Here is a 144,179-nt window from a genome sequence, read left to right on the forward strand (position 1 = left end):
GGATCCATTCTTGAGTATATTAAAGGTCATATTTTTCACGTTTATGAGCACCATTGAGTGATATACTCAAGGGTTACATAATTTTTCAACATTTTATTGTTTAAAATTCTATACACACAGACTTTTGTTACTTCAACCAGAAAACAATTTTTCAACATTTTATTGTTTCAAACTCTAAACACACAGACTTTTTTTACTTCAACCAGAAATCCTTGATGGTTAATAAAAACTTGACTGTTCAGGATATAATAAAAGTCATAACATTCTGAAACTTCAACTTATAAAGGTACCTTTACATGGGGCGATTATTGGTTCCAGAGAGGCTTTTGGCCGATAATCATACACATGGCTGGAGACAGGACACTACAATATAAACTTTCAAAGATAAATACTGATAACAACATTAAAATGATTAGTAAAAACTGATAACATTAAAATGATCATGCTTGTTTTCATGATAAAGTGCATGTTCTGTTTGAAGCTTGCCGGATAGGTCAACCAATCCATGGTGTCACCGACTTTTGTGTGGTTGTCGATGTCACAACTCAACAGATTTGCTGTGGCCATGATTTCTGCATCAGTTGCCCAGACTCCATCACGAGAGATGCCAGAGGTGTTCACATGTTCATTCACATCTTGATTAATGTAGCCCTGTAGATTTTTGGACAAGTCAGTTTTCATGTGGTGGATGACTTTAGCTTTGAGAAGGGAGTAGTTGTCCTCTGTTCCTGTAAGGATATAGCTGATGGCCCGAAAGTAGCAGTTCCCATCACTTTTGGTTTTATATGTACGCCGTTGTTGTCCTAGATCTCTTGTGCATCCAAAGTACACAACCCTACTAAACGTAAGAGTGGTGGTAAGATACTTCCTTCCTGAACTTGGTAGTGGGTTGAAAGTCTTGCTTTGCTTGTGTTTCTGTGTGGCAGAGTCACTGGGACAGTCATCAGGGGACTGGGGTGGTAGAGAAGTCTCTTCATCCTGGTAAATCTTAAGGTTGCTGGCATGGTAGGTGTTGCTTAGTATTTTGCCCTCTTAGTTTTACTCGTCCCTTGGTTAAGGATTCCACAACTAAGTAGGGTCCAACCCAGCGTGACAAAATATTTTTGACAGGCTTTGACATGTTGGTGAACATCGTTCTTCATTCCCTTCCAGTAATAACGGTCAGAAATTTTGGCAAATGTTTTATCTCGGCCAAAATGGCCACCAGAATTTGGGTTGTCATGACAGGCCTTCAGTAAGTTTGGCAGTCAGCTTTTAGTGAGGAGGACCTCCTTTTTTCCATAGTAAATAATCCCTTTCTTTGCTCAATATGGCTTAGATGTTTTTCTAAACTGGGACTTGGCATTTGATCGTTTCTCTAGAGGTAGATCGTAGATACACTGGGGGTACTTTTGTTCTGCTGCAATGTAGAATCTCAAAAGCTGATCATACAGTTGGTCTTCCATTGTTGTCAAAATTGGAAAACTTATTTATTTGTTGGATATGTTCCAAGATCGCTTTATATACCTTATCAGGATAGAATAGGAACTCGCACTGGAGAACTTAAAGTGCATTAGTGTTGAGCCACCCCCATAGTGTTCGGGTTCAGTTCGGTTCATCGAACACCGGGATGTTCGTGGAACTGTTCGTCGAACACCTTAGAACACCGTCGAACACCGTTAAAACCAATGGCAGGCAAACAAAAACACATAGAAACACATAGAAAACACCTTCAAAGGTGTCCAAAAGCTGACAAACTGCTCAGAAGACACTCTCTTTAAAAAAGCCGGCCGGCAATTCAGCAGCGGCATACACCGGTACCCGACAATTTAGACAAGAAGGAATAGAGCATCACACATAGATTAGATAGATAGAAACATATCAGTCACATATATAAGAAGTACAGTGACAGTGTTGGTTACTGTACTTGTCATTTAGTGTTAAAGGATTTATTTAAAAAAATATTAGTGTTTTCATGCACCATCTCTTTAAAAAAGCCGGCCGGCAATTCAGCATCGGTACCCGACAATTTATAACAGAAAGAATAGAGCATCACACATAGATTAGATAGATAGAAACATGTCAGTCACATATATAAGAAGTACAGTGATAGTGTTGATTACTGTACTTGTCATTTAGTGTTAAAATAAAGGATTTATTAAAAAAAAAATTGACGTGGGGTTCCCCGTAATTTTAGTCTCTAGCGGAGGTTAAGCAGACGGCTGGGGCAGATGTTTGAATCCTGGGAAGGGGGTAATACCCATGGAGTTTTTACCAGGCTACTAATATCAGCCCCCAGCTGAATACCTAGCCTTTACTATCTATTAAAATGGGGGACCCCCAAAGAAATGATGTGGGGTCTCCCCTATTTTAATAGCTAGCAAAGGCTAGGCAGACAGCTGGGGGCTGATATTAATAGCCCAGGAAGGGTGCCATGAATATTGGCCCCCTCCCAGGCTCGAAACACCGGCCGTCAGCCGCCCCAGAAATGGCCCTATAGCGGTGGCAGTGGGGTAATAGGGCTGGGGTTGATGTCAGCTTATAATGCCAGCTGACATCAAGCCCAGGTTAGTAATGGAGAGGCGTCTATAAGACACCCCCATTACTAACCCCATAGTCATAGTTAAAAAAAAAAAAAACACCCAGAATAAAGTCCTTTAATTGAAATAAAGACACAATTCTTTATTGTTCTAAATTAAACCATACTTACCATCACGCCCATTCCAGCTGAAGCCAACGATCTCCTGCAATAAAAGTAAAATAATAAAGCAATATCATCATTACCTTTCCATGGTTCCCACGACAGCTTCAGCTCTGCTACATTCACATGACAGGCTGGACCGCAGCAGAACGCTGCCATCCAGCTTGCCATGCCGCAGAGACTGAGAAGCGCAGGCATGCTTGCGCTTCTCAGTGTCTGGCTGTGACGGCATAAAGATGAGCCGAGATCATGTCCAATGAACTCAGCTCACCTCATGCATGTCACTGACAGCGTGGGAAAATTCTCCTGCGCATGCGGTGAGTGCAGGAGAATTTTCCCACGCTGTCAGTGACGTGCATGAGGTGAGCTCAAGTCCAATGAACTCGGCTCACCTCATGCACGTCACTGACAGCGTGGGAAAATTCTCAGCACTCAGCGCTTGAGCAGGAGAATTCTCCCACGCTGGGATGGCATTGAGATGACAGACTGGATCACAGCTGAGCGCTGCCATCCAGCTTGCATTGCCGCAGAGCGCAAGCATGCCTGCGCTCTGCAATGTCTCTGAAGGATGACAAGCTGGATGGCAGTGCTCAGCTGTGATCCAGCCTGTCATCTCAATGCCATCCCAGCGTGGGAGAATGCTCCTGCTCAAGCGCTGAGCGCTGAGAATTTTCCCACGTTGTCAGTGACGTGCATGAGGTGAGCCGAGTTCATTGGAAATGAGCTCACCTCAAGCACGTCACTGACAGAGTGGGAAAATTCTCCTGCACTCACCGCATGCGCAGGAGAATTTTCCCGCGCTGTCAGTAACATGCATGAGGTGAGCTGAGTTCATTGGACATGACCTCGGCTCATCTTTATGCCGTCACAACCAGACACTGAGAAGCGCAAGCATGCCTGCGCTTCTCAGTCTCTGCGGCATGGCAAGCTGGATGGCAGCGTTCTGCTGCGGTCCAGCCTGTCATGTGAATATAGCAGAGCTGAAGCTGTCGTGGGAACCATGGAAAGGTAAGGATGATGTTGCTTTATTATTTTACTTTTATTGCAGGAGATCGTTGGCTTCAGCTGGAATGGGCGTGATGGTAAGTATGGTTTAATTTAGAACAATAAAGAATTGTGTGTTTATTTCAATTAAAGGACTTTATTCTGGGTGTTTGTGCTTTTTGTTAACTTTCACTATGGGGTTAGTAATGGGGGTGTCTTATAGACGCCTCTCCATTACTAACCTGGGCTTGATGTCAGCTGGCATTATAAGCTGACATCAACCCCAGCCCTATTACCCCACTGCCACCGCTACAGGGCAGTGGGAAGAGCGAGGCTAAGTGCCAGAATTGGTGCATCCTATGGATGCGCCATTTCTGGGGCAGCTAACGGCTGGTGTTTCTAGCCTGGGAGGGGGCCAATATTCATGACACCCTTCCTGGGCTATTAATATCAGCCCCCAGCTGTCTGCCTAGCCTTTGCTAGCTATTAAAATAGGGGGGACCCCACGTCATTTTTTTTTGGGTCCCCCATTTTCATAGCTAGTAAAGGCTAGGTATTCAGCTGGGGGCTTATATTAGTAGCCTGGGAAGCTGTGTGGGTATTACCCCCTTCCCAGGCTGCAAACATCTGCCCCAGCCATCTGCTTAACCTCCGCTAGAGACTAAAATTACGGGGAACCCCACGCCAATTTTTTTTTAATAAATCCTTTATTTTATGTTATGTTCTGCTACCAGAGCTAAGGAAAGAGAGGAGATCTGTCCCTACGATAGAACTCAGCTGAATCCCTACGATGTAACAGGGAACCTGATCCTGCGATCAGACCTGCTAAAGTCCTAAGCTAGTCTGTACGGAGACCTATAGATGTGGGGAAGGAATCCCTACAAGTACTAAGGACTGGGAGGAAAATGGGACACCTCCTAACAGAAATAGTAGCAGACAGACGAACAAACAAAATATATAGAACAAAGAGGTCCGTAGACCAAGCAAACTAACAGAGTTAGATACAGAGCACAGGCTAGCTAGAAAGTAGTTAAACAATGAAGTCCAGCAAAGCCAGAAGGGCGGAGCAGGATTAAATAGGCCAACAAGGTCATGTGACCAGCAAAGGAAAAAAAACCTAAGAGCAAGGTTCTAACAGTACCCCCCCTTCTAAGAGGATCCTCCGGATCCCCTAGGACCAGGCTTATCAGGAAATCTCCTGTGAAACGCTCTGATAAGTCTGGACGCGGAAACATCATTCGACCTCACCCAAGAGTTATCCTCGGGTCCGAAACCTTTCCAGGCCACAAGATACTGCAAACTACCTCTATACAGTCTAGAGTTAAGGATGCGAGAAATTTCATATTCCCCGTCCTCCACCACCGGAGTAACAGAGGCAGAGGCGTCACAATCCGATACAACAGCTTTTTTCAACAGAGAGACATGAAATACCGGATTAATTCTCCAGGAGGTAGGAACCTCCAACCTAACAGCAGATTGGTTGACAACCTGAAGCACCTTAAAGGGCCCTACAAACTTGGGACCCAATTTCTTAGAATGAATCCTCAACCGCAGATTCCTAGAGGACAACCAAACCATGTCACCAACAGCGAACAAAACCTCCTGTCGTTTCCTATCAAAGTAGTCCTTAGATTTTCTGTTGGCCTCCTGAAGATTACCACGCACATCCGTCCAAACTCTCTCCAAATCACCGGAAAAAATCTCCTCCTCAGGCACGGCAGATCCCAACTTGGAGAACGACCCAAACGACGGATGTCTCCCAGAACAACAAAAAAAAGGCGAACAATCAGCAGAAGAAGATGTATGATTGTTCAGAGCAAATTCAGCAAGTGGCAGAAACTCAGACCACCCCTCTTGATTGTCTGCCACAAAACAACGCAAGAACTGCTCAACATCCTGGTTTTTCCTTTCTGTCTGGCCATTAGATTCAGGATGATATCCGGACGAGAACGATAAATGAACTCCCAACCTGTCACAAAAGGCACGCCAAAAACGAGCCACGAACTGAGGACCCCTATCAGAAACAATGTCAGTAGGAACGCCATGAAGTCTGACAATTTCCTTGACAAAGGCCTTAGCGAGAGTTTTAGCGCAGGGCAGTTTGACGAAGGGAACCAAGTGACACATCTTGCTAAAACGGTCCACGACCACCCAGATGACAGTAAAACCCTCAGAGGGGGGAAGGTCAGTTATAAAGTCCATAGCCAAATGTGTCCAAGGAGCTCTGGGAACCTCCAAAGGACAAAGCAACCCCGCAGCAGGAGTATGTGAGGACTTAGATCTAGCACATATAGTACATTGACGCACCCACTTAATGACTTCCTTCTGCCATCCAGGCCACCAAAAACTGCGACCCACCAGTCTCTTGGTCTCAGAGATTCCGGGATGACCTGCCAGCCGAGATTCGTGACACTCAACAAACAAATCTCTCCTAAAGGTCCCAGGCACAAACAACCTCCCATGAGGAGTGTTAGATGGGGCATTCTCCTGTGCTTTAAGAATCTCATCTTCCAAAACGGAGTTCAAAGCAGCTATCACAACACCTTCTTGTAAAATGTTCTCCTCTTTCTCAGCACCGACTATGGGAGAAAAACTGCGAGACAAGGCATCCGCCTTAACATTCTTAGTACCAGGGATGTAAGTAACGGAGAAATTAAACCGCGAGAAAAACAGTGCCCACCTAGCCTGACGGGCATTCAGGCGCTTGGCAGCATCAAGATATATCAGATTTTTATGATCCGTAAGAACCTGAACGGGAAATTCCGCACCTTCCAAGAAGTGGCGCCAGTGTTCAAATGCGAGTTTAATAGCCAAAAATTCCCGATTACCAATATCGTAATTCAGTTCAGTCTCCGAAAAATTTTTTGAAAAAAAGGCACAGGGATGTAATCCATCCCCGTTATCCTGAGACAATACTGCGCCAACCCCCACAGAGGAAGCATCAACCTCAACCAAAAACGGCTTAGTCACATCAGGCTGCATAAGGATGGGAGCAGAGGTGAACCTCTCCTTGAGATACACAAAAGCTTCAATGGCCTCAGAAGACCACTGAACCGCATCAGCACCTTTCCTGGTGAGATCGGTCAGCGGTTTGACAATAGTAGAAAATTTTTTTATGAATTTTCTGTAATAATTGGCGAAACCTAAAAACCTCTGTATCGATTTCAAACCAATAGGCCTAAGCCATTCCTGTACAGCTTGAACTTTAACCGGGTCCATCTCAAAACCTTCGCTGGAGATAATGTAACCCAAAAAACTAATTCTCTGTACAGCGAACTCACATTTCTCCAGCTTAGCAAAAAGCGAATTGTCCATTAATAACTGTAATACCTCACGTACGCTCCGCCAATGAGACTCCAGATCCGGCGAATAAATCAAAATGTCATCCAAATACACAACCACATTTTTGCCGATCAAAGGTCTAAGGATGTCATTAATAAGATTCTGAAAAAATGCAGGAGCATTAGTAAGACCAAAGGGCATAACCAGATTCTCAAAATGACCCACAGGAGTGTTAAAAGCAGTCTTCCATTCGTCACCCTCCTTTATGCGCAACAGATTGTATGCCCCCTTAAGGTCAATTTTAGAGAACCACTTGGCCCCCATTAACTGGTTAAACAGATCAGGAATCAATGGCAGTGGGTAAGGATTGCGTACAGTAATTTTGTTAATCTCACGAAAATCCAGACAAGGACGTAAACCGCCATCCTTTTTTTTTACAAAAAAAAATCCAACCGCCACAGGAGACTTAGAGGGCCTAATGTGACCGGCGGCCAAACTTGTCTGTATGTATTCCTCCAAAGCCTTCCTCTCAGGAATAGTAAGGTTAAATAAACGACTTTTAGGAAGAGTCGCTCCAGGGACAAATTCAATAGAACAATCATAGTCTCTATGGGGAGGCAAAACCTGCGATTCCTTCTCAGAAAAAACTCTCCAAAAATCCTGAATAGGAACAGGCAATTCTCCCCTATCCAAAGCTGCAATACGCCTGTTACAACACTTGTCATAACATTTATGGCTCCAGGATTTAATTTCACTGGTAGACCAATCCAGTACAGGATTGTGAAATTTTAACCAGGGCAATCCCAATATTACTGGAGAAGGCAAGTTATTCAAAACTACCAAATCCAATTTCTCGTGGTGAACACCATTAATAGTGAGAGGAAATTCACAGACCTTGAGAGTAATATTCTTCAAAGGGGAACCATCCACCGAAACCACAGCAATGGTGGATGATAAAGGTTCGGGTTTTAAATTGAGTCTTTCCAAGAATCCCCCATCAATAACATTCAGAGTAGACCCACAATCAACAAACACCCGAAATTCCATTAATTTTTCCTGAGCAATCGTGGAAGCAGCTAAAAATACACCCTTGGAATTTAAACAGGCAATACGGGCATGACTGACCATTTTTTTTTCTTTCTTGATACGAAGCTCACAGTCTTTAATTAAATGACCAGATTTTCCGCAATAGAAACACAAGCCTTCAGAATATCTGCGATCTTTTTCTTGAGAGCGAGGTGTCATCGCTCCAATCTCCATCGGTTCACCACTGTTAGTACACACATTCTCATAACCAGAAACTGACATAGCAGAGGATTTGCTCTCATTAACCCTTGCACGCAGTCTCCTATCCACCCGTATAGCTAATTGCATAGCCTGTTGCAAATCTTCAGGTGTAGGATAAGCAATTAGCAGGTCTTTAACCCTTTCACTGAGCCCAGCAAGAAATAGACTTTTCAGAGCAGAATCGTTCCACCCTGTTTGAGTAGACCATCGACGGAAATGAGTACAATATTTTTCCACATTACCTGATCCCTGTCTCAAACGTCTTAACTCAGTCTCAGCTGATGAGACACGATCAAGATCATCATATAATAGTCCCAAAGCAGAAAAAAAACTATCCACTGAACTGAAGCATGTATCACTAGGTTGCAAAGAAAAGGCCCACTCCTGAGGCTCTTTGCGCAAAAGTGACATTATGAACCCTATGCGCTGGGATTCATCCCCAGAGGACTTGGGTCTCAAACGAAAATACAATAAGCAAGCATTTTTAAATGAAAAAAATTCTTGGTGTTCACCAAAAAATAAATCCGGCAAACGTACCTTAGGCTCCAAGAAATGTGCTCCAGGACAGTTACTCACATGTTGACGGAGCTCAGTCACCTCCAAAGAGAGTCCCTGCAGGTGTTTAGCCAAATCCAGAACCGACACCATGATGGAACAGAAAAAATCTTTCCTTAGAGCATTTGCTGGGCTGGACTTACTGTTATGTTCTGCTACCAGAGCTAAGGAAAGAGAGGAGATCTGTCCCTACGATAGAACTCAGCTGAATCCCTACGATGTAACAGGGAACCTGATCCTGCGATCAGACCTGCTAAAGTCCTAAGCTAGTCTGTACGGAGACCTATAGATGTGGGGAAGGAATCCCTACAAGTACTAAGGACTGGGAGGAAAATGGGACACCTCCTAACAGAAATAGTAGCAGACAGACGAACAAACAAAATATATAGAACAAAGAGGTCCGTAGACCAAGCAAACTAACAGAGTTAGATACAGAGCACAGGCTAGCTAGAAAGTAGTTAAACAATGAAGTCCAGCAAAGCCAGAAGGGCGGAGCAGGATTAAATAGGCCAACAAGGTCATGTGACCAGCAAAGGAAAAAAAACCTAAGAGCAAGGTTCTAACATTTTAACACTAAATGACAAGTACAGTAATCAACACTATCACTGTACTTCTTATATATGTGACTGACATGTTTCTATCTATCTAATCTATGTGTGATGCTCTATTCTTTCTGTTATAAATTGTCGGGTACCGATGCTGAATTGCCGGCCGGCTTTTTTAAAGAGACGGTGCATGAAAACACTAATATTTTTTTTAATAAATCCTTTAACACTAAATGACAAGTACAGTAAGCAACACTGTCACTGTACTTCATATATATGTGACTGACATGTTTCTATCTATCTAATCTATGTGTGATACTCTATTCTTTCTGTTCTAAATTGTCGGGTACTTTGTATGCCGTTGCTGAATTGCCGGCTTTTCATGTTTCACTGTGAGCACTGTTCCCATCGATTTGGGCAACCACTGTAATGCCACAACCACCATGGCTGTGGCATTACAGTGAGTGGCAGACTATCCCTGCATGATTGGTGCTCTAAATAGCGCCAGACATGCAGGACATGCTTTTGGTGCACGAACAGTTATCGAACATAACCTCGAACAGCCGAATTTTTTGCAAATCGTTCGCGTTCGTCGAACGACTCGAACACTGCCCAAAACAGCTCGAATTTGAGATTGGCGAACAGTTCTAGTCGAACACCGCTCATCTCTAAAGTGCATATCATAGAGAGCAGGGAGAAACATACATAACAAGTTACAACACATAACATTAACTATGCACTCATGGAACTGCACCATCTACTTTCAGTTCAATGTAATGCCTTCAACACATGCTGTAAGTCTAGTCCACCCGTTCCCATGCACTAGATTTGCTGCTGATTTTCCACAGGGAAAAAATCAGCAGCCAATCTGCATCAAAATCCGCATCCCAATGATGTGAATTTTTTGTGCAGAATCACAGCAGATTTCTCCGTGTCACGTGGAAGAGGGAAATCTGCTGCAGACCGCATCAAAATCTGACAAAAGCCGCATGAAATGGTATATGGTTTGTGTATGTGCATCTATATATACTGTGGCACTACAGCAGCAAAAACACACTAATATTCTGCCCTAGAGGATTATAGACCATGGGTATATTATAGCCTAGGCCAAACTATACCCCGGGGTATAAATTGGCTTAGGCAGATCAGATTTTTCACGCTTATGAGAACTATTGAGTGATAAACTCAAGAATGGGGCCCCAGACATTGCACAGGGGCACCAGATGTTGCACAGGGGCCCCAGACATCGCACAGGATTGAGTGATATACTCAAGAACGGGGCCCCAGACATCGCACAGGGGGTCCCAGACAGCTCACAGGGGGTCTCAGACAGCGCACAGGGGGCAGAGACAGCGCACAGGGGGACAGAGAAAGCTCACAGGTGCCCTGCACGCTGTTTCTTCCCCCCCTTGTGCGCTGTCTCTTCCACCCTTGTGCGCTGTCTCTGCCCCCCAGTGCGCTGCCTGGGGCCCTTGTGCACTGACTGGGAACCCGTCATTAAGTATATCACTCAATGGTTCTCAAAAGTATGAAAAATCTGATGTACAGCAGCTGGGGTATATTCTGACCCTGAGGGGTATAATCTGGCCTAGGCCAATTTATACACCGGGGTATAGTTTGGCCTAGGCCATAATATACCCGGGGTATATTCTGGCCCAGAGGGGTATAATCTGGTCAAGGCCAATTTATACCCCGGGGTATAGTTTGGGGTATAATCTGGCCTAGGCCACTTTAACCCCGGGTATATTCTGGCGGGGGGAGGGGTAATCTGGCCTCTTACACCGGCTACCACGCGGTGAAAAAAAGAAATAAAAAAGTTAAAAATAAACAAAACCTGTATATTCACCTCTCCGGTGGCCCCCAGTCTGGTCCCAACCACGTCCTCTCTCCTTGGTGTCCCGCGGTGTACTTGCAGGACCTGTGGTGACGTCATTTAGTCAGCTGATGGTCACGCGACCGCTGACGTCAGCGGTCAGGTGATGGTCGCGTGACCATCAGCTGACTAAATGACATCACCTCAGGTCCTGCCAGTACACTGCGGGACGCCGACAAGAGAGGATCGTCGCCGGGAGCCGCCGAGAGGAGACCGGAGAGGTGAGTATACAGGTTTTTTATATTTTTAACTTTTTAATTCTATTTTTTTACTATAGATGCTGCATTTAAAGCATCTAAGTTGGTCACACATTATATATCCATGCCGGATGCATGGATTTATATTGTGTGACCAACTTGTCAAGCACTTTTCCAAGTGATGCTCAAAATCGCTTGAAAAGTGCTTGAAAAAATGTATTCAAAAAACGCATGAAAAAACGCTGAAAAAACGCTTCTCTCTGGCAGAAAAAAACGCATGTAAATCTGCATGTGTTTTTTTTCTGCCAGAGAGAGGCAAAAACCCTCTGCATCAAATCTGCTACGTGGGCACATAGCCTTAAAGTAAAAAAGAAAAAGGAATGTGTTCAAGATCAAACAAAAGCCACAACTGTGGATCTAAAGAAATCATCAATGGAAGGGGTCAGAGGAGGATGTCAAGACTTGTTCTTACAAACAGGTGATACACCAAGAAACATGTTTCTACACACGGAAGGATTATAATAGCAGCCAACCAGTTTGAGTGCAATTGTTGTCTAGAAAAGGGTGGCATAAATTGCATCAGTGAGCAGTGTAAAGGCATTGCCTTGCGAAATTATTCCAGATTTGTGTTGCAGTATGGGATGGGAGAAGGGCCCGTCTGGCCATCTGTAATTTCTGGCAAAAGCCAGAAGGGCCATACTCTCAATCACCTCCACTCTCTCTTCATCAGCATGCACTAGACAGCATTCCTTGCTCACACGATCACGCTGCTCAACTGAAACCAGCAGGACCAGGGGGTGGCACGCTGTTCTGTGCCACACCTTGGACCTGCTGTTTTCAGTTGTGCAGTGCGATCGTGTGCGCAAGGCAAGCTAATGCTGCCTAGCATGCATGCTACTGAAGAGAGAGTGGAGGTGACGATATATCGAGCCTCTATATCAGGTCAGTGGAGATGCCACTCCCTCCTTCCTATAATAAAAATCCTCCTCAAATACTCAAAACTTGGTTCTTGTGATGTATTATTGTACTGATGGTGTTTTTGGTAATGTATTCATGGAAAAAACTTTTTGACAGTTAGGGTGATCAATGAGTGGAACAGGCTGCCACGAGAGGTGGTGAGTTCCCCTTCAATGGACGTCTTCAAACAGAGACTGTACAGATACCTGTCTGAGATGATTTAGTGAATCCTGCTTTGAGCAGGGGGTTGGACCAGATGACCTAAGAGGACCCCTCCAACTCTACCATTCTATGATTCTATGAAGTACCCCTTACATGAGGCTGGCTGCTCACATACTCTTGGTGTCTGATACATCCTTTTTGTTATAAAAATTACAAACTACTGTTGCGTCTGGGGTCTATAACTGTCTACATCTGTGACATCACGTCAACAGCGCTTCAGCTAATCAGTTAGCTGCTGAGCTCTTTGATTGGTTGCAGTGCGATCATTGTGATGTGACATCAGCGCTGCAGACAATAGCAGATCTGGGGACAGTGAGTTAAGGCCCCGTCTCACATAGCGATATCGCTAGCGAGATCGCTGCTGAGTCACGGTTTTGGTGACTCACCAGCGACCTCACCAGCGATGTCGCTATGTGTGACACTTTGCAACGATCAGGCCCCTGCTGTGAGGTCGCTGATCGCTGCAAAGTGTCCTGGACCATTTTTTGGTTGTTGGCCTCCCGCTGGCCAGCACACATCGCTGTGTGTGACCAGCGGGACCAACGATCTGGCTGGTATCCATGGTAAACATCGGGTTACTAGGGGCACGCGCGTGCACTTAGTAACCCGCTGTTTACCATGGATACCACTCTGCTACGGTGCCCGGAGGCTACCGTTCACCTTAGCAGAGTCGTATCCATGATAAACATCTGGTTACTAAGTGCGCGTGTGCCCCTAGTAACCCGATGTTTATCATGGATACGACTCTGCTAAGGTGAACGGTAGCCTCCCGCGCACCGTAGCAGAGTGGTATCCATGGTAAACAGCGGGTTACTAGGGGCACACGCGCACTTATTAACCCGATGTTTACCATAGTTACCAGCCTGCTCCTGCTTAAGCAGCAGGCTGGTAACGGGAGCAGGACATCGTGGAACGATTCTTTCCACGATATCGCTGCTCCCCTGATCGCTGGTGAGCCTGCCTGTTTGACAGCTCACCAGCGATGTATTAGCGACGCAGCAACGATCCCTGACAGGTCGTATCGTTGTCGAGATCGCTGCTGCATCGCTTAGTGTGACGGGGCCTTAAAGCGCAGTTTCTTTGTTTTCTAAACAAACAATCTAGAGAATGCGTATCTAAACAAAACACTTTAGGGGTATGTGAACACAAGGTATTTTAAACTCAAGCAAAATCACCTAGTTTTTCAAGCAGAAGATGCTGAAAAACTCATGGTGTTTTTTTCCTGAACCATCTGCTGTATAGTTTTACTGTCGTTTCCTGGGCATTTTTCTGATGGTCTTGGCCATGGTTTTCCTATGTTTTTTTTTTTTACTGTTTTCCCGCTGGTTTTGTCTTTTTAATGTCATTTTCAGTGTGTTTTTTCTTTCCATTGAATAATGAGGAAACTGCTTTAGTTTTTAAGCAAAAGCAATGGTAAAATGCTACAAAAGACATCTGGCATCTTCCTAGCCTTCCTATTGACTTGCATTGTAAAGTACAGAGTGTCTTCCGAGTGGAAAACACCAGAAGAATGGACCAGTCACTTTCTTAAACCTCTTGGTGTTTTTAGAAACCTAAATGGGTTAAAACATGCTCAAAAACCTGAACATGTGCACAGCAAGTAGTTTTTTTATATATTAATGCACATGTTCATTCGAGTATTTTTCATAGTAGTTTTCAAGGCAGTATCTGCCCCCCAAAAAATTAATTTGCACATACCCAAAATTAGCACCAGGGAAAACTACAGCTTCCCATACCCCATTCGCCCCCTCTCCAAAAAAAACAAAGTTATGGGTCTGAGAAATTGGTGAGAATTTTTTTTTTATTAAACAATTGTACATTTTAAACATAGTATACACATTTGGTATTGTCATAATTGTATTGGCCTAATAAAGATAACATGTCAGTTATATCTAATGGTAAGCTGCATTAAAGCACCACTTTTGTGTTTCTTTTATCTCAGAGCTGCAGTGGTGCTACTAATCTATGTTCCCTGCTTCTAGTATTATACTTACCAGTTGCTGTCTTCAGCTCTTCCTGGTGCTGCTCCATACCCGTGGGGCCATCTTGTCACCACAACTTCTGACTGACAGTAAGTCACAGGTAACGGTCGCACGCTTTCAGTGTAAGTCTAATAGAGCCTTGTTCTGGCCTCCTTCTGCCTCTCATTGATTTACATTGAATAGTGACTTGCAGGTCACCCAGCAAACAGTGGAGCAATCCAGAAGGTGGAAAACCGCTGCAGACTGACCAGAGCGGCACTGAGAACAGATGAAGGCGGCTGTTGAATATAAGATTAGGGTGAGAGATCTTAGATTACTGTGACCACTCTAGCGGTAAAATAAAATAAAAAAATAATGGAGTGGTGCTTTAATTTTCATTACCCTAAACATTTTTATTTAGAACTGTTCTTTGCACTGCTGTGCTTTTCATGTTAACTTATTACGTGGTAAAACAATAAAAAGATTTTATAGTTTTCAGGGTTGGCTTTGATGCATTCCATTATTATATTTTATTAAATTACTCTGGCCTTGAAAGTGATGATCAAGGACTTGAAAATGATCGCTTATCTGTAGAATAAGACATCAATATTATTTCAGTGGGTATCTGACTCTTTGCATCCCTGCCCCTCAGCTATATGAAGAAGTCGCAGCCCTATGGAGAGCGCAGCATCCTCTTCATTATCTACGAGACCCAGTTCTGTATGTAAAATAGTGGCTTTGCCAGGTCCTGCAATTAAAAGCAATAAATAGGACTGAGTTGTAATACTGGACGCAGCTGTTATATAGTCATGTTACACTCACCTCGCTTCTTGTAACATACAGGTGCACAAAGATTTTACACATTCACCACATGATAAGTAGGCATGTGCACCTTTAAATGCCCGGAATGAGTTTTAGTCCCAGCCCGGCCCTGGAAGGGAGTATCAGAATTAGATGCAAGCAGTTTGACTCAATAAACTCTTCTTATCAGGTGTAACCAGTTAACTTTTTTTAACATAGATTTGAAGTGTAACTGTTGTTTCAGGAGAATTTACAGCTGAATGTCTGTGTCGGTCTCCTGCTCCCATCTCCATAGAATGTAATGAGTAGCAACTGTCATCTTCCATCTCAGAAATGGTAAATTAAGTCTTCACTGAATTCAGATTTTACCACTTTTATCCTTCAAATAATATTGAAAGATCGATCCAGGAGGAGAAAAAAATAGATTTTTCAGAAAAAATATATTACAAATTTGCTTATTTCCATCTTTACGATTGACTTATGAAATAAAAATGGAATCATGATTACTCTTTAATCTAATGGAGGTGGAGTATTTACTGAAGGAATGTTTACTTGGCGCACCTTGGATCCTCTGATACCTGTAGATGGTTGTACAAACAGTGGGACTTTCTTTAAGGTGTAGTCCTCCTCTAGGCATCAACATCATGCAGGTGGAGCAGGTGATGTTACATTTACTGATACCTACAGGGACACGTGTGCATTTGACAGTTATTGTGCACCTTAGGAAGTTTCATATGTAAGTTCTTTATTCCTCCATATAATGACTGCAGCAATGTTTCCACATGTATTGTCTTTTTCACCTCGATATGGATTTTACATCTAGTAGATCCCTTGCATATTTTTTGGCGACGACGCTCCTTTATACGTAATGTGTGCTGTAGATGTAAGGTGCCTCAGTGAGGTAGTCATGGGCAAGCTGTAGCCCCTGCTCGCTCGGGCACTCTACAGACAATTCATGTTCTCCCTCTGATGTGTGACTGTGTATGTGGTGCTCTCCACTTACTGCAGACCATCCGATTGCAGCTGTCTCCATGCATTTCTCTTCTGGGACCAGGGCAACAATAAATTTAGAGGACACAAGGTTCTTAACCATAACTGGGACTTTACTTGGGGAAGAGGAATATGTACAATATTTACAGGCAGATATAATGGATAAGGCCCGACAGGTTATCATCTCCCTCACAGGCGCTGGCAACATCTTCAGCCCTGGTTCCCTCTTTAAGTGAAGCATCTTTGTGACTCTAATCTCTTGCCCAAGAGAATCTTCTTCAATATCAACAGTGTTTCCAGATCCTATACCTCCCCCACATCTTAGCCTGGAGTCCTATCTTCCTCTGCTACCTGCAGACTAGAAATGTCCCAGGTCCTTAATACCTCTGTTGAGTTTCTCCGGCCGGCTAACAGAACTCTTGAGTAGGGAGATCTTCACACTGGTGATCCCACTGTCTGACGGTACGAAGCTCCAGTCTACCCGAGCAGCCACCATATACTCAGGCTGCCCGTACGGTTCACTGTCCTAACTCTTTTTGACTTGTTCTGGAAAACTCACCACAGATTTCCTAGACTACCCACCCTCTGTGGGCTGTCATCACAACTGTTAACCCCATCACTGTCTGCAATACTGCTGGCAGACCCAACCTGGCATCTGAACCCGGGACAGTGGCATCTTGTGGCTGGTTACAAGTACTGCAGCCCACAAGGAATTATGTCAGGAACAAGCTCTATAAACACTCGATGCTTGATCATGGCACTAATTTCCCCCTCTATTCTACTGACTGGACCACTGCAGCTAACCCCTTAGCTCAGCCTAACAACAATTCAGAGAGGTCTAACTCCAGGAACATTCCCATTTTAACTACATCAGTGCCAAAGGAAGGCTGCATCCTTCCCCACTATTACACAGACATGCTCATTTCTAGAGTAGGTATTGTGCACCTGTCTCGTTTATGTAAATGAATGGGACAAGCACATAACATCTGCTGATTGCGTAACACGTCACTGTAGGTATCAGTAAATGTGATGGTACCAGCCCTGCTTACCCCTCTATGTCTAAGTGTACAAACCATTTAAACTTTGTGGCCAAACAGGTTTATCTTTTCTTTACAGTTGTTTGTCCAAAGCAGAAAGACATGTTTAGTAAGACAATGTTCCATATCACAAGGATTGTTTATACCAGTATTGCAGTATATAGTAAAAATCATGGTAAAATATGAATGTCAACTTCAGGCTGGTCTTCATAGGAGATCACTCATAGCAGGCATGAGAGTCTTCAGTAGACCCTGGCAGCCATTTTGCATTGCAAAGGGCCGATTCTCATATGGAGGAGCGCATTTTCCCAGGCTGAGGGCTGTAAATGCTGTTATTAGAGATTGACTGGTATTTAAGGCGTTAACAGCCACCATCTCCAGGCAATAATGCAAGCTAAACTTCTGAGCCTGCTTCAACTCCAGATTCAACTCCTGCTTCAACCTGACATCTGATGTAATAACATGTCATATGTCGGGAAAGGGGTTAAAGAATAACATTTCAATACAATAAAAACATAAATGAACTTGGGACAGTAACAGCAAGAAAATAGGGTTTTCTTTTAGACTTTTACACATTAACCAAACTTATACTACAGCTTAATGTAACCATTAGTGTTGAGCGAGCATGCTCGGATAAGGTGTTATCCGAGCATGCTTGGGTGTTATCCGAGTATCTTTTAGTGCTCTGCTAATATGCTCGAGTCCCTGCGGCTGCATGATTTGCGATGATAGACAGACGCAACACATGGATGGATTGCTTGTTTGTTAGGCAATCCCTGCATGTGTTGCATCTGTATACTGCCACAAAACATGCAGCCACAGGGACTGGAATATATTAGCAGAGCACTACAAGATACTTGGATAACACCCGAGCATGCTTCGGATAATACCTTATCCGAGCACACTCGCTCAACACTAGTAACCATGTATTTCTTCATCCACCTTTTTTACCTTTCAATACTTTATCAAATCTAAAGCTTACAGCTTGGCACTGTATAAAGTGTTCTGTATGAGATATGGTCAAACATATGAGTAAGAAAGTGACCTGAGTATATTTTAAGTCTTTTTTAACTTCACTGCATTCAAGGAGGATTCAGATAATTGGAATTCTCAATAAGGTTCTCTTCTGCTAAAGAAGAAAAAAAATGATAGTGGAAAGATTGATTTCCCCTGAAGCCAAGATGATAAATCTAGGGAATTGTAAGAGATGAAGTATGTCTAACATTAATGTGCCTTTTCTCTAGGAAAAGCCATAGGCAGGATTTTAAATTGTGGGGTAATCCCATCAGCCTTGTGATGTTTATGCTCTTATTAAAGAATCCAATCAAATGATGTCTCCTTGGACTACTTGTATTGTTATGAAACTTCACCAAGGCAAGGAACATATTAATTTTGTCATTGGCATGTTACTCTATGTTGATACTTACAACTGATTCACTGTATTGACCCATAAGAAAAACACTTTTTTTTTCTTTCTTTTTAACTTTTGATTAAAATTTATTGAAGCAGAAAACTGTTCACTAAGAACTCTACTTGTGGTTACAAAGTGCTTACTTGTTCTTCCATATTTTCCTGTTTGAAATTGGAATAGGCTACTATAGCACTGCTGTATATGTCTTAATATGTTCAAGTGCTTATTGACGGTTCCAACCTTCAGGGATCAACAGGCTAAAGAAATATTTGCTCCTGCCAACTTTAATATGTGCAAAATTTGATGACGTCTTTACTTGACGTCATCAAGTAAGCATTGAACAAGCATTGAACTACATCAATTATGTATTCTGAACCATGGTTTTAGTAAAATAAAAGCCTAAAAAAATGTAAACACAAGAAGTCCATCTAGTGTGCTCTTATATTATTATTATTTACATTTTTATGTTTCCATAGACATAGATGTACCAGTCCACCACATGATGGCGGTGACAGTGTCAGGCAATACTATGGCCATAGTACACTTCTACCTTTATTTTGGCAGTTGCTACATCTGTATATGTTTTTTCCAGGCATATTAAATTCTCTCACTATTGATTTTCAAATCATATATCCTAATATTTGCATCAAACATCCACTACTCTCACAAATAAACATTGCTTCTGATCTTCCCCCAACTAATAACAGATTGTGCTCCTTGATTTTGCATTTAGTTTCTATTAATAACTTCACTTCTGAACATTTTACATAATGTTTGAATCATGTCCTTTGAGTTAATAGAATTACTAAGCGCAGAAAGCCAGAATTATTATTAAAAACTCAAATGTTTTGATGCACCCCTGATTTGTGCAAGATCCTGAACATTTTTTTTTATTTTCCACTCTAAAACTTTGTGGAACTTAGAGATGGGCCATGGTGTTAGTGACCCAAAAGAAATTAGAATAGAGGGCACATGTATGCAAGACCATATCTGGGGTTTCCTTGACTTTCTGGTGCATGAACTGCCAGAGAAAGACCAAATGTATTAGGAAGCTTACATTTCCAATTAAATTAGATGAATCGTTTATCAGCTTACCTTAGATTTCACATGCCAGTCTTAATGTAAACCTGACAGCTGATGCATGCTGCCCAATCAATGGGCAGCATGTATCAGACACTGGCTGTATGATCTCAGCCCTGTATGTTTGAGAAAACATACTTTAAAACACCACTCCAACATTTTTTTCAGCTCTGGAGTGGTTCCACTAATTATGTTCCCTGACCCTAGTCTTATTCTTACCAGCAGCTGTCTTCAACTCTTCTCAGCGCTGCTGCAGTCCTGCGCCACCATCTTGTGACCGCAACTTCTGACTGACTGAAAGACAGAGGTAATGGTCACAAGCTCTTGATGCAAGTCCATGAAAGCCTTATTCTGGCCTCATTTGTACTGTCATAGACTTACATTGAGTTGTGACAACAAACGCTGGAACGATCTTATAGCTCACAAACTGCTGGAGACCGACAGGACGCTGATAAAAGTTGAAGATGGTGGCTGGTGAGTATAAGACTAAGGGTATGAAACTTAAAATAATATTACCCCTCCAGAGCTGAAATGTAAAGAAAACCGCTGGAGTGATGCTTTAACCCATTTACGACCTATAACATATAGGTAGGTCATATGTTGCCTCCCCCTTTTGGGTCCGGGCTCCGGCACTGAACCCGCACCTTTTCAGGCACATGATAGCTGATCTGATCAGCTGTCATATGCTTCTAACAGCCACGTGTGGAATGGCAATCCATTCACAGCGGTTAACATCTTAAATGCCTCTGACAGTGGCACTTAACAAGCCCGTGCCTGAGGCGCATCACAAACCAGACCCATCGGTGCCCCTGTCACATGGTCACGGGCCATCAGTGGGTTGGCATGACAACCTGGGGTCTGTAGGAGACCCCTATGTTGTCATTGTCGATATGTTATGAGTTCCGCCCAGTGGCCGCCACTCAGAGCTGATGAGCATTTTTGCTACACATGGAAGGCCTGAAGCCCAAGGGATCAGATGATCAAAGCTTCAAGTCTCCTATTGAAGCATGTAAAAATTAAAAAAAAAAAGTTTTTAAAAAATCTGAATAAAATTTAAAAAAATATAAAAAGTTCAATTCACCCCCCTTTTGCCCCATTCAAAATAAAACTATTAAAAAAATAAAAAATACACATACAGTATTTGGTATCGCCGCATTCAGAAACTACTGATCTATCAAAATATAAAATGAATTACAGTGTTTTTCTGACTATAAGACACACTTTTTTCCTCCAAAATTTTGGAGGAAAGTGGGGGGTGCATCTTATAGTCTGAATGTACTATATTATACTGTGGCTGTGGATGGTGGGAGAGGTGGGAGGAGCGAGAGCTGCGGAGGAGCAGGGCACAGGAGGCAGCAGCTGCCTGCTGCAGCCTACACTGTGCCCATTGCTAAAAAAATGAATATTCACTGCTTCCCATGCCCATGGGTATGTGGAGCACTGAATATTAATTTTCCTTAATAGCGTGCACAGTGTCAGCAGAAGCAGCTGGTTCCTGCAGTGGCTCGGCGGTCATGTGTGCCCGCTATTAAAGAGCATGAATATTCACTATACCCACTCCCATGGGGATTAGAGAATATTCATGCTCTTTAATAGCGGCACATGTGATCGCCAAGCCGCTGCAGGAGCCGGCAGCTGCGGCTACAGTGTGCTCGCTATTAAGTGGAATGAATGAAGTCACTGCTCCCCATGTCAATAGTCCTGTCGTGGGGAGCAGTGACTATTCCGACAGCTCATCTCTCCGTGTGAGGGCATATGGCAGTGACGTCATGCGTGGCTCACACACTGAGATCAGCTGCTGGCAGCAAAACAAGACGCAGTACTGGAGCAGAGGGAAGGTGAGTAGAATCCTTTATTTTTTTGTGTGCAGCGTGATGGGGATGAGGGGTGCCATGCATATCAGGATCAAGGGTGCCATCCATACCTGTATTGGGGTGCCATGCATACCAGGATGAGGGATGAGGGGTGCCACGCATACCAGGATGAGGGGTGCCATCCATACCAGGATGAGGGGTGCCATGCATACCAGGATGGGGGATTGGGGAGCCATACATACCAGAATGGGGATGAGGGATGCCATGCATACCAGGATGGGGATGAGCGGTGCCATGCATACCAGGATGGGGATGAGGGGTGCCATGCATACCAGGATGGGGATGAGGAGTGCCATGCATACCAGGATGGGGATGAGGGGTGCCATTCATACCACAATGGGGAAGTAGCCACATTTAACAGGAAGGGGGCCATATATAGTAGGATGGGGATATTAGCACAGAATTGGGGGGACATTACCCCAATAACAGTGTTAGCAGCAGACCCCCTCCCCCATAAAAGCGCATCATAACCACATTTTTTGCTTCAATTTTTTTTCTATTTTTCTCCTCTAAAAGCCAGGTGCGTCCTATGGTCCGATGCGTCTTATAGTCTAAAAAATACGGGAATCCGATCGGTAAAGAACGTAACAAGAAAAAAAATCAAAGCACCAGAGTTACATTTTTTTTGTGGCAGCAACATTGCAATAAACAGTCTATCAAAACATTGTATCTATCCCAAAATGGCATCAATAAAAACATCAGCTCGGCATGCAAAAAATAAGCCCTCATCCAGTCCCAGATCATGAAAAATGGGTCTTGGTGCCATTTTTTTTTTTTTTACAAACTTTGGATTTTTTTTCACCACTTAAATAAAAAAGAATCTATAATGGATAGATTAGTGTTTCCCAAACCCCATCCTCACGGCCCCCAGAGGTCATGTTTTCAGGATCTCCTTAGTATTACACAGGTGATTGAAGTATCATCAAGGCATCAGGAATTCTCTCACCTGTGCAATACTAAGGCAATCCTGAAAACATGACCTGTGGGGGGCCGTGAGGATGGGGTTTGGGAAACACTGGGATAGATGGTATCTATTAACTCATAATGACCTGGAGAATCATAATGACAGGTCAATTTTAGCATTTAGTGAACATGGTAAAAAAAAAATAATAATAATTGTGAAATTGCACTTTTTTTGCAATTTCACCACACTTTTTTCCCCACTTTCCAGTACACTATATGGTAAAATCAATGGTGTCATTCAAAAGTACAACTTGTCTCGCAAAAAACAAGCCCTCACATGGCCATATTAACAGAAAAATAAAAAAGTTATGTCTCAGGGAAGAAGGGGAGAAAAAAACAAAAACACAAAAATGGAAAATCCCAAGGTGGTGAAAGAGTTAATAGCCACACGGGCCTGCGCAGCACTGTAGACTAGTCGGACAGGAGGGTCCTCGATGGATCTCCCCACTCGCTGATCTGGAGAGACAGGTCTCTGCCTATACATGTACATAGGCACTGTCACTTCAGCACAGCAGCCAGCGAGAAGCCACCAGTAACCCGTCTGTCCTATTAGTCTACAGCGCAGCTCCATCCCTAGCTGCTACTAAAGTATTTTTTTCTCTCAAAAACTGCAGCGTTTCAGAGTCAAACATGACTATCTGAGTTCATACAGCCAATGTATGATACAAACTGCACATGGACTCTCATGTTCAGTTTAATATATTGTTTCCTATAGTCTCTCTTGACAATCTTTGTTAAGAGATCTTTAATTTGAGTTTGACTCATTAAGTTTTATAAATGTATTTTGCAGAAGAAACCTCCAAAAGTTAACAATGGAAATGTGCTCTCTCTAGAGCTGTATGAAGCACGGTCAATATCTGCTTCTTTCTGCTTGTACTACCTCTAGCTATCCATTCAAAAATTTTACTTTCTTTCCCTAATGCCATATTATACTGTTGACTCATTTTGACTCTGTTAAAAATCAATGTCTTTAAATCTTTCCCCGTTAAAATCTTGTGTAACTTAGAATTTCAGATATGAGACTCAGGCAGAGGATTCCTAAGTGCATTATTTTAAATTAACTACAGTTTCCATTGTTTTGACCATTTTTCCCGTAAAACTAAACTTTTCATTTTACAGATTCCTCAAGGCTTGATTGATCAGGTAACAAACAACCTATATTGTTTAAAAATTTAATGTAGCTTTTTCACTCCTCTGTGATTTGCTAATAGGAGGTGCTTTATTATCTCACAAGTAGTACTGTACATTATTGCTCAATGCACTATATGTGAATTACAGAGTAAAGTTCTACAAACTGTTCAAAAATGTATAAATAAAGTAAAAAAATCATATAACGTATGATTCATTAAAAATTCTACACAGAAAGGGAAGACGTGAATAAACACAAAAGAAAATAAATACATCATATAAACATAACTTTATTTAGTACATAAAGATAAAAATACATGTTTTAAATTTGTGTGGGGCAACACACAAAAGAAAGTTCACGACAAATGTATCAGAAAGTGTATCATTTAAATAATAGGTTTGTGTTCTCTATAAAAATAGTCAATGTATATAAGATTAACCCCTTAACCCCTGAGGGTGGTTTGCACGTTAATGACCAGGCCAATTTTTACAATTCTGACCACTGTCCCTTTATGAGGTAATTACTCTGGAACACTTCAACGGATCCCCCTGATTCTGAGATTCCTTTTTCATGACATATTGTACTTCATGATTGCGGTAAAATTTCTTCGATATCACTTGCGTTAATTTGTGAAAAAAACAGAAATTTGGAGAAAATTTAGAAAATTTTGCAATTTTAAAAATTTGAATTTTTATGTCCTTAAATCAGAGAGATGTGTCACACAAAAGAGTTAATAAATAACATTTCCCACATGTCTACTTTACATCAGCACAATTTTGGAACCAAAATTTTTTTTTGTTAGGGAGCTATAAGGGTTAAAAGTTGACCAGGGATTTCTCATTTTTCCAACAAAATTTACAAAACCATTTTTTTAGGGACCACATCACATTTGAAGTCACTTTGAGAGACACCATTCTAAAAACTGCACCCCTCAAGGTGCTCAAAACCACATTCAATAAGTTTATTAACCCTTCAGGTGCTTCACAGGAATTTTTGGAATGTGGAAAAAAAAAAATGAACATTTAACTTTTTTCACAAAAATGTTACTTTAGACCCAATTTTTTTTATTTTCACAGGGGTAACAAGAAAAAATGGACCCCAAAATTTGTTGTGCAATTTCCCTTTGGCACGCAGATACCCCATATGTGGGGAAAAAACACTGTTTGGGCGCACGGCAGGGCTCGGAAGGGAAGGAGCGCCATTTGACTTTTTGATTGTAAAATTTGCTTGAATTATTAGCGGACGCCACGTTGCGCTGGGAGAGCCCCTATGCGCCCAAACATTGGAGCTCCCCCACAAGTGACCCCATTTTGGAAACTAGACCCCCCAAGTCACCTATCTAGATGCATAGTGAGCACTTGAAACCCCCAGGTGCTTCACAAATTGATTCGTAAAAATGAAAAAGTGTTTTTTTTTTTCACTTTTTCATTTTTACGAATCAATTTGTGAAGCACCTAGGGGTTCCAAGTGCTCACTATGCATCTAGACAGGTGCTTCACAAATTGATTCGTAAAAATGAAAAAGTGGAAAAAAAAATACTTTTCCATTTTTACGAATCAATTTGTGAAGCACCTAAGGGTTCCAAGTGCTCACTATGCATCTAGATAGGTGCCTTGGGGGGTCTAGTTTCCAAAATGGGGTCACTTGTGGGGGAGCTCCAATGTTTGGGCACACAGGGGCTCTCCAAACGCAACATGGCGTCCGCTAACAATTTGAGCCGATTTTCCATTCAATTTGTTAGCGGACACCATGTCGCGTTTGGAGAGCCCCTGATGTGCCTAAATAGTGGAGCTCCCCCACAAGTGACCCCATTTTGGAAACTATACCCCTCAAGGATTTTATTAAGGTGTATAGTGAACATTTTGAACCCAGAGGTACGACACAAAATTTGATAACATTAGGTCATCATATTGAATAAGTTGTCATTAGTCTTGAGCGCAAGTGCTCGCTACTTGAGTTTGCATCGGGTACTCAGGTATGCACCATGTACTGCGTGTGCTCGAGTGACATGCTCGAGTCCCCGCCCGGATGTTTCACAGTTATTAGACTCCAAAAAAAAACCATGCGGGGATCGCTCGTGCATGGCAGGCAATCCCTACAAAGTTTTTTGGGCCGTGAAGCATATGGGGCGGAGACTCGAGCATGTCACTCAAATACCCACGATACTCAATGCACACCAGAACACCCGATGCAAACTCAAGTAGCGAGCACTTGCGCTCAACACTAGTCGCCATAACGTCATCTTTTTTTCTTACTTTTGAAAAAAATCCCAACCCCATCACAACCCCAACCCCAGCCCTTACCGTAGCACAACCCTAACCGTAGCACAACCCTAACCCTAGCACAACCCTAACCCTAGCACAACCCTAACCTGAGAGTTTATTTTTTACGCCGTTCCTCATGCGGTGTAAGTGATTAGACAACCTTATTCTTCGGGTCGGTGAGACTACAGCGATACCAGAATCATATGGAGATTTTATGACTGACAGCTGTCACACACTAAATGACGCATTTTTTGTAAAATCTAGTTTTTGCATCGCCAAATTTTGAGAGCTATAATTTTTCCAGATTTTGGCAGACAGTCATTTGACGGCTCGTTTTTTGCGGGATGAGTTGATGTTGTTATTGGTGCCATTTTCAGGCACGTGACATTTTTTGATCGCTTTCTATTCCGATTTTTGGGAGGCAGAATAAACAAAAACCAACAATACAGGAATTTTTTTTTTTTTTTTTATTCTGATCCGCATGTGGTAAAATTGATAAGGCAGCTTTATTCTTCGGGTCAGTACGTTTACAGCGGTACCACATTTATATCGTATTTCTATGTTTTGCACTTTTACATAATAAAAGCAATTTTCTAGAAAAAAATATTTTTTAGCATAGCTTTATTCTGTGAGCTTTAACTTTTTTATTTTTCCGCTGATGGGGCTGTATTGTGGCTTGTTTTTTGCGGGAAGAGATGACGTTTTCAGCAGTATCATTTTTATTTATATTTGTCTTTTTGATCGCGTGTTATTCCATTTTTTGTTTGGCGGTATGGTGATGAAGCATTGTTTTTTGCTTAGTTTTTTTTTTTTTACCGTGTTCACTGAAGGGGTTAACTAGTGGGACAGTTTTATAGGTCAGGTTGTTCCGGACGTGGCGAAACCAAATATGTGTACTTTTATTGTTTTTTTTTCGTTTTTTTTATAATAATATTTATTGATGGGTACATTATATTTTTATTTTTGGTGGATTATTTTTTTTATTTTTTTTTTTATATTTTTACAATTTTTTTTTTTTTTTTTTTCACTTTCTGATAGTCTTAATACTTTGTTACTTTGTCCCACTGTGGGACTTTCACTTTTTTTTCTCTGATCGCCTGCATGGCACAGGAATGCAGCACCATCCCTGTGTCATGCAGGCTGTCAGCGCTGGACAGGGAGAAGATTGTTTGGAGATGCACTGCGCATGACCAAAAAATCTTCCTGCAGTCTGGTGACCCGGATGTTGTCATGACGACATCGGGTCGTCATGGCAATATCCTGGAAGCCACGGCAGTCAGCGCTGGAAGCCGTAAGAGGAGGTGAGTATCTGCGATCACAGCATCGCGGGGGTTAATGTGCTGGGAGCGGTGCAGGACCGCTCCCTGCACATAGTACCGGGTGTCAGCTGTGACAATCAGCTGACACCCGGCGGCGATCGCACCCTCACAGCCAGTATGTATGCGCGATCGCCATGACGTACTAATACGGGTCTGGCTCTTAAGTCCCAGGGCACAGACGCGTATTAGTACGTCAAATGTTGTTAAGGGGTTAAACAGCAAAACATGACCACAAAGAACAATATTCATGAAGGGGGTAGATCACTGTCCAAATTTTGGGCAGCACATCCCCCCTAGAACAACCATCAACTGTCAATAAAGCTTAGAAAAATAGGAGGACTAGACAGACATCTGGTATAAAATATAAAAAATTCATTTTATTGAGTAAATGTTAAAAAGATTAGTGAAGACAATACACATGGTGGAAGCACAACAGGAAACATATAGCAATTTATGGTCCTGAATATGGGTAGTTGTAAGGGCAAATTAAATTATACTAGCTCCAGGAAGGTCTAAAAAGATACCCTAACATAAACAAGTACAATCGTAGTCTCCCGTTATTGCACTATGCCCCAGTAGCCTTAAATATTTTACAAAAGCATGGGTAGCAAGTAAAAGACACACATGGGGGCTCAATAGCCCATCAAGAATAATAAGGGCACAGATGCACAGGAGAAATCAAGACAATAGTCTAAAAAGATAGGGAGAAGAAACTACATGGAGCAGTAATGATATCCAGTGTGCTTACCAGGGATTAAAGACAGGTGGGAAAAAGAATGCGCCCGACGCGCATTTCGCGTCACAACCGTTCGCTTTTTCAAGGGCAGGAGTATTAAAGTAGTGTTGGGAAGAGCCCATTATATATATGAGCCTTAAAATCGTGTGTGTGGTGGAACATCTGGGAACGCAACTACCGGAAGAGGAAGTGCATCACCGGGATCACGTGACGAGTGTCACATGATCGAAGGAATGTGTGTTGTTTGGCGCATGCGCGCCGCCGCAACCAAGCCCCAGGCGCGCCCCCAGACGTCAAGCCACCTGGACACGCCAGGTAAGCCTAGAGACAGGCGGGAGCGCGAAAGGGACGGCTATGGCGGGGCGCACGCGCACAACACATCCTTCAAGTACATATACAAACAAAAGAAACAGTAGCAGCATAGACATTAGCAGTGGAACACAGAACACATGAACATCAAAGCAGGTATTACAATCAATTACATGCATAATAGCAGGCACATATAATAGGGCTGTGGATTCGTAGTGATGAGCCAAGATATAGATGCAGATTCTGGCATCAACTGTATACAAAAGAAACAAGAAAATCATGGGAAACAAAACAAAGAATAAAATTAGGAAATTAGTGACAAACACAACACCACAAATATTGACAATAACACAAAAAAAGAAGCAATAAAAAATGAAAAAACCCAACTGCCTAAGAAAATATACCGAAATGTACATAAAAGACGCCAATCCAAAAATAAGGATTATAAATAAGAGGAGAAGCTCAAGGTTTCATTCAGGCCAAAGGGAGTAACTGTATTTAAGCGCACAATCCATTGAGCCTCCCGCTGTGCAAGACACTTCTTAATATTTCCGCCCCGTATCCCCAAATTCACAACATCTATCCCACAGACCAGAAGTGAATGGAGATCACAATTATGTTTATCCCTAAAGTGACACGGGATAGTCTTGAGGAGATCCGGGTCAGGCGCCACTCTGGCTGCCCCAATGTCCCTCACATGCTCGCGGACGCGAACGCGGAGTTCCCTCGACGTCAGACCCACGTAAATTAGAGAGCAGCTACATGTAGCATAATAGATCACATTTGAAGTGCTGCAAGAGATATGGTGTCTTATGTCGAAGGTCCTCTGCCCGTCCGCCGAAGCGAATGAGGTACAGCGTAGAACATTGGGGCAAGCCAGACAATGGCCACACTTGTAACAACCCAACAAGGGTCCCCTCGAGCCAAATGGACACTGTCTTTCGGGGATATAGTGACTCCTGACTAGGAGATCACCAAGGTTCTTTGATCTCCTAGGGGTCATCAAAGGGTGGTCCCCCAAGTACGTTCTCAGGGAGGGCTCCGTCATCAATATGTCCCAGTGTTCAGGCAGGATCTGGCGCATGCCCGACCACTCGTGGTTATATGCAGAGATAAATCTAATCTTATCATCCACATATTTTCTCCTTCTCAAAGGATGGAGTAACTCATTACGTGGGGTTCTCCTGGCTCTCTCATATCCGTGTTTTATTCATCTGCAACTATAACCACGTTGGACGAACCTCTGCCCCAGATCCCGGGCCTGGCGTTCAAAGTCCGAGTCCGATGAGCAGATTGACCTCATTCTTAGGAACTGTCCAACCGGGACAGTCCTAATAGTGGCGGGACTGTGGGCAGACCCGGCGTGGATCAGTGAGTTTACTGTGGTGGACTTCCTATACACGTCTGTCTGCATGCACCCATCAGAGTCTACATGCAGCGAGATGTCCAGGAAATCCACCCTTTTAGGATCATAACTATATGTCAATTTAATATTGTACTGATTCATGCCGAGCCCGCCCATGAAGGTCCTGAGCTGCTGGCTTGAGCCCTGCAACAAAAATAAAATAACGTCATTATAGCGTATCCAGTACAGCACACGGTGGGCGGCCGGGACCCCCCCGTCGCCAAAAATCTCCCTCTCCCACTTACCTAGGAAGAGGTTGGAATACGAGGGCGCACAGGCCGCCCCCATGGCGGTGCCGCGCTTCTGTAGAAAGAAACCATCTTTGAAGACATAAAAATTGTGGGTGAGGGCAAACTCCAGCAGCTCTAGAATGAATTTGCACAAAGGGATGTCCAGGTTGGAGGCTCCCAAGAAGAGGCGGGCCGCTCTTAAACCATCAGTGTGGCTAATGCTCGTATACAGACTGTCCATGTCGGCTGTAACAAACAGTGTTCCCTCATCCACAAAGACGCCGTCGACCCGGGTCAAGACCCCAGTTGTGTCTTTGATGAAGGATGGTAAAGTTTCAACTAGGGGTTTAAGATAAAAATCAATAAATTTACCAATGGGCTCACATAAGCCACCAATCCCTGACACAATTGGGCAACCTGGTGAGTCGACGGCATCCTTGTGGACCTTGGGCAACAAGTAAAAAGTGGGGGTCCTGGGGAACTCGACTGCTAGACCATCCAACACCTTCCTCGTAATAGTACCCTCCTCATAGGCTCGTGTGAGGATGACATTAAGTTCGGCAGAGAAGGAGGTCAGGGGGCAGCAGGACAATTTGGTATATGTGGGGGGGTCCCTCAATTGACGAAAAGCCTCACATTCGTATTTGTCACACGGCAAAACCACGATGTTGCCCCCCTTGTCAGCCACCTTGATCACCACATCATAAAGTAACTGCAATTGTGAAATTTCCGTACGTTGTCGATGTGTCAGATTGTCCAATCGTCATTTAGACGATAGCTTTCTCAAGTCCTCAGTGACCAACTTGGCAAAGATGTCAATGACAGGGCTGAGAGACAGGGGGGGGGAAACCTCGTGGATCTGGGCATAATCGATTGAGGGAACCCACCTGACTGAGGTTTAGTTTGTTCCGCCAAAAGGTCCTCCAAACATTGTAGAGCCTCGTTCTCGGCACTAACTGCGCCATCCAGAGTACCAGGGCCTTTATGATGTAATTTCTTAAGGATGCACTTACGAGAGAAGAGGTGGAGGTCCTTTAGCGCTGTGAAAAAATTAAATCCACATGTCAGTGAAAATGTCAGACCCTTCCCCAGGACCTCCAGTTGTGCTGTGGTAAGAGTATGAGAGGACAAATTAATTACCTGGAGCCCTCCCTGAGAAATCAACCCCGACTCATGGATAGGTGGGGCTCTTACTTTGGTAGTTTGTCTAGTTTGTATCTTGTTAGAAATTGCAACAGTAGTTTGGGGTCCCCCCTTTGAAGAGGTAGGCAGATGAAGGTTTTCCTGTTATGTAATGGATTGTGCTGATGTCGATCTTGACCTAGAATAGGACATACTACGATGCCTAAGACGGTACCTCTGAAATTGGTTTCTCCACCTGTAAACCTGTTGTTTTTGCTTATCTCGTACATCACGTTGGAATTTTTTTGATTTGGTGGTTTGAATTTCCGTAGCCCATTTTTGTAGTTCCACGTCCGTATCATCATTAAGCTTTTTTAGAGCGTCACTGGGAAGCCCATTCCGTAGTATAACCTGGAGCGTCTCAATTTCCACTTGTTCAATGGGCTTTATTGCCCTGTTGAAAGAGATGAATGCTTCATCTTTAATAGAAATCGAACTGGAGATTGAGACGCTCCAGGTTATACTACGGAATGGGCTTCCCAGTGACGCTCTAAAAAAGCTTAATGATGATACGGACGTGGAACTACAAAAATGGGCTACGGAAATTCAAACCACCAAATCAAAATAATTCCAACGTGATGTACGAGATAATCAAGACCAACAGTTTTACAGGTGGAGAAACCAATTTCAGAGGTCCCATCCTAGGCATCGTAATATGTCCTATTCTAGGTCAAGATCGACATCAGCACAATCCATTACATCACAGGAAAACCTTCATCTGCCTACCACCTCAAAGGGGGGACCCCAAACTACTGTTGCAATTTCTAACAAGATATAAACTAGAAAAACTACCAAAGCAAGAGCCCCACCTATCCATGAGTCGGGGTTTATTTCTCAGGGAGGGCTCCAGGTAATTAATTTGTCCTCTCATACCCTTACCACAGCACAACTGGAGGTCCTGGGGAAGGGTCTGACATTTTCACCGACATGTGGATTTAATTTTTTCACAGCGCTAAAGGACCTCCACCTCTTCTCTCGTAAGCTCATCCTTAAGAAATTACATCATAAAGGCCCTGGTACTCTGGATGGCGCAGTTGGTGCTGAGAACGAGGCTCTACAGTGTTTGGAGGACCTTTTGGTGGAACAAAATAAACCTCAGTCAGGTGGGTTCCCTCAATCGATTATGCCCAGATCCACGAGGTTTTCCCCCCTGTCTCTCAGCCCTGCCGTTGACATCTTTATCAAGTTGGTCACTGAGGACTTGAGAAAGCTATCGTCTAAATGACGACTGGACAATCTGACACATCGACAACGTACGGAAATTTCACAATTGCAGTTACTTAATGATGTGGTGATCAAGGCTGCTGACAAGGGGGGTAACATCGTGGTTTGGCCATGTGACAAATACGAATGTGAGGCTTTTCGTCAATTGAGGGACCCCCAAACATATACCAAATTGTCCTGCTGCCTCCTGACCTCCTTCTCTGCCGAACTTAATGTCATCCTCACACGAGCCTATGAGCAGAGTACTATTACGAGGAAGGTGTTGGATGGTTTAGCAGTCGAGTTCCCCAGGACCCCCACTTTTTACTTGTTGCCCAAGGTCCACAAGGATGCCGACGAACCACCAGGTCGCCCTATTGTGTCAGGGATTGGGGGCTTATGTGAGCCCATTTGTAAATTTATTGACTTTTAACTTAAACCCCTAGTTGAATCTTTACCATCCTTCGTCAAAGACACAACTGGGGTCTTGACCCGGGTCGACGGCGTCTTTGTGGATGAGGGAACACTGTTGGTTACTAGAGATGAGCGTTGTTCGACTCGAACTGTTCGCCAATCTCAAATTCGAGATGTTTTGGGCGGTGTTCAAGCCTTTCGGTGAACATGAACGATTTGAGAAAAATTCGGCTGTTCGAGGTTATGTTCGATAACTGTTCGTGCACCAAAATCATAACTGGATTTTTTCTCAGTAATGATGAAAATTAATGTTAATACGCAGTTTGAGTGTACAGCGGGCGGGGGGAGGGGCAGGGGATGGATCTCTGCAGGAATAATGAAGATCTCCATTTTTTTTTCTCTTTCCCGCATTTACAGTGGGGAGGTACAATCTGTCAGCCTATCTGCAGTGCACACATGGAGCGAAGTGCTTTTTTTCACACAAGCAAGGGCATGTGTCATTGGCAGTGTATGTCACATGTCCTTGAACTATAAGACCAAGCCATTTTCCCCGTCGCCACCATTTTCTCACTGCTGCAGCTGCGTGTTAGACGGCACTGCTGTTGCTGTGTGCGCTATACCTTGTTAATTTCAAGCCAATTTTCGCACAAATCTACAGATAGCTTGGGAGTAGGGAATAGTTGTGATTGCAGTCCTTTTAAGGACTAGGTTACAGCATTTCCTATGACTTTTATCAGGCTGGTCTGTGCTCTTAAATAGATAGGTTGGGAGTAAAGACTAATTGTAATTGCAGTCCTTTTCAGGACAAGGTTACATCAGTTCCTATCAGTTTTTGCCAGGCAGGTCTGTGCCAGGGCTGTGCAAGTTTTTTTCACAGCATTTGGCTGAATCTAGCAAAGCTAATCCTTTTTGGCCTATTGCAGAGTGTGTTAGTCAGTGGAGTAGCCTATCAGTGTTGCAAGATATACCACCTGTGTATAGAATACCAATTTTTTTACTGCACCTAGTGAAGTAAAATCTTTTGGGCATAGCATCATTCTATTAGTCCATCTATACTGACCTCCATCAGGTTGCAAATTGAATATAATTTTTTTTCTGCATCTAGCTCTGAAAAAATATTTGGGCTTCTAGCAGTGTGTGGGACTTGTTCTATTAGTCCATCTATACTGACCTCCATCAGGTTGCAAACTGAATATAATTTTTTTCTGCATCTAGCTCTGAAAAAATATTTGGCCTTCTAGCAGTGTGTGGGACTTGTTCTATTAGTCCATCTATACTGACCTCCATCACGTTCCAAATTCAAAATAATTTTTTGTCTGCATCTAGCTCTGAAAAAATATTTGGCCTTCTAGCAGTGTTTGGGACTTTCTCTATTAGTCCATCTATACTGACCTCCATCAGGTTGCAAATTGAATATCATTTTTTTCTGCATCTAGCTCTGAAAAAATATTTGGGCTTCTAGCAGTGTGTGGGACTTGTTCTATTAGTCCATCTATACTGACCTCCATCAGGTTGCAAACTGAATATAATTTTTTTCTGCATCTAGCTCTGAAAAAATATTTGGCCTTCTAGCAGTGTGTGGGACTTTCTCTATTAGACCGTCTATACTGACCTCCATCAGGTTGCAAATTAAAAATAATTTTTATCTGCATCTAGCTCTGAAAAAATATTTAGCCTTCTAGCAGTGTGTGGGACTTTTTCTATTAGTCCATCTATACTGACATCCATCAGGTTGCAAATTAAAATTAATTTTTTGTCTGCATCTAGCTCTGAAAAAATATTTGGCCTTCTAGCAGTGTGTGGGACATTCTCTATTAGTCCATCTATACTGACCTCCATCAGGTTGCAAACTGAATATATTTTTTTTCTGCATCTACCTCTGAAAAAATATTTGGGCTTCTAGCTGTTTGTGGGACTTGTTTTATTAGTCCATCTATACTGACCTCCATCAGGTTGCAAATTGAATATAATTTTTTTCTGCATCTAACCCAGCCAATAGTTTTGGCCTAATACCACAGTTTGGCCACTCAGCTCTGCTCGGTTCCCATCCATTGTTTTTTTGTGCAAACAACTCCAGAGTTGTGAAATAGTTAACCACCAAAATGAGTGGAAAAAGGCCTGCTGCTGGTGGAAAGGGGAATAGGCGTGTTGGGAAGAGGAGAAAAGGTTGTGTCCGTGGGGTAGGTGTTAAAGCAACAGTAACATCTGCAGAAGAAAGACCATCTTCCAGCCAAACTAAAATGTCTACTTCTTTTAACGGACAATGTGATAAGATCCCTTTCTTACGGCCACGCCAATCGCTACAAATTCCAGATGAGGCACAAAAACAGCAGGTGCTTCAACGGATATCAAGTGTTCCTTTAAGTGGGCTCTCCTCCACATCAACTTCAACATCACAAATACTCCAGTCCTCAAAGGTGCCACCCCAATCGCACTTGTTTCCTCACAGCTCCCAAATCTCCAGCTGCCCGTCTGAGTATGAGGTAGAACAGATGGTTGAGTCTGCAGAGCTGTTTACTCATACTATAGCCTGGGAATCAGAGGTCGACTCCAGCGCTTCTGTGAATCCAGACGAGGAAATGATCTGCACTGATGCCCAGAATCTTTATGAGTCGGATCCAGGACCAGACGCAGAAGGTTCTGACCATAATGTAGACCCTCATTCCCAAACTGTAACTCCTGTTGGTGGAGACAATGAGGAAGACGATGATGAGACTCAAATACCTGATTGGAGCGACAACTTTAGTTTTTTGTCAGGGCAGGAACAGGTTGGCTCTGAGGACGACGGGTGTGATAACGCACAGGGTGATGATGATGAGGTTGGAGATCCCACTTATTGTCAACCCACAGTCAGCCAAGAGATGAGGTCAGCAGAGGAGGTGGAGGAGGATGCTAGTGATGACGAGGTCAGGTTGCGCCTTACTGGACAGAGACGTAGTACTGGAAGCATGTCAACAACTGCATCCTCAAACACAACTCTGCCTCTCACCACAAGTCGTGGTGGCTCTTCAGGTCGCATGGGTGCTAAGCCTTGCATAGCCTGGGCATTTTTTCAGATCGGTAAAGATGACCCAACTCGTGTTATCTGTAACATTTGTCAGCAAAAGCTAAGTAGAGGCCAAAAAATACATAGTTTGAGTACTTCATGCATGAACCGGCACATGGACATGAAGCATAAGTTGCAGTGGGAAGCTCACTGTGCTACAATGCGGCCTAGCCGGCCGGGCCAACCACCGTCTGCCATAGCTTGTGCACCTGCGGCCTCTTCATCCTCTGTGACTGGGGGTACAGCAGTCACACCTGTTTTGTGGCGCAGACTTGCCACCTCTTTACCCGCAACAGCCAGCGTGATTGGCAGGTCATTTTCTTTGGAGGTGGTAACACCAGCTGGAGTGGAGCGCTGTCCGACATCGATAGCACCACCTTTGGATCAAGGCAACCTAACATGTCTGCCTGCATCTTCCTCACAGACCGGCAGTTTGCCGGGGACACCCTTATCAACCCCGTCTAAGCACAATAGCCAGCCCTCGGTCCCTCAGATGTGGACAAGTAAAAGACCATTTCCTCCTAGCCATGAGAAAGCTAAGAGGTTGAATTTCACCATCTGCAAGCTCTTGGCTACAGAAATGCTGCCTTTCCGCCTGGTGGACACAGAGGATTTTCGAGACCTTATGTCCGTCGCAGTGCCCCAGTACCAGATGCCCAGTCGGCACTACTTCTCAAAGAAAGGTGTGCCTGCGCTCCACCAGCATGTCGCACACAACATCACTGCTTCTTTGAGAAACTCTGTGTGTGACAGGGTGCATTTCACTACAGACACTTGGACGAGTAGGCATGGACAGGGGCGTTACATGTCGCTGACTGGGCACTGGGTAACTATGGTGACAGCAGGACAAGGGGCTGCTGTCCAAGTCTTGCCATCCCCACGAGTTGTGCGTCAATCCTCTTTATCTCAAAGTTCCTCCACTGCTTCTGCCTCCTCAACCTCCTCTCGGTCCTCCACCTGCACCAAAAGCCTGTCTGGTCATGCCACAAGCTTTCTAACTGCGCAGAAGGGATCCTGCACACCTCCTTACTATTCTGGCAGTATGGCTCAGGCGGTTTTTACTTTGAAATGTCTGGGAAATGTGAGTCACACAGCTGATGAGTTGTGGTCAGCTCTGGAGAACCAATTTCATGAATGGTTGTCTCCACTGGACCTGAAACCAGGGAAGGCCGTGTGCGACAATGCTGCAAACCAGTGTGCGGCCCTTCGCTGGGGCAATGTCACACACGTGCCTTGTATGGCTCACGTGTTGAACCTGGTTGTCCAGCAATTTTTAGCCCACTATCCCGGACCAGATGGCCTTCTGCAGAGGGCACGGTCGCTGTGTGCTCACTTCCGCCGTTCGCATCACGCAGCTCAGCGACTTACATCTCTACAGAAGTCGTTGGGCCTGCCACTTCACCGGCTAAAATGCTATCTGCCTACCCGGTGGAATTCAACTCTGCACATGTTGCAGCGACTGTGTCAGCACCGACAAGCCCTGGTGCAATACGTTCTGACGTATAGCCTGAGCCAACGAGATCCAGAGGTGGGGCAAATCACGCTGGAGGAGTGGTCTCAGATCAGGGACCTATGCACCCTTCTGCACAGTTTTGAAATGGCAACGAAGACGTTTAGTGCTGACGATGCCATTATCAGCATGACTATTCCGGTGATTTACATGCTGGAGCACATGTTAAAGAGAATTCGGAGTCAGGTGGTGGCACAAGAGGAGGTGGAGGAAGTAGAGGAGGAGGAGTTGTATGCGGAAGGGCTAACATCTGCAAGGTCCATACGGTCAGCAGGACCAAGGCGGCAGGCATGTGAGGGTGGGGGAGATGGTTTTACAAGGGCGCATGGTAGCAGCCAAACTAGTGAGGAAGGTGCAGGAGCCCAGGAAGAAGTGGAGGATGAACTGATGGAAGACTCATCAGATGAGGGAGACCTTGATCACATTTCTGTTGCGCGAGGTTAGGGGGAGAGGACTGAGGAAGGAAGCATGATTGTTACCTCGCCACCAACACAACAGGGACTTGGTGCTCCTGGATGCGCAACACACATGAGTGTCTTCTTGCGGCACTACCTGCAACATGACCCTCGAATTGTGAGAATTAGAAATAATCCTGACTACTGGGTTGCCACACTGTTAGATCCCCGGTACAAAAGTAAATTTGCAGAAATTATTCCTGCCATAGAAAGGGATTCACGCATGCAGGAGTATCAGCAGAGACTGTTGCAGAATCTTACATGTGCTTTTCCACAAAACACCAGTGGTGCACGTAGTGAATCTCACAGTTCCAACTTGCCAACCGTGGGACCGTCGAGTGTTCAGCACTCAAACCGTAACAGAACCACAGTATCTGCTGGTAACATCAATTTTGCGGAATCATTTCACCACTTTTTTAGCCCATCCTTTGCAAGGCCACAGGAGACAAGAAGTCTGACACATAGTCAACGCCTAGAGACGATGGTACAGGAGTATCTCCAAGTAAACATTGAAGCCATGACTGAGTCACTGGACCCTTGCTCTTTTTGGGCTTCTAATCTGGATAAATGGCCGGAGCTAGCCACTTACGCCTTGGAGATCTTGTCATGCCCCGCAGCTAGCGTTCTGTCTGAACGTGTGTTCAGCGCTGCTAGTGGTGTGCTAACAGATAAGCGCACGCGGCTCTCCACTGATAATGTAGACAGACTCACGTTCATAAAGATGAACAAATCATGGATCCGAAACGACTTTTCTAACCCTGTGTCATCCTGGGGAAAGTAAAAGCTTGATGATTGGTTAAAATCACCTCACCAACCGTTTTAAGCTTTCAAATTACTAATCATGTTTATCTGTATCTTGGCTGGAAAATAATTTGGGCTTTGTAGCAGTGTGCAGCACTGATTCTATTAGGCCATCTATAATAAGCTCCACCAGATTTAAAATTACTAATCATGTTTATCTGAATCTTGGCTGGAAAATAATTTGGGCTTTGTAGCAGTGTGCAGCACTGATTCTATTAGGCCATCTATGATAAGCTCCACCAGATTTAAAATTACTAATCATGTTTATCTGCATCTAGCCCGGAAAATAATTTTGGGGCTCTGAGATGCGCAAGTCACATAAGTGCCTTCTTGCTGCACTACCTGCAACATGACCCTCATATTGTCAGAATTCGAAGTAATCCTGACTACTGGGTTGCCACACTCTTAGATCCCCCAAACTTTTCGATCAACCTTTTCATTTTAATAAAGACCAAAAAAATGGTCATTTTTTAAATTATAAGCATTAGCAGGTTATTAGAGACTGATATCAAACAGTTTTCAGCTCAAAACTTTATTCTAGGTGATGTTACATTTTCACATAGGACCCCTTGTTCGAAAGGAGCTTCTGAACTCTCTCATCCATTGAATTTGTCAGGTTTTGGATGGTTTCTGCTTCAATTGTTTTGCATGAGGACAGAATACCCTCCCAGAGCTGTTGCTTAGATGTGAACTGCCTCCCGCCATCATAGACACTCATTTTGATGATGCTCCAGAGGTTCTGAATGGGGTAGAGGTCAGGGGAGCATGGGGGTCACACCATAAGTTTGTCCCCTTTTATGCCCATATCAGCCAGAGATGCAGATGTTTTATGTGCAGCATGAGATGGTGCATTATCATGCATAAAAATGATCTTGCTGTGGAATACACGGTTCTTCTTCTTGAACCATGGCAGGAAGTGCTGTTTGAGAAACTCCACATACATTATGGAGTTCATCTTTACCCCTTCAGGGATCCTAAAGGGGACGACAATCTCTCTCACCATGATTCCAGCCCAAAACATTACTCCACCTCCCCCTTGTTGGCGCTGTAGCCGTGTTTACGTGGGGTGTCCATCAACCAGCCATCCTCCACTCCATCCATCTGGACCATTGAGCGTTGCACGGCACTCATCCGTGAACAAAACAGTTTTGAAATCAGTCTTCATGTAATGTTTGGCCCACTGGAGCCATTTCTGCTTGTGTGAAGTGGATAGAGGAGGTCAACAGGATGGCGTATGCACAGCTGCAAACCTCTGAAGGACCCTGCATCTTGTTGTTCGGGGGACATTGGAGGCACCAGCAGCTTCAAAAACTTGTCTGCTGCTATGACAAGGCTTTTTTGCCGCTGCTCTTTTAACCTGACGTATTTGCCTGTAGGAAAGAGTCCTCAATTTGCCCTTATCAGCACGCACACATGTGTACTGTGAATCAGCTACATACTTCTTTATTGCCAAGACACTTCATCCTGATCATCGCACAATGTTGATTGTAGTCATGCCTTGACCTAAACACTCCACAATTTGTTGCTTCTCAGCAGCCGACACATCCTTTTTCTTTCCCATTTTGGCAGAAAATGTAAGCTGCTTAATAATGTGGGACAGCCTTCTTAAGTAGTCTTGCCTTTCATTGGACACACCTGCCAAACTAATTAGCACAGGTGTCTGCAATTGCTTACAGTGATATAAAGAGCCCTGACACACATGACCATCAATGAGTTTAACTGACAAACAAACAAATTCTTCCCTTATCACTCCTAAACACTTTTTGCATAATAATTTGGAACACAGTGTACATGTGCTTTTCCTCAAAACACCAGTGGTTCACGTAGTGAATCTTACAGTTCTAACTTGCCAACCGTGGTCTGTATGGAGTTGTTCAATAAAGGGCCCAAAATTAAGATAACATAGATGGGAGAGGTCTCTATGAATAGGAATTCCTAAGTATTTGATACCCTGTGAGGGCCAGGCAAAGGGAAAGTTGGACTGGATGGAATCCTGTATGGATTTGGGGAGGGAGACATCGAGGGCCTCAGACTTCGCTACATTGATTTTAAAATTTGACCATGTAACAAAGTGATCTATTTCAGCCATAACAGCATGGATGGATATATGTGATTGAGTGATATATACTAGGACATCATCAGCAAATAGAGAGCACTTGTACTCGGTGCCTCCCACCTCAATCCACCTAATATTGGGGTTATGGCGAATTGATGAGAGCAGGTGCTCCGTCACTAGGAAGTATAAGAGAGGGGACAGAGGACATCCCTGCCTTGTCCCATTGGTGACTGTGAAAGGTGATGAAAATGTTCTGATGCACCCCCTGGGCCTTGGGATACCCGGAGCTGGACCCTTTTTGGTGGATGCTGGTGGTTGTAGTCTCCGTGGCGGCGACCCGGTTCCGTGGCTCAGGGCGGTCAAACCAGTGGCGGAACTATTTATGTGGTTTTGATGTTTAAATGTCCGACTACGCCACCCGTGGATTGCGGTCAGAGTGAACCACCGCTGCAGGGCAGACCGCTGAGGCTGGTGTTGTGGGTGCAGCAGAGCGTAGCATAACTCCCCACGGGAGGAGTATAGCCTCAGGGCAGTGTATGCGGAGGATGGGGGTGATGGTGCAGGGCAGCAGCAGTAACGACACAGAGTCAGTGATGTAGTCCAGGGCCTTTACTCACAGTTCTTATTATCCAGACCACGTCGGCAGGTAACCGGCTGCCCACGTCGTACTGTGCTCACCAGGTGAGGGGCTCAGACAACTCCAAGATAACTTTGGAGCGCTTCACAGGACCCCCTTTGTGGGTCCTTTGTCTGGCCCTTCTTAACAACCCTTCTGTCCGGCTGCCTCGGGCCTCCTCTTGGTAAACTTGGTGCCAGTTTCACTGACCCTATGTGGTGCCTTCCTAGCGGGTGTAGCGAGGGGCTGCGCCACATAAAATGTCACAGCCTCCGGTTTCTAGCTGAGGGTCGTTTCCTGCCTCCACTAGTTTCGGGGACCGGTCTTCCCCTTTGGCCTGACCCCTCCACGCAGGTGGATTCGGGCGTGCGGTGGCGACTCGCCCATCCGCACCCCTGGGATCCCTTCGTTCCTTGTTCCTGGAGCCTTCTCCGCTCCTCTTCCTTCCTTCTCCCTCTTCCAGGCCTGGGCCTCTGTTACTAGGCCCACCTCCGGAGCAGAGCTCATGCAGAGCCCCTGCTCCCTGTCACTTCTGCTCAGACTTCTCTGCACTGAACTAAGATGGTGCCCACCTTTTATACTCCCTTCTCAATGCACCCAGGAACTGCTTCCTCCCTGCTCCTGCACTACAGGGTTCCCCTTCCTCAGTGTTCCCTCCCCCCACTCCAGCCAGGGACAGGGACTGTCGTGCCCATCTCAGGGGCATATTGGTCGCAATGCCCCACGGCAATGTGGTGTAATGCATGCAGGTGTCGGGTCCTGATCCACACTCCATCCTTACCTGAGAGTGAGATATCACACCTCTGGGTGAGGTGCAATACCTCTGTAGCAACCGAGCCCTCAGGGTGCTACAGTTCCATTCATCTTCAGCCTAGGTGACGTATTGCGATACAGGGCCGTGATTTTGGCTATAATAGGGTCCCCTAGACCCCTACCCCAAGCTTTTTAAGAGAATCATATATGGCGTGCCAGGAGACTCTATGGAATGCTTTCTCAACATCCAACGAGAGTATCTAATTATAAATTTTTAACTGCATATAGCCCAGGAAATACTTTGTGCCTAGTAGCAGTGTCTGCTAGTCAGCGGATTATCCCGGCTGTTAAGCAAGCTACACCACCTGTAGTTTGGACACTTAATTTTTTCAAAGGAAATGCTTCGGGACCACGGGATACTCAGTGAAGAGCATCAGGAGGCACCCCAAGGCATAGGGGTTGGGACTGGCAGTAGGATGCCTTGCGGTGGACAGCCGAGCTCGATCCTTATGAAAGCTTTTTAACTGCAGCAGCTTTAGTGGACGTTACTGGAGCTGGAATTACGCGGCTGCTGGCATGAGACTTGCCCTCCAATAGATCCTTGTAAATGGATTTAAAGTGTATTCATTCAAATTAGAGAGACAAAATTAAATTAAAAAGCCTACAGCTGCCTCCACCACAGGGGGGCTCGCTCGACCCACCAGCGGACAGGCACCAGTATTGGGAGAGGGGGGCTGGCCGTCAAGGTTCACCGCGGCTCTGGCACAAACCCGGCGACACGGAGGTGGCACGGGCAGGAGCGGACTGGCCGTGTCGGCTTCTCACCTTTTGGATTTTAGAAGGGCATGACATGCCTATATCTGTGTCTCCCCCTCGTTTTACTCCTCCACCTCTTTTCTTTTTGCATGACTATATGTACTTGTCACTTTTCCATGTGTTAGTTGTGTCTTCTGAGCAGTTTGTCAGCTTTTGAAGGTGTTTTCTATGTGTTTCTATGTGTTTTTGCTTGCCTGCCATTGTTTTAACGGTGTTCGAAGGTGTTCAACGAACAGTTCGACGAACACATGGGTGTTCGACGAACCGAACCGAACTCGAACACTATGGGGGTGGCTCAACACTATTGGTTACAGCCGATGTGGAGAGTCTGTTTACGAGCATTAGCCACACTCATGGTTTAAGAGCGGCCCGCCTCTTCTTGGGAGCCTCCAACCTGGACTCCCCTTTGTGCGAACTCATTCTAGAGCTGCTGGAGTTTGCCCTCACCCACAATTTTTTTGTCTTCAAAGGTCGTTTCTTTCTACAGAAGCGCAGCACCACCATGGGGGCGGCCTGTGCTCCCTCGTATGCCAACCTCTTCCTAGGTCAGTGGGAGAGGGAGATTTTTGGCGATGGGGGGGCCCCGGCCGCCCACCGTGTGCTGTGCTGGATACGCTATATTGATGATATTTTATTTTTGTGGCAGGGCTCAAGCCAGCAGCACAGGACCTTCATGGGCGGGCTCGGCATGAATCAGTACAATATTAAATTGACATATAGTTATGATCCTAAAAGGGTGGATTTCCTGGACATCTCGCTGCATGTAGACTCTGATGGGTGCATGCAGATGGACGTGTATAGGAAGTCCACTGCAGTAAACTCACTGATCCACACCGGGTCTGCCCACAGTCCCGCCACTATTAGGGCTGTCCTGGTTGGACAGTTCCTAAGAATAAGGCGGATCTGCTCATCGGACTCGGACTTTGAACGCCAGGCCCGGGATCTGGGGCAGAGGTTCGTCCAACGTGGTTATAGTCGCAGATGTATAAAACACGGATATGAGAGAGCTAGGAGAACCCCACGTAATGAGTTACTCCATCCTTTGAGAAGGAGAAAAGATGTGGATGATAAGATTCGATTTATCTCTGCATATAACCACGAGTGGTCGGGCATGCGCCAGATCCTGGCTAAACACTGGGACATATTGATGATGAAGCTCTCCCGAGAACTTACTTGGGGGACCACCCTTTGATGACCCCTAGGAGATCAAAGAACCTCGGTGATCTCCTAGTCAGGAGTCACTATATCCCCGAAAGACAGTGTCCATTTGGCTCGAGGGGACCCTTGTTGGGTTGTTACAAGTGTGGCCATTGTCTGGCTTGCCCCAATGTTCTACGCTGTACCTCATTCACTTCGGCGGACGGGCGGAGGACCTTCGACATAAGACACCATATCTCTTGCAGCACTTCAAATGTGATCTATTATGCTACATGTAGCTGCTCTCTAAATTACATGGGTCTGATGTCGATGGAACTCCGCGTTCGCGTCCGCGAGCATGTGAGGGACATTGGGGCAGCCAGAGTGGTGCCTGACCCGGATCTCCTCAAGACTATCCCGCGTCACTTTAGGGATAAACATAATTGTGATCCCCATTCACTTCTGGTCCGTGGGATAGATGTTGTGAATTTGGGGATACGGAGCGGAAATATTTAGAAGTGTCTTGCACAGCGGGAGGCTCAATGGATTGTGCGCTTAAATACAGTTACTCCCTTTGGCCTGAATGAAACCTTGAGCTTCTCCTATTATTTATAATCCTTCCGGAAGTTGCGTTCCTGGATGTTCCACCGCACACACGATTATAAGGCCCATATATATAATGGGCTCTTCCCAACACTACTTTAATACTCCTGCCCTTGAGAAAGCGGACGGTTGTGCCGCGAAACGTGCGTTGGGCGCATTCTTTTTCCCACCTGTCTTTAATCCCTGGTAAGCACACTGGATATCATTACTGCTCCATGTAGTTTCTTCTCCCTATCTTTTTAGACTATTGTCTTATTATTCTTGATGGGCTATTGAGCCCCCATGTGTGTCTTTTACTTGCTACCCATGCTTTTGTAAAATATTTAAGGCTACTGGGGCATAGTGCAATAACGGGAGACTATGACTGTACTTGTTTGTGTTAGGGTATCTTTTTAGACCTTCCTGGAGCTAGTATAATTTAATTTGTCCTTACAACTACCCATATTCAGGACCATAAATTGCTATATGTTTCCTGTTGTGCTTCCACCATGTGTATTGTCATCACTAATCTTTTTAACATTTACTCAATAAAATGAATTTTTTATATTTTATACCAGATGTCTGTCTAGACCTCCTATTTTTCTAATGTATATAAGATATAGCAGAAAAGTGTATACTATATAGAATAAATAATTGTATACATTTATAAAAAAGTGATTAAAAATGTATAGATGAAGCAAAAGCTATGTCATATAAAAGAGAACAACACATAAATAAGGACCCAAGGACTGTAGCAAGGAGTTCTGGGGTCCTAATTTATGTGTTGCTCTCTTTTACATGTTATGTCTTTTGTTTGATACACAAAGTGTAATAATTTTTGAGCACTTATTTACATACTTAAAAAAATATTTATTTTATATAGTGTAAGCTTTTCTGCTATATCTTATATACATTGACTATTACCTTTTCTGATACGCTTGTCGTGAACTTTGTTTTGTGTATTACCCCCCACAATTTTAATACATATATTTTTATCTTTATGTACTAAATACAATAATGTTTTTATGACATATCTATTTTCTTTTATGGTTATTCACTTCCTCCCTTCCTGTGTAGAATATATTATACCTACTGTGAACACCTTCCTAGAATATTAACACATTAAGTATATCTTGGTAGATTTATTAAAAATTTAAATATATGTAAAAAATAATTTTGAGAAAAAAGCACATCTATTGTTGGAGTTGTTCAATGAAGCTATCAGACTTTTAAGAGAAACCACACATGGCTATTCATTTTCCTGGCCATAGCATTACAAGCTTGTTTTTTAAATGCATGAATGAATCAGTTCTACTAGTACAGGAGCCACTTTTAAAGGGGTTGTCTGGTCAAAAGTAATAAGTCTGCAGTCACTCTGTGTGCCTGCAGACGTATGAATCCCCCAGCACTGTGTGCTGCAGGGTTTCCCCGGAATGAGACCCGGTAACAGAGGGTATGTACGTATTATACCGACCCCCAGCCAGTAGGCACGACCTTGTTTTCCATATAAGTGAATGGAAAGAGGCGGAGTTGAATGGCCGGGGGTATGTATAAAGTATACATAGCCTCTGGTCCTGAGTCTCATACCGGTGAATCCCCGTAGTGCATAGTTTCTTCGCTGGGGGCATACTTTAGTCTGCAGTCACACAGAGTGACTGCAGACTTATCACTTTTGACCGGACAACCCCTTTAAGGAATAGCTTTCTATCCTTGTTCAAAGAGGTGAGTTCAAAATGCCTACTGTCCCTCCATGACATCTGTATATCAATTTAACATATTTTTATGAAAACATACACCTGGTGTTCTGATAATTTAGGTGCTTAAATAATGGTTCCAACCTATATGTTTTTACAATGCATGGTTGCTCGCATATTCACAAATGTAACCAACCTTAATTGGCCTAATTTATTCAATTCAGAATTCAAGTCTCATCATAACTACTGTGTGATCACCTATAGATGCATATATCATAAACAACTCTAGAATGAGTATTACAAAAAATAGTCTTCTGGCTTCATTTATGTTTGGTTAAGTGGAGTAAAAAAATGTTATTTGTTTTTTTGTGCTTTCATTAAATTATTTTTGTAACGCTGTTTCCACATTTACTGTATTTGAATCTTTAATAAAATTTGATGATAATAATATTACTGTGTTACACTGCATTCTTTCATTCCTTTCCATTAGGGCCTGAGTGTTAATGCCTTGTTTTTATGATTTGAATATTTTTAATACTGCCCACTATTATTGCTGGCATTTAAAATGTACATTTTACACAATCTAATTAATGCATTAGTAAATATTTACATATTAACCAATTTCCATCTGAGTTTTGTTGCAGATTTGTCTTTTTTCAACAAAAATAACAACATTAAAAAGCTACAATGCTCAATATTATAGTAGACAAGGATATGCTTATGCTCAGGAACTAAACTAAGGCTAAAAATATTAAATTACTGCAGAAAAGACAAGCTATTTTATGTGTTCAGGACAAAAATGGTGACAAATAGGTGTACAAAAAGCTATTTACTATTTGTTGATGTAATACCACAAAAATTACCTTTTAAAATGGGGAAGCAGTGCCTAATGTTTTAGAACAAGTAACAGGAAAACAGAAATTGCATTCTTAAATACTGTTACTGGTTGCCCCACTTTTAGCTACAGTCTATATTTATCTTATAACAATTCTAGTTTAGAAGTTTTAACCTGGTGGCAGTTAAGAAGTATAACTTCCAATACTATAAAATAAAGATGTGTAGCAAAGACAAACACCCATGCTCTACTTTGATTGACTCAATCTCAAGACTGAAATTTGGTGATAGATTAGGCTAATAGCCAGGACTAGAGATGAGTAAATCTTTTGTAGTTTAAATTTGCCAGATTTTCAAAATTTTCCCAGGAAATTTGATATGTGGCGACTTGAAAATACTCCAAAGCCTCCAGATGCCCTCAAAATGAGTGTATGTCTTTGATCTCTTTTCCTCAAACACTAATATTCTTCACTGCTGTCCTTTCACATGCACTATATGTACAGTTTTTACAGTGTTTAAGGGCTTTCTTCACCCTATCTCTATGGCTAAGTTATGAGTTGTAACATCTTTTTACTATCCAGATTCAACATAAAATGACTGCTGCACATACTATGATAGTCACTAGTGATGAGTGAGCAATAAAATGATTGGATACTAATTACTCAGGTCGAGAAAATCGTAATGCTCGGGTGCTCGACCCGAGTAACAAGCCCGATGTAAGTCAATGGGAAACTCGAGCATTTTTCCAGCGGCCATCCCCAGAAGTTTGGAGGGGGCCTAAAAATTTGTCAAATCGATGGAAACAGTGCTGAAATGACATGGGAACAGCATGGGGAAGACCCCTGGAACCATCTCTGAAACCCAGGTCACTGCTGTGAACAATGTTGTCAGAGTATTACGCCACTTTTATTGACTGACAATAAAACATTCAAAAGCGAAACTAAAATGGATTTTCCTGGAAAAAAATGTTAAAAAACATTATTTCCAGGATAAAGACTTGTATATAAGTCAAAATAAATAACCAAAAACAAAAATTCTCCTCTTGGGCTATGTTTACACATAGTGTTTTTGATGCATTTTTGCACTTTTGCATTGCTTTCAATAGTGAAAAATACATTCACCAGTAAATGTAATTTTAACATGTTACTACCTTATCTGGTCAAATGGTGTGTGAGACATGATCAGACACATCCTGTTTCATTTATGAAAAAGGGACCCTGGAAGTCATAAAGCTTATTTTTACAAGACTATCATGCGGCCCTTACTATTGTAAAAGGGCCAGCAGTGAGGTTTCACTATTGTTAGAGGGCCATCAGCTGGCTATGCTTTGTATAGCCGTATATTGCTACTGCAATATAATGTATCCAGCTGAGGTGGTCAAATTTTCTTTTTCGTATATATTCTGTAAAGTTTGAAATTTGGATGTTAAGCAGGTGGTCCTCACAATTTATGGACGTCTAGCAAGCGGCTCTCACAATTTATATTGCCAGCAGGCGGCCTCCACTATTTTTAGAGGGCCAGCAGGCATCTTAGGGACAGATGAGACAAAGATAGAGTTTTTTGGTGTTGCACATCTTTTAACTGTTTATTGTAAATGGAATGTGGCTTAGAAATAAAAGAACACAGTATTTCTAGCCAAATATGGTGGAGGTTCAAAGATATTTAGTAGTGATGAGCGAGCGTGCTCGCCACTGCTCGGTACTCGACCGAGCATCTCACTGCTCGAGATGCTTGCCGCTCCTCGAGTATTTCCGGTATGCTCGGGTGGGAGCTCGGGTCCCCTCCCCACATGTTTTATGCTCTTTAGAGAGCAAATTAACAAGCAGGGATTGCCTGCCACTCACTGTAATGCTGTTACCATGTTGTTGTGGCATTACAGTGATTGGCTGGACACATAGCGTCATCAGGTCTATATAAGACCTGGTGACCCTATGCTCGTCACAGTGTACCCCGGAAACAGACAGAGTAGGGAGAGTTGCTGCTGTGTGAGGGAGAGAATTGTGGCTTATTTTTGTCAGATATTCCATAGCAATATATATATCTAAACTAACGGTCCTTCTGAGGACTAATCCAGCTGCATATATTACTGGTGATAGCAGGAGTTAGGCAGAGTTTGTGGCAGTGTATACAGAACAATAAGGTCCATTGCACATTCTGTGCACGTTCTGTCTGCTGATGCTGTTATATATCTACATAGCCCTACATATCAAGGCTATTTTTTGCTCTTAATTCTTATTATTTGTTTAAAAAGCAATACAATACTCCATTTTTTGGCTCCATTTGCTTGTTAGCAGAATACAGGCAGATTTTTTTCATTTTATTAACATTACTGTGTAAGCAGAGAAACTTTTCCATCATCACACATGATCCCATATTACTGCGGTAATAATCGTGACATTATTTGGAGCGTGCCAAATATTACACTCCATTTAAAGTCAGTCATCTGTGTTTTGTTGAACCTATTCACACTTGGTCGCTGACCAATACTATACTACAAAGCCACAGACTAAAACTGTGGTCGTCACACGAGATCATACATTACTGCGGTAATAATACAGACAATTTGTGGAGCGTGCCAAATATACTCCACTCCATTTAAAGTCAGCCAACTGTGTTTTGGTAAACCAATTTACACTTTGTCGCTGACCAATACTATACAACAAGGCCACAGCCTAAAACCGTGGTCGCCACACGTCATCGCATATTACTGCAGTAATAATTCAGACATTTTGTGGAGCATGCCAACCATTCCACTCTATTTAAAGTCAACTATCTGTGTTTTGGCAAACCTATCACACTTGGTTGCTGACCAATACTATACTACAAGGACGCAGCCTAAAACTGTGGTTGTCACACGTCATCGCATATTACTGCGATAATAATCAGACATTTTGTGGAGCGTGCCAAATATTCCAATCCATTTAAAGTCAGCCATTTGTGTTTTGGTAAACCTATTCACGCTTGGTCACTGACCAATACTATACTTCAAGGCCACAGCCTAAAACCGTGGTCGTCACAGGACATCACATATTACTGCGGTAATAATTCAGACATTTTGTGGAGCGTGCCAAATATTCCATTCCATTTAAAATGGTAAAGGTGCGTGGCAAGGGACAGGAAATTGGACGTGATGGTGATAGTGCAAGCAGAGGCGAAGGCCATGGGCAAGATGAAATTGTGCCTGATGAGGGAGCACAAAAAAGACCCATATCATGCTGACCTACCTTCCTGTCAGAATTACTAAGGGGTCGCAGAACACCACTCTTGAAGCCAGAGCAGTGTGAAAAGGTTTATGGTTGGATAGTAGATAATGCTTCCAGTCATTTAGCCACCACCACCACCACCCTGTCTTCCACATGGTCAAGTCTCAGTAGAGACTGAGGCTGAACCACATATTCCCCCCCTGATCCTCCTTCCTCCCACCGTCCCGAGTGCCTGGAGACAACTGATCCCACACTTGGACACTCTGAAGAGCTATTCACTTTTCCATTAATAGCTTCGGGCCTCTCGATGGGCCAGCTTCAAGCGGGGCAAGAGGAGATTGCATGTAGCAGCCACGGTCACATGAAGGCAACGGTGGAAAAGTGCAATTACTGTCACAAGAGGTGGATGATGAGGAGACACAATTGCCAGAAAGTCAGGAAGAAGACCAGGGTATGGAAGTGGAAGACGAGGTGGTGGACAATGATATCACTGACCCCACCTGGAAAGGTGACATACAGAGTAGAGATGAGCGTTGTTCTACTCGAACTGTTCGCCAATCTCAAATTCGAGCTGTTTTGGGCGGTGTTCGAGCCGTTCGGCGAACACGAACAATTTGAGAAAAATTCGGCTGTTCGAGGTTATGTTCGATAATTGTTCGTGCACCAAAATCTAGTAGTGGCCTTCTAGTAGTGTGTCGGACTTTCTCTATTAGTCCATCTATACTGACCTCCATCAGGTTGCAAATTAAAACTAATTTTTATCTGCATCTACAGTACCTCTGAAAAAATATTTGGGCTTCTAGCAGTGTGTGGGACTTGTTCTATTAGTCCATCTATACTGACCTCCATCAGGTTGCAAACTGAATATATTTTTTTCTGCATCTACCTCTGAAAAAATATTTGGCCTTCTAGTAGTGTGTCGGACTTTCTCTCTTAGTCCATCTATACTGACCTCCATCAGGTTGCAAATTAAAACTAATTTTTATCTGCATCTACTGTACCTCTGAAAAAATATTTGGGCTTCTAGCAGTGTGTGGGACTTGTTCTATTAGTCCATCTATACTGACCTCCATCAGGTTGCAAACTGAATATATTTTTTTCTGCATCTACCTCTGAAAAAATATTGGGCTTCTAGCTGTGTGTGGGTCTTGTTCTATTAATCCATCTATACTGACCTCCATCAGGTTGCAAACTGAATATATTTTTTTCTGCATCTACCTCTGAAAAATATTTGGCCTTCTAGTAGTGTGTCGGACTTTCTCTATTAGTCCATCTATACTGACCTCCATCAGGTTGCAAATTAAAACTAATTTTTATCTGCATCTACAGTACCTCTGAAAAAATATTTGGGCTTCTAGCAGTGTGTGGGACTTGTTCTATTAGTCCATCTATACTGACCTCCATCAGGTTGCAAACTGAATATATTTTTTTCTGCATCTACCTCTGAAAAAATATTGGGCTTCTAGCTGTGTGTGGGTCTTGTTCTATTAATCCATCTATACTGACCTCCATCAGGTTGCAAACTGAATATATTTTTTTCTGCATCTACCTCTGAAAAAATATTTGGCCTTCTAGTAGTGTGTCGGACTTTCTCTATTAGTCCATCTATACTGACCTCCATCAGGTTGCAAATTCAAAATAATTTTTTTCTGCATCTAACCCAGCCAATAGTTTTGGCCTAATACCACAGTTTGGCCACTCAGCTCTGCTCGGTTACCATCCATTGTTTTTTTGTGCAAACAACTCCAGAGTTGTGAATTAGTTAACCACCAAAATGAGTGGAAAAAGGCCTGCTGCTGGTGGAAAGGGGAATAGGCGTGTTGGGAAGGGGAAAAAAGGTTGTGTCCGTGGGGTAGGTGTTAAAGCAACAGTAACATCTGCAGAAGAAAGACCATCTTCCAGCCAAACTAAAATGTCTACTTCTTTTAGCGGACAATGTGATAAGATCCCTTTCTTACGGCCATGCCAATCGCTACAAATTCCAGATGAGGCACAAAAACAGCAGGTGCTTCAACGGATATCAAGTGCTCCTTTAAGTGGGCTCTCCTCCACATCAACTTCAACATCACAAATACTCCAGTCCTCAAAGGTGTCACCCAAATCGCACTTGCTTCCTCACAGCTCCCAAATCTCCAGCTGCCCGTCTGAGTATGAGGTAGAACAGATGGTTGAGTCTGCAGAGCTGTTTACTCATACTATAGCCTGGGAATCAGAGGTCGACTCCAGCGCTTCTGTGAATCCAGACAAGGAAATGATCTGCACTGATGCCCAGAATCTTTATGAGTCGGATCCAGGACCAGACGCAGAAGGTTCTGACCATAATGTAGACCCTCATTCCCAAACTGTAACTCCTGTTGGTGGAGACAATGAGGAAGACGATGATAAGACTCAAATACCTGATTGGAGCGACAACTTTAGTTTTTTGTCAGGGCAGGAACAGGTTGGCTCTGAGGACGACGGGTGTGATAACGCACAGGGTGATGATGATGAGGTCGGAGATCCCACTTACTGTCAACCCACAGTCAGCCAAGAGATGAGGTCAGCAGAGGAGGTGGAGGAAGATGCTAGTGACGACGAGGTCAGATTGCGCCTTCCTGGACAGAGACGTAGTACTGGAAGCACGTCAACAACTGCATCCTCAAACACAACTCTGCCTCTCACCACAAGTCGTGGTGGCTCTTCAGGTCGCATGGGTGCTAAGCCTTGCATAGCCTGGGCATTTTTTCAGATCGATAAAGATGACCCAACTCGTGTTATCTGTAACATTTGTCAGCAAAAGCTAAGTAGAGGCCAAAAAATACATAGTTTGAGTACTTCATGCATGAACCGGCACATGGACATGAAGCATAAGTTGCAGTGGGAAGCTCAGTGTGCTACAATGCGGCCATATCTTGTGCATCCGCGGCCTCTTCATCCTCTGTGACTGGGGGGACAGCAGTCACACCTGTTTTGGGGCGCAGACCTGCCACCTCTTTACCCGCAACAGCCAGCGTGATTGGCAGGTCATCATTTTCTTTGGAGGTGGTAACACCAGCTGGTGTTGAGCGCTGTCCGACATCGATAGCACCACCTTTGGATCAAGGCAACCTAACATGTCCGCCTGCATCTTCCTCACAGACCGGCAGTTTGCCGGGGACACCCTTATCAACCCCGTCTAAGCACAATAGCCAGCCCTCGGTCCCTCAGATGTGGACAAGTAAAAGACCATTTCCTCCTAGCCATGAGAAAGCTAAGAGGTTGAATTTCACCATCTGCAAGCTCTTGGCTACAGAAATGCTGCCTTTCCGCCTGGTGGACACAGAGGATTTTCGAGACCTTATGTCCGTCGCAGTGCCCCAGTACCAGATGCCCAGTCGGCACTACTTCTCAAAGAAAGGTGTGCCTGCGCTCCACCAGCATGTCGCACACAACATCACCGCTTCTTTGAGAAACTTTGTGTGTGACAGGGTGCATTTCACCACAGACACTTGGACGAGTAGGCATGGACAGGGGCGTTACATGTCGCTGACTGGGCACTGGGTAACTATGGTGACAGCAGGACAAGGGGCTGCTGTCCAAGTCTTGCCGTCCCCACGAGTTGTGCGTCAATCCTCTTTATGTCAAAGTTCCTCCACTGCTTCTGCCTCCTCAACCTCCTCTCGGTCTTCCACCTGCACCCAAAGCCTGTCTGGTCATGCCACAAGCTTTCTAACTGCGCAGAAGGGATCCTGCACACCTCCTTACTATTGCTGGCAGTAGGGCTCAACGTCATCAGGCAGTTTTTACATTGAAATGTCTGGGAAATGTGAGTCACACAGCTGAGGAGTTGTGGTCAGCTCTGGAGAACCAATTTCATGAATGGTTGTCTCCACTGGACCTGAAACCAGGGAAGGCCGTGTGCGACAATGCTGCAAACCTGGGTGCGGCCCTTCGCCGGGGCAATGTCACACACGTGCCTTGTATGGCTCACGTGTTGAACCTGGTTGTCCAGCAATTTTTAGCCCACTATCCCAGACTAGATGGCCTTCTGCAGAGGGCACGGTCGCTGTGTGCTCACTTCCGCCGTTCGCATCCCGCAGCTCAGCGACTTACATCTCTACAGAAGTCGTTGGGCCTGCCACTTCACCGGCTAAAATGCGATGTGCCTACCCGGTGGAATTCAACTCTGCACATGTTGCAGCGACTGTGGCAGCACCGACAAGCCCTGGTGCAATACGTTCTGACGTATAGCCTGGGCCAACGAGATTCAGAGGTGGGGCAAATCACGCTGGAGGAGTGGTCTCAGATCAGGGACCTATGCACCCTTCTGCACAGTTTTGAAATGGCGACGAAGATGTTTAGTGCTGACGATGCCATTATCAGCATGACTATTCCGGTGATTTACATGCTGGAGCACATGTTAAACAGAATTCGGAGTCAGGTGGTGGCACAAGAGGAGGTGGAGGAAGTAGAGGAGGAGGAGTTGTATGCGGAAGGGCTAACATCTGCAAGGTCCAGAAGGTCGGCAGCACCAAGGCGGCAGGCATGTGAGGGTGGGGGAGATGGTTTTACCAGGGCGCATGGTAGCAGCCAAACTAGTGAGGAAGGTGCAGGAGCCCAGAAAGAAGTCGAGGACGAACTGATGGAAGACTCATCAGATGAGGGAGACCTTGATCACATTTCTGTTGTGCGAGGTTGTGGGGAGAGGACAGAGGAAGGAAGCATGATTGTTACCTCGCCACCAACACAACAGGGACTTGGTGCTCCTGGATGCGCAACACACATGAGTGCCTTCTTGCTGCAATACCTGCAACATGACCCTCGAATTGTGAGAATTAGAAATAATCCTAACTACTGGGTTGCCACACTGTTAGATCCCCGGTACAAAAGTAAATTTGCAGAAATTATTCCTGCCATAGAAAGGGATGCACGCATGCAGGAGTATCAGCAGAGACTGTTGCAGAATCTTACATGTGCTTTTCCACAAAATACCAGTGGTGCACGTAGTGAATCTCACAGTTCCAACTTGCCAACCGTGGGACCGTCAAGTGTTCAGCACTCAAACCGTAACAGAACCACAGTATCTGCTGGTAACATCAATTTTGCGGAATCATTTCACCACTTTTTTAGCCTATCCTTTGCAAGGCCACAGGAGACAAGAAGTCTGACACATAGTCAACGCCTAGAGACGATGGTACAGGAGTATCTCCAAGTAAACATTGAAGCCACGACTGTGTCACTGGACCCTTGCTCTTTTTGGGCTTCCAATCTGGATAAATGGCCGGAGCTAGCCACTTACGCCTTGGAGATCTTGTCATGCCCCGCAGCCAGCGTTCTGTCTGAACGTGTGTTCAGCGCTGCTGGTGGTGTGCTGACAGATAAGCGCACGCGGCTCTCCACTGATAATGTAGACAGACTCACGTTCATAAAGATGAACAAATCATGGATCCGAAACGACTTTTCTACCCCTGTGTCATCCTGGGGAGAGTAAAAGCTTGATGATTGGTTAAAATCACCCTACCAAACGTTTTAAGCTTTCAAATTACTAATCATGTTTATCTGTATCTTGACTGGAAAATAATTTGGGCTTTGTAGCAGTGTGCAGCACTGATCCTATTAGGCCATCTATAATAAGCTCCACCAGATTTAAAAATAAAAATAATTTTTAGCTGCATCTAGCCCGGAAAATAATTTTGGGGCTCCGAGATGCGCAAGACACATAAGTGCCTTCTTGCTGCACTACCTGCAGCATGACCCTCATATTGTCAGAATTCGAAGTAATCATGACTACTGGGTTGCCACACTCTTAGATCCCCCAAACTTTTCGATCAACCTTTTCATTTTAATAAAGACCAAAAAAATGGTCATTTTTGAAATTATAAGCATTAGCAGGTTGTTAGAAACTGAAATCAAACAGTTTTCAACTCAAAACTTTATTCTAGGTGATGTTACATTTTCACATAGGACCCCTTGTTCGAAAGGAGCTTCTGAACTCTCTCGTCCATTGAATTTGTCAGGTTTTGGATGGTTTCTGCTTCAATTGTTTTGCATGAGGACAGAATACCCTCCCAGAGCTGTTGCTTAGATGTGAACTGCCTCCCGCCATCATAGACACTCCTTTTAATGATGCTCCAAAGGTTCTGAATGGGGTAGAGGTCAGGGGAGCATGGGGGTCACACCATAAGTTTGTCCCCTTTTATGCCCATATCAGCCAGAGATGCAGATGTTTTATGTGCAGCATGAGATGGTGCATTATCATGCAGAAAAATGATCTTGCTGTGAAATACACGGTTCTTCTTCTTGAACCATGGCAGGAAGTGCTGTTTGAGAAAATCCACATCCACATACATTATGGAGTTCATCTTTAGCGCCTTCAGGGATCCTAAAGGGGCCGACAATCTCTCTCCCCATGATTCCAGCCCAAAACATTACTCCACCTCCTCCTTGTTGGCGCTGTAGCCGTGTTTGCGTGGGGTGTCCATCAACCAGCCATCCTCCACTCCATCCATCTGGACCATCGAGCGCTGCACGGCACTCATCCGTGAACAAAACAGTTTTGAAATCAGTCTTCATGTAATGTTTGGCCTACTGGAGCCGTTTCTGCTTGTGTGAAGTGGATAGAGGAGGTCGACAGGATGGCTTATGCACAGCTGCAAACCTCTGAAGGACCCTGCATCTTGTTGTTCGGGGGACGTTGGAGGCACAAGCAGCTTCAAAAACTTGTCTGCTGCTATGACAAGGCTTTTTTGCCGCTGCTCTTTCAACCTGACGTAATTGCCTGTAGGAAAGAGTCCTCAATTTGCCCTTATCAGCACGCACACGTGTGTACTGTGAATCAGCTACATACTTCTTGATTGCCAAGACACTTCATCCTGATCATCGCACAATGTTGATTGTAGTCATGCCTTGACCTAAACACTCCACAATTTGTTGCTTCTCAGCAGCCGACACATCCTTTTTCTTTCCCATTTTGGCAGAAAATGTAGGCTGCTTAATAATGTGAGAGAGCCTTCTTAAGTAGTCTTGCCTTTCATTGGACACACCTGCCAAACTAATTAGCACAGGTGTCTGCAATTGCTTACAGTGATATAAAGAGCCCTGACACACATCACCATCAATGAGTTTAACTGACAAACAAACAAATTCTTCCCTTATCACTCCTAAACACTTTTTGCATAATAATTTGGAACGCGGTGTACATGTGCTTTTCCACAAAACACCAGCGGTTCACGTAGTGAATCTTACAGTTCTAACTTGCCAACCGTGGTCTGTATGGAATTGTTCAATAAAGGGCCCAAAATTAAGATAACATAGATGGGAGAGGTCTCTATGAATAGGAATTCCTAAGTATTTGATACCCTGTGAGGGCCAGGCAAAGTGAAAGTTGGACTGGATGGAATCCTATATGGATTTGGGGAGGGAGACATCGAGGGCCTCAGACTTCGCTGCATTGATTTTAAAATTTTACCATGTAACAAAGTGATCTATTTCAGCCATAACAGCATGGATGGATATATGTGATTGAGTGATATATACTAGGACATCATCAGCAAATAGAGAGCACTTGTACTCGGTTCCTCCCACCTCAATCTACCTAATATTGGGGTTATGGCGAATTGATGAGAGCAGGTGCTCCGTCACTAGGATGTATAAGAGAGGGGACAGAGGACATCCCTGCCTTGTCCCATTGGTGATTGTGAAAGGTGATGAAAATGTTCCGACGCACCCCCTGGGCCTTGGGACACCCGGAGCCGGACCCTTTTTGGTGGATGCTGGTGGTTGTAGTCTTCGTGGCGGCGACCCGGTTCCGTGGCTCAGGGCGGTCAAACCAGTGGCGGAACTATTTATGTGGTTTTGATGTTTAAATGTCCGACTACGCCACCCGTGGATTGCGGTCAGAGTGAACCGCCGCTACAGGGCAGACCGCTGAGGCTGGTGTTGTGGGTGCAGCAGAGCATAGCATAACTCCCCACGGGAGGAGTATAGCTTCAGGGCAGTGTATGCGGAGGATGGGGGTGATGGTGCAGGGCAGCAGCAGTAACGACACGGAGTCAGTGATGCAGTCCAGGGCCTTTACTCACACTTCTTATTATCCAGACCACGTCTGCAGATAACGGCTGCCCACGTCGTACTGTGCTCACCAGGTGAGGGGCTCAGACAACTCCCAGATAACTTTGGAGCACTTCACAGGACCCCCTTTGTGTGTCCTTTGTCTGGCCTTTCTTACCAACACTTCTGTCCGGCTGCCTCGGGCCTCCTCTTGGTAAACTTGGCGCCAGTTTCCCTGACCCTATGTGGTGCCTTCCTAGCGGGTGTAGCGAGGGGCTGCGCCACATAAAATGTCAGAGCCTCCGGTTTCTAGCTGAGGGTCGTTTCCTGCCTCCACTAGTTCGGGGACCGGTCTCCCCCTTTGGCCTGACCCCTCCACGCAGGTGGATTCGGGCGTGCGGTGGCGACTCGCCTGTCCGCACCCCTGGGATCCCTTCATTCCTCATTCCTGGAGCCTTCTCCGCTCCTCTTCCTTCCTTCTCCCTCTTCCAGGCCTGGGCCTCTGTTACTAGGCCCGCCTCCGGAGCAGAGCTCATGCAGAGCCCCTGCTCCCTGCCACTTCTGCTCAGACTTCTCTGCACTGAACTAAGATGGTGCCCACCTTTTATACTCCCTTCTCAATGCACCCAGGAACTGCTTCCTCCCTGCTCCCCTTCCTCAGTGTTCCCTCCCCCCACTCCAGCCAGGGACAGGGACTGTCGTGCCCATCTCAGGGGCATATTGGTCGCCCTGCCCCACGGCAATGTGGTGTAATGCATGCAGGTGTCGGGTCCTGATCCACACTCCATCCTTACCTGAGAGTGAGATATCACACCTCTGGGTGAGGTGCAATACGTCTGTAGAAACCGAGCCCTCAGGGTGCTACAGTTCCATTTATCTTCAGCCTAGGTGACGTATTGCGATACAGGGCCGTGATTTTGGCTATAAAAGGGTCCCCTAGACCCCTACCCCAAGCTTTTTAAGAGAATCATATATGGCGTGCCAGGAGACTCTATGGAATGCTTTCTCAGCATCCAACGAGAGTATCTAATTACAAATTTTTAACTGCATCTAGCCCAGGAAATACTTTGTGCCTAGTAGCAGTGTCTGCTAGTCAGCGGATTATCCCGGCTGTTAAGCAAGCTACACCACCTGTAGTTTAGACACTTAATTTTTTCAAAGGAAATGCTTCGGGACCATGGGATACTCAGTGAAGAGCATCAGGAGGCACCCCAAGGCATAGGGGCTGGGACTGGCAGTAGGATGCCTTGCGGTGGACAGCCGAGCTCGATCCTTATAAAAGCTTTTTAACTGCAGCAGCTTTAGTGGACGCTACTGGAGCTGGAATTACGCGGCTGCTGGCATGAGACTTGCCCTCCAATAGATCCTTGTAAATGGATTTAAAGTGTATTCATTCAAATTAGAGAGACAATTTAAATTAAAAAGCTTAGAGCTGCCTCCACCACAGGGGGGCTCGCTCGACCCACCAGCGGACAGGCACCAGTATTGGGAGAGGGGGGCTGGCCATCAGGGTTCACCGCGGCTCTGGCACAAACCCGGCGACACGGAGGTGGCACGGGCAGGAGCGGACTGGCCGTGTCGGCTTCTCACTTTTTGGATTTTAGAAGGGCATGACATGCCTATATCTGTGTCTCCCCCTCCTTTTACTCCTCCACCTCTTTTATTTTCGCATGACTATATGTACTTGTCACTTTTCCATGTGTTAGTTGTGTCTTCTGAGCAGTTTGTCAGCTTTTGGACACCTTTGAAGGTGTTTTCTATGTGTTTTTGTTTGCCTGCCATTGGTTTTAACGGTGTTCGAAGGTGTTCGACGAACAGTTCGACGAACAGTTCGGCGAACACACGGGTGTTCGACGAACCGAACCGAACTCGAACACTACGGGGGTGGCTCAACACTAATACAGAGTGAGGACAACAGCACACAGGAGGAGGTAAAAGTAGCACCACAACAAGCAGGAACAAGGAGTGTGGTGGGCAACCGTTCCCGGAACACCAACATGATGGAAGTTGCCAGTCTAACTGTTAGGTCTTCCCAAGTCTGGTTCTTTTTTAAAGACTGTCCATATAACCCCAAAAAGGCCATTTGCAACCTCTGCCAGGCCAGCATCAGCAGGGGCAGTAAAAATACCAGCCTGACCACCACCTGAATGCTCAGGCAAATGACAGCAAAGCACCTGACTAGGTGAGCCGAACGCCAGGATCCAGAAACAGTGTCTGCGGTGGCAGCCATCCCACGGTACACGGTCCCCAGCCGCCACTATTTCTCCCGGTGTGCTGTCCACATATTACACAAGCATGTGTTGCAGAACATTAGCCGTGCCCTCAACAACGCAGTTACTGGAAGGTCCACCTAATCATGGACACATGGACAAGTGCTTGTGGCCAAGGATGGTACATTTTTCTAACGGCACATTGGGTTAATATAGTGGAAGCCGGGACCCAGTTGGACCTTGGGACAGAACACATCCTCCCGACGCCGAGAATTGAGGACCCTGGGTCAATCAGGGTTTCCCCCCCATTCTACAGCTCCTGCACCTCCTCCTCAGCCTATATTTCCGAAGTGACAAAATCAGTCGCAAGCTGGAAGCACTGCAGCACTGCCTCGGCCACGCGGCAACAGGCACTGCTGAAGCTAATATGCTTAGGGGAGAAATCGCACACCTCAGAAGAGTTTTTGATAGCTTTAACAGAGCAGGCAGATCTGTGGGTGTCGCCGCTGAACCTGCAGCCAGGCATGGTCAAGTGTGACAATGGCTGGAACCTGGTGGCAGCTCTGAAGCTAGGCAACCTCACACACGTACCATGCCTAGCGCATGTGCTCAATGTAGTGATTCAGTGGTTTTTCAAAACCCACCCAGATCGGACTGAGCTGCTTTTCAGAGTACACCATGTGTGTGCCCATTTCATAAAGTCACCTGCAGCTTTGGCCATCCTCGCGGTGCTTCAGCAGCATTTGCAGCATCCAGCTCACTGACTGGTGTGTGATGTCATCATATGTTGTAACTCAACCTTTCAGATGTTGGGAAGCATTTGTGAGCAGCAGAGGGCAGTTGTTGAGTACCAGCTTCAACATGCCCGTCGGCATTTCGGTCAACCTCCGCACATAAGAACTGAGGAGTGGGCATGGATGTCAGACATCTGTGTCGTCCTCCAAAACTTTGAGGATTCCACCAAGATGGTGAGCGGAGATGACGCCATAATTAGCGTCACCATCCCGCTTCTCTGTCTACTGAAATGCTCGCTGCTCACAATTAAAGAGGAGGCATTGCAGACAGAGCACGATGAGATGGAGCAAGGAATGATACAAGGTTATGCCACATAAACCAGCCTCATCTCATCCAAACGCAGATTGGGTGCTAATGAGGGGATGAGGATGTACAGTAGCTGGTTTCCTTCGCTACAGATGGTACTTCCAACACCACATTCATACCGTTTGTTCAGTGTGGATGGCCTGAGGATAGGGGAATGAGGAGGAGGAGGATGAGTAGGAGAGCATGGACAGTCATCCTTTGTTCAGGACAGGGAAGGCTTGGCTGGTTGCAGTCTGGCAAACATGGCTGACTTTATGTTCCGCTGCCTTTACCTTTACCCTTTTGTTGCACGCATTTTGGTCGACAGTAATTACTAGCTGGTCACACTTCTAGACCCACACTACAAGGAGAACTATCTAGCTCTCCTTCCCCTGGCGAAGAGGTCTAGTAAAATGTTGTGGAATTATTAAAAAAATTCCCAACTGAAAATGCTGGCAGCAGAGGTCACAGTTCCATTGGCAACCAAGGAGTACAGGTGAGGGAGACACAAATATGATTCAGCAGGGGCAGGGGAACACAGTCAAAGGGGTGGGACAGGTTTCTCAGTCCCTTCCAGTGCCCAGGCACTAATGCGCGGGGTATTCTGACAAGGAAGGAAAAGTTTTGGAAGATGCTGAAAGAGTACCTTGCTGACCATACCAAAGTCCTACGTGATTTCTCTGTGCCTTATAATTATTGGGTATTCAAGCTGGACACGTGGCAACAACTGGTTCTTTACGCCTTGGAGGTCCGGGCTTGCCCTGCTGCTAGCGTTTTGTCAGAGCGGGTTTTTAATGCCGCCAGGGCCATTATAACGGATAGGCGTATCCACTTGTCAACTGAAAATGCTGACAGACTGACTCTTATAAAAATGAACAAGAGTTGGATTGGGCCAGAAATCTCAACACCACCGAATAATAGCAGCGTAACATAAACTTAAATACAGTGTCTTTTTTTTGGAGGTCTAACACTATTCCCATGCACCTCTGTCTTCACACACAGACATGGCTATCCGCTTCCTGATTTTGGCAATTTGCTCTTGTCCTCCTCCTTCTCCTCATTCTCATCCTCCACCACTATATCACCACCATATCTACCATATCACCATATCTACGTCTCTTGCAAGGGACATTGGAGTGCCTCCATATTTTTGACAGCCGCTGCATTTACTGAATAGGCAAACAGTATGGGAGACCCACTTCCTAATAATGGGAACATTATTTTCATGAGGCCCTCTCAATACCACCGGATGATAGCAGCGAAACATAAAGTCAAATCCAGAAGATTTTTGGGGGGTGTTTATTCCCACGCACCTCTTCACATCCAGACATGGGTATACTCTTCCTGATCTTTTCTATTTTCTGTTGTTCTTCTCCTCATCCTCCACCACCATATCACCAGGGTGACCGTGATGAAACATCCACATAATTTTTTGTAAGGGTGTTTACGATGAACATAGGAAATTTTTTTAGAGGCCTACCTCTAACATTCTGTATGTTATACAGTATGTTCTGCTTGTGTATACCCCACAGGGGTAATTGTTTTTCAGCCCATGCACTTAGTGCATGGGCATTACCAGTATAGGAGATCTATTCCTTAACAATGGTAACATATTTTTAATGAGGACCTCCTCTACATCTCTTCAAAGGGGTATTGGAGTGCATTCAATTTTGGCCAGCCCTTGCAGTCACTGCATGGGTATTACCAGTATAGGAGACCCAATCCTTTATAATGGAAACATTTTTTTTACTGTGGCCCTCCTCTATGACTCTTCAAAGGGGTGTGTCCTAATTTTTGGCAGCCCTTGCAGTCGCAGCATACGCTATAACAGTATAGGAGACCCGCTCCTTAATAATGGGAAATTATTTTTTTAAATCAAGCCCTCTATGTTTCTTCAAAGGTATATTGGGGTTTTTCTAACTTTTAGGCAGGCCTTACAGTCACTGCATATGCTATATCAGTATAGGAGACCCGCTCATAAATAATGGGATTTTTTTTTTTAAATTAGGCCCTCTACAGTGGGCACGGAAAGTATTCAGACCCCTTTAAATTTTTCACCCTTTGTTTCATTGCAGCCATTTGGTAAATTATAAATAGTTCATTTTTTCTCATTAAAATACACTCTGCACCCCATCTTCACTGAAAGAAAAACAGAAATGTAGAAATTTTAGCAAATTTAATAAAAAATAAAAACTGAAATATCACATGATCATAAGTATACAGACCCTTTGCTCAGACACTCATATTTAAGTCACATGCTGTCCATTTTCTTCTGATAATCATTGAGATGGCTCTACTCCTTCATTGGAGTCCAGCTGTGTTTAATTAAACTGATAGGACTTGATTTGGAAAGGCACACACCTGTCTATATAAGATCTCACAGCTCACAGTGCTTGTCAGACCAAATGATAATCATGAGCTCAAAGGAACTGCCCAAGGAGCTCAGAGACAGAATTGTGGCAAGGCACAGATGTGGCCAAGGTTACAAAAAAATTTCTGCATTACTCAAGGTTCCTAAGTAGAGATGAGCGGTGTTCGACTCGAACTGTTCGCCAATCTCAAATTCGAGCTGTTTTGGGCGGTGTTTGAGCCGTTCAGCGAACACGAACGATTTTAAAAAAATTCGGCTGTTCGAGGTTATGTTCAATAACTGTTCGTGCACCAAACTCATAACAGGATTTTTTCTCAGTAATGCTGAAAATTAATGTTAATACGCAGTTTGAGTGTACAGTGGGGCGGTGGGAGGGGCAGGGGATGGATCTCTGCAGGAATAAAGAAGATCTCCATTTTTTTTCTCTTTCCCGCATTTACAGTGGGGAGGTGCAGCCTGTCAGCCTATCAGCAGCGCACACACGGAGCGAACTGCTTTTTTTCACAAAAGCAAGGGCATGTGTCATTGGCAGTGTATGTCACATGTCCTTGCCCTATAAGACCCAGCCATTTTCCCCGTCGCCACCATTTTCTCACTGCTGCAGCTGCGTGATAGACGGCACCGCTGTTGCTGTGTGCGCTATACTTTGTTAATTTCAAGCCAATTTTCGCACAAATCTACAGATAGCTTGGGAGTATGGAAGAGTTGTGATTGCAGTCCTTTTAAGGACTAGGTTACATCATTTCATACGATTTTTATCAGGCAGGTCTGTGCTCTTAAATAGATAGGTTGTGAGTAAAGACTAATTGTAATTGCAGACCTTTTCAGGGCTAGGTTGCATCAGTTCCTATTACTTTTTGCCAGGCAGGTCTGTGCCAGTGCTGTGCAAGTTTTTTTCACAGCATTTGGCTAAATCAAGCAAAGCAAGTACTTTTTGGCCTATTGCAGAGTGTGTTAGTCAGTGGAGTAGCCTATCTGTGTTGCAAGCTACACCACCTGTGTATAGAATACAATTTTTTTTACTGCACCTAGTGAAGTAAAACCTTTTGGGCATAGCATCATTATATTAGTCCATCTATACTAACCTCCACCAGGTTGCAAATTCAATATAATTTTTTTCGGCATCTAGCTCTAAAAAAGTATTTAGGCTTCCAGCAGTGTGTGGGACTTGTTATATTAGTCCATCTATACTAACCTCCATCAGGTTGCAAATTCAATATAATTTTTTTGTGCATCTAGCTCTGAAAAAATATTTCAGCATGTAGCAGTGTGTGGGACTTGTTCTATTAGTTCATCTATACTGACCTCCATCAAGATGCAAATTCAATATAATTTTTTTCTGTATCTAGCTCTGAAAAAATATTTAGGCTTCTAGCAGTGTGTGGGACTTGTTCTATTAGTCCATCTATACTAACCTCCATCAGGTTGCAAATTCAATATAATTTTTTTCTGCATCTAGCTCTGAAAAAATATTTAAGCTTCTAGCAGTGTGTGGGACTTGTTCTATTAGTCCATCTAAACTAACCTCCATCAGGTTGCAAATTCAATATAATTTTTTTCTGCATCTAGCTCTGAAAAAATATTTCAGCCTGTAGCAGTGTGTGGGACTTGTTCTATTAGTCCATCTATACTGACCTCCATCAGGTTGCAAATGTAATATAATTTTTTTCTGCATCTAGCTCTGAAAAAATATTTTGGCTTCTAGCAGTGTATGGGACTTGTTCTATTAGTCCATCTATACTAACCTCCATCAGGTTGCAAATTCAATATAATTTTTTTCTGTACCTAGCTCTGAAAAAATATTTCAGCTTGTAGCAGTGTGTGGGACTTGTTCTATTAGTCCATCTATACTGACCTCCATCAGGCTGCAAATTCAATATAATTTTTTTCTGCATCTAGCTCTGAAAAAATATTTTGGCTTCTAGCAGTGTGTGGGACTTAATCTATTAGTCCATCTATACTAACCTCCATCAGGTTGCAAATTCAATATAATTTTTTTCTGCATGTAGCTCTGAAAAAATATTTCAACATGTAACAGTGTGTGGGACTTGTTCTTTTAGTCCATCTATACTGACCTCCATCAGGCTGCAAATTCAATATAATTTTTTTCTGCATCTAGCTCTGAAAAAATATTTCGGCTTCTAGCAGTGTGTGGGACTTGTTCTTTTAGTCCATCTATACTGACCTCCATCAGGTTGCAAATTCAATTTAATTTTTTTCTGCATCTAACCCAGCCAATACTTTTGGCCTAATACCACAGTTTGGCCACTCAGCTCTGCTCGGTTCCCATCCATTGTTTTTTTGTGCAAACAACTCCAGAGTTGTGTATTAGTTAACCACCAAAATGAGTGGAAAAAGGCCTGCTGCTGGTGGAAAGGGGAATAGGCATGTTGGGAAGGGGATAAAAGGTTGTGTCCGTAGGGTAGGTGTTAAAGCAACAGTGACATATGCAGAAGAAAGACCATCTTCCAGCCAAACTAAAATGTCTACTTCTCTTAGCGGACAATGTGATAAGATCCCTTTCTTACGGCCACGCCATTCGCTACAAATTCCAGATGAGGCACAAAAACAGCGGGTGCTTCAACGGATATCAAGTGCTCCTTTAAGTGGGCTCTCCTCCACCTCAACTTCAACATCACAAATACTCCAGTCCTCAGAGGTGTCACCCCAATCGCACTTGCTTCCTCACAGCACCCAAGTCTCCAGCTGCCCGTCTGAGTATGGGGTAGAACAGATGGTTGAGTCTGCAGAGCTGTTTGCTCATACTATAGCCTGGGAATCAGAGGTCGGCTCCAGAGCTTCTGTGAATCCAGACGAGGAAATTATCTGCACTGATGCCCAGAATCTTTATGAGTCGGATCCAGGATCAGACGCAGAAGATTCTGACTATAATGTAGACCCTCATTCCCAAACTGTAACTCCTGTTGGTGGAGACAATGAGGAAGACGATGATGAGACTCAAATACCTGATTGGAGCGACAACTTTAGTTTTTTGTCAGGGCAGGAACAGGTTGGCTCTGAGGACGACGGGTGTGATAACACACAGGGTGATGATGATGAGGTTGGAGATCCCACTTACTGTCAACCCACAATCAGCCAAGAGATGAGGTCAGCAGAGGAGGTGGAGGAGGATGCTAGTGACGATGAGGTCAGGTTGCGCCTTCCTGGACAGAGACGTAGTACTGGAAGCACGTCAACAGCTGCATCCTCAAACACAACTCTGCCTCTGACCACAAGTCGTGGTGGCTCTTCAGGTCGCATGGGTGCTAAGCCTTGCATAGCCTCGGCATTTTTTCAGATGGATAAAGATGACCCAACTTGTGTTATCTGTAACATTTGTCAGCAAAAGCTAAGTAGAGGCCAAAAAATACATAGTTTGAGTACTTCATGCATGAACCGGCACATGGACATGAAGCATAAGTTGCAGTGGGAAGCTCACTGTGCTACAATGCGGTCTAGCCGGCCGGGCCAACCGCTGTCTGCCACATCTTGTGCATCCGCGGTCTCTTCTTCCTCTGTGAAAGGGGGAACAGCAGTCACACCTGTTTTGGGATGCAGACCTGTCACCTCTTTACCTGCAACAGCCAGCATGATTGGCAGGTCATCATTTTCTTTGGAGGTGGTAGCACTAGCTAGTGTTGAGCTCTGTCCGACATCAATAGCACCACCTTTGGATCAAGGCAACCTAACATGTCCACCTGCATCTTCCTCACAGACTGGCAGTTTGTCAGGGACACCCTTCTCAACAGCGTCTAAGCACAACAGCCAGCCCTCGGTCCCTCAGATGTGGACAAGTAAAATACCATTTCCTCCTAGCCATGAGAAAGCTAAGAGGTTGAATTTCACCATCTGCAAGCTCTTGGCTACAGAAATTCTGCCTTTCCGCCTGGTGGACACAGAGGATTTTCGAGACCTTATGTCCGTCGCAGTGCCCCAGTACCAGATGCCAAGCCGGCACTACTTCTCAAAGAAAGTTGTGCCTGCGCTCCACCAGCATGTCGCACAAAACATCACCGCTTCTTTGAGAAACTCTGTGTGTGACAGGGTGCATTTCACCTCAGACACTTGGAGGAGTAGGCATGGACAGGGGCGTTACATGTCACTGACTGGGCACTGGGTAACTATGGTGACAGTAGGACAAGGAGCTGCTGTCCAAGTCTTGCCGTCCCCACGAGTTGTGCGTCAATCCTCTTTATCTCAAAGTTCCTTCACTGCTTCTGCCTCCTCAACCTCCTCTTGGTCCTCGACCTGAACCCAAAGCCTATCTGGTCATGCCACAAGCTTTCTAACTGCGCAGAAGGGATCCTGCACACCTCCTTACTATGCTGGCAGCAGGGCTCAACGTCATCAGGCGGTTTTTACTTTGAAGTTTCTGGGAAATGTGAGTCACACAGCTGAGGAGTTGTAGTCAGCTCTGGAGAACCAGTTTCATGAATGGTTGTCTCCACTGGACCTGAAACCAGGGAAGGCCGTGTGCGACAATGCTGCAAACCTGGGTGCGGCCCTTCGCCGGGGCAATGTCACACACGTGCCTTGTATGGCTCTCGTGTTGAACCTGGTTGTCCAGCAATTTTTAGCCCACTATCCCGGACTTGATGGCCTTCTGCAGAGGGCACGGTCACTGTGTGCTCACTTCCGCCGTTCGCATCCTGCAGCTCAGCGACTTACATCTCTACAGAAGTCGTTGGGCCTGCCACTTCACCGGCTAAAATGCGATGTGCCTACCCGGTGGAATTCAACTCTGCACATGTTGCAGCGACTGCGGCAGCACCGACAAGCCCTGGTGCAATACGTTCTGACGTATAGCCTGGGTCAACGAGATCCAGAGGTGAGGAAAATCACGCTGGAGGAGTGGTCTCAGATCAGGGACCTATGCACCCTTCTGCACAGTTTTGAAATGTTTAGTGCAGATGTTTAGTGCTGACGATGCCATTATCAGCATGACTATTCTGGTGATTTACATGCTGGAGCACATGTTAAACAGAATTCGAAGTCAGGTGGTGGCACAAGAAGAGGTGGAGGAATTAGAGGAGGAGGAGTTGTATGCGGAAGGGCTTACATCTTCAAGGTCCAGACGGTCGGCAGCACCAATGCGGCACGCATGTGAGGGTAGGGGAGATGGTTTTACCAGGGTGCATGGTAGCAGCCAAACTAGTGAGGAAGGTGCTGGAGCCCAGGAAGAAGTGGAGGACGAACTGATGGAAGACTCATCAGATGAGGGAGATCTTGATCACATTTCTGTTGTGCGAGGTTGGGGGGAGAGGACAGAGGAAGGAAGCATGATTGTTACCTCGTCACCAACACAACAGGGACTTGGTGCTCCTGGATGCGCAAGACACATGAGTGCCTTCTTGCTGCACTACCTGCAACATGACCCTCGAATTGTGAGAATTAGAAATAATCCTGACTACTGGGTTGCCACACTGTTAGATCCCCGGTACAAAAGTAAATTTGCAGAAATTATTTCTGCCATAGAAAGGGATGCACGCATGCAGGAGTATCAGCAGAGACTGTTTCAGAATCTTACATGTGCTTTTCCACAAAACACCAGTGGTGCACGTAGTGAATCTCACAGTTCCAACTTGCCAACCATGGAACCGTCGAGTGTTCAGCACTCAAACCGTAACAGAAACATAGTATCTGCTGGTAACATTAATTTTGCGGAATCATTTCACCACTTTTTTAGCCCATCCTTTGCAAGGCCACAGGAGACAAGAAGTCTGACACATAGTCAACGCCTAGAGACGATGGTACAGGAGTATCTCCAAGTAAACATTGAAGCCATGAATGTGTCAATAGACCCTTGCTCTTTTTGGGCTTCCAATCTGGATAAATGGCCGGAGCTCGCCACTTACGCCTTGGAGATCTTGTCATGCCCCGCAGCCAGCGTTCTGTCTGAACGTGTGTTCAGCGCTGGTGGTGTGCTGACAGATAAGTGCATGCGGCTCTCCACTGATAATGTAGACAGACTCACGTTCATAAAGATGAACAAATCATGGATCCGAAACGACTTTTCTACCCCTGTGTCATCCTGGGGAGAGTAAAAACTTGATGATTTGTTAAAATCATGTTTATCTGTATCTTGGCTGGAAAATAATTTGGGCTTTGTAGCAGTGTGCAGTACTGATTCTATTAGGCCATCTATACTAAGCTCCACCAGATTTAAAATTACTAATCATGTTTATCTCTATATTGGCTGGAAAATAATTTGGGCTTTGTAGCAGTGTGCAGTACTGATTTTATTAGGCCATCTATACTAAGCTCCATCAGCTTTCAAATTAATAATAATTTTTAGCTGCATCTAGCCCGGAAAATTATTTTGGGTCTCCTAGATGTGCAAGACACAAGAGTGCCTTTTTGCTGCACTACCTGCAACATGACCCTCAGATTGTCAGAATTCGAAGTAATCCTGGCTACTGGGTTGCCACACTCTTAGATCCCCCACACTCTTCGATCAACCTTTTCATTTTAATAAAGAACAAAAAAATGGTCATTTTTGAAATTATAAGCATTAGCAGGTTATTAGAAATTGAAATCAAACAGTTTTCAACTCAAAACTTTATTCTAGGTGATGTTACATTTGCACATAGGACCCCTTGTTCGAAAGGAGCTTCTGAACTCTCTTGTCCATTGAATTTGTCAGGTTTTGGATGGTTTCTGCTTCAATTGTTTTGCATGCGGACAGAATGCCCTCCCAGAGCTGTTGCTTAGATGTGAACTACCTCCCGCCATCATAGACACTCCTTTTGATGATGCTCCAAAGGTTCTGAATGGGGTTGAGGTCAGGGAAGCATGGGGTTCACACCATAAGTTTGTCCCCTTTTATGCCCATATCAGCCAGAGATGCAGATGTGTTATGTGCAGCATGAGACTGTGCATTATCATGCATGAAAATGATCTTGCTGTGGAATACATGGTTCTTCTTTTTGAACCAAGGCAGGAAGTGCTGTTTGAGAAACTCCACATACATTATGGAGTCCATCTTTACCCCTTCAGGGATCCTAAAGGGGCCGACAATCTCTGTCCCCATGATTCCAGCCCAAAACATTACTCCACCTCCTCCTTGTTGGCGCTGTAGCCGTGTTTGCGTGGGGTGTCCATCAACCAGCCATCCTCCACTCCATCCATCTGGACCATCGAGTGTTGCACGGCACTCATCAGTGAACAAAACAGTTTTGAAGTCAGTCTTCATGTATTGTTTGGCCCACTGGAGCCATTTCTGCTTGTGTGCAGTGGATAGAGGAGGTCGACAGGATGGCTTACGCACAGCTGCAAACCTCTGAAGGACTCTGCATCTTGTTGTTCGGGGGACGTTGGAGGCACCAGCAGCTTCAAAAACTTGTCTGCTGCTATGACAAGGCTTTTTTGCCGCTGCTCATCTAACCTGACGTAATTGCCTGTAGGAAAGAGTTCTCAATTTTACCTTATCAGCACGCACACGTGTGTGCTGTGAATCAGATACATACTTCTTGATTGTGCGATGATCAGGATGAAGTGTCTTGGCAATATTGATTGTAGTCATGCCTTGACCTAAACACTCCACAATTTGTTGCTTCTCAGCAGCCGACACATCCTTTTTCTTTCCCATTTTGGCAGAAAATGTAGGCTGCTTAATAATGTAGGACAGCCTTCTTAAGTAGTCTTGCCTTTCATTGGACACACCTGCCAAACTAATTAGCCCAGGTGTCTGCAATTGCTTACAGTGATATAAAGAGCCCTGACACACATCACCATTAGTGTTGAGCGATACCTTCCGATATCAGGAAATATCATATCGGATTGGATCGGACCGATACCCAAAAAGTATCGGATATCACCGATTCCGATACAGGAAACCAATGCAAGTCAATGGGACACAAATATCGGAATGAAAATAAACCCTTTCTTTCCTTGTAGGTTAATTCTACATGAAGTAAAACAACTAAGAATAATGTAGAATGTATTACATGAAAAGCCGGCAATTCATCAGCGGCATACACCGGTACCCGACAATTTAGAACAGAAAGAATAGAGCTTCACACATAGATTAGATAGATAGAAACATGTCAGTCACATATATATGAAGTACAGTGACAGTGTTGCTTACTGTACTTGTCATTTAGTGTAAAGGATTTATTTTAAAAAATAATTGTGTTTTCATGCACTGTCTCTTTAAAAAAGCCGGCCGGCAATTCAGCAGCGGTACAGGAAAATTTATAACAGACAGAATAGAGCTTCACACATAGAATAGATAGATAGAAACATGTCAGTCACATATATATGAAGTACAGTGACAGTGTTGCTTACTGTACTTGTCATTTAGTGTTAAAATAAAGGATTTATTTAAAAAAATTGGCGTGGGGTTCCCCTTAATTTTAGTCTCTAGCGGAGGTTAAGCAGACAGCTGGGGCAGATGTTTGAAGCCTGGGAAGTGGGTAATACCTACGGAACTTCCCAGGCTACTAATATCAGCCCCCAGCTGAATACCTAGCCTTTAATAGCTATTAAAATGGGGGATCCCCCCAAAAAATGACGTGGGGTACCCCCTATTTAATAGCTAGCAAAGGCTAGGCGGACAGCTGGGGGCTGATATTAATAGCCCAGGAAGGGTGCCATGAATATTGGCCCCCTCCCAGGCTAGAAACACCAGCCGTCAGCCGCCCCAGAAATGGCGCATCCATAGGATGCGCCAACTCTGGCACTTAGCCTCGCTCTTCCACGCTGTCCTGGTGCGGTGGCAGGGGGTAATAGTGGTGGGGTTCAAGTCAGCGCCAGCTGCCATGAAGCCCTGGTTAGTAATGATGGGCGTCTATAAGACACCCCCATTACTAACCTACAAAGTGTTAAAAAGAAAAAACACACTACACCCAGAAAAAAATAATTTATTTGAAATAAAAGACACAATGTTATTTAATTCTTAGTTTACTAAAAAAAATAGTTACCTGTCCACGTTCCATCTGGAGATGGTGACAGCTGTGCATGGCTGCTGTAAGCTCACACTGCCGGGAACTGACTGAGGTCACCGGAGTGCATTCAGGCAGCGCAGCTCCGGAGACCTCCTTTACGGCACTGCTGTACCGTGGGAATTTCTCACTATACAGCAGGGCCGTAAAGGAGCTAACCGGAGCAGCGCTGCCTGAACTCCGGCGAACCCGCTTATGCAATGACGGGGCTGCTTTACGGCCCCATCATTCTAGCGGCGGCGGTTCAGAGCGGTCACATTCTATGTGGCTGCTCTAAACTGGAGATCATCGTGGGACACTCGTGGACTACTACGGAGGGGTAAGGATAAGGTTGTGGTTTAATATTTTATATTTTATTACAGGAGATTGATGGCTTCGGGGAATTAGGTGTCTAGGTGAGTATAGGTGTAGTTTTTTATTTTTTACTTTATTTTAGGTGGCGGGGACAGGTAATGTATAAACTAATTTATTTTAGGTAACCACTGGCCACCAATGAAATGTATTTAAAATTTATTGGGGACACAGTAGGGCAATTTAAATAGCAGGATCAGGCTGATGGGAACTACTGCTCCCATCGAGCTGATCCTGCTGGCACGAGTGGACGGGGGACAGACATAGGCCGATGGGAGTAGTAGTGTCACATTGGCCTATGTCTGCCTGCACGCACACACCCGCAGACATCGCACAGACACCGCACACACTCGCACACACTCGCAGACACACGCACAGACACCCACACACACCAATCATGACGGGCTGATCGTCTGGGAGGTGAGGCTGACCTGTGCCGCCGTGGGAAAGTTCATGTGAGTTCATGCAATGCAGTCAAGCATGAACTCACGTGAACCCTCTGAGGGCACCGCGGCGACTTCAAATGAACAGCTGATCGGTATCAACTGATACCTCAGCTGTTCATTTGAAATACCCGGCGGGAGAGCGCAGCACAGAACGGGAAAGCCGGCGGTGAAGTCTTTTCACTGCCGGCTTCCCCGCCCGGGTCCTTCGCTCCCCGCTCCTTGGTGCTGCGCTCCCCGCCCGGTCCTAACTTACGATCGGGATGGGAGGTGGTGAGGGGAGCGGAGGATCGGGGTGGTAGGCTGCGGGGAAGCAGCATGGGGCTGTGTGATTGTTTAAAAGCCGGCGGCTTTTTACCGCCCGCCGGCTTTTAAACGATCAGGAGAATTCTCCCACGCTGGGATGGCATTCTGACGACAGGCTGGATCTCAGCTGAGCGCTGCCATCCAGCTTGTCATCCTTCAGAGACACTGCAGAGCGCAGGCATTATGGGAACTTCCGATTCCGGTATTCGATATTGTAAAAGTATCGGAATTAAGTATCGGAATTCCGATACCGCGAATATCGGCCGATACCCGATATTTCAGTATCGGAATGCTCAACACTAATCACCATCAATGAGTTTAACTGACAAATAGTGTTGAGCGAACATGCTCGACACTGCTCGGTACTCGCCCGAGCATCACGCTACTCGGGATGTTCATCCGGGTTACTCGGGTCTCGGTCCTGCATGTTTGGCGCTCTTTACAGAGCAAATGAACATGCAGGGATTGCCAGCCAGTCACTGTAATGCCGCAGCCATGTTGTTTGTGGGCATTACAGTGATTGGCTGGCCGCACAGCGTCACCTCGAGTATTAAAAACCGGGCGCCGCCATCTTGGACACAGTCGCTCCGGATCAGACAGTGTAGGGACAGCGCTGCTGATTTAGGGAGAGATATATCCTGCAAAATAGTTAGTGTAGGGTCTGTAAAGGCTGCCAGAACAAACAAACAGTCCTTCTCAGGACTAATATCCATCCCAGGTATATCAGGCAGGCAGGCAGGCTGTATAGGAGACGCAGTGGTTATACCAGCAAACGATGCATTACAGTCCTGTGTGCTGCTCCTATTGCTGAAATTGCTGGACTTAGCTCCAGGTCCCGGGGGCCAGGAAAAATCCTTTTTTTTTATCTAAATCCTCTTTTTTCTTTCCTCCGTCACAATGTACAAATACCCATCTTATTAACCATTTGGTGTGTCCCCCCCCCCCAAAAAAGTGTGCCTCTGATTTTTCAGACACAAATATATCTGTTGAAAATAGTCTGGTGTAGGCCAGAGAAATAGAAGAGTGGTTTTGCAGTTCTATGGGCCATTTGTATCTAAAAAAAACAGTTTGAGTGTGTCGCTCACTGTTCAGCCGCAAATATATATATTTTAAAAAGTCTGGTATACACCAGTAAATTATTACTGTGGTTTTGATGTTCCACGGTAAAACATCTCTATTATCCTGTTTTTTGCATTTTTTGCTGTAAAAAAAAAAATAATAGTGTCTCCCTGATTTTTCAGACACAAATATATCTGTTGAAAATAGTCTGGTGTAGGCCCGAGAAATACAAGTGTCATTTTGCAGTTCCACGGTTCAAACCTCTGTATTATCCACTTTTGGGCCATTTGTATCTAAAAAAAACAGTTTGAGTGTGTCGCTCACTGTTCAGCTGCAAATATATATATATTTTAAACAGCCTGGTATACACCAGTAAATTATAACTGTGGGTTTGCTGTTCCACAGTAAAAAATCTCTATTATCCTGCTTTTGGCATTTTTTGCTGTAAAAAATAAATAGTGTCTCCTGATTGTTCAGACACAAATATATCTGTTGAAAATAGTCTGGTGTAGGCCTGAGAAATACAAGTGTGGCTTCGCAGTTTCATGGTTCAAACCTCTGTATTATCCACTTTTGGGCCATTTGTATCTAAAAAAAACAGTTTGAGTGTGTCGCTCACTGTTCAGCCGCAAATATCTCTATTTAAAAAAGTGTGGTATACCCCAGTAAACAATAACTGTGGTTTTGCCATCCCACGGTAAAAAATCTCTATTATTCAGGTTTTGGTAGTTTTTTCCGTAAAGAAAAACAGTAGTGTCTCCTGACTGTTGTGACACAAAGATATATCTGTTGAAAATAGTCTTGTGTAGGCCCGACATCCCAGTGTGGTTTCGCAGTTCCACGGGTCAAATCGCTGTACTATCCAATTTTGGGCTTTTGGTATCTAAAAAAAAAGCAGTTTGAGTGTGTCGCTCACTGTTCAGCCGCAAATATCTCTATTTAAAAAAGTGTGGTATACCCCAGTAAACAGTAACTGTGGTTTTGCCATCCCACGGTAAAAAATATCTATTATTCAGCTTTTGGTAGTTTTTTCCATAAAGAAAAACAGTAGTGTCTCCTGACTGTTGTGACACAAAAATATATCTGTTGAAAATAGTCTGGTGTAGGCCAGAGAAATAGAAGTGTGGTTTTGCAGTTCTATGGGCCATTTGTATCTAAAAAAAACAGTTTGAGTGTGTCGCTGACTGTTCAGCCGCAAATATATATATTTAAAAACGTCTGGTATACACCAGTAAATTATTACTGTGGTTTTGATGTTCCACAGTAAAACATCTCTATTATCCTGTTTTTGGCATTTTTTGCTGTATAAAAATAATAATAGTGTCTCCCTGATTTTTCAGACACAAATATATCTGTTGAAAATAGTCTGGTGTAGGCCAGAGAGACAGAAGTGTGCTTTTGCTGTTCCATGGTAAAAAATCTCTATTATACTGCTTTTTGCATTTTTTGCTGTAAAAAAAATAATAATTGTGTCTCCCTGATTTTTCAGACACAAATATATCTGTTGAAAATAGTCTGGTGTAGGCCCGAGAAATACAAGTGTGGTTTTGCAGTTCCATGGTTCAAACCTCTGTATTATCCACTTTTGGGCCATTTGTATCTAAAAAAAACAGTTTGAGTGTGTCGCTCACTGTTCAGCCGCAAATATATATATATTTTAAAAAGGGTGGTATACACCAGTAAATTATAACTGTGGTTTTGCTGTTCCACAGTAAAAAATCTCTATTATCCTGCTATTGGCATTTTTTGCCGTAAAAAATAAATAGTGTCTCCTGATTGTTCAGATACAAATATATCTGTTGAAAATAGTCTGGTGTAGGCCCGAGAAATACAAGTGTGGTTTTGCAGTTCCACGGTTCAAACCTCTGTATTATCCACTTTTGGGCCATTTGTATCTAAAAAAAACAGTTTGAGTGTGTCGCTCACTGTTCAGCCGCAAATATATATATATTCAAAAAAGTCTGGTATACACCAGTGAATTATAACTGTGGTTTTGCTGTTTCACGGTAAAACATCTCTATTATCCTGCTTTTGGCATTTTTTGCCGTAAAAAATAAATAGTGTGTCCTGATTGTTCAGACACAAATATATCTGTTGAAAATACTCTGGTGTAGGCCCGAGAAATACAAGTGTGGCTTTGCAGTTTCACGGTTCAAACCTCTGTATTATCCACTTTTGGGCGATTTGCATCTAAAAAAAACAGTTTGAGTGTGTCGCTGTAACATACCTGGCGGCGTCCTTGCATGGTGGTCCATCTCCCACTGTGCAAGAGGGCGCACTTGATCTCCTGTCCAGAATGTCTCTCTGGCTTCCCTCCATGCTGTCTGTTTGTGTCTGTTTCTGCTGCTTAAGGGCGGCGCCCGATCACTTCCTGCCTTTTGTACCTGCTGTGGGTCACACCCCTTGTGCGTCCTCAGCCTATTGCTGTCTGTCACTTGGTATATAGCTCAGCAGCTCCCTTCTTTCCCTGCCTGAGCATAGTGTTTCCTTCAGTGTGTGCTTGCACTCTGAAGGTGCCAGGTCCCGTCTCTTGTCTCCTGCTTTGCGGTATCAGCTCCCGTGTCTGAACTGAGTCCTGTATGTCTCCTGCTTTGCGGTATCAGCTCCCGTGTCTGAACTGAGTCCTGTATGTCTCCTGCTTTGCGGTATCAGCTCCCGTGTCTGAACTGCGTCCTTTCTGTGCTTCTGGTCTGTCCTGTCTGAACACGCTCCTTGCCTGTTCGTTCCGCCTTCTAGTGGCCGATTTCCTAGACCCGCTCCTGCGTCTGGTCTGTCCTGTCTGAACACGCTCCTTGCCTGTTCGTTCCGCCTCTCTGGGGGCCGTATTCCCAGACCCGCTCCTGTATCCCTCTGCAGTGTCGGTCTCCTCCGTACACTCAGTTCCAGTCTGAACTCTCTCCTGTCCTTTACCTGTTTTGCCTCTATGTCCGTTCCCTTCCTTTTTCTGCAGAGTCTGAACTCGTACCTAACTCCTGCTTGTTGTCTCTGCAAGTACTGTGTGAGTATCTGGCTCTGTCTTTCCCTTCCTGTCTGTTCCGTGTGAACAGAGCCCTGTCCTCCCTGCTCAGCCTAGTCTGCACTCTAGCTGTGCTTGCCTGTAACCCTCTGCCTGTATTGTTCCTGAGTCCCGGTGTGTACTGGGTCCTATCCCGCCTGTGTTCCTACCTGCTAGTGCCTCCCTGTCTGCACTCTAGCTGTGCTTGCCTTTACCCCCCTGCCTGCATACCCGCCTGCCTGCATACGTCGTGCCTGCCTATACCCTCCAGTCTGTGTGCCAGCCTACCAGCCTGTTCCTGTATTCCCCTGTGTGGGTCAACAGCCGTGTCCGGGGTCTGTCCTGGAGTAGCACCTGGTCCCTCTGCTCGGTTCCTCCTTGGTGCACTGGCGTCGTATGCCGTCGTGCGACCCTGGTCGGATCGGGTGAATACTTAGTCACGCCCCTCCAGGCATTCACTCTCCGGCACGGTCCAGTGGAATCACTACCAATCTCACGCACACGCCGCTTAGCCCGGGCGTGTGCATAACAGCATGCTCAGGCCATGGTTCCCGTTGAGCCCCACGGCCTTCGCTCTTTGAGAAGTTTTTCCAGCGAATACATGCATTAAAATAAAATAAATAAATTTTTTTCCCCCCTTTAGCTGAGTTCCAGGCGAGTTACGCACCCGTCCAGATGGATCTATCAGCCCTCGTTCCTGCGGATCCGCCACGTTACTATGGGGATCCAAGACAGTGTCGTGCATTTGTGGAGCAATGCATGCTACACTTTAAGGCCTACCCTCTCTATTTTCCTTCCGATTGGGCTAAAGTGGCCTTTATGATTGATTACCTAGCGGGTGATGCCTTGAAATGGGTCACCCCCCTATGGGAAGCATGGGATCCTGTCATCCTTGACCTGCAGGCCTTCCTGGTGGCCTTTCGTATGGTCTTCGAGGACCCTAACTCTGAAGCCCCTGCTGAAGCTTCACTTCCCAATATCCCGGAGCAGCCCCGACGGGTAATGTGTGTGGGTAGCGCAATAGTCCTCCAGCCCAATGAGACTACTGCCCACCCAGAATCCTCACAGGGTGACTACGCTTTCCGGAATACTTCTCTCAACCTCAAGAGGCAGTCCAGACGTGCTAGACTAAGAGGCAAGCCGTCACGCCAGGGTCTGTCCTCCCTGAGACCTCCTGACCCCAGCCTTGGAGTCCCTACTGAAGCTTCATCTCCCTGTATCCCGGAGAAACCCCAATGGGTAATGTGCGTGGGTAGTGCACCAGTTCTCCTGGCCGAAGAGACTTCTGCCCATCCAGACTCCACACAGGAGAACTTCCTGCACCCGGCATCAGATGCTTCTTTCTCTTTAACCGGTGTGCATGTCCAAAGATGCTCCAAAGCTGTGGTTACCTCAGAGTCTGTGCACCTCTACTACCTGGCGGAGGATCCCCTGTTGCCTCCTGAACCCTCCGGGATACCACTCGATGACAAATGGAGAGAGACTTCTCTACACCCGGTACTCAATACTTTGTCCGCTTCGTCCTGTGAGCCTGACAATGGGTACCCCAAAGTGGTAGTTACCTCCGAGTCTCTACACCCCTCCGACCAGGCGGAGGATCTCCAGTTGTCTCCTGAACCCTTCGGGGTGCTACCTGGTAGCGAAAGGACAGAGACTCTCCTATACTCTGTACCTGATACCTCGCTCGCTTCGTCCAGTGAGTCCGACCTAGTGTACTCTGAAGCAGAGGTTACCCGTGAGTCTCTACACCCCTCTGACCAGGCGGAGGACCGCCAGCTGTCTCCAGAACCCTTCGGGGTGCCACCTGGTGGTGAATGGACAGAGACTTTCCTATACTCGGTACCCGATACCTCGCCTGCTTCCTCCAGCGAGTCCGACCTAGTGTACTCTGAAGCAGAGGTTACCCGTGAGTCTCTACACCCCTCTGACCAGGCGGAGGACCGCCAGCTGTCTCCAGAACCCTTCGGGGTGCCACCTGGTGGTGAATGGACAGAGACTTTCCTATACTCGGTACCCGATACCTCGCCTGCTTCCTCCAGTGAGTCCGACCTAGTGTACTCTGAAGCAGTTGTTTTCTCTGAGCCTCTGCACTCTTCTGACCCGGCGGAGGACCTCCAGTTGTTTCCTGAATCCTCCGGGATACCACCAGATAACAAAGAGACAGTGACTTTTCCTCATTATGTACGTGATAACCCGTCTATTCCTTCCTGTGAGCTTGACAAGATGTACCTCGAAGCAGAGATTACCCTTAAGTCTCTGTCCCCCTCCAACCCAGTGAACGACTGGCCCTCGAATTCCCTGCGGAAGATTCTGGCAGGCCTGAAGAAGAGGGGGCGTAAGGGGGGAGGTACTGTAACATACCTGGCGGCGTCCTTGCATGGTGGTCCATCTCCCACTGTGCAAGAGGGCGCACTTGATCTCCTGTCCAGAATGTCTCTCTGGCTTCCCTCCATGCTGTCTGTTTGTGTCTGTTTCTGCTGCTTAAGGGCGGCGCCCGATCACTTCCTGCCTTTTGTACCTGCTGTGGGTCACACCCCTTGTGCGTCCTCAGCCTATTGCTGTCTGTCACTTGGTATATAGCTCAGCAGCTCCCTTCTTTCCCTGCCTGAGCATAGTGTTTCCTTCAGTGTGTGCTTGCACTCTGAAGGTGCCAGGTCCCGTCTCTTGTCTCCTGCTTTGCGGTATCAGCTCCCGTGTCTGAACTGAGTCCTGTATGTCTCCTGCTTTGCGGTATCAGCTCCCGTGTCTGAACTGAGTCCTGTATGTCTCCTGCTTTGCGGTATCAGCTCCCGTGTCTGAACTGCGTCCTTTCTGTGCTTCTGGTCTGTCCTGTCTGAACACGCTCCTTGCCTGTTCGTTCCGCCTTCTAGTGGCCGATTTCCTAGACCCGCTCCTGCGTCTGGTCTGTCCTGTCTGAACACGCTCCTTGCCTGTTCGTTCCGCCTCTCTGGGGGCCGTATTCCCAGACCCGCTCCTGTATCCCTCTGCAGTGTCGGTCTCCTCCGTACACTCAGTTCCAGTCTGAACTCTCTCCTGTCCTTTACCTGTTTTGCCTCTATGTCCGTTCCCTTCCTTTTTCTGCAGAGTCTGAACTCGTACCTAACTCCTGCTTGTTGTCTCTGCAAGTACTGTGTGAGTATCTGGCTCTGTCTTTCCCTTCCTGTCTGTTCCGTGTGAACAGAGCCCTGTCCTCCCTGCTCAGCCTAGTCTGCACTCTAGCTGTGCTTGCCTGTAACCCTCTGCCTGTATTGTTCCTGAGTCCCGGTGTGTACTGGGTCCTATCCCGCCTGTGTTCCTACCTGCTAGTGCCTCCCTGTCTGCACTCTAGCTGTGCTTGCCTTTACCCCCCTGCCTGCATACCCGCCTGCCTGCATACCAGTCGTGCCTGCCTATACCCTCCAGTCTGTGTGCCAGCCTACCAGCCTGTTCCTGTATTCCCCTGTGTGGGTCAACAGCCGTGTCCGGGGTCTGTCCTGGAGTAGCACCTGGTCCCTCTGCTCGGTTCCTCCTTGGTGCACTGGCGTCGTATGCCGTCGTGCGACCCTGGTCGGATCGGGTGAATACTTAGTCACGCCCCTCCAGGCATTCACTCTCCGGCACGGTCCAGTGGAATCACTACCAATCTCACGCACACGCCGCTTAGCCCGGGCGTGTGCATAACAGTCGCTCACTGTTCAGCCGCAAATATCTCTATTTAAAAAAGTGTGGTATACCCCAGTAAACAATAACTGTGGTTTTGCCATCCCACGGTAAAAAATCTCTATTATTCAGCTTTTGGTAGTTTTTTCCGTAAAGAAAAACAGTAGTGTCTCCTGACTGTTGTGACACAAAAATATATCTGTTGAAAATAGTCTTGTGTAGGCCCGACACCCCAGTGTTGTTTCTCAGTTCCACGGGTCAAATCGCTGTACTATCCAGTTTTGGGCCTTTGGTATCTAAAAAAAAAGCAGTTTGAGTGTGTCGCTCACTGTTCAGCCGCAAATATCTCTATTTAAAAAAGTGTGGTATACCCCAGTAAATAATAACTGTGGTTTTGCCATCCCACGGTAAAAAATCTCTATTATTCAGGTTTTGGTAGTTTTTTCCGTAAAGAAAAACAGTAGTGTCTCCTGACTGTTGTGACACAAAAATATATCTGTTGAAAATAGTCTTGTGTAGGCCCGACATCCCAGTGTGGTTTCGCAGTTCCACGGGTCAAATCGCTGTACTATCCAGTTTTGGGCCTTTGTTATCTAAAAAAAAAGCAGTTTGAGTGTGTCGCTCACTGTTCAGCCGCAAATATCTCTATATAAAAAAGTGTGGTATACCCCAGTAAACAATAACTGTGGTTTTCCTCTTCCACGGTTCTAATCTACTCTTTATTAACATTTTTCTATTGATAGTGCAAGTGTAAGCTATTTTACTTCATTTACAATGGGCAAGGCGCGTGGCAAGGGACGAGGAAGTGGACGTTCTGGTGATGGCTCGTGCAGAGGACGGGGCCGTGGCCAAGGTGAAAATGTGCCACAACCAACAGCCACATCTTCTCGCTCCCACTTCTTGACCGAATTACTAAGGAAGCACAGAACAACACCAGTATTGAGAACTGATCAGTGTGAACAGGTTATTAATTGGATAGCAGACAATACTTCCAGTTACCTGGGCACCACCAACTCCGGTCTGTCTTCCACATGGTCAACTCTTAGTAGCCGTGAGTCTCGACCGCATACTCCTCCTCACCCTGATGCTCCTTCCTCCCACCATGCCGAGTGTCGTCAGACAGCAAGTGATCCCACACTTGGACACTCTGAAGAGTTGTTCACTGGTCCATTTCCATATTTGGGCCCCGCGCCTGATACGCTTGAAGTGGTGGAAGAGGAGATCCCATGTTGCGATGCCCAAATATTTGAACAGCCACGGCCACAGGAAGTCGACGTTGGCAATCTATCACAAGAGGTGGACGATGACGAGACACAATTGCCAGGAAGTGAGGAGGAGGATCGTGGTGCGCAAGTGGAAGAGGAGGAGGTGGTCGATGATCTAGTAACTGACCCAACGTGGAAGGAGGACATGCAGAGTGAGGCCAGCAGCACACAGGGGGGGGAGGGAGGCAGAGTACCCCAACAGGCAGGAAGAAGCAGTGTGGTGGCCGCAGACAGAAGGCAGGCAACCGTTCCCCGTAACACCAACAAGAGGGACGTTGCCAGTACAAGCGGTAGGTCTTCCAGAGCCTGGAATTTTTTTAAAGACTCTGCTGATAACCCCAAAAAGGCCATATGTTCCACCTGCCATGCCAGCATCAGCAGGGGTGACAAAACTACCAGCCTGACCACCACCAGCATGATCAGGCACATGGCAGTAAAGCACCCGACTTTGTGGGGCGAAATCCAGGGTCCACCACCAGTGTCAGCGGGTGTCACCACTGCTTCTTCCACTGTTGTGCGTGCAATAGAACCCCCTGTTGTGTGTGCAAGGCAATCCCCTGTCCATACTTCATGTAAAGATGCCCCCTCCTCTCAGTCTTCACTTGTTATGGCAGTTTCTCAAGAAACAGCATCAACGTCCACGTCCACGTCCCACCGCAGCGTTCAATTGTCCTTATCCCAGACCTTTGAATGAAAGCGGAAATTCGCAGCTAACGCCCCACAGACCACAGTCCTAAATTCGCACATTTCACGACTGCTTGCATTGGAAATGCTGCCTTTTAGGCTGGTGGAGACGGAATCCTTCCGCAATCTTATTGTGGTGGCCGTCCCTCGGTACTCGGTCCCCAGCCGACACTATTTTACCCGGTGTGCCATCCCCGCACTACACAAGCACGTGTCCCAAAGCATCTGCCGTGCCCTCAACAACGCAGTTACTGGGAGATTCCACCTGACAATGGACACATGGACAAGTGCTTGTGGCCAGGGACGGTACATCTCTCTGACGGCACACTGGGTAAACATAGTGGAAGCCGGGACCCAGTCGGACCTTGGGACGGAACACATACTCCCCACACCGAGGATTGCGGGCCCTATGTCAGTCAGAGTAGCCCCCACAGTGTACAGCTCCTGCGCATCCTCCTCCTCCTCCTCAAGTTCAGCCTCCATCTCAGATATCACCACATCAGTTACAAGCTGGAAGCATTGCAGTACTGCCTCCGCCAAGCGGCAACAGGCTGTGCTGAAACTCATAAGCTTAGGTGATAAACCTCACACTGCTTGTGAGTTGTGGACAGCTGTGAAAGAGCAGGCAGATCTGTGGCTGAGACCGCTGAACCTACATCCCGGCATGGTCGTGTGTGACAATGGCCGCAACCTGGTGGCGGCTCTGAGGCGAGGTGGCTCATGTGCTTAACCTCTTGGTTCAGCGGTTTCTTAAATCGTACCCCGAGTTACCAGATCTGCTCGTGAAAGTACGCTGCCTGTCAGCTCACTTTCGCAAGTCGGCTACAGCTTCCGCCGCCCTTGCTGTGTTGCAGCAGCGTTTGCAGCTTCCGGCACACCGACTGGTGTGTGATGTCCCCACACGTTGGAACTCTACCCTCCACATGTTGCAAAGGATTTGTGAGCAGAAGAGAGCAGTTGTGGAGTACCAGCTGCAACAAGGCCGTCGATATTCAGGTCAGACTCCACACATAAGACCTCAGGAGAGGACCTGGATGTCTGACGTATGTACCATCCTGACAAACTTTGAGGAGGCCACCAAGATGGTGAGTGGCGATGACGCCATCATTAGTGTCAGCATCCCACTTGTCTGTCTTTTGCAACGCTCTCTGCAGAGAATTAAAGAGGAGGCATTGCAGCCAGAGTATGATGAGATGGATCAAGAAGCCGTAGCGGGCGATTACACACAGCCCAGCCTCATCTCATCCCAACGTGCATTGGGGGACAATGAGGGAGAGGAGGAGGAGGAGGAGGAGGAAGAACAGGAGCTGCTATCATGCGTTGTAGATGGTAGTACCTGTACAAGTGTCATACCGTCGGTTCAGGGTGGGTGGCCTGAGGACAGGGGGGAGGAGGAAGAGGAGGAGGAGGAGGAGAGCTTGGTCAGTCGTCATCTTGGTGAGGACACGGAAATCTTTCCCATTACCAGTCTGGCACGCATGGCTGACTTTATGTTACGCTGCCTTAACCGTGACCCTCGCGTTGTCAAAATGTTGGGTGACAGTCATTACTGGTTGGTGACACTTGTAGACCCCCGCTACAAGGAGAACTTTCACTCTCTTATTCCTGAGGTGGAAAGGTCTACAAAAATGGGGCAATACCAGAAGGCCCTTGCTGCAGAACTCTTAAAAAAATTCCCATCTGAACACGCTAGCGGCAGAGGTCACAGTTCGTTGCCCAACCAAGGTGTACAGGCTAGAGAGATGCAACTCCAATCCAGCAGAGGCAGGGGAACACTGTCAACGTTCTGGGACAGTTTTCTGACACCCGCCCACCTTACAGGCCCTGAGGCGCGGGGTACTCTCACAAGGAGTGGAAAGTTTCAAAAGATGGTGAGGGAGTACCTTGCCGATCGTACCAGCGTCCTCCGTGATTCCTCTGTGCCTTTTAATTATTGGGTATCCAAGCTAGACATTTGGAACGAGCTCTCTCTGTACGCCTTGGAGGTCCTGGCCTGCCCTGCCGCTAGCGTGTTATCGGAGCGTGTTTTTAGTGCTGCTGGGGGAATTATAACTGATCAGCGCACTCGCCTGTCAACTGACAATGCTGACAAGCTGACCCTTATCAAAATGAACAAGGGCTGGATTGGGCCAGACTTCTCATCACCACCAAATGACAGCAGAGTAACATAAAGTCAAATCCACTGTGTTATTTCGGGAGGTGTATTCACATGCACCGCTTCACACCCACACATGGGTATACGCTTCCTCGTTTCGGCTGTTTAATCTTCTTCTCCTTATCCTCAGCCTCCACCACCACTATACCACCAGGGTGCCAGCATTGCAAGTTGCTCCGTCCTAATTTTTGGCAGCTTTTGCTGGGAAAGCATAAGCACATACTATGGGAGACCCACTCCCCAATAATGGGACTTATGTTTGTAATATGCTGTACTGCATGGCTCTTGTAAGGGGCATTGCAAGTTGCTCCGTCCTAATTTTTGGCAGCTTTTGCTGGGAAAGCATAAGCAAATACTATGGGAGACCCACTCCCCAATAATGGGACTTATGTTTGTAATATGCTGTACTGCATGGCTCTTGTAAGGGGCATTGCAAGTTGCTCCGTCCTAATTTTTGGCAGCTTTTGCTTGGAAGGCAAAAGCAAATACTATGGGACACCCACTCCCCAATAATGGGACTTATGTTTGTAATATGCTGTACTGCATGGCTCTTGTAAGGGGCATTGCAAGTTGCTCCGTCTTAATTTTTGGCAGCTTTTGCTGGGAAAGCATAAGCAAATACTATGGGAGACCCACTCCCCAATAATGGGACTTATGTTTGTAATATGCTGTACTGCATGGCTCTTGTAAGGGGCATTGCAAGTTGCTCCGTCCTAATTTTTGGCAGCTTTTGCTGGGAAAGCATAAGCAAATACTATGGGAGACCCACTCCCCAATAATGGGACTTATGTTGTAATATGCTGTACTGCATGGCTCTTGTAAGGGGCATTGCAAGTTGCTCCGTCCTAATTTTTGGCAGCATTTGCTTGCAAGGCATAAGCAAATACTATGGGAGACCCACTCCCCAATAATGGGACTTAAGATTGTAATATGCTGTACTGCATGGCTCTTGTAAGGGGCATTGCAAGTTGCTCCGTCCTAATTTTTTGCAGCATTTGCTTGCAAGGCATAAGCAAATACTATGGGAGACCCACTCCCCAATAATGGGACTTATGTTTGTAATATGCTGTACTGCATGGCTCTTGTAAGGGGCATTGCAAGTTGCTCCGTCCTAATTTTTGGCAGCTTTTGCTTGCAAGGCATAAGCAAATACTATGGGACACCCACTCCCCAATAATGGGACTTATGTTTGTAATATGCTGTACTGCATGTGACGCGCCCCCTGGGCCGTGTGTACACGTGTGTGGGATACCCGGTGCCGGGTCTCTGGGGTCTGTAGTCTCCGTGGCGGTGACCCGGTCCCATGGCTCAGGCTGGTCAAACCAGTGGCAGTCTTTCTTAGGTTTTGAGGTTAATTGTCCGACTGCGCCACCCGTGGATTGCGGTCAGGGAGTACCACTGCTGCGAGGCAGACCGCTGAGGCTGGTGTTGTGTGCGCAACATAGAATGGGATAACTCCCCTCGGGAGGAGTATAGCCTCAGGGCAGTGAGTGTGGATGATGGGGGTGATGGTGCACGAGCGCAGCAGGAACGACTCAGAGTCTTTGCAGTGCAGTTCAGGGTCTTTACTGATGATTATAAGGTAGACCCTCCTGGGAGTACTGGCTAGCATAAGAGGCCTGGTCAGTCTGTGAGCAAGCAGGAGTTCCCCTGGCCAGGTGGAGTTGTAGGCCTCCCCGTCTGTCTGCACTCTTCCTGGCTACCTTGCTGTAAGCGGGTAGAAGTAGCCCACGTCCCTGAGTGTACCGTGTAGTGCTCACCCGTATGGCTGGTGACTTGGGGCCTTCTGTAAGCCTCCGCTCCACGACGGCGGTGCTGGTCCCTTGCTTGTGACTGAGCCTCCGGGCTTCTATGGAAAGAGGACCTGAAATCCCCTGCCGGCTGGTTTCTGCTGCTGGATATATAAGTCCTCACAGCTTTGGACTCCTGAGTCCGGTTCCTATTGTCTTCTGCCAGGGCGAGCTCTGCTCAGCTTCCAGCCCCTGGTCTTTAGCTCCTAGCTCCTACAGAGCTCCTTGCTGTTACTTTCCCTTGCTCTCACTCTGACTCTGACTGTTCTCTGACTCACTGAACCCCGCCCCAGATCCAGTTTATAAGGGCAGAATTCTCCCCTCCCAGGACTGGGGCAGGAGGATGTTGCATGTTTAAGGGATCCTGACCAGGAAACCTCCCACTTGCTCTCCGACGTAATATCTCTATTACTGTGGTGACCAGACCCCTGGGGTGCCACACATGGCTCTTGTAAGGGGCATGGCAGTTCCTCATAATTTTTGGAAAGCCTTCCATTCACTGCTTAGGCCAACAGTGCACGGGAGACCCAGTTGCTATAAATCGAAAAAAAGGTTTAGTTAACGCACTCTGACCTCCATGTCATTTCCACGGGGCATTGGAGTGGCTCGAAATTTTTGGTAGGCATTGCACTCACTGTATGCCCTATAACTGTGTAGCCGAACCGCTCCTTTTGTTACAGAAACATATCCTACAAGACATATCTGGTTGACTGGCCTGATATTGATGTGAATGGTCCCTGTTCCTCCTGCTCTTTCTCCTTTGCCACCACCTCATTCATCATTTATCACCTGAAGCTTTGTTTTAACGGGAGTCATAGAACTGGGATAGTAGCAGGAAAACATCCAGCAATCCTCGGAGGAGGTAGGATATGCGCCAAAACGCGGACCACCTCAGGCCTAGCCGCTACTACATACATGCGCTTGCATTCCAAGAAAACAAAGCAGATGCTAACTTCTATCATCATCATCATGCTCCTCACCTAGGCACTCTCTACTCCCCTGATGGAGAAGCCAGGGCCCACCGGAGGAGTCTGGTTCTCTGGTGGGCTCGTCCAATGCTGCCCTAAAGCAGGCCAGGCTAAGAAAAGTGTGGGGGAATGTGACAGAAGAAATCAGGGCGGCTGGGGACCGAGTATAGACACCTGGCCACCACCTGGCGGCTGGGGACCGAGCGTGGACACCCGGCCGCCGGGCGGCTGGGGACAGAGTATGGATACCTCGCTGCCGAAGAGGCCATGATGTAGTGGCCAGATTCGGCCTCCTCCAAACTGAAAGGCCCCATTTCAAGTGAAAGCTAGTAGTTTGGTATTGCAGCCTGCGGGTGGGTGGGTGGTTGGCTGCATATTTTCGCTTGCATTGCAAGGAATGGGGAGGTACAATTGAACACTGCCCTGGGACAAGGACTTGCACGGGGATAGTTGCAAGTCTGCATCTTCTGATGCGGCAAGGATCACTTCTGATGGGCACATTTTAGAAAGTGACCTGGGGGTCAGAGATGCTTCCAGGGGTCTTCCCCATGCTGATCCCTTGTCTTTTCAGCACTGTATGCATGTGTCACACAGCACATGGCCAGATAAGGTTGTAAAATGTTAAAATGACATTTTCCGGTGAACGCATTTGTCACGGTTGAAAGCAATACAAAAGTGCAAAAACGCATGAAAAATGCTACTTGTGAACATAGCCCAAGATGTGGAGGAGTATTTTTGTTTTTGGTTATTTTTTTACCTTATACACAAGTTTTTACCCTGGAAAGGAAATTCCTTAACATATTTCACAGGAAAACTGTTTCAGTTTCGTTTTTGAACGTTTTATTGTGAGCCCGCAAAAGTGGCTTAATACCTCTGACCACGTTGTTGACAGCAGTGACCTGGGGGTCAGAAATGCTTCCAGGGGCGATCCCCATGCTGCCCCCATGTCTTTTGAGCACTGTCACTATCGTTTTGGGCACTTTTTAGGCTTTCTACAGACTGCCGGGGGTGCTGCCGCAAAAATGCTCGGGTCTCTCATAGACTAACATTGGGCTCGTTGCTTGGGTCGAGCACCCGAGTATCACGGTAAGCTCGGCCCGAGCTTCGAGCACCCGAGCATTTTAGTGATCGCTCTACACTATCAGTCGTCATCTTGGTGAGGACACGGAAGTCTTGCCCGTTACCAGTCTGGCACCCATGGCAGACTTTATGTTACGCTGCCTTAACCGTGACCCTCGCATTGTCAAAATGTTGGGTGACAGTCATTACTGGTTGTTGACACTTTTAGACCCCCTCTACAGGGAGAACTTTCACTCTCTTATTCCTGAGTTGGAGAGGTCTACAAAAATGGGGCAGTACCAGAAGGCCCTTGCTGCAGAACTATTAAAAAAATTCCCATCTGAACACGGTAGCGGCAGAGGTCACAGTTCGCTGCCCAACTAAGGCATACAGGCGAGAGAGATGCAACTCCAATCCAGCAGAGGCAGGGGAACACTGTCAATGTTCTAGGACAGTTTTCTGAGACCTGCCCAGCTTACAGGCGCTGAGGCGCAGGGTACTCTCACAAGGAGTGGAAAGTTTCAAAAGATGGTGAGGGAGTACCAGAGTCCTCCGTGATTCCTCTGTGCCTTTTAATTATTGGGTATCCAAGCTGGACACTTGGAATGAACTCACTCTGTATGCCTTGGAGGTTCTGGCCTGCCCTGCCGCTAGCGTGTTATCGGAGCGTGTTTTTAGTGCTGCTGGGGGAATTATAACTGATAAGCGCACTCGCCTGTCAACTGACAATGCTGACAAGCTGACCCTTATCAAAATGAACAAGGGCTGGATTGGGCCAGACTTCTCATCACCACCAAATGACAGCAGAGTAACATAAAGTCAAATCCACTGTGTTTTTTCGGGAGGTGTATTCCCATGCATCTCTTCACACCCACACATGGGTATACGCTTCCTCATTTCGGCTGTTTTTTGCTCTTCTCCTTATCCTCAGCCTCCACGACCACTATACCACCAGGGTGACCGTGGTCCATGTTGCCAGCATTGCAAGTTCCTCTGTCCTAATTTTTGGCAGCTTTTGCTTGGAAGGCATAGGCAAAGACTATGGGAGACCCACTCCCCAATAATGGGATTAATGTTTTTAATATGCTGTACTGCATGGCTCTTGTAAGGGACATTGCAAGTTCCCCCTTCCTAATTTTTGGCAGCTTTTGCTTAGAAGGCATAGGCAAAGACTATGGGAGACCCACTCCCCAATAATGGGAATAATGTTTTTAATATGCTGTACTGCATGGCTCTTGTAAGGGGCATTAAAATCGTCTTGTTAAGCTACTGTGACCTCCACGTCTCTTCCAAGGGTCGTTAATATTGTCTTTTTATTCCACTGCGACCTCCACCACTCTTCCAAGGGGCATTAAAAGCGTCTTGTTAAGCTACTGTGACCTCCACGTCTCTTCCACAGGGCGTTGATATTGTCTTTTTATTCCACTGTAACCTCCACCACTCTTCCAAGGGGCATTGATATTGTCTTTTTATTCCACTGCGACCTCCACCACTCTTCCAAGGGGCATTAAAACCGCCTTTGTTAAGCTACTGTGACCTCCACGTCTCTTCCACGGGGCATTGATATTGTCTTTTCATTCCACTGTAACCTCCACCACTCTTCCAAGGGGCATTAAAACTGTCTTCTTAAACCACTCTGAACTCCACGTCTCATCCAAGGGGCATTAAAACCATCTTGTTAAGCTACTGTGACCTCCACATCTCTTCCAATGGGCATTAAAACTGTCTTGTTAAACCACTCTGAACTCCATGTCTCTTCTAAGGGGCATTAAAACTGTCTTGTTAAACCACTCTGAACTCCACAGCTCTTCCAAGGGGCATTGACATGTTGTTTTTAATTACCTCTAACCTCCACGACTCTTGCAACGGGCATTGCATTTCCTCCTAATTTTTGTCAGCTTTTGCTTTTCAATGCATAGGCGAACACTAAGGGAGACCCACTCCCCAATAATGGGTAGAAGGTTTTTAATACACTGTAATCCACGTCTGTTTCAAGGGGCATTGCAGTGCCTAATAATTTTTGGAAAGCCTTCCATTCCCTGCTTAGGCCAACAGTGTACAGGAGACCCAGTTGCTATATATGGAAAATACGGTTTAGTTAAGGCCCTCTGACTTCCATGTCACTTCCAAGGGGCATTGGAGTGCCTCGAAATTTTTGGTAGGCATTGCATTCACTGTATGCCTTATAACTGTGTAGCTGAACCACTCCTTTTGGTACAGAAACATATCCTACAAGACATGTGTGGTTGGCTGGCCTGATATTGATGTGAATGGTCCCTGTTCCTCCTGCTCTTTCTCCTTTGCCACCACCTCATCCATCATTCATCACCTGAAGCTTTGTTTTAACGGGAGTCATAGAACTTGGATAGTAGCAGGAAAACATCCAGCAATCCTCGAAGGAGGTAGAATATGGGGCAAAATGCTGACCACCTCAGGCCTAGCTTCTACTACATACATGCGCTTGCATTCCAAGGAACAGAAAGCTAAGGAGGTGAATGGCCTCATGATCATGAATAATTTACTCGTTGTGTAGGAGGCCGACCACTGCTGCTGTCTACCTTCTGAACTTTGTGTTGAAGCCTGATTGACCCAGGACCCGCAATCCTCTATGTCTGGAGGACGTGTTGCATCCCAGTGTCCAACTGTGTCCCGGCTTCCACAATATTAACCCAATGTGAAGGCGTCAGTGAGATGGACCATTCCTGGCCACATTCACTTGTCCACGTGTTTGTGGTTAGGCTGTCCTTCCCACTAAATGCACTGGGGAGGGCACAGGTAATGTTTTGGTATGCGCGCTTGTGTATTAGGCGCACCGGCACAAATAGGGGCGGCTGGGGACCATTTATGGACACCCTGCCAACCCCACGCGGCTGGGGACTGTGTGTGGCCACCCGGCCGCGGGGCGGCTGGGGACTGAGTATGGACACCAGGCCGCCCCCTGGCGGCTGGGGACCAAGCGTGGACACCCGGCCGCCGGGCGGCTGGGGACTGAGTATGAATACCAGGCTACCGACGCAGCCATGACGTGGTGGCCAGATTCCACCTCCACATGCCTAAAAGGCCCAATTTCAAGTGCAAGCAAGCTAGCAGTATGGTATTGCAGCCTGGGGGTGGGTGGGTGGCAGGCTGCATACTTGCGCTTGTATTGCAAGTTATGGGGGAGGTACAATTGAACACTGCCCTGGGACAAGGACTTGCACGGGGATAGTTGCAAGTCTGCATCTTCTGATGCGGCAAGGATCACTTCTGATGGGCACACTTTTAGGCAGTGACCTGGGTGTCAGAGATGCTTCCAGGGGTCTTCCCCATGCTGTTCCCATGTCTTTTTAGCACTGTATGCATGTGTCACACAGCACATGGCCAGATAAGGTTGTAAAATGTTAAAATGACATTTCCCGGTGAATGCATTTGTCATGGTTGAAAGCAATACAAACGTGCAAAAACGCATAAAAAATGCTACTTGTGAACATAGCCCAAGGTGTGGAGGAGTATTTTTGTTTTTGGTTATTTATTTTACCTTATACACAAGTCTTTACCCTGGAAAGGATGTTCCTTAACCCCTTTCCGACCTGGTCAGTAATAGTACGCACCAGGTCAGGAACGCCGGTTCAGCGGGGGCTCCGGCGGTGAGCCCGCACTGAAGCGAGCACATGTCAGCTGATTATTGGAATCGCAATCCACCCGCGGCTGTTAACATGTTAAATCTCTGACAGTGGCATTTAACTCGCGCTTCCGGGAGTCCTAAGCCCCACCCATCAGTGACCCCGTCACGTGATCGCGAGTCAACAATGGGTGGGCATGACAACTCAGGGTCTGCAGCAGACGCCTGTGGTTGTCATGTCTCAATTGCTATGAGCGCCACCTAGTGGTCTGCGCTCATAGCAAGTGAGCATTTCTCCTGCATACAAGCGATCTGCTCATCGCTTGTATGCAGTAGAAGCAATCAGACAACTGGTGCTTCTAGTCTCCTCTGGAGACTATAGAAGCAAGCAGGAAGTGTAAAAAAAAAGTTTTTTAAAAAATAAAAAAAATAAAAAATATATAAAAGTTTAAGTCACCCCCCTTTCGCCCCATTCAAAATAAAATATATATATATAAAAAAAAACCACATACACATATTTGGTATCGCCGCGTTCAGAATCTCCCGATCTATCAATATAAAAGAAGAATGAATACAATCAGTAAACGGCGTAACGAGAAAAAAATTTTAAACGCCAAAATTAATTCGCTACAACTTTGCAATAAAATGCAATAACGGGCGATCAAAACATCGGATCTACCCCAAAATGGTATCAATAAAAATGTCAGCCTGGCACGCAAAAAATAAGCCCTCACCTGGCCCCAGATCCCGAAAAATGGAGAAGCTAAGGGTCTCGGAAAATGGCATCATGTTTTTTGTTTTTTTGAGCAAGCTTTGGATTTTTTTTCACCACTTAAATAAAAAAGAACCTATACATGTTTGGTGTCTATGAACTTGTAACGACCTGGAAAATAATGATGGCAGGTCAGTTTTAGCAATCTGTGAACGTGGTAAAAAAAAGGACCCAAAAAACATCTGTGGTATTGCATTTTTTTGCAGTTTCACTGCACTTGGAATTTTTTTCCCATTTTCCAGCACAAGATATGGTAAAACCAGTGATGGTGTTTAAAAGTACAACTCGTCCCGCAAAAAATAAGCCCTCACATGGCCATATTGAACGAAAATTAAAAAAGTTCTGGCTCTGGGAAAAAGGGGAGCAAAAAAGGAAAACACAAAAACAGAAAGACCCATGGTCGTTAAGGGGTTAACATATTTCACAGGAAAGCACTTTCACTTTCGTTTTTGAACGTTTTATTGTGAGTCTGTAAAAGTGGCTTAATACCTCTGACCACGTTGTTGACAGCAGTGACCTGGGGGTCAGAAATGCTTCCAGGGGCGATCCCCATGCTGTTCCCATGTCATTTGAGCACTGTCACTATCGTTTTGGGCACTTTTTAGGCTTTCTACAGACTGCCGGGGAAGCCGCCGCAAAAATGTTCGGGTCTCCCATAGACTAACATTGGGCTCGTTGCTCGGGTCGAGCACCCGAGTATCACAGTGAGCTCGGCCCGAGCTTCGAGCACCCGAGCATTTTAGTGCTCGTTCAACACTACTGACAAACAAGCAAATTCTTCCCTTATCACTCCTAAACACTTTTTGCATAATAATTTGGAACACAGTGTACATGTGCTTTTCCACAAAACACCAGTGGTTCACGTAGTGAATCTTACAGTTCTAACTTGCCAACCGTGGTCTGTATGGAGTTGTTCAATAAAGGGCCCAAAATTAAGATAACATAGACGGGAGAGGTCTCTATGAATAGGAATTCCTAAGTATTTGATACCCTGTGAGGGCCAGGCAAAGGGAAAGTTGGACTGGATGGAATCCTGTATGGATTTGGGGAGGGAGACATGAAGGGCCTCAGACTTCGCTGCATTGATTTTAAAATTTGACCATGTAAAAAAGTGATCTATTTCAGCCATAACAGCAGGGATGGATATATGTGATTGAGTGATATATACTAGGACATCATCAGCAAATGCAGAGCACTTGTACTCGGTGCCTCCCACCTCAATCCGCCTAATATTGGGGTTATGGCGAATTGATGAGAGTAGGTGTTCCGTCACTAGGATGTATAAGAGAGGGGACAGAGGACATCCCTGCCTTGTCCCATTGGTGATTATGAAAGGTGATGAAAATGTTCCATTTATCTTCAGCCTAGGTGACGTATTGCGATACAGGGCCATGATTTTGGCTATAAAAGGGTCCCCTTGACCCTACCCCAAGATTTTTAAGAGAATAATATATGGCGTGCCAGGAGACTCTATGGAATGCTTTCTCAGCATCCAACGAGAGTATCTAATTACAAATTTTTAACTGCATCTAGCCCAGGAAATATTTTGTGCCTAATAGCAGTGTCTGCTAGTCAGCGAATTATCCGAGCTGTTAAGCAAGCTACACCACCTGTAGTTTGGACACTTAATGTTTTCAAAAGAAATGCTTCGGGACCCCGGGATACTCAGTGAAGAGCATCTGGAGGCACCCCAAGGCATAGGGACTGGGACTGGCGGAAGGACGCTTTGCGGTGGACCGCAGAGCTCGATCCTTATAAAAGCTTTTTAACTGCAGCAGCTTTAGTGGATGCTGCTGGAGCTGGAATTACGCGGCTGCTGGCATGAGACTTGCCCTCCAATAGATCCTTGTAAAAGGAATTAAAGTGTATTCATTCAAATTAGAGAGACAATATCAATTAAAAAGCTTAGACCTGCCTCCACCACAGGGGGGCTCGCTCGACCCACCAGCGGACAGGCACCAGTATTGGGAGAGGGGGGCTGGCCGTCAGGGTCCACCCCAGCTCTGGCACAAAGCCGGAGACACGGAGGTCGCTCGGGCAGGAACGGGCTGGTCGTGTCGGCTTCGCACTTTTTTGGTTTTAGAAGGGCATGACATGCCTATTTCTGTGTCTCCCCCTCCTTTTACTCCTCCACCTCTTTTCTTTTCGCATGACTATATGTACTTGTCACTTTTCCATGTGTTAGTTGTGTCTTATGAGCAGTTTGTCAGCTTTTGGATACCTTTGAAGGTGTTTTCTATGTGTTTCTATGTGTTTTTGCTTGCCTGCCATTGGTTTTAACGGTGTTCAAAGGTGTTCGATGAACAGTTCGACGAACAGTTCGGCGAACATACGGGTGTTCGACGAACCGAACTCGAACACTACGGGGGTGGCTCAGCACTATTCCTAAGAGCACAGTGGCCTCTGTAATCCTTAAATGAAAGAAGTTTGGGACCACCTGAAGTCTTCCTAGAGCTGGCTGTCCAGCCAAACTGAGCAATCATGGGAGAAGAGCCTTTGTGAGAGAGGTAAAGAAGAACCCCAAGATTACTGTGACTCAGCTCCAGAGATGCAGTAGGGAGTTGGGAGAAAGTTCCACAAAGTCAACTATCACTGCAGCTCTCCACCAGTCGAACCTTTATGGCAGAGTGGCCCAACGGAAACCTCTCCTCAGTGCAAGACATATGAAAGCCCGCATAGAGTTTGCTCAAAAACACATGAAGGACTCCCAGACTATGAGAAATAAGATTCTCTGGTCGGATGAGACAATGATAGAACTTTTTGGTGATAATTCTAAGTGGTATGTGTAGAGAAAACCAGGCACTGCTCATCACCTGCCCAGTACAATCCCAACAGTGAAACATGGTGGTGGCAACATCATGCTATGGGGGTGTTTTTCAGCTGCAGGGACAGGACGACTGGTTGCAGTTGAAGGAAACATAAATGCGGCCAAGTACAGAGATATCCTGGATGAAAACCTTTTCCAGAGTGCTCTGGACCTCACACTTGGCCAAAGGTTCACCTTCCAACAAGACAATGACCCTAACAACACAGCTTAAATAACAAAGGAGTGGCTTCAGAACAACTCTGTGACCATTGTTGACTGGCCAAGGCAGAGCCCTGACCTAAACCCAATTGAGCATCTCTGGAGAGACCTGAAAATGGCTGTCCACCAACGTTCAACATCCAACCTGACGGAACTTGAGAGGATCTGCAAGGAAGAATGGCAGAGGATCCACAAATCCAGGTGTGAAAAACTTGTTGCATCATTCCCAAGAAGACTCATGGCTGTATTAGCTCAAAATAGTGCTTCTACTCAATACTGAGCAAATGGTCTGAATACTTATGACCATGTGATATTTAAATTTTTCTTTTTTAATAAATTTGCAAAAATTTCTACATTTCTGTTTTTCTTCAGTCAAGATGGGGTGCAGAGTGTACTTTAATGAGAAAAAAAATGAACTTTTTAGAATTTTCCAAATGGCTGAAATGAAACAAAGAGTGAAAAATTTAAAGGGGTCTGAATACTTTCTGTACCCACTGTATGTCTCTTCAAAGGTGTATTGGGTTTTTCCAAATTTTGAACAGGACTTACAGTTACTGCATACGCTATAACACTATAGGAGACCTGCTCCTTAATAATTGGAAATTATTTTTTCAAATCAGGCCCTCTATATCTCTTCAAATGTTTATTCGGATTGGGGTTTTTCTAAATTTTGGGCAGGCCTTACAGTCACTGCATATGCTATAACAGTATAGGAGACCCACTCCTTAATAATGGAAAATTATTTTTTTTTAATCAGGCCCTCTATGTGTTTTTAAAGGTGTATTGGAGTTTTTCAAAATTTTGGGCAGGCCTTACAGTCACTGCATATGCTATGCTAATATAGGAGACTAGCTCCTTAATAATGGGAATTTTTTTTTTAAATCAGGCCCGCTATGTCTTTGCAAAGGTGTATTGAGGTTTTTCTCAATTTTGGGCAGGCCTTACAGTCATTGCATGGACATTACCACTCTATGAGACCCGCTCCTTAATAATGGGAAATTATTTTTTTAAAATCAGGCCCTCTATGTGTCTTCAAAGGTGTATTGGGGTTTTTCCCAATTTTGTGATTTTCCGAGTCCCTCCTTCATAATTGAAACACGATGTGTCTGATCATGTCTCACATACCACAAATAAGGGAAGATAAGATAGTAAAATGATAAAATGACATAAACCGGTGAAGGTATTTTCCACCATTGAAAGCAATGTCGAAGTGCAAAAACGCATGAAAAACACTACGTGTGAACATAGGCCAAGGTGTTGAGGAGCATTTTTTTGGGGAGTTATTTATTTTGCCTTATATGCAAGTAATTACCTTGGAAAGAATGTTTCTTATTTTTTTCCAGGAAAATCCATTTTGTTTTTGTTTTTGTATCTTTTATTGTGAGTCGGTAAAAGTGGTGTAATACCCTGACAACATTTTTTACAGCAGTGACCTGGGAGTCAGAAATGCTTCCAGGGGTCTTTCCCATGCTGATCCGATGTCATTTGAGCACTGTTCCCATCGATTTGGTCAATTTTTAGGCCCCCCGCAGACTTACGGGGGTGACTGCCTTAAAAATGCTCGAGTTTCCTATTGACTTACATTGGGCTCGTTCCTTGCGTCGAACACACGAGCATTACGAATTGCTCGCACCGAGCAACAAGCACCCGAGCATTTTAGTGCTCGCTCATCACTAGTGTATATACAAGCAATTACAGTATTTGCCATGATAAAAACAATTTTACTTATGCAAATTATTTTGTATCATTGAAAATAATAATCTTTTGTATTCCTCCATATTTGTTCATTTGTTTTCCGTGGATTATAGTAAACGGTACAGTCATGGCCCTTATCACAGACAACATAGAACTTTTAAACAAATAGGGGGAGTTCATAAAGACTGCTATCATCTATTAATCCAGACTTGAGAGTTTGCTGAGGTAAGATATGTCAAATTAATTAGGAGATGATGTGTCATTTAATTAATTTAGCACATCTTTTGGTTGAATGGAGTACATTTCTGCTATAATTAAAGCTCTGCTATAATTTGCATCTGCTATTGTTTAGATCCTAAATAGTGTTGAGCGAGCATGCTCGACACTGCTCGGTACTCGCCCGAGCATCACGCAACTCGGGACGTTCGGTGAGCACCGAGCATTTCCGGGTTACTCGGGCGGGAGCTCGGGTCTCCGCCCTGCATGTTTGGCGCTCTTTACAGAGCCAATGAACATGCAGGGATTGCCAGCCAGTTACTGTAATGCCGCAGCCATGTTGTTTGTGGGCATTACAGCGATTGGCTGGCCGCACAGCGTCACCTCGAGTATTTAAAACCGGGCGCCGCCATCTTGGACACAGTCGCTCCGGATTAGACAGTGTAGGGACAGCGCTGCTGAGCTAGGGAGAGATTTATCCTGCAAAATAGTTAGTGTAGGGTCTGTAAAGCCTGCCAGATCAAACAAACAGTCCTTCTCAGGACTAATATCCATCCCAGATATCAGGCAGACAGGCAGGCTGTAAAGGAGACGCTGCATTACAGTCCTGTGTGCTCCTGTTTCTGAAATTGCTGGACTTAGCTACAGGTCTCGGGGGCCAGGAAAAATCCTTTTTTTTCATCTAAATCCTCTTTTTTTTTTCCTCCTTCACACTGTACAAATGCCCATCTTATTAACCTATTGGTGTCCCCCCCCCCCCCAAAAAAAAGTGTGTCTCTGATTTTTCAGACACAAATATATCTGTTGAAAAGAGTCTGGTATAGGCCACAGAAACAGAAGTGTGGTTTTGCAGTTCAACTGGTGAAATCTCTGTATTATCCAGTTTGGTTCCTTTTGTATAAAAAAAAAAACAGTTTGAGTGTGTCGCTCACTGTTCAGCCGCAAATATACATATATTTAAAAAAGTCTGGTATACACCAGTAAATTATAACTGTGGTTTTGCTGTTCCACGGTAAAAAATCTCTATTATCCTGCTTTTGTCATTTTTTGCCGTAAAAATACATGATAGTGTCTTCTGATTGTTCAGACACAAATATATCTGTTGAAAATATTCTGGTATACACCAGTAAATTATAACTGTGGTTTTGCTGTTCCACGGTAAAAAAATTCTATTATCCTGCTTTTGGCATTTTTTGGCGTAAAAAATAAATAGTGTCTCCTGATTGTTCAGACACAAATATATCTGTTGAAAATAGTCTGGTGTAGGCCCGAGAAATACAAGTGTGGTTTTGCAGTTCCACATTTCAAACCTCTGTTTTATCCACTTTTGGGCCATTTGTATCTAAAAAAAACTGTTTGAGTGTGTCGCTCACTGTTTAGCCTCAAATATATATATTTAAAAAAGTCTTGTCTACATACACCAGTAAATTATAACTGTTTTTTTGCTGTTCCACGGTAAGAAATCTCTATTATTCAACTTTTGGTATTTTTTCCGTAAAGAAAAGCAGTAATATTTTCTCCTTGATTGTTCAGATTGTTTAAAAGAGTCGGGTGTAGGCCAGAGAAATAGAACTGTGGTTTTCCACTTCCACGGTTCTAATCTACTTTTTGTTACCCTTTTTCCATTGATAGTGAGAATGTAAGCTATTTTACTTACTTTACAATGGGCAAGGCACGTTGCAAGGGACGTAGAAGTGGACGTTCTGGTGATGGTGCGTGCAGAGTGCGGGGCCGTGGCCAAGGTGAAAATGTGCCAGAACCAACAGCCACAACTTCTCGCTCCCACTTCTTGACCGAATAACTAGGGAAGCACAGAACAACACCAGTATTGCGAACTGATCAGTGTGAACAGGTCATTAATTGGATAGCAGATAATACTTCCAGTTACCTGGGCACCACCACCTCCGGCCTGTCTTCCACAGGGTCGACTCTTAGTAGCCGTGAGTCTTGACTGCATACTCCTCCTCACCCTGATGCTCCTTCCTCCCACCATGCCGAGTGTCGTCAGACAGCAACTGATCCCACACTTGGACACTCTGAAGAGCTGTTCACTGGTCCATTTCCAGATTTGTGCCCCTCGCCTGCTCTGCTTGAAGTGGTGGAAGAGAAGATCCCATGTAGCGATGCACAAATATTTGAACAGCCACGGCCACAGGAAGTCAACGATGGCAATTTGTCACAAGAGGTGGACGATGACGAGACACAATTGCCAGGAAGTGAGGAGGAGGATCGTGGTGCGCAAGTGGAAGAGGAGGAGGTGGTGGATGATCTAGTAACTGACCCAGCGTGGCAGGAGGACATGCAGAGTGAGGCCAGCAGCACACAGGGGGAGGGAGGCAGAGTACCCCAACAGGAAGGAAGAAGCAGTGTGGTGGTCACAGACAGAAGGCGGGCAACCGTTCCCCATAACACCAACACGAGGGACGTTGCCAGTGCAAGTGGTAGGTCTTCCAGAGTCTCAATTTTTTTTAAAGACTCTGCTGATAACCCCTAAAGGGCCTTTTGTACCACCTGCCAGGTCAGCATCAGCAGGGGTGACAAAACTACCAGCTTGACCACCACCAGCATGATCAGGCACATGGCAGCAAAGCACCCGACTTTGTGGGGCGAACCCCAGGGTCCACGACCAGTTTCAGCGGGTGTCACCACTGCTTCTTCCACTGTTGTGCGTGCAATAGAACCCCCTGTTGTGTGTGCAAGGCAATCCCCAGTCCATACTGCATGCAAAGATGCCCCGTCCTCTCTGTCTTCATTTGTTATGGCAGTTTCTCAAAAAACAGCATCAACGTCCACATCCCACCCCAGCGTTCAATTGTCCATATCCCAGACCTTGGAACGAAAGCAGAAATTCGCAGCTAGCGCCCCACAGGCCACAGTCCTAAATTCGCACATTTCACGACTGATTGCGTTGGAAATGCAGCCTTTTAGGATGGTGGAGACGGAATCCTTCCGCAACCTTATGGCGGAGCCGTCCCTCGGTACTCGGTCCCCAGCCGACACTATTTTGCCCGGTGTGCCATCCCCGCACTACACAAGCACGTGTCCCAAAACATCTGCCGTGCCCTCAACAACGCAGTTACTGGGAGAGTTCCCCTGACAACGGACACGTGGACAAGTGCTTGTGGCCAGGGATGGTACATCTCCCTGATGGCACACTGGGTAAACATAGTGGAAGCCGGGACCCAGTCGGACCTTGGGACGGAACACATCCTCCCCACACTGAGGATTGCGGGCCCTATGTCAGTCAGAGTTGCCCCCACAGTGTACAGCTCCAGCCCATCATCCTCCTCCTCCTCCTCATGTTCAGCCTCCATCTCAGATATCAACACATCAGTTACAAGCTGGAAGCACTGCAGTACTGCCTCAGCCAAGCGGCAACAGGCTGTGCTGAAACTCATAAGCTTAGGTGAGAAACCTCACACTGCTTGTGAGTTGTGGACAGCTGTGTAATAGCAGACAGATCTGTGGCTGAGACCGCTAAACCTACATCCAGGCATGGTCGTGTGTGACAATGGCTGTAACCTGGTGGCGGCTCTGAGGCGAGATCACACACGTACCATGCATGGCTCATGTGCTTAACCTCGTGGTTCAGCGGTTTCTTAAATCGTACCTCGAGTTGCCAGATCTGCAACCTTATGGCGGTGGCCATCCCTCGGTACTCGGTCCCCAGCCGACACTATTTTGCCCGGTGTGCCATCCCCGCACTACACAAGCACGTGTCCCAAAACATCTGCCGTGCCCCCAACAACGCAGTTACTGGGAGAGTTCCCCTGACAACGGACACGTGGACAAGTGCTTGTGGCCAGGGATGGTACATCTCCCTGACGGCACACTGGGTAAACCTACATCCAGGCAATGTCGTGTGTGGCAATGGCTGTAACCTGGTGGCAGCTCTGAGGCGAGATCACACACGTACCATGCCTGGCTCATGGCCTTAACCTCGTGGTTCAGCGGTTTCTTAAATCGTACCCCGAGTTGCCAGATCTGCTCGTCAAAGTGCACCGCCTGTCAGCTCATTTTCGCAAGTCGGCTACAGCTTCCGCTGCCCTTGCTGTGTTGCAGCAGCGTTTGCAGCTACCGTCACACCGACTGATGTGTGATGTCCCCACACATTGGAACTCTAGCCTCCACATGTTGCAAAGGATTTGTGAGCAGAAGAGAGCAGTTGTGGAGTACCAGTTGCAACAAGGCCGTCGATATTCAGGTCAGACTCCACACATAAGACCTCAGGAGTGGACCTGGATGTCTGACATCTGTACCATCTTGACAAACTTTGAGGAGTCCACCCAGATGGTGAGTGGCGATGATGCCATCATTAGCGTCAGCATTCCACTTGTCTGTCTTTTGCAACGCTCTCTGCAGAGAATTAAAGAGGAGGCATTGCAGCCAAAGTATGATGAGAAGGATCAAGAAGCCGTAGCGGTCGATTACACACAGCCCAGCCTCATCTCATCCCAACATGCATTGGGGGACAATGAGGAAGAGGAGGAGGAAGAAGAAGAACAGGAGCTTGTGTCATGTGCTGTAGATGTTAGTACCTGTACAACTGTCATACAGTCGGTTCAGCGTGGGTGGCCTGAGGACAGGGGGGAGGAGGAGAGCATGGTCAGTCGTCATCTTGGGGAGGACACGGAAGTCTTGCCCATTACCAGTCTGGCACGCATGGCTGACTTTATGTTGCGCTGCCTTAACCGTGACCCTCGCGTTGTCAAAATGTTGGGTGACAGTCATTACTGGTTGGTGACACTTTTAGACCCCTGCTACAAGGAGAACTTTCACTCTCTTATTCCTGAGGTGGACAGGTCTACAAAAATGGTGCAGAAAAGAAGGCCCTTGCTGCAGAACTGTTAAAAAAGTTCCCATCTGAACATGCTAGCGGCAGAAATCACAGTTCGTTGACCAACCAAGACGTACAAGCGAGAGAGAGGCAACTCCAATCCAGCAGAGGCAGGGGAACACTGTCAACATTCTGGGACAGTTTTCTGAGACCCACCCAGCTTACCGGCCCTGAGGCTCAGGGTACTCTCACAAGGAGTGGAAAGTTTCAAAAGATGGTGAGGGAGTACCTTGCCGACCGTACCAGCGTCCTCCGTGATTCCTCTCTGCCTTTTAATTATTGGGTATCCAAGCTAGACACTTACAATGAACTCGCTCTGTATGCCTTGGAGGTCCTGGCCTGCCCTGCAGCTAGCGTGTTACCGCAACGTGTTTTTAGTACCGCTGGGGGAATTATAACTGATAAGCGCACTCACCTGTGTACTGACAATGCTGACAAGCTGACCCTTATCAAAATGAACAAAGGCTGGATTGGGCCAGACCTCTCATCACCACCAAAATGACAGCAGAGTAACATAAAGTCAAATCCACTATGTTTTTTCGGGAGGTGTATTCACATGCACCGCTTCACACCCACACATGGGTATACGCTTCCTCATTTTGGCTGTTTTATGTTTATCTCCTTATCCTCAGCCTCCACCACTACTATACCACCAGGGTGACCGTGGTCCGTGTTGCCATTATTGAAAGTTCCTCCGTCCTAATTTTTGTCAGCTTTTGCTTGGAAGGCATAAGCAAAGACTGTTGGAGACCCACTCCCCAATAATGGGAATAATATTTTTAAGATGCTGTACGGTATGGCTCTTGTAAGGGGTATTGCAAGTTCCTCCGTCCTAATTTTTGACAGCTTTTGCTTGGAAGGCATAAGCAAATACTATGGGAGACCCACTCCCCAATCATGGGAATAATGTTTGTAATATGCTGTACTGCATGGCTCTTGTAAAGGGCATTGCAAGTTCCTCCATCCTAATTTTTGGCTGCTTTTGCTTGGAAGGCATAAGCAAATGTGGCGCCCAGCTGCGCTTGGTACCACAGATCCTAGAGGGGTGTATTACCGGATTAATCCACAAGAGGCCCCCACAGCATACACACACCTCCACCTTCCATCTCAGACCCCCAGAGGTAGCCCGTTAGGGATATAAATAGGGCAGGTGGAGCTAGGCAGCTCAGTGATTCAGCAGTTCCTGCTCAGACACAGAAGGAGTCAGTGCAGTCGAGCAAGAGCCTAGCAGTTCCTGCAGAAAGAGTTCAGTATAGTCTGTAGAGTGAGTCCAGACTAGAACTCACAGAGCTCAGGATAGAGAGCTAGGAGTGTGCCAATACTCTGAGAGCGGCGAAGAAGAGTAGCGTCCTGGCTGCAGTGTGTGTAGCCTAGTGAGGGCCTGAGCGGGGCCGAAGGCGAGTGGAAAGTGAGTAACATAGGCGGCAGAGGAGCTTAACCAGCTCACCCCGAAGAATATACCGGACACTGGGTCCGAGAGTCTACTTGGATGTTCATGACCAGTAGAAAACAACCTGAACCCCTGGTGTACTACATGTCCCAGGATCACCAAAAGCTGATACGTACCAGGGTCAGGAATCACGGAGACCCCAAAGAATAGGGAGAGTGATGTCCAACAGAAGGCCCTATCACCAAGTCAGCAGGTGCAGAACAGAAACCAAGTTAAGCCTAGCTCCAGGAAGGTCAGAAACTTACTACAGAGAGGCAAGAGACAGGAGGCCCTACATCCGCTGACTGGGGAGAATCCGGACGTGCACCCCTCACCCTACAGTGCTCCGGGACGTGCCTGAATTTCCATCAGTAAAAGGTACTGAAGTGACTTTCTTGTGTGCTCCTATTCTTGCTCTGACGCGGCTGGGTCCCCTCTGTCCTGCATCCCCCTCTCCGTATGCTGCCCTGAGGCCTAGTTCCACCTGTGGGCAGCTATACCATCGAGCTGCCTTATCACCGGCCTCAGTGGACTGCCGCAGCGCTGGTGATTCTGACCAGAATCCACAGGTGGCGTCACGAACTTTCATAGAGTTAACCAATAATCCTCTTTTAAAAGCTGACCCCTGGTTACGGGCCCGGGAGCCGACCACCGCAACATCCCCAAGGCCAATCAAAGGCCCGGGTACCGAGTCACCCTCATCCCCCTGGGCGAGTCATGTTTCCTGGCGTCACGAACAGGATTGCGTGCCCGCTGCAACGACGTAGTGTTATGCCCGTTGCCACCGGGTACTGTGCGCCTTTAATTAAAACTGTGTACGTTAAACTGTGGTAAAGATTGCCGCCATTGTTGGGCCGCCGAGCGAGAAGAAGGGCGTAACCGCGGGAAACTGAGGGGCGTACCTGCAAAAGCGCGCGATGCCCCAGACACGCCCCACGCCTTGACGTCAAACTAAGAAGCTCCAGGTCCTGGAAGGAGGGTCGCTGAATGCTCTGACGTAGGACGCAAGCGACGCAAGGTACAGAAAGAGACCGTCACCTGCGGAGCTGCAGCATACCGGAAGAAAGGAAAAGAAGGTAGGCCACGGTTCGCTAGGGGGGCGCCAGAATGTCCGAGGAACAGCACGATGCCGGAATACCGGTTGACGGCCCTGATGTTCAACCCGCGCTCGACGCCGGGCAGACCGAGGCGGCCGCTCTACCTGCAAGACCTGTAACCCCGTCATACCCATGGCCCTGAATGTCCACAAGGTGGGGAGGAGAGCAAACCCCCGCCATATACGGCTGATAACCTGGCTGGGCCAGCCTATCATGGACAGGTGCTTCCCTGGGAGGAGCACCATTATTGAACTGCTGAAAATGTTTTATATGTTTAGAATGTTTTTGCTATGCAACGTTTAAGAAATGTGCCTCCCATAAAGAGAAGAGTTATTGCATTGTTGATGTTTATTGTTTTCTAAAATAACCTGAAGGTCTGAACTGAAACATAAGTTGATGTGCATGCAAAATGTAAATGCATGTTCACAAAAGGCCATTAAACAGAGAGAAACCAAGAACAAGAAAAATACCCAAATAACTGAAAGTAGATGTATAAATAGCACAGTGCAAAAATAATAATAAATAATAAAGGGTATTTAGTTAACATAATTTTGATCAAAATAATGTGAAAGCCATCCCGCCACTTCACGGCAACCCTTATGGGACAGTCCTAACTCTAATATTAAAAACCTTACCATTTGTCAAGTGACATACACATGGACAAGGGCAGAGAGACTGATATAAAAGGGTGTGGCCGCCCTTTGTCTGGGCTGAGACGCTCATTTTGCCTCGGTTTTATGCTTACACTAGGGATCAGTCTCTCTGCCCTTGTCAATGTGTATGTCACTTCACAAATGGTAAGGTTTTTAATATTAGAGTTAGGACTGTCCCATAAGGGTTGCCGTGAAGTGGCGGGATGGCTTTCACATTATTTTGATCAAAATTATGTTAACTAAACACCCTTTATTATTTATTATTATTTTTGCACTGTGCTATTTATACATCTACTTTCAGTTATTTGGGTATTTTTCTTGTTCTTGGTTTCTCTGTTTTATAAAATGTACTTCAGCCCGGGAGTGCTGTGCTTTGCTAGGGGGGAATGTGGCGCCCAGCTGCGCTTGGTACCACAGATCCTCGAGGGGTGTATTACCGGATTTCTCCACAAGAGGCCCCCACAGCATACGCACACCTCCATCTTCCACCTCAGACCACCAGAGGGAGCACGTTAGGGATATAAATAGGGAATGTGGAGCTAGGCAGCTCAGTGATTCAGCAGTTCCTGCTCAGACACAGAAGGAGTCACTGCAGACGAGCCAGAGCCTAGCAGTTCCTGCAGAAAGAGTTCAGTATAGTCTGTAGAGCGAGTCCAGACTACAACTCACAGAGCTCAGGATAGAGAGTTAGGAGTGTGCCGATACTCTGAGGGGGCAGAGGAGCTGAATTAGCTCAACCCGAAGCTTATACCAGACACTGGGTCCGAGATTCTACGTGGATCTTCGTGACCAGTAGAAAACAATCGGAACCCCTGGTGAACTACATGTCCCAGGATCACCAAAAGCTGATACGTACCAGGGTCAAGAATCACAGAGACCCCAAAGAATAGGGAGAGTGATGTCCAACAGAAGGCCCTATCACCAGGTCAGCAGGTGCAGAACAGAAACCAAGTTAGGCCTAGCTCCAGGCAGGTCAGAAACTTACTACAGAGAGGCAAGAGACAGGAGGACCTACACCCGCTCACTGGGGAGAATCCGGATGTGCACCCCTCACCCTACAGTGCTCTGGGATGTGCCTGAATTTCCATCAGTAAAAGGTACTGAAGTGACTTTTGTGTGTGCTCCTATTCTTGCTCTGACCCGGCTGGGTCCCCTCTGTCCTGCATCCCCCTCTCCGTATGCTGCCCTGAGGCCTAGCTCCACCTGTGGGGAGCTATACTATTGAGCTGCCTTATCACCGGCCTCAGTGGACTGCCGCAGCGCTGGTGATTCTCACCAGAAACCACAGGTGGCGTCACGAACTTTCATAGAGTTAACCAATAATCCCCTTTTAAAGGCTGACCCCAGGTTACGGGCTCGGGAGCCGACCACCGCGACATCCCCAAAGCCTGGCCAAGGCCCGGGTACCGAGTCGTCCCCATCCCCCTGGGCGAGTCACAAATACTATGGGAGACCCACTCCCCAATAATGGGAATAATGTTTGTAATATGCTGTACTGCATGGCTCTTGTAAGGGGCATTGCAAGTTCCTCCATCCTAATTTTTGGCAGCTTTTGCTTGGAAGGCATAAGCAAATACTATGGGAGACCCACTCCCCAATCATGGTAATAATGTTTGTAATATGCTGTACTGCATGGCTCTTGTAAGGGGCATTGCAAGTTCCTCCGTCTTATTTTTGGCAGCTTTTGCATGGAAGGCATGAGCAAATACTATGGAAGACCCACTCCCCAATAATGGGAATAATGTTTTTAAGATGCTGTACTGTATGGCTCTTGTAAGGGGCATTAAAAGCGTCTTGTTTAGCTACTGCGACCTTCACCACTTTTCCGAGGGCATTAAAAGCGTCTCGTTAAGCTATTGTGACCTCCACGTCTCTTCTGAGGGGCATTAAAACCGCCTTGTTATACCACTCTGACCTCCATGTCTCTTCTGAGGGGCATAAAAAATGTGTTGTTATATCACTCTGACCTCCACATCTCTTCTGAGGGGCATTAAAACGGTCTTGTTAAGCTACTGGGACCTCCACGACTCTTCGAACGGCCATGGCATTTCCTCATAATTTTTGGCAGCTTTTGCTTGGAAGGCATAAGCAAATACTATGGGAGACCCACTCCCCAATAATGGGAGTAATGTTTGTAATATGCTGTACTGCATGGCTCTTGTAAGGGTATTGCAAGTTCCTACGTCCTAATTTTGGGCAGCTTTTGCTTGGAAGGCATAAGCAAAGACTATGGGAGACCCACTTCCCAATAATGGGAATAATGTTTGTAATATGCTGTACTGCATGGCTCTTGTAAGGGTATTGCAAGTTCCTACGTCCTAATTTTGGGCAGCTTTTGCTTGGAAGGCATAAGCAAAGACTATGGGAGACCCACTTCCCAATAATGGGAATAATGTTTGTAATATGCTGTACTGTATTGCTCTTGCAAGGGGCATTAAAAGCGTCTTGTTAAGCTACTGCGACCTCCATATCTTTTCTGAGGGGCATTAAAAGCGTCTTGTTAAGCTACTGGGACCTCCACGTCTCTTCTGAGCGACATTTAAAGCGTGTTGTTATACCACTCTGACCACCACGTCTCTTCCAAGGGGCATTAAAACCGTCTTGTTATACCACTCTGACCTCCACATCTCTTCTGAGGGGCATTAAAACCGTCTTGTTAAGCTAATGCAACCTCCACCACTTTTCCAAGGGGCATTAAAAGCTGTTTGTTATGCTACTGCGACCTCCACGTCTCTTCCTAGGGGCATTAAAATTGTCTTGCTAAGCTACTGCAACCTCCATGTCTCTTCAAAGGGGCATTCAAGGCATCTTGTTAAGCTACTGTGACCTCCATCACTTTTTCAAGGGGCAATAAAACCATCTTGCTAAGCTACTGTGACCTCCACGTCTCTTCCGAGGGATATTGAAATGTTGTTTTTAATTACTTCTAACCTCCACGACTCTTCCAACGGGCAATGCATTTCCTCCTAATTTTAGTCAGCTTTTGCTTTTCAATGCAAAGGCGAAAACTAATGGAGACCCACTCCCCAATAATGGGTAGAAGGTTTTTAGTACACTGTAATCCACGTCTGTTTCAAGGGGCATTGCAGTTCCTCGTAATTTTTGGAAAGCCTTCCATTCACTGCTTAGGCCAGCAGTGTACAGGAGACCCAGTTGCTATAAATGGAAAAAACGGTTTAGTTAAGGCCCTCTGACCTCCATATCACTTCCAAGGGGCATTGGAGTGCCTTGAAATGTTTGGTAGGCATTGCACTCACTGTATGCCCTATAACTGTGTAGCAGAACCGCTCCTTTTGTTACAGAAACATATCCTACAAGACATGTGTGGTTGACTGGCCTGATATTGATGTGAATGGTCCCTGTTCCTCCTGCTCTTTCTCCTTTGCCACCACCTCATCCATCATTTATCACCTGAAGCTTTGTTTTAACAGGAGTCATTGAACTAGGATAGTAGCAGAAAAACTTCCAGCAATCCTCGGAGGAGGTAGGATATGCGCCAAAATGCTGACCACCTAAGGCCTAGCCGCTACTACATACATGCGCTTGCATTCCAAGAAAACAAAGCAGATGCTAACTTCTATCATCATCATCATGCTCCTCACCTTGGTACTCTCAACTCCCCTGATGGAGAAGCCAGGGCCCACCGGAGGAGTCTGGTTCTCTGGTGGGCTCGTCCAATGCTGCCCTAAAGCAGGCCAGTCTAAGAAAAGTGTGTGGGTTGGTAACAGGAGAAATTGGGGCGGCTGGGGACCGTTTATGGACACCCGGCCGTGGGGCGGCTGGGGACCGAGTATGGACACCCTGCCACCCCCTGGCGGCTGGGGACCGAGCATGGACACCGGGCCACCGGGCGGCTGGGGACTGAGTATGGATAGAAGGGCCGCCGACACAGCCATGACATGGTGGCCGGCGTCTGCCTCCACATGCCTAAAAGGCCCAATTTCAAGTGCAAGCAAGCTAGCAGTGTGGTTTTGCAGCCTGGGGGTGGGTGGGTGGCAGGTTGCACACTTACGCTTACATTCCAACAAAACAAAGCAGATGCTAACGTCTATCATCATCATCATGCTCCTCAGCTTGGCACTTTCAACTCCCCTGATGGAGAAGCCAGGGCTCACCGGAGGAGTCTGGTTCTCTGGTGGGCTCGACCAATGCTGCCCTAAAGTAAGCCGGGCTAAGAAAAGTCTGTGGGGATGTTCCGCGGGGAAATCTGGGTGGCTGGGGACCGTTTATGGACACCCGGCCTCCCCCAGGCGGCTGGGGACTGTGTGTGGACACCCGGCCGCGGGGCGGCTGGGGACCGAGCATGGACACCCAGGCGGCTGGGGACTGAGTATGGATACCTCGCTGCCGAAGCAGCCATGAGGTAGTGGCCAGCTTCGGCCTCCTCAAAGCTAAAATGCCCCATTTCAAGTGCAAGCTAGCAGTATGGTATTGCAGCATGCGGGTGGGTGGGTGGTTGGATGCATATTTGCGCTTGCATTGCAAGGAATGGGGGAGGTACAATTGAACACTGCCCTGGGACAACGACTTGCATGGGGATAGTTGCAAGTCTGCATCTTCTGATGCAGCAATGATCACTTCTGATGGGCATACTTTTAGTCAGTGACCTGGGAGTCAGAGATGCTTCCAGGGGTCTACCCCATGCTGTCCCCATGTCTTTTCAGCACTGTATGCATGTGTCACACAGCACATGGCCAGATAAGGTTGTAAAATGTTAAAATGACATTTCCCGGTGAATGCATTTGTCACAGTTGAAAGCAATACAAAAGTGCTAAAACACATAAAAAATGCTACTTGTGAACATAGCCCAAGGTGTGGAGGAGTATTTTTGTTTTTGGTTATTTATTTTACCTTATTCACAAGTCTTTACCCTGGAAAATAAATGCCTTAACATATTTCACAGCAAAAAAGTTTCACTTTCGTTTTTGAACGTTTTATTATGAGCCTGTAAAAGTGGCTTAATACCTCTGACCACATTGTTGACAGCAGTGACCTGGGTGTCAAAATGCTTCCTGGGGCGATCCCCATGCTGTCCACATGTCATTTGAGCACTGTCACTATCGTTTTGGGCACTTGTTAGGCTTTTAAAAGACTGCCGGGGGTGCCGCCGCAAAAATGCTCGGGTCTCCCATAGACTAACATTGGGTCGAGCACCCGAGTATCACTGCGAGCTCGGCCTGAGCTTCAAGCACCCGAGCATTTTAGTGCTCACTCAATACTAATCCTAAACAATCCACTATTTATAGAAATTGGCAGAGCTTGCTTATAAACATTATAAAATGCAACATTTTGGTGCTGCTATGCTTTATATGAATTTTGCAACTTTTCAAATCCAGAATAGACTGGAAAAAATATTTTGATGAGTTCCCATAATAATATTTGATAAAAGGAGAAAATTTCAACACTTTAAACTTATTATTTAAGCACATAGTTATTATGACTGCTGTTAGTTATCTCACAGCTTGCATTAACTAAAACAAAGCCTTCCATGCACCCAGGCTATGTCCTATACTTTAAAAGACTGTATTCAGAACAAGAATTGAGGCTATTGGGAAAAAGTCACCAGGTTTTTGCAGCTCCTTCCTATGGCAGCATAATGTAAGGACAGAGATCCTAATTTCAGCAATGTGTTACTTACAAGGCTGCTTGCTGCTATTTTGATAAAATCACTGTTTTACCTGCTAGAGATCAAGCAGTTCTCTGAATGTTGAGCTTTGTATAATTCAGCCCACATCACTAATTGGCTGCTTTCTTTCTATGTACAGTGTACACATGAAGCTGCCAATCAGTGTTGGGGGTGGGGTTATACAGAGCTCTTGAATATAGAGGACTATCTGGTAGCAGATTTACTATTCCTCTAATGATAATCCCCTGCTGATAAAACAGGGATTTCATGAAGACTTCACTAAGCAGTCAAATAAGAGATACATCGCTGGAATCAGGGTCTTTGTCTCTACATTATGTTTCTCTTAGATTAGGTTGCAAAAACCTAATTTTTGAGGTTAAATTAGAAGTGATCAAAATTTGTGATGTCTCATCAGGCACAGCCAAATCATTACATTTTCTGCTATTTAGAAACAACTTTAATGTATGTGATCTTGTATGAATTAATTTATCAGGAGTTAAAAGTTTAAAATTATTTTGAATACAGAAGTATAAAAGCTACAATACGAGGTTCCTGTCAGTCTATAACATAGACCCATACATACCATAAAGTTGGAGTCGTAGTTAGACCAGAGCAAAAATAGCCCAATGTTTTCCGATATTCTTTCTTTTTAGAAAATTAAAATTTTAGGCTAGGGGCACACTGCCTATATGTATACTTAGCCTACAGTTTAAATAAGAGCTTTCCCAACATATACTGCAATGCTTCCATAAACCTCCATTTACCATACAAAGGCCACAAATGTGTTCTTTAATGACTTGCATACCATTTATTTTATTATATATTAACCCCTTTACCCCCGAGGGTGGATTGCACGTTAATGACAAGACCGGGCCAATTTTTACATTTGTGATCTCTGTCATTTTATAAGGTAATTACTCTGGAACGCTTTAATGGATCCCCTGATTCTGAGATTGTTTTTTCGTGACATATTGTACTTCATGATTTTGGTAAAATTTCTTCGATATCACATGCGTTTATTTGTGGAAAAAACGGAAATTTGGCCAAAATTTTGAAAATTTGCAATGTTCAAAATTTTAATTTTTATGCCCTTAAATCAGAGAGATATGTCACACAAAATAGTTAATAAATAACATTTCCCACATGTCTACTTTACATCAGCACAATTTTAAAACCAAATTTTTTTTTTATTAGGGAGCTATAAAGGTTAAAATATGACCAGCGATTTCTCATTTTTCCAACAATATTTACAAAACCATTTTTTTAGGGACCACATCACATTTGAAGTCACTTTGAGGGGTCTTTATGACAGAAAATTCCCAAAAGTGACACTATTCTAGAAACTGCACCCATCAAGGTGCTCAAAACCACATTCAAGAACTTTATTAACCCTTTAGGTGCTTCACAGGAATTTTTGGAATGTGGAAGAAAAAAATTAACATTTAACTTTTTTCACAAAAATGTTAATTTAGACCCAAGTTCTTTTATTTTTGCAGGGGTAACAGGAAAAAATGGACTCCAAAATTTGTTTTGCAATTTACCCTGAGCACAGAGATACCCCATGCGTGGGGAAAAAACACTGTTTGGGCGCACGGTAGGGTTCGGAAGGAAAGGAGCGCCATTTGACTTTTTGAATGTAAAATTTGCTTGAATAATTAGCGGACGCCATGTTGCATTTGGAGAGCCCCTGATGTGCCTAAACAGTGGAAACCCCCGACAAGTGACACCATTTTGGAAACTAGACCCCCTCAGGTAACTTATCTAGATGTGTGTCTCAGCCTCCAATTTTGCATTTTCATGAGGGTAACAGGAGCAATTGCACCATGCAATTTGTTGTGCAATTCCTCCTGAGCACGCCGATACCCCATATGTAGGGAAAAAACACTGTTTGGGTGCACGGCAGAGCTCGGAAGAGAAGGAGCCCATTTGACTTTTTGAATGTAAAATTTGCTTGAATAATAAGCGGACACCATGTTGCGTTTGGAGAGCCCCTGATGTGCCTAAACAATGGCAACCCCCGACAAGTGACCCCATTTTGGAAACTAAACCCCTCAGGGAACTTATCTAGATGTGTGTTGAGCACCTTGAACCCCCAGGTGCTTCACAAAAGTTTAGAACATTGAGCAGTAAAAATAAAATTTTCACATTTTTCCCACAAAAATGTTTTTCAGCCCCCAATATTGCTTTTCTATAAGGGTAACAAGAGAAATTGCACCATGCAATTTGTTGTGCAATTTCTCCTGAGTAAGCAGATACCCCATATGTGGGAGAAAACCACTGTTTGGGTGAACGTCAGGGTTCAGAAGGAAAGGAGCGCCATTTGACTTTTTGATTGTAAAATTAGCTTGAATAATTAGCGGATGCCATGTTGCGTTTGGAGAGGCCTTGATGTGCCTAAATAGTGGATACCCCCAAAAAGTGACACCATTTTGGAAACTAGACCCCTCAGGGAACTTATCTAGATGTGTGGTGAGCACCTTGAACCCCCAGGTCCTTCACAGAAGTTTAGAACATTGAGCAGTAAAAATAAAATTTTCACATTTTTGCAACAAAAATATTTTTCAGCCCCCAATTTTGCATTTTCATAGGGGTTACAGAAGAAATTGCATCATGAAATTTGTTGTACAATTCCTCCTGAGCACGCCGATACCCATATGTGGGGGTGCACGACATAGATTGGAAGAGAAGGAGCGCCATTTGACTTTTTGAATGTAAAATTTGCTTGAATAAATAGCGGACACCATGTTGCGTTTGGAGAGCCCCTGATGTGCCTAAATAGTAAAAACCCCCCACAAGTGACACCATTTTGGAAACTAGACCCCTCATGGATTTTATTTAGATGTGTGGTGAGCACCTTGAACCCCCAGATGCTTCACAGAAGTTTAGAACATTGAGCCGTAAAAATAAAATTTTCACATTTTTCCCACAAAAATGTTTTCAGTCCCCAATTTTGCATTTTCATAGGGGTTACAGAAGAAATTGCACCATGCAGTTTGTTGTGCAATTTCTCCTGAGTAAGCAGATACCCCATATGTTGGGAAAACCACTGTTTGGGCGCACAGCAGGGTTCAAAAGGGAAGGAGTTCCATTTGACTTTTTGAATGTTAAATTTGCTTGAATACTTAGTGGATGTGCCCCTGATGTGCCTAAACAGTGGAAACCCCCACAAGTGACACCATTTTGGAAACTAGACCCCTCAGGGATGTGTGGTGAGCACCCTGAACCCCCAAGTGCTTTATAGAAGTTTATAACATGGAGCTGTGAAAATAAAAAAATCTAACTTTTTCCACAAAAATGATGTTTTAGCCACAATTTTTTTATTTTCACAAGGGTAAGAGGAGAAAATAGACTCCAAAAACTGTTGTGCAATTTCTCCTGAGTATGCCAATACCCCATGTGTGGGGAAAATACAGTGTTTGGGCGCACGGCAGAGTTTAGAAATGAAGGGGTACTGTGACTTTTTGATCACAAAATTGGCATGCATGTTTCATGGTTATTAAACACCCCAAAAAAAACATGCGGGGATTGCTCGTGCATGGCAGGCAATCCTCGCAAGATTTTTTTGGCCACGAAGCATATGGGCTGGAGACTTGAGCATGTCACTCGAGCACCCGTGATACTCAGTGCATACCCGAGCACCCGATGCAAACTCAAGCAGCGAGCACTTGGACTCAACACTAGATGCCATATTGTCATCTTTTTTTTTTTTACTTTTGAAAAAAATTCCAACCCTATCCCCAACCCTAATACAACCCCAACCCCAACCCTAATACAACCCCAACCCTAACCCTAGCACAACCCCAACCCCAACCCTAGCCCAACCCTAACCCCAACCCCAACCTCAACCCAATCCTAACCCCAACCCTAGCCCAACCCTAACCCTAATCCCAACGCTAGCCCAACCCTAACCCCAACCTTAACCTTAGCCCAACCTTAGCCCCAACCCCAACCCTAACCCTAGCCCAACCCTAACACAACCCTAACCCTAGAGCTTATTTTTTATGCCATTCCTCATGCGGTATAAGTGATTAGACGACTTTATTCTTCGGGTCGGTGCAATTACAGCGATACCAGAATCATATCGGGTTTTTATGATTGACAGCTGTCACACACTAACAGATGCATTTTTTGGAAAATCTAGTTTTTGGATCGCCATATTTTGAGAGCTATAATTTTTCCATATCTTGGCCGACAGAGTCATGTGACGGCTTGTTTTTTGCGGGATGAGTTGCCGATTTTATTGGTACCATCTTCAGGCACTTGACATTTTTTGATCGCTTTCTATTCTGATATTGGGGAGGGAGAACAAGCAAAATACAGCAGTTCCAGAATTGTTTTTATGGGAATTTTTTTATGCTGTTCCGCGTGTGGTAAAATTGATAAGGAAGCTTTATTCTTCAGGTCAGTACCTTTACAGCGGTGCCACATTTATATTGTTTTTCTATGTTTTGGTGCTTTTACACAATAAAAGCTATTTTATAGAAAAAATATTTTTTGCATCACTTTTTTCTGAGAGCTATAACTTTTTTATTTTTCAGCTGTTGTAGCTGTATGGCGGCTTGTTTTTTGCCGGACAACACATTTTCAGCAGTACCATTTTTATTTATATTCGTCTTTTTGATTGCGTGCTATTCCATTTTTTGTTTGGCGGTATGATGATAAAGCATTGTTTTTTGATTCGTTTTCTATAAAAAATTTTTACCATGTTCACTAAAGGGGTTAACTAGTGGGAAAGTTTTATAGGTCAGGTCGTTCATGATGCAGCGATACTAAATATGTGTACTTTTATTGTTTTTTTTTTTCATAATAATATTTATTGATGGGTACATTATATTTTTATTTTTGGTGGATTATTATTTTTTTTTTAATATTTTTACTTTTTTTTTCCATTTTTTAACATTTTTTAACCGCTTGTGTGCGGGCGCGATCTTCATATGACCTAATAGTACGTGATTGGTCCAATCGGCCCAGGTCACCAATACGTTCTACTAGGTCACACATCAGAAAGGGGTTAAAGAACAGCAGACGGCGCATTCCTATATGGAGAGATATTGTGATGAAACATACAAGTTTTTCTCACTTAATTAGAATATCATCAAAAAGTTTATTTATTTCAGTTCTTCAATACAAAAAGTGAAACTCATATATTATATATAGTCATTACAAACAGTGATCTATTTCAAGTGTTTATTTCTGTTAATGTTAATGATTATGGCTGCAGCCAATGAAAACACAAAAGTCAATTATCTCAATAAATTAGAATAATTAACAAAAAACACCTGCAAAGGCTTCCTAAGCATTTAAAAAGATCCCTTAGTATGTTTCTGTAGGCTCCACAATCATGGGGAAGACTGCTCACTTGACAGATGTCCAGATGGCAGTCATTGACACACACACTCCACAAGGATGGTAAGCCACAAAAAGTCATTGCTAAAGAAGCTGGCTGTTCACAGAGTGCTGTATCCAAGCATATTAATTGAAAGTTGAGTGGAAGGAAAAAGTGTGGTAGAAAAAGGAGCCCAAGCAACAGGGATAACCGCAGCCTTGAAAGGATTGTTAAGAAAAGGCCATTAAAAATTTTGGGGGAGATTCACAAGGAGTGGACTGCTGTTGGAGTTATTGCTTCAAGAGCCACCACACACATACCTATCCAGGACATGGGCTACAAGTGTCGCATTCATTGTGTCAAGCCAATCATGACCAATAGACAATGCCTGTGCCAAGGAGAAAAGACCTGGACTGTTGCACAGTGGTCCAAGGTGGTGTTTTCAGATTAAAGTAAATTTTGCATTTCATTTGGAAATCAAGGTCCCCGAGTCTGGAGGAAGAGTGGAAAGGCACACAATCCAAGCTGCTTGAGGTCTAGTGTGAAGTTTCCACAATCAGTGATGGTTTGCGGAGCCATGTCATCTGCTGGTGTAGGTCCACTGTGTTTATCAAGACCAAAGTCAGTGCAGCCATCTACCAGGAAATTTTAGAGCATTTCATGCTTCTTCTGCCGACAAGCTGTTTGGAGATGGAAATTTCATTCTCCAGCAGGACTTGGCACCTGTCTACACTGCCAAAAGTACCAATACCTGGTTTAAAAACAACAGTATCACTGTGCTTGATTGGCCAGCAAACTCGCTTGACCTTAACCCCATAGAGAATCTATGGGGTATTGTCAAGAGAAAGATGAGAGACACCAGACCCAGCAATGCAGACAAGCTGAAGGCTGCTATCAAAGCAACCTGGGCTTCCATGACATCTCATCAGTGCCACAGGCTGATCACCTCCATACCACGCCGCATCGATGCAGTATTTTATGCAAAAGAAGCCCTAACCAAGTAATGAGTGAATTTACTGAACATACATTTCAGTAGGCCAACATTTTGGATTTTAAAATTATTTTTCAAGCTGTTATTATAAAATTTTCTAAGTTAATGAGATAATGACTTTTGTGTTTTCAATGGATGTAAGCCATAATCATCAACATTAAAAGAAATAAACACATGAAATAGATCACGCTGTTTGTAATGACTCTATATAATATATGAGTTTCACTTTTTGTATTGAAGAACTGAAATAAATTAACTTTTTGATGATACTCTAATTTAGTGAGAAGCACTTTTTCCATGCATATGCATTTTTTTAGTAGGTCCTTAGGGTGGACGGATGTCTGAGCATCCATACTGACTATGATGACTGTCAGATGAATACCTCCTGAGCGTATGAGCCCAATGTTCATAAATGTAATGTGTACCTAGTAGTGTTGAGCTATCACTAAAATGCTCGGGTGCTCGAAGCTCGGGCAGAGCTCGCCATGATACTCGGGTGCTCGACCCGAGCAATGAGCCCAATATTAGTCTATGGGAGACCCGAGCATTTTTGCGGCGGCACCCCCGGCAGTCTTTTAAAAGCCTAACAAGTGCCCAAAACGATAGTGACAGTGCTCAAATGACATGGGGACAGCATGGAGATCACCCCAGGAAGCATTTCTGACCCCCAGGTCACTGCTGTCAACAACGTGGTCAGAGGTATTAAGCCACTTTTAAGGGCTCACAATAAAACGTTCAAAAACGAAACTGAAACTGCTTTCCTGAGAAATATGCTAAGGAAGTTCCTTTCCAGGGTAAAGACTTGTGTATAAGGTAAAATAAATAACCAAAAACAAAAATACTCCTCCACACCTTGGGCTATGTTCACAAGTAGCATTTTTTTGTGTTTTTGCACTTTTGTATTGCTTTCAACCGTGACAAATGCATTCACCGGGAAATGTTATTTTAACATTTTACAACCTTATCTGGCCATGTGCTGTGTGACACATGCATACAGTGCTGAAAAGACATGGGAACAGCATGGGGAAGACCCCTGGAAGCATCTCTGACACCCAGGTCACTGCCTAAAAGTGTGCCCATCAGAAGTGATCCTTGCCGCATCAGAAGATACAGACTTGCAACTATCCCCATGCAAGTTCTTGTCCCAGGGCAGTGTTCAATAGTACCTTCCCCATTTCTTACAATGCAAGCGCAAATATGCAGCCAACCACCCACCCACCCCCAGGCTGCAATACCATACTGCTTGAGCTTGAAATGGGGTCTTTTAGGCACGTGAATGCGGAATCTGGCCACCACGTCATGGCTGCATTGGCGGCCAGGTGTCCACACACGGTCCCCAGCCGCCTGGGGGCAGCCGGGTGTCCATAAATGGTCCCCAGCCACCCTGATTTCTCCTTGGAACATCCCCCCACACACTTTTCTTAGCCCGACCTGATTTAGGGCAGCATTGGACGAGCCCACCGGAGAACCAGACTCCTCCGGTGGGCCCTGGCTTCTCCATCAGGGGAGTTGAGAGTGCCAAGGTGCGGACCATGATGATGATGATGATAGAAGTTAGCATCTGCTTTGTTTTCTTGGAATGCAAGAGCATGTATGTAGTGGCAGCTAGGCCTGAGGTGGTCAGCGTTTTGGCGCATATCCTACCTTCTCCGAGGATTGCTGGATGTTTTCCTCCTACTATCCCAGTTCTATGACTCCCGTTAAAACAAAGCTTCAGGTGATGAATGATGGATGAGGTAGTGGCAAAGGAGAAAGAGCAGGAGGAACAGGGACCAATCACATCAATATCAGGCCAGTCAACCACATATGTCTTGTAGGATATGTTTCTGTAGCAAAATGAGCTGTTTGGCTACAAAGTTATAGGGCATACAGTGAGTGCAATGCCTACCAAAAATTTTGAGGCACTCCAATGCCCATTGTAAATGACATGGAGGTCAGAGGGCCTTAACTAAGCCGTTTTTTCCATTTATTGCAACTGGGTCTCCTGTACACTGTTGGCCTAAGCAGTGAATGGAAGGCTTTCCAAAAATTAAGAGGAACTGCAATGCCCCTTGACAAAGACGTAAATTACAGCGTACTAAAAACCTTCTACCCATTATTGGGGAGTGGGTCTCCCTTAGTTTTCACCTTTTCATTGAAAAGCAAAAGCTGACTAAAATTAGGAGGAAATGTAATGCCCGTTGGAATGTTTCAATGCCCCTAGGAAGAGCTGTGGAGTTCAGAGTGGCTTAAGAAGTAGCTTCTAATGCCCCTTTGAAGAGACGTGGAGGTCACAGTAGCTTAACAAGATGGTGTTATTGCCCCTCGGAAAAGACGTGGAGGTCCCAGTAGCTTAACAAGACGGTTTGAATACCCCTTTGAAGAGACGTGGAGGTTACAGTAGCTTAACAAGACTCTTTTAAAGCCCCTCAGAAGAGACGTGGAGGTTCCAGTAGCTTAACAAGACGCTTTTAATGCCCCTCGGAAAAGTGGTGGAGGTCCCAGTAGCTTAACAAGACACTTTTAATGCCCCTCAGAAGAGACGTGGAGGTCCCAGTAGCTTAACAAGACGCTTTTAATGCCCCTCAGAAGAGATGTGGAGGTCCCAGTAGCTTAACAAGACGCTTTTAATGCACCTTGAAAAAGTGGTGGAGGTCACAGTAGCTTAACAAGACGCTTTTAATGCCCCTAGGAAAAGTGGTGGAGGTCGCAGTAGCATAACAAGATGCTTTAAATGCCCCTCGGAAAAGTGGTGGAGGTCGCAGTAGCTTAACAAGACGCCTTTAATGCCCTTTACAAGGGCCATACAGTACAGCATCTTAAAAAAATTATTCCCATTATTGGGGAATGGGTCTCCCATAGTCTTTTCTTATGCCTTTCAAGCAAAAGCTGCCAAAAATTAGGAGGAAATGCAATGCCCGTTCGAAGAGACGTGGAGGTTAGAGTTAATTAAAAACAACATTTCAATGACCCTTGGAAGAGCTGTGGGATTCAGAGTGGTTTAACAAGACGCTTTTAATGCCCCTCAGAAGAGACATGGAGATCCCAGTAGCTTAACAAGATGCTTTTAATGCCCCTAGGAAGAGTGGTGGAGGACCCAGTAGCTTAAAAAGACGCTTTTAATGCCCCTCAGAAGAGACATGGAGGTCCCAGTAGCTTAGCAAGATGCTTTTAATGCCCCTCGGAAAAGTGGTGGAGGTCACAGTAGCTTAACAAGACGCTTTTAATGCACCTCAGAAGAGACGTGGAGGTCCCAGTTGCTTAACAAGACCCTTTTAATGCCCCTTAGAAGAGACGTGGAGGTCCCAGTAGCTTAACAAGATGCTTTTAATGCCCCTCAGAAAAGTAGTGGAGGTCCCAGTAGCTTAACAAGATACTTTTAATGCCCCTCAGAAGAGACGTGGAGGACCCAGTAGCTTAACAAGACGCTTTTAATGCCCCTCGGAAAAGTGGTGGAGGTCACAGTAGCTTAACAAGACGCTTTTAATGCCCTTCGGAAAAGTGGTAGAGGTCGCAGTAGCTTAGCAAGATGCTTATAATGCCCCCCAGAGAAATGGTGGAGGTCACAGTAGCTTAAGACGCTTTTAATGCCCCTCAGAAGAGACGTGGAGGTCCCAGTACCTTAACAAGACGCTTTTAATGCCCCCCGGAAAAATGGTGGAGGTCACAGTAGCTTAAGATGCTTTTAATGCCCCTCAGAAGAGACGTGGAGGTCCAAGTAGCCTAACAAGACGCTTTTAATGACCCCTCGGAAGTGTGGTGGAGGTCACAGTAGCTTAACAAGACGCATTTAATGCCGCTTAGAAGAGACGTAGAGGTCCCAGTAGCTTAACCAGTCGCTTTTAATGCCGCTCGGAAAAGTGGTGGAGGTCACAGTAGCTTAACCAGATGCATTTAATGCACCTTACAAGAGCCATGCAGTACAGCATGATACAAACATTATTGGCATGATTGGGATGTGGGTCTCCCATAGTATTTGCTTATGCCTTCCAAGCAAAAGCTGCCAAAAATTAGGATGGAGGAACTTGCAATGCCCCTTACAAGAGCCATGCAGTACAGCACATTACAAACATTACTCCCATGATTGGGGAGTGGGTCTCCCATAGTCTTTTCTTATGCCTTCCAAGCAAAAGCTGCCAAAAATTAGGAGGAAATGCAATGCCCGTTCGAAGAGTCGTGGAGGTTAGAGTTAATTAAAAACAACATTTCAATGCCCCTTGGAAGAGGTGTGGGGTTCAGAGTGGTTTAAGAAGACGCTTTTATTGCCCCTCAGAAGAGACGTAGAGATCCCAGTAGCTAAACAAGACGCTTTTAATGCCCCTAGAAATAGTGGTGGCGGACCCAGTAGCTTAACAAGACGCTTTTAATGCCCGTCAGAAGAGACGTGGAGGTCCCAGTAGCTTAACAAGATGCTTTTAATGCCCCTCGGAAAAGGGGTGGAGGTCACAGTAGCTTAACAAGACGCTTTTAATGCCCCTCGGAAGAGACGTGGAGGTCCTAGTTGCATAACAAGACGCTTTTAATGCCCATTAGAAGAGACGTGGCGGTCCCAGTAGCTTAACAAGATGCTTTTAATGCTCCTCGGAAAAGTGGTGGAGGTCACAGTAGCTTAACAAGATGCTTTTAATGCCCCTCGGAAAAGTGGTGGAGGTCGCAGTAGCTTAGCAAGACACTTATAATGCCCCTCAGAAAAGACAAGGAGGTCCCAGTAGCTTAACAAGACGCTTTTAATGCCCCCCGGAAAAATGGTGGTGGTCACAGTAGCTTAAGACGCTTTTAATGCCCCTCAGAAGAGACATGGGGGTCCCAGTAGCCTAACAAGACACTTTTAATGCCCCTCGGAAGAGTGGAGGAGGTCACAGTAGCTTAACAAGATGCTTTTAATGCCCCTTAGAAGAGACGTGTAGGTCCCAGTAGCTTAACAAGTCGCTTTTAATGCCCCTCGGAAAAGTGGTGGAGGTCTCAGTAGCTTAACCAGACGCTTTTAATGCCCCTTACAAGAGCCATGCAGTACAGCATGATACAAACATTATTCCCATGATTGGGATGTGGGTCTCCGATAGTATTTGCTTATGCCTTCCAAGAAAATGCTGCCACAAATTACGACGGAGGAACTTGCAATGTCCCTTACAAGCGCTATGCAGTACAGCATATTACAAACATTATTCCCATTATTTGGGAGTGGGTCTCCCATAGTCTTTGCTTATGCCTTCCACGCAAAAGCTGCCAAAAATTAGGAGGAAATGCAATGGCCTTTCGAAGAGTCGTGGACGTTAGAGTTAAATAAAAACAACATTTCAATGACCCTTGGAAGAGCTGTGGAGTTCAGATTGGATTAACAAGATGCTTTTAATGCCCCTCAGAAGAGACGTGGAGGTCCCAGTAGCTTAACAAGACTCTTTTAATGCCCCTCAGAAGAGACGTGGAGGTCCCAGTAGCTTAACAAGACGCTTTTAATTCCCTTCAGAAGAGACGTGGAGATCCCAGTAGCTTGACAAGACGGTTTTAATGCCCCTTGGAAAAGTGGTGCAGGTCCCAGTAGCTTAACAATACGGTTTATATGCCCCTCGGAAAAGTGGTGGATGTCCCAGTAACTTAACAAGACGCTTTTATTGCCCCTCAGAAGAGACGTGGAGGTTCCAGTTGCTTAACAAGACGCTTTTAATGCCCCTTGGTATAGTGTTGGTCACAGTAGCTTAACAAGACGCTTTAAATGCCCCTCACAAAAGTGGTGGAGGTTCCAGTAGCTTAACAAGACGCATTTAATGCCACCTCAGAAGAGACGTGGAGGTCCCAGTAGCTTAACAAGATGTTTTTAATGCCCCTTGGAAAAGTGGTGGAGGTCCCAGTAGCTTAACAAGATGCTTTTAATGTCCCTCAGAATAGACGCGGAGGTCCCAGTAGCTTAATAAGATGCATTTAATGCCTCTCAGAAATGTGGTGGAGGTCGCAGTAGCTTAACAAGATGCTTTTAATGCCCCTTACAAGAGCCATACTGTACAACCTCTTAAAAACATTATTCCCATTATTGGGGAGTGTGTCTCCCATAGCATTTCCTTATGCCTTCCAAGCAAAAGCTGCCAAAAATTATGACAGAGGAACTTGCAATGCCCCTTACAAGAGCCATGCAGTACAGCATTTTACAAACATTATTCGCTTGATTGGTGAGTGTGTCTCCCATAGTATTTGTTTATGCCTTCCAAGCAAAATCTGACAAAAATTATGACGGAGGAACTTGCAATGCCCCTTACAAGAGCCATGCAGTACAGCATATTTCAAACATTATTCCCATGATTGGGGAGTGGGTCTCCCATTGTATTTGCTTATGCCTTCCAAGCAAAAGCTGCCAACAATTAGGATGGAGGAACTTGCAATGCCCCTTACAAGATCCATGCAGTACAGCATATTACAAACATTATTCCCTTGATTGGGGAGTGGGTCTCCCATAGTCTTTGCTTATGCCTTCCAAGCAAAAGCTGCCAAAAACAGGACGGAGGAGCTTGTAATGCCCCTTAGAAGAGTCATGCAGTACAGCATATTACAAACATTATTCCCATGATTGGGGAGTGGGTCTCCCCTAGTATTTGGTTATGCCTTCCAAGAAAAAGCTGCCAAAATTTAGGACGGAGGAAGTTGCAATGCCCCTTACAACAGTCATGCAGTACAGCATATTACAAACATTATTCCAATTATTGTCGAGTGGGTCTCCCATAGTCTTTGCTAATGCCTTCCAAGCAAAACCTGCCAACAATTAGGAGGAAATGCAATGCCCGTTCGAAGAGTCATGGAGGTTAGAGTTTATTAAAAACTATATTTCATTGCCCCTTGGAAGAGCTGCGGATTTCAGAGTGGTTTAACAAGATGCTTTTAATGCCCCTCAGAAGAGACGTGGAGGTCCCAGTAGCTTAACAAGATGCTTTTAATGCCCCTCGGAAAAGTGGTACAGGTCTCAGTAGCTTAACATGACGCTTCTAATGCCCCTCAGAAGAGACGTGGATATCCCAGTAGCTTAACAAGACGCTTTTAATGCCCCTCTGAAAAGTGGTGGAGGTCACAGTAGCTTAGCAAGACACTTTCAATGCCCCTCAGAAGAGACTGGAAGGTCCCAGTAGCTTAACAAGATGGTTTTAGAGCCCCTCGTAAAAGTGATGGAGGTCCCAGTAGCTTAACAAGACGCCTTTAATGCCACTCAGGAGAGACATGGAGTTCCCAGTAGCTTAAAAAGACGCTTTTAATGCCCCTCTGAAAAGTGGTGGTCAAAGTATCTTAACAAGACGCTTTTAATGCCCCTCAGAAGAGACGTTGAGTTACCAGTAGCTTAAAAAGACGGTTTTAATGCCCCTAGGAAAAGTGGTAGAGGTCCCAGTAGCTTAACAAGATGCTTTTAATGCCCCTCAGAAGAGACGTGGAGGTCCCAGTAGCTTAACAAGATTTTTTTAATGCCCCTCAAAAGAGACGTGGAGGTCCCAGTAGCTTAACAAGACGCTTTTAATTCCCCTCAGAAGAGACATGGAGATCCCAGTAGCTTAACAAGACGGTTTTAATGCACCTTGGAAAAGTGGTGCAGGTCCCAGTAGCTTAACAAGACGGTTTTAATGCGCCTTGGAAAAGTGGTGGATTTCCCAGTAGCTTAACAAGACACTTTTAATGCCCCTCAGAAGAGACGTGGAGGTTCCAGTTGCTTAACAAGACGCTTTTAATGCCCCTTGGAATAGTGGTGGTCACAGTAGCTTAACAAGACGCTTTTAATGCCCCTCAGAAAAGTGGTGGAGGTTCCAGTAGCTTAACAAGACGCATTTAATGCCACCTCAGAAGAGACGTGGAGGTCCCAGTAGCTTAACAAGATGGTTTTAATGCCCCTTGGAAAAGTGGTGGAGGTCCCAGTAGCTTAACAAGATGCTTTTAATGTCCCTCAGAATAGACGCGGAAGTCCCAGTAGCTTAACAAGATGCATTTAATGCCTCTGAGAAATGTGGTGGAGGTCGCAGTAGCTTAACAAGATGCTTTTAATGCCCCTTACAAGAGCCATACTGTACAACCTCTTAAAAACATTATTCCCATTATTGGGGAGCGTGTCTCCCATAGTATTTGCTTATGCCTTCCAAGCAAAAGATGCCAAAAATTATGACAGAGGAACTTGCAATGCCCCTTATAAGAGCCATGCAGTACAGCATATTTCAAACATTATTACCATGATTGGGGAGTGGGTCTCCCATTGTATTTGCTTATGCCTTCCAAGCAAAAGCTGCCAAAAATTAGGACGGAGGAACTTGCAATGCCCCTTACAAGAGCCATGCAGTACAGCATATTACAAACATTATTCCCTTGATTGGGGAGTGGGTCTCCCATAGCCTTTGCTTATGCCTTCCAAGCAAAAGCTGCCAAAAACAGGACGGAGGTGCTTGTAATGCCCCTTAGAAGAGCCATGCAGTACAGCATATTACAAACATTATTCCCATGATTGAGGAGTGGGTCTCCTCTAGTATTTGGTTATGCCTTCCAAGCAAAAGCTGCCAAAATTTAGGACGGAGGAAGTTGCAATGCCCCTTACAACAGTCATGCAGTACAGCATATTACAAACATTATTCCAATTATTGTCGGGTGGGTCTCCCATAGTCATTGCTAATGCCTTCCAAGCAAAAGCTGCCAACAATTAGGAGGAAATGCAATGCCCGTTCGAAGAGTCATGGAGGTTAGAGTTTATTAAAAACTATATTTCAATGCCCCTTGGAAGAGCTGCGGATTTCAGAGTGGTTTAACTAGACGCTTTTAATGCCCCTCAGAAGAGACGAGGATGTCCCAGAAGCTTAACAAGATGCTTTTAATGCCCCTCGGAAAAGTGGTGGAGGTCTCAGTAGCTTAACATGACGCTTCTAATGCCCCTCAGAAGAGACGTGGATGTCCCAGTAGCTTAACAAGACGCTTTTAATGCCCCTCTGAAAAGTGGTGGAGGTCACAGTAACTTAACAAGACACTTTTAATGCCCCTCAGAAGAGACTGGAAGGTCCCAGTAGCTTAACAAGATGGTTTTAGAGCCCCTCGTAAAAGTGGTGGAGGTCCCAGTAGGTTAACAAGACGCCTTTAATGCCCCTCAGGAGAGACATGGAGTTCCCAGTAGCTTAACAAGACGCTTTTAATGCCCCTCTGAAGAGACGTGGAGTTCCCAGTAGCTTAACAAGACGGTTTTAATGCCCCTAGGAAAGGTGGTGGAGGTCCCAGTAGCTTAACAAGATGCTTTTAATGCCCCTCAGAAGAGACGTGGAGGTCCCAGTAGCTTAACAAGACTTTTTTAATGCCCCTCAAAAGAGACGTGGAGGTCCCAGTAGCTCAACAAGACGCTTTTAATTCCCCTCAGAAGAGACATGGAGATCCCAGTAGCTTAACAAGACGGTTTTAATGCACCTTGGAAAAGTGGTGCAGGTCCCAGTAGCTTAACAAGACGGTTTTATTGCCTCTCGAAAAAGTGTTGGATGTCCCAGTAGCTTAACAAGATGCTTTTAATGCCCTTCAGAAGAGACGTGGAGGTCCCTGTAGCTTAACAAGACGCTTTTAATGCCCCTTGGAATAGTGGTGGTCTCAGTAGCTTAACAAGACGCTTTTAATGCCCCTCAGAAAAGTGGTGGAGGTCCCAGTAGCTTAACAAGACGCTTTTAATGCCCCTCAGAAGAGACGTGGATGCCCCAGTAGCTTAGCAAGACCCTTTTAATGCCCCTCTGAAATGTGGTGGAGGTCACAGTAGCTTTACAAGACACTTTTAATGCCCCTCAGAAGAGACGAGAAGGTCCCAGTAGCTTAACAAGAGGCTTTTAATGCCCCTTGGAAAAGTGGTGGAGGTCCCAGTAGCTTAACAAGATGCTTTTAATGTCCCTCAGAATAGACGCGGAGGTCCCAGTAGCTTAATAAGATGCATTTAATGCCTCTCAGAAATGTGGTGGAGGTCGCAGTAGCTTAACAAGATGCTTTTAATGCCCCTTACAAGAGCCATACTGTACAACCTCTTAAAAACATTATTCCCATTATTGGGGAGTGTGTCTCCCATAGCATTTGCTTATGCCTTCCAAGCAAAAGCTGCCAAAAATTATGACAGAGGAACTTGCAATGCCCCTTACAAGAGCCATGCAGTACAGCATTTTACAAACATTATTCGCTTGATTGGTGAGTGTGTCTCCCATAGTATTTGCTTATGCCTTCCAAGCAAAATCTGACAAAAATTATGACGGAGGAACTTGCAATGCCCCTTACAAGAGCCATGCAGTACAGCATATTTCAAACATTATTCCCATGATTGGGGAGTGGGTCTCCCATTGTATTTGCTTATGCCTTCCAAGCAAAAGCTGCCAACAATTAGGACGGAGGAACTTGCAATGCCCCTTACAAGAGCCATGCAGTACAGCATATTACAAACATTATTCCCTTGATTGGGGAGTGGGTCTCCCATAGTCTTTGCTTATGCCTTCCAAGCAAAAGCTGCCAAAAACAGGACGGAGGAGCTTGTAATGCCCCTTAGAAGAGTCATGCAGTACAGCATATTACAAACATTATTCCCATGATTGGGGAGTGGGTCTCCCCTAGTATTTGGTTATGCCTTCCAAGAAAAAGCTGCCAAAATTTAGGACGGAGGAAGTTGCAATGCCCCTTACAACAGTCATGCAGTACAGCATATTACAAACATTATTCCAATTATTGTCGAGTGGGTCTCCCATAGTCTTTGCTAATGCCTTCCAAGCAAAACCTGCCAACAATTAGGAGGAAATGCAATGCCCGTTCGAAGAGTCATGGAGGTTAGAGTTTATTAAAAACTATATTTCATTGCCCCTTGGAAGAGCTGCGGATTTCAGAGTGGTTTAACAAGATGCTTTTAATGCCCCTCAGAAGAGACGTGGAGGTCCCAGTAGCTTAACAAGATGCTTTTAATGCCCCTCGGAAAAGTGGTACAGGTCTCAGTAGCTTAACATGACGCTTCTAATGCCCCTCAGAAGAGACGTGGATATCCCAGTAGCTTAACAAGGCGCTTTTAATGCCCCTCTGAAAAGTGGTGGAGGTCACAGTAGCTTAGCAAGACACTTTTAATGCCCCTCAGAAGAGACTGGAAGGTCCCAGTAGCTTAACAAGATGGTTTTAGAGCCCCTCGTAAAAGTGATGGAGGTCCCAGTAGCTTAACAAGACGCCTTTAATGCCACTCAGGAGAGACATGGAGTTCCCAGTAGCTTAAAAAGACGCTTTTAATGCCCCTCTGAAAAGTGGTGGTCAAAGTATCTTAACAAGACGCTTTTAATGCCCCTCAGAAGAGACGTTGAGTTACCAGTAGCTTAAAAAGACGGTTTTAATGCCCCTAGGAAAAGTGGTAGAGGTCCCAGTAGCTTAACAAGATGCTTTTAATGCCCCTCAGAAGAGACGTGGAGGTCCCAGTAGCTTAACAAGATTTTTTTAATGCCCCTCAAAAGAGACGTGGAGGTCCCAGTAGCTTAACAAGACGCTTTTAATTCCCCTCAGAAGAGACATGGAGATCCCAGTAGCTTAACAAGACGGTTTTAATGCACCTTGGAAAAGTGGTGCAGGTCCCAGTAGCTTAACAAGACGGTTTTAATGCGCCTTGGAAAAGTGGTGGATTTCCCAGTAGCTTAACAAGACACTTTTAATGCCCCTCAGAAGAGACGTGGAGGTTCCAGTTGCTTAACAAGACGCTTTTAATGCCCCTTGGAATAGTGGTGGTCACAGTAGCTTAACAAGACGCTTTTAATGCCCCTCAGAAAAGTGGTGGAGGTTCCAGTAGCTTAACAAGACGCATTTAATGCCACCTCAGAAGAGACGTGGAGGTCCCAGTAGCTTAACAAGATGGTTTTAATGCCCCTTGGAAAAGTGGTGGAGGTCCCAGTAGCTTAACAAGATGCTTTTAATGTCCCTCAGAATAGACGCGGAAGTCCCAGTAGCTTAACAAGATGCATTTAATGCCTCTGAGAAATGTGGTGGAGGTCGCAGTAGCTTAACAAGATGCTTTTAATGCCCCTTACAAGAGCCATACTGTACAACCTCTTAAAAACATTATTCCCATTATTGGGGAGCGTGTCTCCCATAGTATTTGCTTATGCCTTCCAAGCAAAAGCTGCCAAAAATTATGACAGAGGAACTTGCAATGCCCCTTATAAGAGCCATGCAGTACAGCATATTTCAAACATTATTACCATGATTGGGGAGTGGGTCTCCCATTGTATTTGCTTATGCCTTCCAAGCAAAAGCTGCCAAAAATTAGGACGGAGGAACTTGCAATGCCCCTTACAAGAGCCATGCAGTACAGCATATTACAAACATTATTCCCTTGATTGGGGAATGGGTCTCCCATAGCCTTTGCTTATGCCTTCCAAGCAAAAGCTGCCAAAAACAGGACGGAGGAGCTTGTAATGCCCCTTAGAAGAGCCATGCAGTACAGCATATTACAAACATTATTCCCATGATTGAGGAGTGGGTCTCCTCTAGTATTTGGTTATGCCTTCCAAGCAAAAGCTGCCAAAATTTAGGACGGAGGAAGTTGCAATGCCCCTTACAACAGTCATGCAGTACAGCATATTACAAACATTATTCCAATTATTGTCGGGTGGGTCTCCCATAGTCTTTGCTAATGCCTTCCAAGCAAAAGCTGCCAACAATTATGAGGAAATGCAATGCCCGTTCGAAGAGTCATGGAGGTTAGAGTTTATTAAAAACTATATTTCAATGCCCCTTGGAAGAGCTGCGGATTTCAGAGTGGTTTAACTAGACGCTTTTAATGCCCCTCAGAAGAGACGAGGATGTCCCAGAAGCTTAACAAGATGCTTTTAATGCCCCTCGGAAAAGTGGTGGAGGTCTCAGTAGCTTAACATGACGCTTCTAATGCCCCTCAGAAGAGACGTGGATGTCCCAGTAGCTTAACAAGACGCTTTTAATGCCCCTCTGAAAAGTGGTGGAGGTCACAGTAACTTAACAAGACACTTTTAATGCCCCTCAGAAGAGACTGGAAGGTCCCAGTAGCTTAACAAGATGGTTTTAGAGCCCCTCGTAAAAGTGGTGGAGGTCCCAGTAGGTTAACAAGTCGCCTTTAATGCCCCTCAGGAGAGACATGGAGTTCCCAGTAGCTTAACAAGACGCTTTTAATGCCCCTCTGAAGAGACGTGGAGTTCCCAGTAGCTTAACAAGACGGTTTTAATGCCCCTAGGAAAGGTGGTGGAGGTCCCAGTAGCTTAACAAGATGCTTTTAATGCCCCTCAGAAGAGACGTGGAGGTCCCAGTAGCTTAACAAGACTTTTTTAATGCCCCTCAAAAGAGACGTGGAGGTCCCAGTAGCTCAACAAGACGATTTTAATTCCCCTCAGAAGAGACATGGAGATCCCAGTAGCTTAACAAGACGGTTTTAATGCACCTTGGAAAAGTGGTGCAGGTCCCAGTAGCTTAACAAGACGGTTTTATTGCCTCTCGAAAAAGTGTTGGATGTCCCAGTAGCTTAACAAGATGCTTTTAATGCCCCTCAGAAGAGACGTGGAGGTCCCTGTAGCTTAACAAGATGCTTTTAATGCCCCTTGGAATAGTGGTGGTCTCAGTAGCTTAACAAGACGCTTTTAATGCCCCTCGGAAAACTGGTGGAGGTTCCAGTAGCTTAACAAGACTCATTTAATGCCCCTCAGAAGAGACGTGGAGGTCCCAGTAGCTTAACAAGATGGTTTTAATGCCCCTTGGAAAAGTGGTGGATTTCCCAGTAGCTTAACAAGACACTTTTAATGTCACTCAGAATAGACGTGGAGGTCCCAGTAGCTTAACAAGATGCATTTAATGCCTCTCAGAAATGTGGTGGAGGTCGCAGTAGCTTAACAAGATGCTTTTAATGCCCCTTACAAGAGCCATACTGTACAACCTCTTAAAAAGATTATTCGCATTATTGGGGAGTGAGTCTCCCATAGTATTTGCTTATGCCTTCCAAGAAAAAGCTGCCAAAAATTAGGATGGAGGAACTTGCAATGCCCCTTACAAGAGCCATGCAGTACAGCATATTACAAACATTATTCCCATGATTGGTGAGTGGGTCTCCCATAGTATTTGCTTATGCCTTCCAAGCAAAAGCTGCCAAAAATTAGGAGGAGGAATTTGCAATGCCCCTTACAAGAGCCATGCAGTACAGCATATTACAAACATTATTCCCATGATTGGGGAGTGGGTCTCCCATTGCATTTGCTTAAGCCTTCCAAGCAAAAGCTGCCAAAAATTAGGACGGAGGAACTTGCAATGCCCCTTACAAGACCCATGTAGCCCAGCATATTACAAACATTATTCCCTTGTTTGGGGAGTGAGGCTCCCATAGAATTTGCTTATAGCTTCCAAGCAAAAGCTGCCAAAAATTAGGACAGAGGAACTTGCAATGCCCCTTACAAGAGCCATGCAGTACAGCATATTACAAATATTATTCCCATGATTGGCGAGTGGGTCTCCCATAGTATTTGGTTATGCCTTCCAAGCAAAAGTTGCCAAAATTTAGGACGGAGGAAGTTGCAATGCCCCTTACAAGAGTCATGCAGTACAGCATATTACAAACATTATTCCCTTGATTGGGGAGTGGGTCTCCCATAGTCTTTGCTTATGCCTTCCAAGCAAAAGCTGCCAAAAACAGGACGGAGGAGCTTGTAATGCCCCTTAGAAGAGTCATGCAGTACAGCATATTACAAACATTATTCCAATTATTGTCGAGTGGGTCTCCCATAGTCTTTGCTAATGCCTTCCAAGCAAAAGCTGCCAACAATTAGGAGGAAATGTAATGCCCATTCGAAGAGTCATGGAGGTTAGAGTTTATTAAAAACTATACTTCAATGCCCCTTGGAAGAGCTGCGGATTTCAGAGTGGTTTAACAAGATGCTTTTAATGCCCCTCAGAATAGACGTGGAGGTCCCAGTAGCTTAACAAGACGCTATTAATGCCCCTCAGAAAAGTGGTGGAGGTCCCAGTAGCTTAACAAGACTCTTTTAATGCCCCTCAGAAGAGACGTGGATGCCCCAGTAGCTTATCAAGACCCTTTTAATGCCCCTCTGAAATGTGGTGGAGGTCACAGTAGCTTTACAAGACACTTTTAATGCCCCTCAGAAGAGACGAGAAGGTCCCAGTAGCTTAACAAGAGGCTTTTAATGCCCCTCAGAAGAGACGTGGAGGTCCCAGTAGCTTAACAAGATGGTTTTAGAGCCCCTCGTGAAAGTGGTGGAGGTCCCAGTAGCTTAACAAGATGCTTTTAATGCCCCTCGGAAAAGTGGTGGTCAAAGTAGCTTATCAAGACGCTTTTAATGCCCCTCAGAAGAGAAGTGGAGGTCCCAGTAGCTTAACAAGACGGTTTTAATGCCGCTAGGAAATGTGGTGGAGGTCCCAGTAGCTTAACAAGATGCTTTTAATGCCCCTCAGAAGAGACGTGGAGGTCAGAGTAGCTTAACAAGACGCTTTTAATGCCCCTTGGAGAAGTGGTGGAAGTAACAGTAGCTTAACAAGACTCTTTTAATGCCCCTCGGAAAAGTGGTGGAGGTCCCAGTAGCTTAACAAAATGCTTTTAATGCCTCTCTGAAAAGTGGTGGAGGTGGCAGTAGCTTAACAAGACGCTTTTAATGCCCCTTTCAAGAGCCATACAGTACAGCTTCTTAAAAACATTATTCCCATTATTGGGGCGTGTGTCTCCCATAGTATTTTCTTATGCCTTCCAAGCAAAAGCTGCCAAAAATTAGGACGGAGGAACTTGCAATGCCCATTACAAGAGCCATGCAGTACAGCATATTACAAACATTATTCCCATGATTGGGGAGTGGGTCTCCCATTGTATTTGCTTATGACTTCCAAGCAAAAGCTGCCAAAAATCAGAAGGAAATGCAATGCCCGTTCGAAGAGTCGTGGACGTTAGAGTTAATTAAAGACAACATTTCAATGCCCCTTGGAAGAGCTGTGGAATTCAGAGTGATTTAATAAGATGCTTTTAATGCCCCTCAGAAGAGACGTGGAGGTCCCAGTAGCTTAACAAGACTCTTTTAATGCCACTCAGAAGAGACCTGGAGGTCCCAGTAGCTTAACAAGATGCTTTTAATTCCCCTCAGAAGAGACGTGTAGATCCCAGTAGCTTAACAAGACTGTTTTAATGCCCCTCAGAAGAGACGTGGAGGTCTCAGTAGCTTAACAAGATGCTTTTAATGCCCCTTGGAATAGTGGTGGTCACAGTAGCTTAACAAGACTCTTTTAATGCCCCTCGGAAAAGTGGTGGAGGTACCAGTAGCTTAACAAGACACATTTAATGCCCCTCAGAAGAGACGTGGAGGTCCCAGTAGCGTAACAAGATGGTTTTAATGCCCCTTGGAAAAGTGGTGGAGGTCGCAGTAGCTTAACAAGACGCTTTTAATGTCACTCAGATATGATGTGGAGGTCCCAGTAGCTTAACAAGACGCATTTAATGCCTCTCAGAAATGTGGTGGATGTCGCAGTAGCTTAACAAGATGCTTTTAATGCCCCTTACAAGAGCCATACTGTACAACCTCTTAAAAACATTATTCCCATTATTGGGGAGTGTGACTCCCATAGTATTTGCTTATGCCTTCCAAGGAAAAGCTGCAAAAATTAGGATGGAGGATCTCGCAATGCCTCTTACAAGAGCCATGCAGTACAGCATATTACAAAACATTATTCCCATGATTGGTGTGTGCGTCTCCCATAGTATTTGCTTATGCCTTCCAAGCAAAAGCTGCCAAAAATTAGGACGGAGGAACTAGCAATGCCCCTTACAACAGCCATGCAGTACAGCATATTACAAACATTATTCCCATGATTGGGGAGTGGGTATCCCATTGTATTTGCTTATGCCTTCCAAGCAAAAGCTGCCAAAAATTAGGACGGAGGAACTTGCAATGCCCCTTACAAGAGCCATGCAGTACAGCATATTACAAACATTATTCCCTTGATTGGGTAGTAGGTCTCCCATAGAATTTGCTTATGCCTTCCAAGCAAAAGCTGCCAAAAACAGGACGGAGGAACTTGTAATGCCCCTTAGAAGAGCCATGCAGTACAGCATATTACAAACATTATTCCCTTGATTGGGTAGTGGTTCTCCCATAGCATTTGGTTATGCCTTCAAAACAAAAGCTGCCAAAATTTAGGACGGAGGAAGTTGCAATGCCCCTTACAAGAGTCATGCAGTACAGCATATTACAAACATTATTTCCATTATTGTCGAGTGGGTTTCCCAAAGTCTTTGTTAATGCCTTCCAAGCAAAAGCTGCCAACAATTAGGAGGAAATGCAATGCCCGTTCGAAGAGTCATGGAGGTTAGAGTTTATTAAAAACTATATTTCAATGCCCCTTGGAAGAGCTGCGGATTTCAGATTGGTTTAACTAGACGCTTTTAATGCCCCTCAGAAGAGACGAGGATGTCCCAGAAGCTTAACAAGATGCTTTTAATGCCCCTCGAAAAAGTGGTGGAGGTCCCAGTAGCTTTACAAGACGCTTTTAATGTCCCTCAGAAGAGACGTGGATGCCCCAGTAGCTTAACAAGACGCTTTAAATGCCCCTCTGAAAAGTGGTGGAGGTCACAGTAGCTTAACAAGACGCTTTAAATGCCCCTCAGAAGAGACGAGAAGGTCCCAGTAGCTTAACAAGAGGCTTTTAATGCCCCTCAGAAGAGATGTGGAGGTCCCAGTAGCTTAGCAAGATGGTTTTAGAACCCCTCGTAAAAGTGGTGGAGGTCCCAGTAGCTTAACAAGACGCTTTTAATGCCCCTCGGAAAAGTGGTGGTCAAAGTAGCTTATCAAGACGCTTTTAATGCCCCTCAGAAGAGACGTAGAGGTCCCAGTAGCTTAACAAGACTGTTTTAATGCCCCTAGGAAAAGTGGTTGAGGTCCCTGTAGCTTAACAAGATGCTTTTAATGCCCCTCAGAAGAGACGTGGAGGTCAGAGTAGCTTAACAAGATGCTTTTAATGCCCCTTGGAGAAGTGGTGGAGGTCACAGTAGCTTAACAAAACTCTTTTAATGCCCCTCAGAAGAGACGGGGAGGTCCCAGTAGCTTAACAAAATGCTTTTAATGCCTCTCTGAAAAGTGGTGGAGGTGGCAGTAGCTTAACAAGACGCTTTTAATGCCCCTTTCAAGAGCCATACAGTACAGCTTCTTAAAAACATTATTCCCATTATTGGGGAGTGTGTCTCCAATATTATTTGCTTATGCCTTCCAAGCCAAAGCTGCCAAAAATTAGGACGGAGGAACTTGCAATGCCCCTTACAAGAGCCATGCAGTACAGCATATTACAAACATTATTCCCATGATTGGGGAGTGGGTCTCCCATTGTATTTGTTTATGACTTCCAAGCAAAAGCTGCCAAAAATTAGAAGGAAGTGCAATGCCCGTTCGAAGAGTCGTGGACATTAGAGTTAATTAAAAACTAAATTTCAATGCCCCTTGGAAGAGCTGTGGAGTTCAGAGTGGTTTAACAAGACTCTTTTAATGCCCCTCAGAAGAGACCTAGAGGTCCCAGTAGCTTAACAAGACGCTTTTAATTCCCCTCAGAAGAGACGTGTAGATCCCAGTAGCTTAACAAGACGGTTTTCATGCCCCTTGGAAAAGTGGTACAGGTTCCAGTAGATTAACAAGACGGTTTTAATGCCCCTCAGAAGAGACGTGGAGGTCCCAGTAGCTTAACAAGACGCTTTTAATGCCCCTTGGAATAGTGGTGGTCACAGTAGCTTAACAAGACGCTTTTAATGCCCCTCGGAAAAGTGGTGGAGGTTCCAGTAGCTTAACAAGACGCATTAAATGCCCCTCAGAAGAGACGTGGAGGTCCCAGTAGCTTAACAAGATGGTTTTAATGCCCCTTGGAAAAGTGGTGGAGGTCGCAGTAGCTTAACAAGACGCTTTTAATGTCCCTCAGAATAAATGTGGAGGTCCCAGTAGCTTAACAAGACTCATTTAATGCCTCTCAGAAATGTAGTGGAGGTCGTAGTAGCTTAACAAGATGCTTTTAATGCCCCTTACAAGAGCCATACTGTACAACCTCTTAAAAACATTATTCCCATTATTAGGGAGTGTGACTCCCATAGTATTTGCTTATGCCTTCCAAGCAAAAGCTGCCAAAAATTAGGACGGAGGAACTTGCAATGCCCCTTACAAGAGCCATGCAGTACAGCATATTACAAACATTATTCCCATGATTGTTGAGTGGGTCTCCCATAGTATTTGCTTATGCCTTCCATGCAAAAGCTGCAAAAAATTAGGACGGAGGAACTTGCAATGCCCCTTACAACAGCCACACAGTACAGCATATTACAAACATTATTCCCAAGATTGGGGAGTGGGTATCCCATGGTATTTGCTTATGCCTTACAAGCAAAAGCTGCCAAAAATTAGGACGGAGGAACTTGCAATGCCCCTTACAAGAGCCATGCAGTACAGCATATTACAAACATTATTCCCTTGATTGGGTAGTGGGTCTCCCATAGAATTTGCTTATGCCTTCCAAGCAAAAGCTGCCAAAAACAGGACGGAGGAACTTGTAATGCCCCTTAGAAGAGCCATGCAGTACAGCATATTACAAACATTATTCCCTTGATTGGGTAGTGGTTCTCCCATAGCATTTGGTTATGCCTTCAAAACAAAAGCTGCCAAAATTTAGGACGGAGGAAGTTGCAATGCCCCTTACAAGAGTCATGCAGTACAGCATATTACAAACATTATTTCCATTATTGTCGAGTGGGTTTCCCATAGTCTTTGTTAATGCCTTCCAAGCAAAAGCTGCCAACAATTAGGAGGAAATGCAATGCCCGTTCGAAGAGTCATGGAGGTTAGAGTTTATTAAAAACTATATTTCAATGCCCCTTGGAAGAGCTGCGGATTTCAGATTGGTTTAACTTGACGCTTTTAATGCCCCTCAGAAGAGACGAGGATGTCCCAGAAGCTTAACAAGATGCTTTTAATGCCCCTCGAAAAAGTGGTGGAGGTCCCAGTAGCTTTACAAGACGCTTTTAATGCCCCTCAGAAGAGACGTGGATGTCCCTGTAGCTTAAGAAGATGCTTTTAATGCCCCTCTGAAAAGTGGTGGAGGTCACAGTAGCTTAACAAGATGCTTTTAATGCCCCTAGGAAAAGTGGTAGAGATCCCAGTAGCTGAACAAGATGGGTTTTAGAGCCCCCCGGAAAAGTGCTGGAGGTCCCAGTAGCTTAATAAGATGCTTTTAATGCCCCTCAGAAGAGACGTGGAGGTCCAGTAGCTTAACAAGACACTTTTAATGCCCCTTGGAGAAGTGGTGGAGGTCACAGTAGCTTAACAAGACGCTTTTAATGCCCCTCGGAATAGTGGTGGAGGTCCCAGTAGCTTAACAAGACGGTTTTAATGCCCCTCGGAAAAGTGGTGGAGGTCCCAGTAGTGTAACAAGACACTTTTAATGCCCCTCAGAAGAGACGTGGAGGTCCCAGTAGCTTAACAAGACGCTTTTAATGCCCCTTGGAATAGTGGTGGTCACAGTAGCTCAGCAAGACGCTTTTAATGCCCCTCGGAATAGTGGTGGATGTCCCAGTAGCTTAACAAGACTCATTTAATGCCCCTCAGAATGGAAATGGAGGTCCCAGTAGCTTAACAAAATGGTTTTAATGCCCCTTGGAAAAGTGGTGGAGGTCCCAGTAGATTAACAAGACGCTTTTAATGTCCCTCAGAATAGACGTGGAGGTCTCAGTAGCTTAACAAGACTCTTTTAATGCCCCTCGGAAAAGTGGTGGAGGTTCCAGTAGCTTAACAAGACGCTTTTAATGTCCCTCAGAATAGACGTTGAGGTCCCAGTAGCTTAACAAGACGTTTTTAATGCCTCTCGGAAAAGTGGCGGAAGTCGCAGTTGCTTAACAAGACACTTTTAATGCCCCTTTCAAGAGCCCTACAGTACAACCTCTTAAAAACATTATTCCCATTATTGGGGAGTGTGTCTCCCATAGTATTTGCTTATGCCTTCCAATCAAAAGCTGCCAAAATTAGGACGGAGGAACTTGCAATGCCCCTTACAAGAGCCATGCAGTACAGCATATTACAAACCTTATTCCCATGATTGGGGAGTTGGTCTCCCATAGTATTTGCTTATGCCTTCCAAGCAAAAGCTGCAAAAAATTATGACGGAGGAACTTGAAATGCCCCTTACAAGAGCCAAGCAGTACAGCATATTACAAACATTATTCCCATTATTGGGGAGTGGGTCTCCCATAGTCTTTGCTTATGCCTTCCAAGCAAAAGCTGCCAAAAATTAGGACGGAGGAACTTGCAATGCCCGTTACAAGAGCCATGCAGTACAGCATATTACAAACATTATTCCCATGATTGGGGAGTGCGTCTCCCATAGTATTTGCTTTTGCCTTCCAAGCAAAAGCTGCAAAAAATTAGGACGGAGGAACTTGCAATGCCCGTTACAAGAGCCATGCAGTACAGCATCTTAAAAATATTATTCCCATTATTGCGGAGTGGATCTCCCACAGTCTTTGCTTATGCCTTCCAAGCAAAAGCTGACAAAAATAAGGACGGAGGAACTTTCAATAATGGGAACACGGACCACGGTCACCCTGGTGGTACAGTGGTGGTGTAGGCTGAGGATAAGGAGAAGAGCATAAAGCAGTCAAAATGAGGAAGCGTATACCCATGTGTGGGTGTGAAGCGGTGCATGTGAATACACCTCCCGAAAAAACACAGTGGATTTGACTTTATGTTACTCTGCTGTCATTTGTTGATGATGCGAAGTCTCGCCCAATCCAGCCCTTATTCATTTTTATAAGGGTCAGCTTGTCAGCATTTTCAGTTGACAGTCGAGTGAGCTTATCAGTTATAATTCCCCCAGCGGCACTTAAAACACGCTCCGATAAAACGCTAGCAGCAGGGCAGGCCAGGACCTCCAAGGCATACAGAGCGAGTTCATTCCAATTGTCCAGCTTGTATACTCAATAATTAAAAGGCACAGAGCAATCACGGAGGACGTTGGTACGGTCGGCAAGGTACTCCCTCACCATCTTTTGAAACTTTCCACTCCTTGTGAGAGTACCTCGCGCCTCAGGGCCTGTAAGCTGGGCGGGTCTCAGAAAACTGTCCCAGAATGTTGACAGTGTTCCCCTGCCTCTGCTGGATTGGAGTTACCTCTCTCTTGCTTGTACGCCTTGGTTGGTCAGCGAACTGTGACCTCTGCCGCTAGCGTGTTCAGATGGGAACTTTTTTAACAGTTCTGCAGCAAGAGCCTTCTGGTACTGCCCCATTTTTGTAGACCTCTCCACCTCAGGAATAAGAGAGTGAAAGTTCTCCTTGTAGATGGGGTCTAAAAGTGTCACCAACCAGTAATGACTGTCACCCAACATTTTGACAATGCGAGGGTCACGGTTAAGGCAGCGTAACATAAAGTCAGCCAAGCGTGCCAGACAGGTAACAGGCAAGACTTCCGTGTCCTCACCAAGATGACGACTGACCATGCTCTCCTTCTCCTCCTCCGCCTCCTCCCCCCTGTCCGCAGGCCACCCACGCTGAACCGACTGTATGACAGTTGTACAGGTACTACCGTCTACAGCGCATGATACAAGCTCCTGTTCTTCCTCCTCCTCCTCTCCCTCATTGTCCCCCAATGCATGTTGGGATGAGATGAGGCTGGGCTGTGTGTAATCGACCGCTATGGCTTCTTGATCCATCTCATCATACTCTGGCTGTAATGCCTCCTATTTAATTCTCTGCAGAGAGTGTTGCAAAAGACAGACAAGCGGAATGCTGATGCTAATGATGGCGTCATCGCCACTCATAATCTGGGTGGACTCCTCAAGGTTTGTCAAGATGGTACAGATGTCAGACATCCATGTCCATTCCTGAGGTCTTATGTGTGGAGTCTGACCTGAATATCGACTGCCTTGTTGCAGCTGGTACTCCACAACTGCTCTCTTCTGCTCACAAATCCTTTGCAACATGTGGAGGGTAGAGTTCCAACGTGTGGGGACGTCACACACCAGTCGGTGTGACAGAAGTTGCAAACGCTGCTGCAACACAGCAAGGGCGGCGGAAGCTATAGCCGACTTGCGAAAATGAGCTGACAGGCAGCGTACTTTGACGAGCAGATCTGGCAACTCGGGGTACGATTTAAGAAAATTCTGAACCACGAGATTAAGCACATGAGCCAGGCATGGTACGTGTGTGATCTCGTCTCGCCTCAGAGCCGCCACCAGGTTACGGCCATTGTCACACATGACCATGCCTGGATGTAGGTTCAGCGGTCTCAGCCACAGATCTGCCTGCTTTTTCACAGCTGTCCACATCTCACAAGCAGTGTGAGGTTTGTCACCTAAGCTTAGGAATTTCAGCACAGCCTGTTTCCGCTTGGCGGAGGCAGTAGTGCAGTGCTTCCAGCTGGTAACTGATGTGGTAATATCTGAGATGGAGGCTGAACATGAGGAGGAGGATGATGCGCAGGAGCTGTACACTGTGGGGGCAACTCTGACTGACATAGGGCCCGCAGTCCTCGGTGTGGGGAGGATGTGTTCCGTCCCAAGGTCCGACTGGTTCCCGGCTTCCACTATGTTTACCCAGTGTGCCGTCAGGGAGATGTACTGTCCCTGGCTACAAGCACCTGTCCACGTGTCCATTGTCAGGATGACTCTCCCAATAACTGCGTTGTTGAGGGCACGGCAGATGTTTTGGGACACGTGCTTGTGTAGTGCGAGGATGGCACACAGGGCAAAATAGTGTCGGCTGGGGACCGAGTACCGAGGGACGGCCACCGCCTTAAGGTTGCGGAAGGATTCTGTCTCCACCAGCCTAAAAGGCAGTATTTCCAATGCAAGCAGTCGTGAAATGTGCGAATTTAGGATTGTGGCCTGTGGGGCGTTGGCTGCGAATTTCCGCTTTTGTTCAAAGGTCTGGGATATGGACAATTGAACGCTGCGGTGGGACGTGGACGTTGATGCTGTTTCTTGATAAACTGCCACCCCTGCTGATGCTGGCATGGCAGGTGGTACAAATGGCTTTTTATGGGCTATCAGCAGAGTCTTTAAAAAAATTCCAGAATCAGGAAGACCTACCGCTTGTACTGGCAATGTTCCTCGTGTTGGTATTACTGGGAACGGTTGCCCGCCTTCTGTCTGCGGCCACCACATTGCTTCTTCCTGCCTGTTGAGGTACTCTGCCTCCCTCCCCCTGTGTGCTGCTGGCCTCACTCTGCATGTCCTCCTGCCATGTTGGGTCAGTTACTAGATCATCCACCACCTCCTCCTATTCCACTTGCGCACCTCGATCCTCCTCCTCACTTCCTGGCAATTGTGTCTCGTCATCGTCCACCTCTTGTGACAAATTGCCATCGTCGACTTCCTGTGGCCGTGGCTGTTCAATTATTTGGGCATCGCTACATGGGATCTCCACTTCCACCACTTCAAGCGAAGCAGGCAAGGGGCCCAAATCTGGAAATGGACCAGTGAACAGCTCTTCAGAGTGTCCAATTGTGGGATCAGTTGCTGTCTGACTTCACTCGGCATGGTGGGAGGAAGGAGCATCAGTGTGAGGAGGAGTATGCGGTCGAGACCCATGGCTACTAAGAGTTGACTGTGTGGAAGACAGGCCGGAGGTGGTGATGCCCAGGTAACTGGAAGTATTATCTGCTATCCAATTAATAACCTGTTCACACTGATCAGTTCGCAATACTGGTGTTGTTGTGTGCTTCACTAGTAATTCGGTCAAGAAGTGGGAGCGAGAAGATGTGGCTGTTGGTTGTGGCACATTTTCACCTTGACCATGGCCCCGTCCTCTGCACGCACCATCACCAGAATGTCCACTTCCACGTCCCTTGCCACGTGGCTTGCCCATTGTAAAGTAAGTAAAATAGCTTACACTCGCACTTTCAATGGATAAAGGATAATAAAAAGTAGATTAGAACCGTGGAAAAGGAAAACCACAGTTCTATTTCTCTGGCCTACACCCTACTCTTTTAAACAATCTGAACAATCAGGGAGAAAATATTACTGTTTTTCTTTACGGAAAAAATACCAAAAGTTGAATAATAGAGATTTCTTACCGTGGAACAGAAAAAACACAGTTATAATTTACTGGTGTATGTATACCCGACTTTTTTAAATATATATATTTGCGGCTGAACAGTGAGCGACACACTCAAACTGTTTTTTTTAGATACAAATGGCCCAAAAGTGGAAAATACAGAGGTTTGAACCGTGGAACTGCAAAACCACACTTGTATTTCTCG

The sequence above is a fragment of the Phyllobates terribilis genome, unplaced genomic scaffold (assembly GCF_046119375.1).
Source record: "Phyllobates terribilis strain yellow unplaced genomic scaffold, ASM4611937v1 Scaffold_3__8_contigs__length_932513732, whole genome shotgun sequence".
NCBI lineage: Eukaryota > Metazoa > Chordata > Amphibia > Anura > Dendrobatidae > Phyllobates > Phyllobates terribilis.